Source organism: Amblyraja radiata, chromosome 10 (genome assembly GCF_010909765.2).
Source record: "Amblyraja radiata isolate CabotCenter1 chromosome 10, sAmbRad1.1.pri, whole genome shotgun sequence".
NCBI classification, from domain to species: domain Eukaryota; kingdom Metazoa; phylum Chordata; class Chondrichthyes; order Rajiformes; family Rajidae; genus Amblyraja; species Amblyraja radiata.
This window is the reverse complement of record NC_045965.1, coordinates 58,192,471-58,326,461: the sequence shown is the minus strand read 5'-3', so window position 1 is coordinate 58,326,461 and position 133,991 is coordinate 58,192,471. Positions and strand designations below refer to the sequence as shown.

General features: G+C 40.7%; 1 protein-coding gene across 1 annotated transcript; it reads left to right on the top strand.

Moving 5' to 3' along the window:
• Positions 1-22,534: 22,534 nt before the first annotated feature.
• hfm1 (helicase for meiosis 1) lies at positions 22,535-113,298 on the top strand. Its single transcript, XM_033027827.1, has 37 exons — positions 22,535-22,745; positions 26,116-26,265; positions 30,128-30,240; positions 41,497-41,827; positions 46,824-47,073; positions 55,690-55,822; positions 57,987-58,138; positions 60,040-60,117; positions 65,155-65,313; positions 65,428-65,628; positions 65,723-65,811; positions 66,524-66,567; positions 66,644-66,745; positions 69,947-70,092; positions 72,659-72,753; positions 73,191-73,324; positions 74,567-74,614; positions 75,533-75,613; positions 75,707-75,798; positions 80,648-80,754; positions 81,705-81,752; positions 83,810-83,907; positions 84,317-84,451; positions 87,644-87,729; positions 89,664-89,747; positions 92,276-92,433; positions 94,867-94,970; positions 96,086-96,247; positions 98,083-98,172; positions 98,636-98,763; positions 98,840-98,922; positions 99,021-99,124; positions 103,652-103,891; positions 105,803-105,914; positions 108,696-108,762; positions 112,040-112,194; positions 112,349-113,298. Exons 2-37 carry the CDS (start codon positions 26,192-26,194, stop codon positions 112,404-112,406), a joined length of 4,341 nt encoding a protein of 1,446 aa, XP_032883718.1. The 5' UTR covers positions 22,535-22,745; positions 26,116-26,191; the 3' UTR covers positions 112,407-113,298.
• Positions 113,299-133,991: the final 20,693 nt, after the last annotated feature.

The window sequence follows — 133,991 nt, the reverse complement described above, 5'->3', positions numbered from 1 at the left end:
ACTGAAAATGAAATCTGAAGTGATATACCTGGGTAATCATGTCCATGAGAAAAATAGCTGCTAGTGCTGGATAGCATGTTGAGAGGAATTATTGACAACTGTTCGTTTACAATGTAGACTTGATTACTTATCAAATTTTGCAACTTTTTCCTTTCACCATTCTCATGGAATTTCCAGTTCGAGCATATCACGAAAATCTATACTTTTATAGGCACCTGATCCTTTACCTTTCTGAAATAAACATTTATTTTCAGCCGTAGACAAAAATGCTGGAGAAATTCAGCAGGTGAGGCTGCATCTATGGAGCGAAGGAAATAGGCAACATTTCGGGTCGAACCCCTTTATTTTCAGCCCTTGTTTTTATATTTCATCATATAATACACAATACTCAGAAAAATATTGCTTTTATTTTTTGCCAAAACATGGATTTCATTATTACATAATAGAAACAATGTAACTCAACAAAAGACATTCACTAAGATCAATCAATAAAAAACATTTCAAATAGAAAATGATTAAAGTTAAACTAAACTAATGTTGATTCAAAGGTTAATAGCAAAGAGAATAATGGTAACCAATAGTACAAATAGGAAAAAAGTTTGGTATATGAAGAATCAGACGATTATGAAAGATTGTTTTGGACAAATGAAAAAACACAAGGACAAATAGAAGATATAACAGAGAGACTACATAGGCATTTTGCATTGGCTTTCACTCTTCATGGTGATCTTTGACCAGAAAAATGTTAATATTATTTAAAAGGGGGAGTTTTTGGTAGAACCTGAGATCTTAAAAAATACACAGGGCAGCCAGTCTGAACTATATTCCATCTGTGGTATCTCCAGGAAATGAAATGGATGCTGTACAAACACTATCCGCATAGCTTTAAAGAATCACCAGAAGAAGTAAGACAATGCATTTGTCTGGCAGATTACAACTTTTAAACGAGGAGGAAAGATGTGCGTGACTATAGGTCTCTCAGTATCATGTTCATAAATGGGATGATGTTCGAGACCACCGTTAGTGATGAACAGCATGACTAGCTAGTTAAAGATATTTCAGAACCACACAAGAAAGCTTCAGTGAAAAACTAAACAGTAAATAATTTGCAAATTTCAACAGCAAAGTGCACTTGTAAATAAAACATCTCTAAGTTTGCGGATGACACAAAGCTGGGTGACAGTGTGAGCTGCGATGAGGATGCTATTTGGGTGACTTGGATGGCAAGAACAGGAAGGCAGATTTGGTGGCAAGAACAGGAAGGCAGATTATTATCGGAATGGTGTCAGATTAGGAGAAGTGGAGGTGCAACAAGACCTGGGTGTGCTTGTACATCAGTCACTGAAAGTAAGCATGCAGATACAGCAGGCAGTGAAGAAAGCTAATGGCATGTTGGCCTTCATTGTGAGAGGATTTGAGTTTAAGAGCAAGGAGATCCTACAGCAGTAGCACAGAGCCCTGGTGAGACCGCATCTGGAGTATTGTGTGCAATTTTGGTCTCCTAATTTGAGGAAGGACATTATTGCTATACAGGTAGGTTCACCAGGTTAATTCCCAGGATGGCTGGACTGGCATATGATGAAAGGATGGGTCGACAGGGCTTGTATTTGCTGGAATTTAGAAGGATGAGAGGGCATCTTATGGAAACATATAAAATTCTTAGAAGATTGGACAGGGTAGAAGCAGGAAGAATGTTCCCGATGTTGGGGGTGTCCAGAACCAGTGGCCATAGCTTAAGAATAAGGTGTAGGCCATTTAGGACTGAGATGAGGGGAAACTTTTTCACCCAGAGAGTTGTGAATCTGTGGAATTGGCTGCCACAGAAGGCAGTGGAGGGTAATTCACCGTATGTCTTCAAGAGAGAGTTGGATATAGCTTTTCAGGCTAACGGAATCAAGGGATATGGGAAGAAAGCAGGGATGGGGTACTGATTTTTGGATGATCAGCCTTGATCATATTGAATGGCGGTGCTGGCTCGAAGGGCCGAATGGCACCTATCCTGCACCTATTTTCTGTTTCTATTAGATTGTTCAATTACACAGAAATTATAGATGATATCCGCATCAACAGATGTTTATAGGGACAGATGAAACATTAAGTCAGATATATATATAAATGAAACTAAACTAAGAGGGAGGCCTGGTCCCCCAACGCAACCCATTCCCCAATACAACATTCCACCACTCACCTGTTCCCCCAATGCAATGGCGGGAGTGTTCTGTAGCCGGGGGGCGGCTTCAGGCGGGAAGCGTCCTGCAGCCAGGGGAGGGGGACAGCTTCAGGCGGGGCCTGTCGGGGGCTGGTGGGTGGGTGTGTGGGGGAGGGAGGGTGTGTGGGGGAGGGAGGGCGTGTGGGGGAGGGAGGGTGTGTGGGGGAGGGAGAGCGTGTGGGGGAGGGAGAGCGTGTGGGGGAGGGAGAGCGTGTGGGGGAGGGAGAGCGTGTGGGGGAGGGAGAGCGTGTGGGGGAGGGAGAGCGTGTGGGGGAGGGAGAGCGTGTGGGGGAGGGAGAGCGTGTGGGGGAGAGGGGTGTGGGTGTGGGAGGGGTGTGGGAGGGGTGTGGGAGGGGTGTGGGAGAGGGGTGTGGAGAGGGGTGTGGAGAGGGGTGTGGGAGAGGGGGGTGTGGGGGAAGGGGTGTGTGGGGGTTGTAGGGGAGGGGGTGTGGGGGTTGTAGGGGAGGGGGTGTGTGGGGGTTGTAGGGGAGGGGGTGTGTGGGGGTTGTAGGGGAGGGGGTGTGTGGGGGCTGTAGGGGAGGGGGGTGTGGGTGGTGGTGGAGGGGGGGGTGGGAGAGAGGGGGTGGGGGAGGGGAGGTGTGGGGTGTGGGCTCACCAGTTCCCGGCCCCTGCTCCGACCGCACTCCTGGTTCCAGGACCCGGCTCCGGACTCACTCAGCTGCTCCCATCCCCAGCGCCTGTCGCACTCATAGCCCTACCCACAAACACAGCCTGCCCTCGCCCGCGGAACACAGCCCGCCCACGCCCGCGGAACAGCCCACACTCCACTGCTCCAGCTTTATTCTCGGCGACTTGTGGACGGGCGGCTTCTGGATGGGCAGCTTCTGGATATGCTCACGGCATCAGCCTCTCCTCCGGGATTTTATTCACCTGCGGGTGCTGGAAGGGGCGTTACCTTCATGGAGACTGACAGGCGAGAAGACCAATCTGCTGATCTCACGATTTTTTAAACCTTCATAACCTTTATAATCTTCCAGCAAACGGAACAAAACATGGTGCGCTTGGAGCAGAGGAGAACGCTGAGTAAGGTGGCGCGTAATCCTAGCGATATAGGGTACCGTTTTTGCACAAATTTAAAAACAACGCAGACCAGAAGTGGTCAGGATGAAAGTTTTAGTAATAGAATAGATGATGAATTGACTTCCTTATTGATAGTGAAACACCAATAATTTGCATAAATTAAAACATTTGGAAAATTGTCTTTAGAAAAGCAATTTTAGATCATTATTCCAGTATACCGAGGCCAATACCTGAAAGACAGTGTGCAAACAAATGAGACATTGGAGGCATGATTATACTGTAGTCAAACACTCATCTGAAGATATGTCAAGGAGGAAGAATGAATTTGCTAATAGTAAATGGGTACAAGATTTCAAATGGTAAAAAATCCACTGTCATGAGGAATGTACAATGGATGACCAATATTAAAAAACAATTTGTAGCCACTGGCCCTAGTGGGACTTTATGGCTGAAGGCACAACTGTCAAGAGAAGAACAACACAATGAATGGGTCAGAGTTGTTTCCATTTATTTATGGGATGTAATACTGAGGCAGGGACAAGAGCATATTGCATTCACTGCAAAATCATTGACCGTTAATCTCTTAAGGGTATGTCCCACTAAACGAGTTTACCCAAGAGCTCTCACGAGTTTAAAAAAAACAAACTCGTGGTAAGTACGTAGAATGTACGTAGCGGGTACGGTTGGAGCTTGGGGCGGCTCGTAACGCTAATGGCAGGTGCTCGGGAAACGCGGTAAGCTCGTGAAGTTTTTTCTACGTTGAAAAATGTCCACGAGAGCCCCGAGTACCTATGAGCGGATATTACCGTAATTCTCCGAGTTCGAATCAGGAGAAACTCGGGAGAATTCTTGAATTACCTCGTACAGTGGGACAGGCCCTTTAGCAGATTTTATATTGTGAATTTTTTTCATTAAGCTCAGAATCATGCAGCATAAAAACAGGCCCTTTATCCAACCACATCTGAACTGACCATTAAGCACCCATGTACAGAAACCCCTTTTTTCTCCTTGTGCATCCCACTAAATCCAACAATTTTCTTGTTTGCTACCTTCACTAGGAATAATTTACCATTGACAATTAATCTATCAACCAGCATGTCTTTGGTGTGTGGAAGAAAACTGAAGTCCCAAAAAAAATCTCTGCAAGCTCATGGGGAGAAAAACACAGACAGCATCCAAAGTCTTGATCAAATCGAAATCACGAACTGAGGTAGCAGTGTTCGTTCTTGCACCACTGCATTCTTGCACTAATTTCTAACAAATATATGCAGTCAGGGGAAGAAAGAGTTGGTGGATATGTTGAGGAGTGAGGCAGGCTACAGTGGTCAGAAATGTTCGGAGTGTGGCAGGTGTTTAATTACAAGGGTGAATATATTTGAGGCTTGACCTTTCCTCGTCATCCTAGCCTGCATTAAGGACCCGAGAATTAACGCAAGGACAACGCTGATGAACAAACAGGATAAGATAAAGCCATGGGTATTTGGTTGAGCTTTATGGAGAGTTGAAATGGGAAGATAATTAGAAAAAGATTAGAACCAATTAGGTATGAGGAAGGCATAAATTAGTGTTTGATAGTATGTGGGCTGTGGTAAGGCCTTACCACAGACATGTTTGGGGGTTTAGAAGCATACAAAATGGTAACTCTGGAAACACGCTAATCTTCTTCACTTCACAGGAATATACTGTTTCTTCTTCCCTTCATTTCTTTTCACAGTAAACAACGTAGATCATTGAAAAAAGAGTAAACTGGTGAGGGCATCCGGAGTGTGAAGTTCAAACCAATGATCTGGAACTGGATCTGCACCAAAATTGAAAATTAACCAATTAGATAATTCTAGTTATCTTCAGCTTCCTGATGGCCTCAGCTCCAGTTTCCTAATCCAGGCTAATCATTTTGCCTGCCTGACCTTTGACATTCATGGTTCAATTATAGCATTTAACTCTGAGCCCGAAAACTGTGGATTCACGGTGCAACATCAGAGACTCTCGGAGATATTAAGACTGCCATTTCAGTCCTTTCCTAAGTGAGTGCTGCACTATGGATGATGCTTGCTTTCAAATAATATATTAAGCCAAGATTCCATCTTGCCTCTAAAGCAGATACAAAAGATGCCATAGCATTATTTGAAAGAGAGTAGAAATTCTCTTGTGTTTTATTCAATATTTATTTCTCGATATAACCTGAAACAAAAGATCTAGTCATTTATTTCATTGCTGTTTTTTGCTTTAAACTGACATCAATATTACAATAAGACCACAGCAGAGGTTGTAAAGTAATTTAGGATGTTGTTGAGCTCAGAAGTCATGAAATATATATAAATTCATGGTGTCTTTGTTCCCCTTTCTATCACATTTTTGATGAAATTTCCTTGTTATGCCTCTGGAAAATCTGCTACAGATCTTTCCTTGATCGGGAGAGAATTGGTACACCTACAGTCTGCACAGTGACTGAACACCGCCATGTTCCTTGAATGCCTGGTGCTAATGTATAGCAAGACATTATTAGACCTCCATTATTTGGAACGCAGGTAACTGAGGCAGTGAGCAAGCCTTTGTCTCTCTGAAAAGCCTCATTATCAAAGAGTACTGCTTTGTGAATAAACATAGTTGAGTTTCCTTAAGGTCTAAAAACCTAGTTTAAAGGAGGGCTTTTTAAATGGAAAGGAAAATGGGTGGAGTTTAGTATGCCTGGGCAGTCCAGTACAACCAGTTTTCTGGCATTGCACCTTTGATCTCCACACAGCTCCTGTTACTCTCAACTACAGTGCCCTCCATGTGTCCTCTTACTCTTAGCTACAGTGTCCGAGTTGTGGCGCCATAGTGTGGCAGCCTCGCCTACAGCTGTTTGTTTTTCATCCCTTTTTTTATTTTTAGTTTGTTAAAAGTTTTGTTTTGGAGGCTTTTAGTCTTTTTTTATGTGGGGATGGGGGTGGGAAGGGGGAAACTGTTTTTTCCAGTCCCTACCTGTTCGAGGATGCGTCCTTCCTCCGAGCCGCAACTTCGCCCCCTCCTCGCGGCCTACCACCTGGATTGGCGCGGCCTTTCCTGCCGGAGACCGCCCAGAGCTTCAGGTTGCAGCTTCAGCGGCAGCGCAGCACTGAGGTACCATCGCGGAGCGGACAATGCCTTAGCCAGGTCGCCGTGTGGAGCTCCAGAGTGCTGTGACTGCCGACTTCAACATCGTGGAGCTGTGGGGTCTGCGGAGCGTCCAGCCGCAGCGGCGCTGAATTTAAATACCGCGGAGTCTGGGATCTTTCGCCGAGATCGCCATTATTGGAGCTCCGACCACCGCGGCTTGTGGACTTCGGAAGCCGCGGTCTCCGGTAGTAAGCGGCAGTTTCGGAACTCCAAGCCGCTGAGAGCGTTCTGAAACATCGGGCCACCGTAGCGGCGACTGCGGAGGCCTCAATAGGCCCCGACCACGGGTGAACATCGAGGAAGTGGACTGAACTTTGCTGCCTTCCCTCACAGTGGGAAACATTGTGGGGGGATGTTTTTATGTTTAATGTTCAATTCTTTAATGTGTTTATTTTATTGGTGTGCTGCAATGGCAACTCAAATTTCACAACAACAATTATTGTATGTGACAATAAATGTCCTTTGTCCTTTGTCCTTTGTCCATAATGTTTGGGACAAAGACCATCATTTATTTATTTGCCTCTGTACTCCACAATTTGAGATTTGTAATTTAAAAAATCACATGTGGTTAAAGTGCACATTGTCAGCTTTTATTGAAGGATATTTTTATATATTTGATTTCACCATGTAGAAATTACAGCTGTGTTTATACATAGTCCCCCCCATTTCAGGGCACCATAATGTTTGGGACACATGCTTCACAGGTGTTTGTAATTGCTCAGGTGTGTTTAATTGCTTCCTTAATGCAGGTATAAGAGAGTGCTCAGCAGGGCCGGATTTAGATGAAGAGAGGCCCTAGGCTATTTCACTTGTGAGGCCCTCCAAATCCCCCACCCCCAAGACTACAAGACCATGACATGTCCAGTGACAGTTTGACACTTTTAGATCCTACTGTATGTTGTCATTAAACAGTTGGTTTTAAAATACATATTGGATTCACTGCGGAGCGGGCGATGCCTTACCTGGATCGCCGTTTGAAGCTCCGGAGTGTTGGGCCTGCAGCTTCAACATCAGAGCTGTGGTTTGCGGAGCTCCCAGCCTCGGGCCACGCTGATTTCAACATCGCGGAGCCGTGGGATCCCTTTGCCGAGGGCAGCCAGCGTGAATCCCCGCCCAGCTCAGCCTGTGGACTTCGGTAGCTGCGGTGGCCGATTCGGAAGTCCAAGCCGCTGAGAGTATTCATCCCGTTCCGACGTCGGATGGTGACGCTAAATTTCACTGCACACCTCAAAGGCAACGAACATTGTCTCAATACCCCTTACTGGGATTAATCTGAGCTCCTCTCTCATCAATTGGTAGATGCATTTCAAAGTCTGTGGGGTCATGGTCCAAGGATAAGTAGGAGGAGGTGTCTGAGAGTTGGCCCGTGGCCTCAGCCTTGTAGATATCAGCACGCCAGACTACCACGACGCCTCCCTTGTCGGCGGGTTTGATAACTCAGTCTGGGTTGTTGCGGAGTGAGTGGATGGCTGTACGTTCAGAGGGGGAGATGTTAGAGTGAGACAGGGGAGTGGAGAAGTTGAGGCGGTTGATGTCCCGCCGGCAGTTTAAAATAAAAAGGTCTAAAGCCGGAAGATGACCATGAGGGGGTGTCCAAGAGGAGGGGGTCCGTTGGAGACGGGAAAACGGATCATCAATGGGGGGGCAAGGACTCCTTGCCATGGAAGAACGCTGTGAGGCGGAGGCGACGGAAGAGCTCCAAATCGCGGCGGGCGCGGAACTCATTGAGGCGGGGACGAGGGGGACAAAGGTGAGATCTCTGCTGAGGACAGACAGTTCGGTATCTGAGAGGGGGAGGTCAGGGGGGATGGTGACCACACGGCAAGGATGGGGATTGGGGCCGGAGGAAGGCAGGTGAGTGGACTGAGGCAGAGGCGATGTCTTGTGGGGGGGGTGGTGGGTGGTCAGGGGTAGGGGGTATGAGGACTGTAGTGTGGGTGGGGAAGAGCTGGGGTCACATGGTTTAAGGCGGATGGGAAAGACCCAGTGAAACAGCCACTGATGTTACCAGGGTTGGGGGGGACTGGCACTAGGACCCAGCGCAGTCAAACCCAGGGGAGTTGGAGACTGCAGCGTGGAAACATCAGGCCCGGTGCAGAGTCGTGCAGAAGGTAGCTGGTTCGAATCCCGCTTGGAGTGCATACTGTCGTTGTGTCCTTGGGCAAGACACTTCACCCACCTTTGCCTGTGTGTGTCCTTGGGCAAGACACTTCACCCACCTTTGCCTGTGTGTGTGGATGTAATTATGTGAAGCACTTTGGGGTCAATGCAAGTTGACTAAAAATGTGCTATATAAATAAAGAAATTTAATTTAATTTAAAAAGAGTCCAGGATTCAGGTAAGGTGACGGCTGCGGTGTGCTGGAGAGCGGTGCAGTGGCGAGGGTTGGTGAAGTCAATGGTGGAAGACTGCGGGGAGTGAAGTCCGGGTCAGCGGGCGAAGCGTGGGAGGTCCCAGTGGGCAGATGGTCGGTGGGGCGGCGAGGTTCATGGGCCTGGTGAGGCGGCAAGGTTCGGCGGCCCCGGTGTGGCGGCGAGGTTCGGTGGGCCCAGTGTGGCGGCGAGGTTCGGAGGGCCCGGTGCGACAGCGATGTTCGATGGGCCCGGTGCGGCAGCGATGTTCGATGGGCCCGGTGCGGCAGCGATGTTCGATGGGCCCGGTGAGGCGGCGATGTTTGACGGGCCCAGTGAGGCGGCGAGGTGAGTAGGCCCCGGTGCGGCGGCGAGATGGGTAGGCCTGAGTGAGGCGTCGAGGTGAGTAGGCCCCGGTGTGGCGGCGAGGTGGGTAGGCCCCAGTGGGGCGGTGAGGTTCGGCGGGCCGCTACGTGATGGTACCTCAGTGCTGAAGCTGCAGCTCGAAGCTCTGGCCGGTCCCGGCAGGAAAGGCTGCGCCAATCCGAATGGTAGGCCGCGAGGAGGGGGCGAAGATGCGGCACGGAGGAAGGGCGCATCCTCGCCCAGGTAGGGACTGGGAAATACAGTTAAATAAACGACACACCTTTTGCTTTGTCCTGCACTTGCGATCCATGATGGTGAAGGCGTTGAAGGCGTTTTTAGTCGTGTTGAACGGATTTTCAGCATCAGATCTTTGAGTAGCAGTCCGAGCAAATCAAAGATCTTTGGAGCAAATTCCTCTCCGACAACTAATATAAACCTCACCTGCATTTTAATCCCCCCCCCCCCCCCCACAAACCCCCAAAGCCTCCGGAATCGCAAGCACAGCGCCACTGGTGGTAGGTTTTGTAACAACGCCACTATCGCACAGCGCCACTGATGGCAGGTTTTGTAACAATGCCACTATGTCAAATGTTTTATACACCTTGGCGGAGCGAGGCCGAGGCCCCCCTAGATCTCGAGGCCCTAAGCTTAAGCTTATGAAGCTTATACGTAAATCCGGCCCTGGCGCTCAGCACCTAGTCTTTCCTCCAGTCTTTCCATCACCTTTGGAAACCTTTATTGCTGTTTATCAACATGAGGACCAAAGTTATGCCAATGAAAGTCAAAGAAACCATTATGAGACTGAGAAACAACAATAAAACTGTTATGGGCCTGTCCCACTTAGGCGACTGCAGTAGACTATGCAGTTGCCACACGATCCCGATGTCGGGGAGTTTCCTTCTTGGTCATGAGGAGTTCCCGCATTCTGGGAACTAGCCGCGGCCTCATTATAGGCGCCACTAATTTTTCACCAATTCTTGTGCCATAGGTGGGTCGCCAGGAGGTCCTAGTGGGTTGCCAGGAGGTCCTAGTGGGTTGCCAGGAGGTCGAAGGTTCTCGTAGGTTGTAGCCGGTGCTGACCTGTGAATTTCATTGGCTCATTGGGAGAAAAACCCATAAGCAGCAGTTTTCAGATCCAAGGATAACCGACCAGTAATGTTAAATGTCTGCCAATCTTCACAGCCGTGTATCTCTGGCTTCTTAAAAGCTGTCTCCACTCCTTCTCCCCCCACCCTCTCCCCCCCTTTTAAAGGACTTACCGTACAATGTGCTTTAGCCTTTTAATTACAGCGCAAACCTTCCTGTTCATCGTGGCGTGTGTCTGTATCACCTTGACTTTGCACTGTATGAATTTCACTCAGACAGTACTCACCCCGCTTGCCCTGTCCCCAGCCTACATAACAGGCTGTTGAAGGAAGCGGTATGTATGTGTGTGTGTGTGTGTGTGTGTGTGTGTGTGTGTTCCACTCTGACAGTTGCCGGTTTTTCAGGCGACTGCCGGCAACTTGACAGTCGCCGTCAGTCGCCTGAAAAATCACCTAAGTGAGACAGGCCCATTAGAGACATCAGCCAAACCTTATGCTTACCAAAATCAACTGTTTGGAACATCATTAAGAAGAAAGAGAGCACTGGTGCACTTACTAATCGCAAAGGGACTGGCAGGCCAAGGAAGACCTCCACAGCTGATGACAGAAGAATTATCTCTATAATAAAGAAAAATCCCCAATCACCTGTCTGACAAATCAGAAACACTTTTCAGGAGTCAGATGTGGATTTGTCAATGACCACTGTCCGCAGAAGACTTCGTGAAGAGAAATACAGAGGCTACACTGCAAGATGCAAACCAGTGGTTAGCCGCAAAAATAGGATGGCCAGGTTACAGTTTGCCAAGAAGTACTTAAAAGAGCAACCACAGTTCTGGAAAAAGGACTTGTGGACAGATGAGACGAAGATTAACTTACATCAGAGTGATGGCAAGTGCAAAGTATGGAGGAGAGAAGGAACTGCCCAAGATTGAAAGCATTCCACTTCATCTGTGAAACACGGTGGCGGGGGTGTTATGGGCCGCCTGGGCATGTATGGCTGTTGAAGGTACTGGCTCATTTATCTTCATTGATGATACAACTGCTGATGGTAGTAGCATAATTAATTCTGAAATGTATAGACACATCCTATCTGCTCAAGTTCAAACAAATGCCTCAAAACTCATTGGCTAGCGGTTCATTCTACAGCAAGACAATCATCCCAAACATACTGCTAAAGCAACAAAGGGGTTTTCAACGCTAAAAAATGGTCACTTCTTGAGTGGCCAAGTCAATCACCCGATCTGACCCCAATTGAGCATGCCTTTTATATGCTGAAGAGAAAACTGAAGGGGACAAGCTCCAAAACAAGCATAAGCTAAAGATGGCTGTAATACAGGTCTGGTAGAGCATCACCAGAGAAGACACCCAGCAACTGGTGATGTTCATGAATCGCAGACTTCAAGCAGTCATTGCATGCAAAGGATATGCAACAAAATACTAAACATGACTACTTTCATTTACATTACATTGCTGTGTCCCAAACATTATGGTGCCCTGAAATGGGTGGACTATGTATAAACATTTTTATACATTTTGGTTTCACCATGTAGAAATTACAGCAAGTGGTGTAATTTCTACATGGTGAAACCAAAATGTATAAAAATGGCTTTTATTAAAATCTGACAATGTGCACTTTAACCACATGTGATTTTTTTTATTACATGTCTCAAATTGTGGAGTACAGAGGCAAATAAATAAATGATGGGTCTTTGTCCCAAACATTATGGAGGGCACTGTAAGTGATTTATAGGATGCATATATGGCTTAATGCTTTTATGGTGTTGAGTTTGCGATACCATTAAGCAACAGTTTCCTGCTCTTCTGAAGACAGCTCAGCACAGAATCTTGGGCTATAAGGAGAAACAAATGAGCACATTACAAGTGGTACAAACGTTATTGCATAAATGAAAAAAATGACCTCTAGTGAAAATTAAAGGTGAAATGCCTAGAGATTAGAAATCTAAACAAATCACAGCTGCTGGAAACCTGAAATAAAAGCAGAATATACTGGAAACACTCAGCAGATATCTGTGGAAAGTGTGTTTAATGAGATCGATTCATGAGTCTGATAGCTGTGGAGAAGAAGTTGTTCTTAGGTCTGGATATCCGTGCTTTCAAGCTCCTGTATCTTCTCCCAGAAGGTAGAAGGGAGAACAGGAAAGGACAGAGGGAAATGGGAAGAACAGAGCCATTGCCATACCAGGTTGAGATACATCCCATTAAAATATTTTTATATTATATAATCAAATCTCCTCAGATGCGTAAGAAAGTAAATATATTAATGAGCTTTCTTGATCACTGTCTCAGCGTGAAGGGACCAAGTTAAATTGCCGGGGATAGGGATGCCAAGAAACCTGAAGCTATCAACAAAGATATTCTTATTGTCAAGGTGATCCGGAGATGAATGTAGTGCAAGGTAGATGGTGTCCTCCTTAGGCCTATTTTTCCTGTACACAAATTTTAAATGGTCTGGATTGCCTGGTTCAACATATGCAATGTGCAAGACTTCAATGTCACTATGTAGACCTATCAACTGGCGTTTCATTGCCATTTGCACCACCGTGTGCTGCAATTTTTATGTGTGCTAGGAATGGAAGTTATATATTTTGAATAAAATATTTAATATAATGACAAATAGAAGAAATTGCATTATATTATCTTTAGGTGTGCAGCTGGCACCAGAAGGTTGTTAGCCATGCAGATTCGCTCAGGCTAAATTCCTGATGTACATGATTTTACCCGAAATGATCACTGCCACAATCTGCCCCAGGTAAAACTGCTTTGCATATTTGTGCATGAGAATATTAAACAAATTGATCTAATTTGTATACTATCGTTTTTCAAGTTATTTTATAATAACTTTGCATGCATAGGACATTGTGTGATGGTATAATGAATGGCCAATTCCAACCAACTGAGGTCTTCCATTTGCAGCTGGAGGCCCCAAGACTAAGGTCAGTAGTTTACATAAACTTATTTGGTATTATGGCGTTGAAGGCCGAGCTTACTCAATTAATAGAATCCTGACAGAGGCATTCTTATTGTCAAGAAAAACATTTTTCACACAGAGAGTGGTGAATCTCTGGAATTCTCTGCCGCAGAAGGTAGTTGAGGCCAGTTCATTGGCTATATTTAAGAGGGAGTTAGATGTGGCCCTTGTGGCTTTAGGGATCAGGGGGTATGGAGAGAAGGCAGGTACAGGATACTGAGTTGGATGATCAGCCATGATCATATTGAATGGCGGTGCAGGCTCGAAGGGCCGAATGGCCTACTCCTGCACCTATTTTCTATGTTTCTAAGATGATCCAGAGCTAAATGTAGTGTAGGAGAGATTGTGTCCATAGACCTATATAGTGTCACAGACGAGGCCTCCAAATTCTATTTCACCAACCCTTCAATTAACCCAGTGCCAAAGATGTTAACATTCCTTTCCACATAAGGAATAAGCAGTGTCAACATACGCCACACATCATCACTGAAGGTTAATTTATCAAAGAAATAGTGTTGTAAGCTTTAAGATTTTAAGTGAGGTGTAAGCAAACAACATATTTTAATTATTATATTTGTAAAATGTAGAAGCAATGCTTCAACTAAAGTGGAGAAAATGGCATGTTGCGATTTTCACAGTCTCTACACATTCCAAGCTCTTTCAACGGTGTGAATAGTGATTATTCCAATTTTAGGTAGCTAAACCTTCCCCCACCCCTTTCTTCAAACCTCACCTCGCATCCCCCGTGCCCCACCTGCTTCTCCCCTCCCACTACATTCTTTCCTCTAGCCTCATAATTTGCAACTCTTCAGCCCTTTTGTCTCACACCTTTTGTCTTTTCATCTCTGGCCATTATCCAACCATCTGCCTATCAAAACCCCTCCTCACTTGCATTCACCTATTAATTGTCAGGCTTTGTCCTGTCACTTCTCTCTTCCAACTTTCTTACCCCCATCCCGCCACACATTCAACCTGAGAAGGTTCCCAGACCAAAACATCATCTATGTTCTCCAGAGATGCTGACTGACCTGCCGAATTACTCCAGCATTTTGTGTTTCCTTTTGTAAACCAGCAACTAGAGTTACTTGTTTCTATCATTCCGATGTTAAACTGCTGACATGACCTTTCATTTCATGTCATCTGATCAGTCAAGTTGTCTACCAGTGCCCCCATAAACATAGAACTATTGCTTCAGTGAGAGGCAAAAAAATTTGAATTGCTGGAAGTATATTTAAACTGGTGGCTGTTTAGGTTATTCTTGGGAAGAGGCCGGGTAATCTGAAAGGCAAAATCCTATCAAAAAATGGCTTTCTTTCTTTCTGTTCTATCTAGTTATTAAAAAAAATGTTTGGTGATATTTATTAACATTTTATATGAAGTGTGAGATCTGGTAATGATTCATTTCATACCTGTATGTCTGTCAATATAAATATCTATTTCTGATTTAGTTTTACGTTATTAGGCAAAATATGCAAGTAGAAGTTACCTGCAGTGAGGCACCCTCACATTAAACTTTCACCGAACATATATCATGGTAGCACAACCATATTTGGCAGATAAAACTACCTTTCATCATGATTTCTGGATTTCCTTCGTCTAGAAATTCAAATGAAGCTAAATGGGAGATACCCGTAGGTGTTGCATCTGCATGCTCATAACAGTTTCAGTTGTGATCTTATTAATGTAACTTTAAATAGCCGTAGCCTCATTTACTGCTAAAAGCATATTGCACTTCTCCATAGCAGAAATTATGGCAACCAAACCCCATTATGGCATCCGGGATTGAGAGCGAGAGAGAGAGAAGGGCCAACAGTTTCTTCCAGAGCAATTTGTTCTGATTTCCTTTACAATTATTCAATGATAAATCGCATTGAGGTTACTCTCATTCAATAGGCAACTGACACAAAAACTGTCAGACTTGTAAGGGCAAATTATGTTGGAAGATGCCTGGAAAAACTTGCAATGCGATGGAAAACATTACTGAAATGGTCGCTGAAATAGTTGCATTTCGCAGTGAAAAATATTTTTCATTATTATTGCAATGCTAAATAAAAATGATATGTCTTTCGAGACCACATTGACTTCCTAGGTCACCATCTCAAATACTTCTCCTTTGAATTTCTATTTCCACATATAAAAGGCTTCATTAACCCATTTATTTGAGTATTTATCTGTAAGAAAGAACTGCAGATGTTTCCTGTCCCGCTGAGTTACTCCAGCTTTTTGTGTCTATCTTCGGTTTAAACCAGCATTTGCAGTTCCTTCTTGCACGTGTTATCACATGCTCTGTATGTATACAGCCTATCATACCTGATGCTTAAAGAACTGTCAGGGGCAATCATTATCATGCCACAATATAACATAATCTGCTGATGGAAAGATGGAATTTTGGAAGCACTGTTTATGTTCGGTGTCTTTCATCTATCATTGAACATGCTGCTTGCTGCATTTTAAATCCTGGAAATGTGAGGCTGCCATTATGAACTCAGACTGAAAATGACAAGATTCCCAACATTCAATTGATTCAGTGTTCATGTTACTTTCATTTTTGACTCCAGATCTCCTTACTTTCCTGTAAATCACAAGAATTTCCGCAAAGATGGAAGTAATGTAATATCAGTTTGATTGCACAGAATATTTTCAAAAGCACGACATCTGCAGAAGAATGGTGGAAAGATCAAACATTGTCCTGACAGGAACAGTTTTAAGAGATGTATAAATAAAAGAAGAAAAAAAGTAACCATGCTTCTATGAAGCTTTTCATACCCATAGGACACATTGAAGCGCAACACACCCTTTCAAAATGTAATCAGTATAAGAATGTGGGAAATATGGCTAAATCTAAATCTTTATTGTGTGTTCCTTTTTTTAAAATCATGCATTTTTTGATGTAAAGGCATTAAAAGCAACTACAGGCACTGTGACATGATATCATAAACACGATTGAAATAGCCAGTTGTGTCAGTTGCTCAGAATCAAGGAGAATCTTCAGCACAGGTAATTCTAAGATAACACCCACACATTTGCAACCGATCCATGCAAATGTTGAGTGGGCAAACATCTGTAAATGTTGTCGCCTTCCCCATATCCCCCTTCAGCCCCCCCACCCACTGTATTCCCTATATTCATTCCTTACCTATATTTATTCCATTCACCTACCCACACATTTCACCTATCAGAATCCTATCCCCATCCGGTTCCATCAGTCTTCCATTTCTACCTTAATGGTTACCCTTAGAACCTTCCTTACCAGACTACAACAGTGGTAGCCGTTGAGTCCCTGTTCTCTCACCCACCAACAGCTATTTCCATCTCTTTCACCCTCCTCCCTCCATCCGATTGCATCTTCCTTTATTTTTCCTTGACTGCTTCTACCTTGCCTCTTCATCCCAATTCCACCCCTCCCCATCCAGCTCCATCTATCCCTTTATCCTTCACAACTCCTCAGTCCACCTTTCACCTACTGGTCCCTATCACCCCGCCCCTCTTTATATTAGCCCTGTAGTATCTAAGTCCTGATGGAGAGTCTCAACCCAAAACGTCAATAATTCCTTGACCTCCAGCAGTTTGGTTTTTGTCCAGATTCAGCATCTGCTGTCTCTTGTGCTTCCACGTGTAATAAGTGCATGGAGAAAGGGTTCAACAGCAGGTGATTAAGGGAATTTCGAAGATGGAAATAGTCTTCGTAATGGAGTGGAAAATTGGACTAAATCTCAGCTCCATGTCTGGAAGTTGTCTGATTCAGGTCGATTAGAAGTTACTGGGAGCTGATTTTAGGCAACTACCAATGATAATATAAAAGCAAAAAATGCTGATGCTAGAAATTTGAAATGGGAGTGGAAAATGTAGGAAATATTCAGATGGTCAAGCAGCATCTGTGGACAGGGAAAATAAATTAATGTTCTAAGTTGAAGATTCTTCACCAAAACTGAGAAAATGCTCTCCTACTTTGATCTCTCGGTCTTGAGCTACTGGACTATTCCAATGAAGCCAAAAGACTCAGGGAACAGTACCTCCGTCCGGTGGTGCAGCCCTCAGAATTCAACCAATTTTAGATAACAATCCTTTTCTGGTTTTATTACAAAACATAATAAATTCACTCCCCTTCATTTGAATTGTAAAATGTTTCCTCTCATTCAATATTGGATGCAAGGTAATCAATGTTAGAAATCTAGAGTGATGTTCGGAAGAAAGGGTGAAGTGACATCTATATAAATACTAGACTAAGTGGGACCCGTTGGGTCCCAGCGTCACAGGAGGGCTGGTCATCCAACGCAATATTCCACCTCTCCACCAATTCTAATATTGGTGGCCATTTGGGGGGGGGGGGGGGGGCTTTCTGGAGCACTAGTATGGGTGTTGTGGGCTGAAGGGACTGGTTTCCAGAGGGCTAGTATGCAAATTGTGCGCCAAATGGATTCTTGGGCTGGCGTCTCAGTCAATCAAGCCTGTTGTGCTGGCAACTCACTCACGACTGGTGGGCTGGTAGTTGACTCACGGCTAATCCTTGAAATTCTATTTCAAGCAGGGTATAAGGCCACCAAATTCAAGTGCAGTTTCATACCATTTGAAGTAGGGTGTAAAGCCACTAAAGACAGCGAGTCATGACCTCTCCCTACTCCATCTTGCAGAGACTGAGCCACACCCACATTTCCGGGTTTTATAACCCCTCCCCCCCCCCACCGGAAAAGGTGTGGCTTTCATGGAGTGATTGACAGGAGAGAGAGTCTCAACATTTTAAACTAATAACACTTTTATTTTTCATTGATGGGAAGAATTCTCTGCACCTGCTCAGCGGAGGGGGGACTGAGTAAGATGGCCAAAAATCACAGCCGTAAGTGGTAGCGTTTTATCTAAAATCAATATACAGTGCAAACAGGAAGTGCATTTGCAGTAGTGCCTTTTAACTTCAAGCCAAAGCTCCCAAGCCTCCATTTGCAGTAAGTAGTGCCTTTCAACTTCTAGTCAAAGCTCCCAAGCCACCATTTGCAGTAAGTAGTGCCTTTCAATGGATTAAAGGCCGATAAATCCCCAGGGCCAGATAGGCTGCATCCCAGAGTACTTAAGGAAGTAGCTCCAGAAATAGTGGATGCATTAGTAATAATCTTTCAAAACTCTTTAGATTCTGGAGTAGTTCCTGAGGATTGGCGGGTAGCAAACGTAACCCCACTTTTTAAGAAGGGAGGGAGAGAGAAAACGGGGAATTACAGACCAGTTAGTCTAACATTGGTAGTGGGGAAACTGCTAGAGTCAGTTATTAAAGATGGGATAGCAGCACATTTGGAAAGTAGTGAAATCATTGGACAAAGTCAGCATGGATTTACAAAAGGTAAATCATGTCTGACGAATCTTATAGAATTTTTCGAGGATGTAACTAGTAGAGTGGATAGGGGAGAACCAGTGGATGTGGTGTATCTGGACTTCCAGAAGGCTTTTGACCAGGTCCCACATAAGAGATTAGTATACAAACTTAAAGCACACGGCATTGGGGGTTCAGTATTGATGTGGATAGAGAACTGGCTGGCAAACAGGAAGCAAAGTGTAGGAGTAAACGGGTCCTTTTCACAATGGCAGGCAGTGACTAGTGGGGTACCGCAAGGCTCAGTGCTGGGACCCCAGCTATTTACAATATATATTAATGATCTGGATGAGGGAATTGAAGGCAATATCTCCAAGTTTGCGGATGACACTAAGCTGGGGGGCAGTGTTAGCTGTGAGGAGGATGCTAGGAGACTGCAACGTGACTTGGATAGGCTGGGTGAGTGGGCAAATGTTTGGCAGATGCAGTATAATGTGGATAAATGTGAGGTTATCCATTTTGGCGGCAAAAACAGGAAAGCAGACTATTATCTAAATGGTGGCCGACTAGGAAAAGGGGAGATGCAGCGAGATCTGGGTGTCATGGTACACCAGTCATTGAAAGTAGGCATGCAGGTGCAGCAGGCAGTGAAGAAAGCGAATGGTATGTTAGCTTTCATAGCAAAAGGATTTGAGTATAGGAGCAGGGAGGTTCTACTGCAGTTGTAGAGGGTCTTGGTGAGACCACGTCTGGAGTATTGCGTACAGTTTTGGTCTCCAAATCTGAGGAAGGACAATATTGCCATAGAGGGAGTGCAGAGAATGTTCACCAGACTGATTCCTGGGATGTCAGGACTGTCTTATGAAGAAAGACTGGATAGACTTGGTTTATACTCTCTAGAATTTAGGAGATTGAGAGGGGATCTTATAGAAACGTATAAAATTATTAAGGGGTTGGACAGGCTAGATGCAGGAAGATTGCTCCCGATGTTGGGGAAGTCCAGGACAAGGGGTCACAGCTTAAGGATAAGAGGGAAATCCTTTAAAACTGAGATGAGAAGAACATTTTTCACACAGAGAGTGGTGAATCTCTGCAACTCTCTACCACAGAGGGTAGTAGAGGCCAGTTCATTGGCTATATTTAAGAGGGAGTTAGATGTGGCCCTTGTGGCTAAGGGGATCAGAGGGTATGGAGAGAAGGCAGGTACGGGATACTGAGTTGGATGATCAGCCATGATCATATTGAATGGCGGTGCAGGCTCGAAGGGCCGAATGGCCTACTCCTGCACCTAATTTCTATGTTTCTATGTTTCAACTTCATGCCACCATTTGCAGTAAGTGGTCTTTCAACTTCAATATTATGATGATTTGCAGTAAGTGGTGTCTTTCAACTTCAAGCCACACCCAAGCCATCATTTGCAGTAAGTGGTGTCTTTCAACTTCAAGCCACACCCAAGCCACCATTTGCAGTAATAGTGCCTTTCAACTTCAAGCCAAAGCAACCAAGCCAGCATTTGCAGGAAGTAGTGCCTTTCAACTTCAAGCCAAAGCAACCAAGCCACCATTTGCTGTAATAGTGCCTTTCAACTTCAAGCCAAAGCAACCAAACCACCATTTGCAGTAATAGTGCCTTTCAACTTCAAGCCAATGCACCCACGCCCCCCATTTGCAGTAAGTAGTGCCTTTCAACTTCAAAGCTCCCAAGCCACCATTTGCAGTAAGTGGTGTCTTTCAACTTCAAGCCACACCCAAGCCATCATTTGCAGTAAGTGGTGTCTTTCAACTTCAAGCCACACCCAAGCCACCATTTGCAGTAATAGTGCCTTTCAACTTCAAGCCAAAGCAACCAAGCCACCATTTGCAGTAATAGTGCCTTTCAACTTCAAGCCAAAGCTTCTAAGCCACCATTTGCAGTAAGTAGTGCCTTTCAACTTCATGCCACCATTTGCAGTAAGTAGTGCCTTTCAATTTTAAGACACACCCAAGCCAAGCCAACCAGGGGGAGGGAGGGGGGGGCGCTTTTTTTTTGCAAGCTTTAGAACCAATAGACACTTTTTGCAAGCTTTAGAACCAATAGACATTTTTTGCAAGCTTTAGAACCAATAGACATTTTTTTTGCAAGCTTTAGAACCAATAGACATATTTTTGCCAGCTTTAGAACCAATAGACATTTTTTTGCTAGCTTTAGAACCAATAGACTTTTTCTGCAAGCTTTAGAACGAAGAGACATTTTTGTGCAAGCTTTAGAACCAAGAGACAGTTTATTGCAAGCTTTAGAACCAATAGACATTTTATTGCAAGCTTTAGAACCAATAGACATTTTTGCAAGCTTTAGAACCAATAGAGACACTTTTTGCAAGCTTTAGAACTAATAGACACACTTTTTGCAAGCTTTAGAACCAATAGACATTTTTTGCAAGCTTTAGAACCAATAGACATTTTTTTGCAAGCTTTAGAACCAATAGACATTTTTTTGCAAGTTTTAGAACCAATAGACACATTCTGCAAGCATTTTAGAACCACTAAGGGCACTTACATTTGAGTAGACATGTGTTCTGTGTTATTCACAGCTCAGAGAAACGTGACCCTCTGCCTTCCTCCAGCTTGCAGACACTGATTGAGACACACCACTTCCTGGTTTTATAGTCCCTCCCCCCTGCCGCCAGCAGGGGCAGCAGAGAGAATGGGGAATTTTGTAAAAACAGTAATATCTCTGTCATTTTTAATCGCCGGGAAAAATCCTCGGCACACATGCGGCGGAGGGGGGCTCTGAGCAAGGTGGCCAAAAATGACGGCCATAGGTGGCGGCGTTCTCTCGGAAATCGCAGCACAGATGGCCAAAACCGGTCAAGAACAGACTTTTAGTAATATAATAATAATATAAGAAGATGTATTATGATGGCTTCAAATAACTTAGGAAAAAGGAGGAGGAGGAGCCCGAGGGCTGAGGCTCCTCCTCCTCCATTTTCCTTCCTTCTCCCCGCCACCCCCAATCGGTCTGAAGAAGGGTTTCGGCCCGAAACGTTGCCTATTTCCTTCGCTCCATAGATGCTGCTGCACCCGCTGAGTTTCTCCAGCTTTTTTGTGTACCTTCAATTTTCCAGCATCTGCAGTTCCTTCTTGAACACAAAAGTAATTTGCCAACAGCTATTCGATAAAAAAGACTGAAACAAAGTAACAGCCTGGCAATGGAGAAAGATAATAGATGTTAAAAATTAAACTGAAGTAAAATACAAATGAATAATTTAATCCAGCCATGAGGTTAAAATAGGTTTCAGGTTAACACTGATTAGTAAATGGTATAAAATACAGTCGTGTGGTTTGCAAATAATGTTAACTCCTTAAAATATTACTTTTGTACTAGCACAATTAATGATTTTCAAATGACCTTTGGGAAAGAAGATGCTTAAGTGACACAAATCCTAAAAAACAATTAAAAGCAAATAAAAAAATCATATGATACCCAACTTCATCCACAATTTCGTCTGTGGAGAACTGCAGAGATTCAAACACACTGCCACCTGATCTACATACGATTCCATACAGCAATAGAAACAATTGTCTAGATATCAGCACAAATACCAGTGCAGGCATCTTAGCTTGGAAGCATACAATCTCAGATGTTAAAAAGCCTTTACGAAAACAATAGTGTCTTTGGTATAAGCCAACATATACAGTTCTTTGTCTCCTATCCATGTTTTCCAGAAATGCTGGCTGAACAGCTGAGTTCATCAGTTTTATGTTTGTTTTTCATGGTTGATTAGGAGATGGGGTATAAAAGGTAATGCATATTCATTTTCTAGATAGACACAATATGCTGGAGTAACTCAACGGGATAGGTAGCATCTCTGGATGGAAGGATCCCTTCTATCCAGAGATGTTGTCTGTCCCGCTGAGTTCCTCCTCCAGCACGTTATGTTTTGATGAGTATTGATAATAACTTTCCATGACCGTGCCTCTTGTACTGACCCAGTCTGCTGGGGGGGGAGAAGAAGTCCAGCGCTTCGGTCTTGTGATGTCCAGCGGGCGGGGCTCGAGCGCCGACCGCGCGGGGCGGGGCGCAGGAGAAGAGCCCGCCACCTCGGTAGTGAGGAGTCGAGCTAGGCCGGGCCAGTGCAGTCCAGTCCACAGGCAACCGGGCCAAACTTGCAAGAAGCACCGCTCCTCAGAGCCAGGAACACCGCGTGGCGTCACCCTTTCTGCATTCCGAACAGCGAATAGGGCGGGAAGCCGAGGAGCCGACGGACAACCTGTGATTGAATCTCCATGTGAGTGAGGGCTGGTCGCCGGGCCCAGTTTCTGCTGCTCTTGGCGGCCTCGGGCACGGGAGGGGGAGAGCCATGGCTCCCCAATGATTAACCTTTCATCAAATTGTTAATCCACGAGAAAAGCTTTTGAACATTACAACAAACCATGAGGCAAAACATTACTTCGCACTCAGATAGTGGTGGGTTTGTAGTGTGAGCTGCCGGATGAGGTAGTAGAGGCAGGTCAGGTGCTATAACAGCATTTAAAAGGTACTTAAACAATTATGATGTGAACGATTTAAGGGGATATGGGCCAAAGGTGTGCAAATGAGACTAGCGTTGTTGGGGTATCTTGGTCGACAAGGACAAGTTGAGCTGAAAGGCCTGTTTCTGAGCTGTGTGTCTAGAACACTTTCTAGCTTTGGCCATTTTCATTTATTAGTTGCAATAATATAGGTAACCAGGATAAATTAACCTCTAAAGCAAACGTAGCTCAATTAATCTTGAATCTCGCTATTTTGATGTTAAAGAGTGTTGTCATCATTTATGCACATGGCTCTTATATCACAATAATACCTTATCAGCCAAGTATGTTTCGCAGCATATGAGGAATTTCATTTGTCAAGTCAGTCATACAAATAAAAAACAACGGAACACACAAAACACATTTTAACATAAACATCCATCACAGTGACTCCTCCACATTCCTCACTGTGATGGAAGGCGAAAAAAAAGGTCAATCCCTTCCCTTTGCTCTCCCGAGGTCGGAGGCCTCGAGCCCTCTGTTGACGGAATGATCTTGACTCCCGTAGCCAGCGGCAGGCCCTCCGCGTTGAGCATCGTCAGCTCCCCCGTGCCGGATGATCGAACCCCGTGTCGGGGCTGGTTGAACCTTCCGCGGATGGAGCTCCCGACATCCACAGCCTCTCCTGAGACTGAGCTCCCGATGTAAAGTCCGCAGGCCGCGGTTGGAGCAATCCCAGGTAAGGGATCGACTACGATGTCAGTCCACGCCCCACGGTGGGGCCCAAGGTCAGTCCAAGGAGGCCCCCAGCTCCATCGATGGTAGGCTGCGGAGCGACTGGAGAATGCGATCCAAAAATTAATCGCATCTCCGGCAAGGTAAGAAATTGAAAAAAAAGTTTCCCCCGCCCCCGCCCCCAACATAAAACAAACCGGAGGACATTTACACAGACTTTTAACACGCTGCCAATCGTGCGGCGCCCCTATTTGCTAACAGTTCAGCTCTGGTTGGAATATAGAAAACAGTACACCACACAAACAGACCACATGATGCCAGTTTAAACTAATCTTTACCTGTATGTGATCCATATCCCTCCATTACGTGCATATCCATGTGCCTATTAAAAAGTCTCTTAAATGTCACGTATTTGCCTCCACCACTAACCCTGGCAGCTCATTTGCAATTCACCCCACACTTGGTAAAAAAAAATTGCCCTACACATCTCCCTTAAATGTTATACCTCTAACCTTAAAGCATTGCCCACTAGTCTTTGGCATTTGCACCTGGGGGGAAGGTTCCCAATCTCGGTCTCATGATGTACAGCAGTGGGGCTCGAGCGCCAGCCATGTGTGGTGCCATCGGCGACTGGACCGTCCGCCACCTCGGAGTGAGGAGCAGGCCCAGGCCAGGCTAGTCCAGAAGCAACCGGGCCAAACTTGCATGAGGCTTGCAAGGACCCTGCTTCTGAAATTTGGTTGTTTGACTGATACAACAACATTTTAGAAACAGAGTAGCACAAGCACCCAGAACTACATCTGGGTTTTTTTAGTTTTTGAGATACAGCGCGGAAACAGACACTTCGTTCCACCGAGTCCGCACCAACCAGCGATCCCCGCACATTAACACTATCCTACATACAAACACGCTAGGGACAATTTAGACATATACCAAGTGAATTAATCTGCAAATCTGTACGTCTTTGAAATGTGGGAGGAAACGGAAGATCTCGGAGAAAACCCACGAGGTCACGGAGAGAATGTACAATTTCCGTACAGATAGCACCCATAGCCAGGATCGAACCCGGGGCTCTGGCACTGTATGGCAGCAACTCTACCACTGCGTCACCATACCACCCACTACACCACCATGCCGCCCACAGTGTTTAGTCATTCTGACTGGAAGATAAATTTTAAGGCATTACTCTTGCTCTGCTTAACTGCTGCGTACCTTGGCTCATATAAAGCCTGGCAACTAAAGGGACACAAGGCTTTTTGGAAAAGAAAAGTGCTTTTCACCCTGTGCCAGCAGAATAGAATCATAAAACACAAGAAGGCCATTTGGCCTCTGCTGCTTGAAAAGAGCCACCAGCCCACTTCCCAGCTCTTAGTCAAAAGCCCTGTGGGCAATGCCATGCCAAGTACTTTTTAAGCATGCCAAGGATTTCTATTTCCATCATTTTTCAAGCAGTAGGCCCTACTCTGAATGAATTTATTTATTAGCCTCTAATCCTTTAGCCAATTACCATTAGTGCTAAAAAAAGGTCCTTCCCATTCACCCTTTTGATGGCTTCTAAATTTGTATGCCTAACTTCATAGAGTCATACAGCATGGAATAGACTCTTCGGTCCATCTTTTCTATGCCAACCAAGATGCTCCATCTAAGCTAGTTCCATTTGCCTGTGTTTTTTCCTCATAACCCTCTAAATCTTTCCAATCGTATCTCAATTAAATCTCTCCTTAGCCTTCGCTTTTTCAACGGAACAAATCCCAGGAACACCAAATTTCTTTTAATGCTAAATTCTCCAATTGTGGTAAAATCCTTGTCAATCCTCCCCATATACTTTCTCATACTATCATATTCTTCCTGTAATGTGACGAGGACCTGCATGCAGTAGTCATTCTAGCCTGATTATTTTATTTTATTTTATGCTTTAGTAAATAAAGGAAAGTTATCCACATCCCTTTATAACCACATTGTCTACCTATCCAGACCGTAAAGGAATAGAGGTATCCTTTCCAGCAGTTTTATTAACACTCCCTTCCCATATTAACTTACAGAATTCTGTTCCACAGTTTAATGGGACTTGAATTCATGGCCTCCGATTGAGTGTCATATCAAAATCATGCCATTCAGTAATGTGTTATAAATGTCTTCAAAAAGAATGAATGTATGAGTTGGCTATCACTATTCCTGCCTTATGTTCTTAACAATAAATGTAATGCTATTCATTTGCGAGGAAGATGACACACTCCCAGTTTTAAATGGTTCAGATGAAACAAATGTTGGAAGTGTGAAACGAAAATAAAGCAATAAACACAGTCCCAATAAAGTGCATGTGAACATTCAGGTACAGACTTCTGACCTAAAAGAATAACCTCTCCTTTCAAGTTGTCTGTAATGTTTTTTTGTTTTGTTTTTCTTTTACAGGTTTGCTTTCGGCTTGAATAATGAAGAATTTTGATTCTATTTGAATTAGTTTAGAGAAAGTGATTTTGCATGCAAGATGCTTGAATTTGAAGAGGATTGTTTGCTCCCCTTGGATTCTTTGTTTTTTGAAAAACCTTCACCAAGAAACAAGTGCGTACCCTGTGTTTTACCTCATAAAAATTCTTTATGTTGGCATATGCTGTCTAGAGATCAAACATGCCAAAGACCCAAATTACTTTGAACTTGGCCTGCTTCAGCTGTTATGACATATTCAGTTAAGTTCCTGCTGAAACATAGAATATACCATAGCTGAGACATGGTAAATACTCCCAAAAGTGACATTGACCTGACAACACACCAAAGCAAGTCAAGTTAGAAGATCACAATTGATCCTATTCCTCTCTTGCCTGCAGCATGTTCTACCAGTGTTTTCAACTGACATACATCAGTTTAATTACTATTTTTTATAACTTAGCTTATTTAAGCTGGTTTACAATGGAACTGAAAAATAATTAGCCCGAGTAGATTCTGTAATTTAAAAGATTGCTGCATATTTGTACAGTTTTCTGCATACTTTCATTGGGATATATACCAATTTCTTTAACACTTCTGCATCTTCATTGCTCCAATCTTGTTGACAACCATGTACATTTTTTTCCATATTTTTCTACATTAGTAAATTAACAACACATAAATAATTATGTTGCATGAAGCTCTGGGATATTTTTATAAAATTAAACTATATTTAAATACCAGTCATTGAACAACTTGTGAGCCCATTTTTTTCAGATCATCCTTCTCTACACACATGAATTGATTTGCAGTATCAAAATTGATAGAAAGAGGAACATAAGTTATTTTTCATGAATTCTAAGCCAAATTATGTGATGCTAAGGACAACAAATTATTTTGGATGGTGCAAGATGCAAACCACTGGTTAGCCGCAAAAATAGGATGGCCAGGTTACAGTTTGCCAAGAAGTACTTAAAAGAGCAACCACAGTTCTGGATAAAGGTCTTGTGGACAGATGAGACGAAGATTAACATATCAGAGTGATGGCAAGGGCAAAGTATGGAGGAGAGAAGGAACTGCCCAAGATCCAAAGCAAACCACCTTACCTGTGAAACCCGGTGGTGGGGGTGTTATGGCCTGGGCATGTATGGCTGCTGAAGGAACTGGCTCACTTATCGTCATTGATGATACAACTGTTGATGGTAGTAGCATAATGAATTCTGAAGTGTAGACATCCTATCTGCTCAAGTTCAAGCAAATGCCTCAAAACTCATTGGCCGGCAGTTCATTCTACAGCAAGACAATAATCCCAAACATACTGCTAAAGCAACAAAGGAGTTTTTCAAAGCCAAAAAATGGTCGATTCTTGAGGGTCCAAGTCAATCAGCCGATCTGAACCCAATTGAGCATGCCTTTTATATGCTGAAGAGAAAACTGAAGAGGACTAGCCCCCAAAACAAGCATAAGCTAAAGATGGGCTGCAATACATGCCTGGCAGAGCATCACCAGAGACAACACCCAGCAACTGGTGATGTCCATGAATCGCAGACTTCACGCAGTTATTGTATGTAACGGATATGCAACAAAATACTAAACATGATTACTTTCATTTACATGACATTATTGTGTCCCAAACATTATGGTGCCCTGAAATAGGGGGGTACTATGTATAAACACTGCTGTAATTTCTACATGGTGAAACCAAAATGTATACAAATAGCCTTTATTAAAATCTGACAATGTGCACTTTAACCACATGTGATTTTTTCTATTACAAATCTCAAATTATGGAGTACAGAGGCAAATAAATAAGTGATCGGTCTTTGTCCCAAACATTACGGAGGGCACTGTATCGTAAAAAACAGAGTAGGAGAAATTTGAGGAAATGGAAATCTATAGGTGAGACCATGCTTAAGTCGATTACAGAATTTTATGAGTTGAGAATGATAACTGTCAGATTTGCAGTGTTCTGGACTTGAGTTGGTAGTCATAACGATGTTGGCATTATTCAAAGAAGACATAGTAAGATCAATCTGATGAGGTTTGTTAAATTAAAACATTTCCAAGATTATTTAGTTTCAATCACTGTAATATGTAATATGGCCCCACACTGCCTCCATTTTATCTTACCTGATGTCGAAACCTGCATAGGTGCGTTTTCACCCATAAGCATTCCCTGCGGTTGCAAGGGAAAGTACCCGGGGAGGGGGTGGTTTGGGTGGGAAGGGACGAATTGACCAGGGCGTTACGGACAGAACAGTCTCTGCGTAAAGCAGTAAGGGGTGGAGATATGGCCCGTTGGAGGTGGCGAAAATGTCGGAGGATTATATGTTGCCTCCGTAACTCCCTGGTCAATTCGTCCCTTCCAACCGCAGGAAATGCTACACTTGTCGCTTTACCTCCCCCCTCGACTCCATCCAAGGACCCAAGCAGTCTTTCCAGGTGAGGCAGAGGTTCACCTGCACCTCCTCCAACCTCATCTACTGCATTCGCTGTTCCAGGTGTCAACTTCTCTACATCGGTGAGACCAAGCGCAGGCTTGGCGATCGCTTCGCGCAACACCGCTAAGTTCGCAATAACCAACCTGATCTCCCGGTGGCTCAGCACTTCAACTCCACCTCCCATTCCGAATCCGACCTTTCTCTCCTGGGCCTCCTCCATTGCCAGAGTGAGGCCCAGCGCAAATTGGAGGAACACCACCTCATATTTCGCTTGGGCAGTTTACACCCCAGCGGTATGAATATTGACTTTTCCAATTTCAGATAGTCCTTGCTTTCTCCCTCCTTCTCCCCCCTTTCCCCTCCCACAAGCTTACTGTCTCCGCCTCTACCTTTCTTTTTTCCGCCGCCCCCCGACATCAGTCTGAAGAAGGGTCTCTACCCGAAACGTCGCCTATTCCTTCTCTCCATAGATGCTGCCTCACCCGCTGAGTTTCTCCAGCATTTTTGTCTACCTTCGATTTTTCCAGCATCTGCAGTTCTTTCTTAAACAAATATTGGTAAACCTTCATACCGTGGCCTTCACTAGTTCTGCACTAGCTCAAACCTATACCATTCATCATTATTTTCATATTCCTCATGATCTCATGCCAATCTATATTACTAATCTCCCAAACTCTGTAACCCTTGAAATAATTGTGTTTTCTAATTCTGGTCATTTGTACAAATGAAAAAAGAGGCAGAATGATTTATGTATAGAATTTCAAAGCTTAGGCCTTGTTGGAGCTTGCCAAGATCACTGGCGATAAACTGAGGAGCACAGAGATATCTCCAAGCGATATAGAGCTGCCAAAAGTAGCCTTTTGCTTCCTCATTTTGGTTCACATGTCTGTATGCTGTATAGTTTAGAGATAGAGCGCGGAAACAGGCCCTTCGGCCCACTGGGTCCGCACCGACCAGTGATTCCCGCATATTAACACTATTTGACACACACTAGGGACAATTTTTACATTTACCAAGCCAATTAACCGACAAGCCTGTATCTCTTTGGAGTGTGGAAGGAAACCGAAGATCTCGGAAAAAACCCACCCAGGTCACGGGGAGAACGTACAAACTCCATACAGACAGCACCTGTAGTCGGGTTCGAACCCGGGTCTCTGGCGCTGCAAGCACTGTAAGGCAGCTATTCTACCGCTGCGCCACCGTGCTGCCCACCTGTTATTTGACATGGTGTCAATTTTTGTTTGCTAAAGCTCCCCAAACTACTTTGCGATATTTTGTGAAAAGGAACATCTGAGTTTTCGGAACGTAAAATCCTCATTGTAAAAACTTCTCTGTAGTTCTACAATTAGCATAACTTTGTAAAGTTTTGAATACAGTGGGTGGTAAAAATATCAGTTTTTTGATTAAACGGAACAAGTACTATTTAAGTGGAGATGACGTTCCAATTAAATTCTTCATCTAATTCCTTTTTCAATAATACTGAGGTGAAGTCATGTAATATTTTAGAAAAGCATTTATTTGACAAACCAAAGTAAGTTGTATTCTTAATATTTTGTTAGGAAACTTGTCTATAAGGAAACATCAAGTTGGCAGATAGCCCCACCACCACCAATTTCCGAATTACCAGCTGCTCAGGAATTGCAGGAAGAGCTAGAAAGACTAAGATCATCAGGTATAATGTAGAGATTTAACATTTCAAAATCCCTTTTTGTATTTTTTTTAATGTATTGCTATAGCTGTAATTTTTGAATGAATTTTAAAAATCATTGTTCAGCTATTTCCATTGTTTACCAGTCACTTCACCCTATTGTTGACCTTGCTTTCTTTGGAGTAGAAAGTAGAGTCAGGCAATTATATTGTAGTGGCTAATCAAAATTATGTGCACTGAAGAACAAGTATTTGTAATGGATATTATTTATAAAAATTGTATTAATCTATTTTTATTACTTTTAATCTATTTTTATTACATTGATAGTTAATTTATTACAATGTTCAATTTTTTAGTTGTTCTTACTGTTGAGAGCTATCAAACAGAGTATCATGGTGACACAACAGTTGGAACTGCCTCCTTCCAGCTCCAGAAATGTGTGTTCGATCCTATCCATAGGCATTATCTGTGTGTGGAGTTTGCACTTTTGCCTGTGATCACATGGGTTTCCACTGGGGGTCCTGTTTCCTCCACATGCCAAAAACTCACTGGTAGGTAAATTGACCACTGTAGATTATCCTCTGCAGTAAGAGTCAAGAGTGTTTTATTGTCATATGTCCCGGATGGGACAATGAAATTCTTACTTGCTGCAGCACAACAGAATATGTGAATATAGAAACATAGTACATAATGGGGGTAAGAGAAAAAAAAACAAATGTTCAATAAATAACAAATATAGTGCAATAATAATAGTATTTTGCAGTTCAGAGCTCAGCTTATTCGTTGTTGTGTTTAATAGCCTGATGGCTGTAGGGAAGAAGCTGTTCCTGAACCTGGACGTTATAGTTTTCAGGCTCCTGTACCTTCTTCCTGATGGCAATGGTGAAATTAGTGTGTGGCCAGGATGGTGCGGGTCTTTGATGCCTTTTGGCTGCCTTTTTGAGGCAGCGACTACGATAAATCCCTTCGATGGTGGGGAGGTCAAAGCCGGTGATGGACTGGGCAGTGGTCACAACTTTTTGTAGTCTTTTTCGCTCCTGGACGTTCAAGTTGCCGAATCAGGCCACGATGCAACCAGTCAGAATGCTCTCTACTGTGCACCTGTAGAAGTTTAGGAGTATCCTCTTTGACATGCTAAATCTCCGTAATCTTCTCAGGAAGTAGGATCGCTGATGTGCCTTCTTTATAATTGCATCAATGTGCTGGGTCCAGGAAAGATCTTTGGAGATATGCACGCCCAGGAATTTGAAGTTATTGACCCTCTCCACCATCGTCCCATTGATGTGAACAGGATTGTGGGTCCCCATCCTTCCCCTACCAAAGTCCACAATCAGTTCCTTGGTCTTACTGATGTTGAGAGCCAGGTTGTTGTGCTGGCACCATTTGGTCAGTCGGTCGATCACACCTCTATACTGTGACTCATCCCCATCTGTGATTCATCCGACAACAGTGGTGTCATCGGCGAACTTGATGATGGAGTTCGCACCATGTCCAGCTACACCGTCGTGAGTATAGAGTGAGTTGAGCAGAGGGCTGAGCACGCAGCCTTGAGGTACTCCTGTAATGATTATCACTGAGGATGAAGTGTTTCTTCCAATTCGAACAGACTGTGGTCTGTGGGTGAGGAAGTCGAGGATCCAATTGCAGAGGGATGCACAGAGACACAGTTTCGTGAGTTTCGTAACCAGCTTGGAAGGGATGATGGTATTAAATGCCGAGCTGTAATCGATAAACAACATCCTGACGCAAGTGTTTTTATTGTCCAAGTGATCCAATGCAGAGTGAAGAGCCAGGGAAATTGCATCCTCCATTGACCTGTTGTGGCGTAAGCGAACTGTAGTGGGTTTAGATTCTTGTCGAGGTAGGAGTTGATGTGCACCATAACCAACCTCTCAAAGCACTTCATCACCGCAGACGTTAGTGCCACTGGTCGATAGTCATTGAGGTACGTCACACTCTTCTTGGGCACCGGTATTATTGATGCCGTCTTAACGCCTCCTGATTCATAATAAGTAAGTCAGTCAATACAAACTAAAAATTTGGATGCACCAATATAGGAAACATCAGTTTTTAAAATGCCCATTTTAACCTCAACAATCTAATTTTTTTAATTCAATAGATTGTCCAAATTGAATTTTGGAAATGTTACAAATATACATTAGGTTTGCACGGACACTTAAAAAAATCTGGTATTTTGTTTTGAGACTTTTTGATATAACGTTTTGAACTTCAGACAAATAGATTATATGTTTTTCCTAATTTCTCAATCTATATACTGTTGTTCCCCGACTTACGTTATCGGTGTTTTACGTAAACTCGCACTTATGTAAGCAATTCTTTAAGCCCATTCCTTTGTTTCAGAGTTGTGTGTCTCTGTAGCAATGCACTACTGCGCACGCGGCCATTTCCGCAAGTCAGTCAGCGGTTTTCGCGGATGCTCCCACGTGTTCTCCAGGTTGGAGTTCCCATGTGGTCTCCCACTGGTACTACACAGTATGAATAGTAAATTCCATTTCCAACTCGCATAACATCTGACTGCCCGCAAGGGTCTGCGGGGTCATAATCCTTACATGAGTTGAGGAGCATCTGTGCTGTGCGTTTATACAGAATACAGATTTTTTTTTTCAGATTTATGATATTTGCAATATTTTCATTACGTTGATCTTTAATACATTTATAATATTTTATTTCCGAATTTTAACAGCTGTAATTTTCACTCTCATTATATAGATTGTTTTACCAATATGATCTCAATATTTTCTGAATTTTAAGTTTTCTTCAGGAACCAGCACAGTTTCATATAACTAAAGTCTGCCCTCAGAGAACTATTTAATGTTCTTGCAGTGGCCCCCAGTGGTTGGAAAATGGGTGAAGTGGGTTGAAAATTAACTGTGATGACAAAATTCAGATTCTCTCCATGCAATAGTAAATATAATGAAGTGTTCTGGAATTTGAGACAAAGCCAAATATATATTTTTCACCCATTCTGACAATATCAACCTCTTAATTTATTATATTTAGGGTCAATGTAGACTGCATGTCTGCCCCCTTCAGATAATGCTTGTCCTTACTTCCAATCAATTCTTAAAAGACTGCTCATATTTGTACATTCTGGAAGAAACGCAGCACTTTTTCTGGTTCAATGTTCGAACATTTTATAATAGTCTGCAGTGACAGACTGTCACTTGATAGCCAAAGCATGCCCCTTATATTGTCAATCAGAGAAGGGCTTTTCAAACAGCATGCTAAATTCATAGTACTGGCTTAATTATCATATGATCAGTGGATTTTATGATCTCAAGATTCAATGACGAACATAACAGTTTCATTATATTTCTGAGATGAAGGAAAATCAAAGAAAGACTGGATCGATGGAAGTAAATTTGATCACGGCTATCTTAGTTTTATTAGGAACACACTTAACAAAATCCCCTGTTCAATAAGTAAAATAAATAGAAACTATCAGGCAGGGTTTGGTAGTTAAAGCACACACTACGATTGTAATCTGTATCCTTTGACTGCAGTGATATAGCTCATTGATACCACTTTGCAATTTTTATTTGAATAGACAATTACATATACAGTAATGTAAAAGCTACTGCCTCCTCCAAGGCTTTTGTATGATGATTATTATTCTGTACTTATTGCAGGATCAAATGTAATTTATGTCCTATACGTAAATCTTTCCAGGCTGTTTCATTTTTACAGTGTTCTAATTCATGGGTGACAATATGTGCACGTCTACATTTTACAATTGCAACGATCGGAGCTCAAAGGGCAGATCGTTTTTTCAGTCTATCTTGCACCATATTGAAATGGCTGCCTAATTTTTGGTGGATTATGCCCTTTGAAAAATTGACATAACTTTGCAGCAAAGTTAGTCTTTAGTCTTTAAGCTGGTTGCTTGCTGTGACCCCTCATAAAATGTAATTATCTGAAAGACTACATGCCTTAATAAGGGAAAAATATTGTTTTAGGATTCATCAGGTTTAAAACAATCTGTTTAATTTAATTGAAAAGACAGAAAATCCATTCAAGATGCACAAAATGAAACATATGATTAAATAATGCTCTGTTTGACTGAAGTCCCATGGTATTCGTGCTTTTCCATAAGATTGCCCTAGCAGACAGCAGGATACTTTGATTTTGAATGGACAGTGGCCAAGTTCACTTATCCATGCAATGCATTTTTTTAAATGTATTCGTAAGAAGTGCATTTGATAGCCCAGTCAGCATCTAATGACATCGTTGATGCCTTTGAGAAGCTCATGAGTTATAGAATCATACAATACTAAAACAGACCCTTCAGCCCAACTCATAAATGGTGACCAGGTTTTATAACTGGGCTAGTCCCACTGCTTCAGTTTGGGCCATATCCCTCTAAACCTTCGCGATCCATTCACCTGTCTAAATGTTTTTTAAATGTCACCATTGTTCCCATCTCTGCAGCTTCTTCTGGCAACTTGTTCCATTAATGCACAACCCTTTATGTGAAGAAATTGACCCTCAAGTCTCTTTTAAATCTTTCCCCTCTCACCTTAAACCTTTTGCCCTCTAGTGCTAGACTCTCTACCCTAGGTAAAATAGTGTGACCATTCACTTTGTCAGTGCCCTTCATGATTTTGTATACCTTTATAAGGTCACCCATCAGCCTCCTACACTCCAAGAAAAAATTACTAGCCTACCCTGATCTGCTTTTAACTCAAGACTGAGTCTTGTTAATATCCTGGTGAATCGCTTTTTCACCTTTTCTAGTTTTATGACATTCTTCTCAGAGCACGACAACCAGATCTGCAAACAATTTTCCAAATGAGATCTCACCAACATTTAGTGCAACTGTAGCATGATATCCCAAATCTGTACTCAATATCCTTACAGATAAATACATGCATATCAAACATCTTCTTCACCACGTTCAAGAAGGAACTGCAGATGCTGGAGAATCGAAGGTAGACAGGATTGCCGGAGAAACTCTGCAGGTGCGGCAGCATCTATGGAGTGAAGGAAATAGGCAACGTTTCAGGCCGAAACTCTCCAGCAATCTTGTCTACCTTATTTCCTTCGCTCCATAGATGCTGCAGCACCCGCTGAGTTTCTCCAGCAATCTTGTCTACCTTCGATCAGTCTGAAGAAGGGTTTCGGCCCGAAACGTTGCCTATTTCCTTCGCTCCATAGATGCTGTCGCACCCGCTGAGTTTCTCCAGCAATCTTGTCTATCTTCTTCACCACTCTGTCTACATGTGCAACCACCTTCAGTGAAAGTGAAAATGAGTTGTCACCTTGAATCACTGCAGTTTTCAGGTTAAAGTATTTCTGCAGTTTTGTTGGTTAGATAATTACAGGATTTAGAACCACCAATTATGGAAAACTGGCAACATAGTACCTAGTCAGTGTTGTGTGTGATTTGGAGGGGAACTTGCAGGTTGTCTTATTCCCTGACCTTTTTAATGGTAATAGGCCACCAAAAAGGACAGGAGGTCGTAGGCTTGGGAAGTGCATTGAAGTAGCCAACTTGGATCACGCAATCATTTTGTTGGTGGAGCACAGTATGCTTTTGAGCAGAAAATTTATATTTAAGATGGCATGCATGATATTTTGCCCCAGGTGGCATTGAGCTTCTTGAATGTTGTTGGGTTCTTCTCAATTCTCAGCCAAATATTCCATCTCATGCTTCACTTATGCCTTCCAAATGGAGCAAAGTTTGTAGGGAGCCAGTTGTCACAAGATGCTAATTTCTGACTTGTTCTTGCATCATCAACTGCATGTATTTGGTTGATGTGTTTTTTCTGGTTGTTCGTGAATAACCTCAGGATAGTAGGAGACTCTTCAATGCTAATGTCAGTGGTCAAGTTTAGATGTTACACTCTATTTGGTGGAAGATAGTGTGGCATGAATGTTACTTATCAATGTTGCTTTGGTTTAACTACAGAGGTATGGAATGTTTCATTGCCTGAGGAATGTTGAAAGAACACAAGAACATGAAATAGGAGCATGAATAGGCAATATGGTTGCTGAAGCCTGCTCCATTACAAAGTAAGAACAAGGCTGATCTGATCTTGGACTTGGCTTCACTTTTTAATTATTCCTCATAACCCCTGACGGGTCTAAAAATTATCGCATCCTATGCAGTGATTCAATCTCCACATATCTTGAAGGTGGAGAATTCCAGAGTCATGGCCATCTGAGAGAAAATAAACCTGCTCTTCACCATCTTAAATGTACAACCCTTTATTCTGAAACTATGATCCCTAGTTTGAGATTCCACCAGAACGGACCTCTTAGCATCTACTTTGTAAATCCTTCTCAGAATCTCAAATGGTGCCACAAAAACAACCTCTCGCTCAACATCGACGAGACGAGACGAGAAAGACGAATACGTGACTTTAGAAAGGGGAAGTCAGGAGACCACATGGCAATTTTTATTGGTGGGTCAGTGATTGTGAGCGTTAGCAGCTTCAAATTCCAAGGTGTTCACATCTTGGATGGCCTGCACAGGGCACCGCACAGAGATGTGATTATGAAGAAGGCATGCCGGTACCTCTACTTTCTAAGAAGTTTAAAGATACTTGGTTTGTCTCTGAATACTTCTCAAGATATACTGCAGAGAGTATCCTGACTGGTTTCATCATGGCCCTGTTTGACAATTCCAGCACAGGGAAACCAATAGCCTGCATAGAGTGGTGGGCTCAGCCGGACACAGTCCTCTCCTCTATTGAAAGCATCTGCAGGTGGTGCTGCATCAAGAGGGACGCATCTATCATCAACGATACTCGCCATCCGGGTCATGCCCTCTTCTTACTGCTTCCATCATGTGGAGGCACAGTAGCCGAAATCCCACACCAGCAGGTTCAGGAACAGCTACATTCCTACAATTAACAGATTCTTGAACCAATCTGCACAACCCTTATCCTACCTTGGTAACAGAAACTATGGTCAATTCTTACTTTTTTTTTACTAATTATGTTTTTGCACTCATCATTATTTTTTGCACAGTGTTCATTGTACCTGTACCTTACCATACTCGTGCATATGACAATAAACTCAATTTGCCTTGAGAATGTGAAGGGCTGTCAAGGGTTGAAGAGTTTTACCATTGCAGTCATAGAATCATACAGCATGGAAACAAGCCCTTTGGTCCAATTTGCCCATGCTGACCAAGATGCCTCAACTACACGAGTCCCACCTGCCTATGTTTGGCCCATGTCCCTCTAAATCTCTCTTATCCATGCACCTGTCCAAATGTGTTTCAAATGATGTCATAGTACCTGCCTCAGCTACCTCCTCTGGCAGCACGGTACAATGGGTTCAATAGCTTTCTAAGTCAAAATGATTTAGTCCATGCCCCCCAAATCAAACGGAATTATCATTTATCATTTTTATTTTTTTCTCTTTTTTGTATGGCTTTGTAAATATTTGATTAGTGTATAAATGTAAATAATTTGGTGTACATATAGCTGCTGGTGTATATATAGTGTACATATAGCTGCTAAATTTGTATAAGATAATTATAAGCAGTTGAATAAAGGGTGGGAATTAATAAGCTTTGGCTTCTTCCTGCTTTTCGGACACATACGATTTCATTTATTTATAAATATTGTTTATGACACTTTATAAATATTCTTGTTTTGGTTTTTGTATGCTGTTTCACACTTGCTTTTTATTCTTTTATTCTGTTTGAAATAAAGAATTAAATAAAAATAAAAATAAATTGACTAAGTTATTGGTGAGTAAGTCCCACTTCAAGGCAATGTCAACAACTTCTGTTACGATAAAATATAAACCGTTCGGCCCATTGATTAAAAGTGGGTTGAGAGGGCCATAGTTAACTCAGTTGGAGATGTCTTGCTTTTTGTAGACAGGTCATGCCTTGTCAATTCTCCATATTGTAGAGGTTGACCTTTGTCTATGGAACTGATGTACTACAATGCTGAAAACTATATTCTGCACTCTGTATCTTCCCCTTAGCTTTATCTATGGTATTGAGTTTGACTTGATTATATTTATGTATGGTAGATTCATTCTGTTTGGATAGCATGCAAAACAAAGCTTTCCACCATACCTCAGTACACATGACAAAAATAAACCTAAACATAAACCTAAACCCTAGATGTCAGTGTTCTAACTCTACTGAAACAGCTTGGCCAAAGGTGATGCTGTTGCTATAACAGAAGCCTTCAGTAACATGACAGAGATGTTGTCAGGCCCCATAACCAGTACTTTCTGTCATTTCCTGAAATCAAACTTGCTTTCAGATTGTGAAAGAATGCACTTCAGGAAGGTGTCAAGATGAATAATTCACTCAACACTTCTGGGTAACTGCAAATGCTTCACTTCAATTTTGAGCATTCACATGCTGGGCTCTGCCATCTTTGAGGATTGGTCAATTTTAGGATCCTAATCTCCCATAAACTGATCCGTTGTCTGTCAGTGTATGTTGTCAACTACGGAGGTTTGTTCTGATTTATTTGTTTTGGGATTGCTTTGCCCTGTCTATTGCATACCGCTATTGCTAGTTAAGCTCCATTTTAATTGTCTATTACAGGTTCAACGGTTGGGACAACATTTTTAAGTACAGGTAGTTCTGCTATAACCTGATAGTTGTGTTCCTAAGAAACCTCGTGCTATAGAAAATCACATGATACAACTGTCAATGAGGAAAACATGGTTAGGGGCTGGAGAGTATCAGATTCATAACAATAACGTTATTTTTCTCTGCAGAATTTTCAGTGAAGGTATTTTTACCAATAATAAGTTTGTTTATGTTACTGCAAGCTAAAAATACTAAAGACTGCATGTTACATTGTTTAATGGAATGATACTGCAGAAGAGTCAATAGAATTGATCACCTATTTGTTTAAGCATAATGCAGATGATTTTATTAATTTAATATAAATCTCACAGTTGGTTTGGTAGAATTTTTAATTTATATATATGGAATTTTAGTCCAGACCTCTAATTACAGCTCAGTAATTTAAGCACTATGACATAGTCCACATCGCTTGTGCTATCCAGGAGTTTGGGATTTGGGAAATGTTAAGTGGCTTTTTGAATTGTTGTCTATTTTCCACAGCAAAAATAATAAATACGTTGTTTATTCCGAAAGAAAGTCCTTGTCATCTATTTGAGGCTTCTGGGGGTAGTTGACTGACTGATTTGACATGCAGTGCCACATCTTGATTGTGTGCTGGTTGAAAATGAATGGGCATCCAAAATAATAGACAAGTGGGTTCATGATTGTGCATCTTCAATCCTTGCTCTTCTTCCAAATTTAGTGGTTCCCTTTGAACTCACAAAGGAGCTTCCATTTTGTTTGTGTTTTTTATTTTAGTTTAAAAATATAGCATCAAGAAGCAAACAGAAATATTATATATAATGGAAATGATAGTGACAGTCATCTTTTAGGAGCTTTTTTCCGTGGGTCAAGCTGTAGACATGTGGCAGCATTAATTAACAAGCGTAATTATTGCTTTCAGTGAGAAAACAATAAAGAAACCACAATATCAATAAAGGATCTATTTGAATAATTGTATGAGACTTGAGAGGTTTATGCTGGGCACCACTGCAGACGGAAAAATATTGGAGTTTCTCCTGGCCAGGAAATCCAGCCCACTGAATCGGGCATGCTAGTCTAAATGGTCAGATTTGTATCCTGCCCTCATACCAGCAGGACCTTGTATTGTATTATCCATGTGATGATGATGTTGAGGAAATACAGCAGTGCAAACTGATTATAGTTTAACTTTTTTGCCCAAATTCTTCTTTTATTAAAATGCCACTATGCTTTGGGACTATGCCACGCTACAATTCAATTTTGGGTGTTTTACTGTATGTTAACTGGATTCAAGGGTATGATGTCTAAATATGAAATACATCTACTGATAGTAAAGAAGAACTTGCCAAATGCTTGATGATAAGTAGATAGAAGGGAAACTAGAATAAATCCAGTGTGAAGTAACTTGAAGTACAAAGAATCAAATAATCAGAATAAGTGCAGATTTTAAATGAATCCAGTGTATTAGAATTCCTTTTGGAATTATTGCATTTAGTTGCATAAAACAAATTGCATAGTTCACAAGAAAAAACACAACATTTATTATTAGGCCCACGTGTCCAGCACCATCTTCCTGAAAACGTAAGTCACATTATCTTGTTCTATCTTTTCCCATAACTTTTAACTTCAGATATTTAAAAAATTTAATGAGTTGTGCTTTCCTCTAAAACCCAGATTTCAGCCAACCTTGAAACTTGATCTGAAATCTAATAATATGGAGAAAATGTGTCATTAGCTAATGTCGGTTATTGCTTAGTCTTTACTTACTGATGACAAGCAAACTTGCTGCATTCGTGCCAACACTATATGTTTTTATAAAATCGTTTATTCTAGTCTCTACCTGTTATTACCGACCTCTTTATAACGGATTTTGGTCATAGCGGTCTCCATGGTAATCACACACCACTGTCTCTATAAGAACGCAGGCTACCAGTTACACTGTCGGAGACCATTCAAATTGACAAGCAATTGTTTTCATCAACGCTTGAGCAATGACACTATTAAACAGTGTAACAAACAGTCTTTAGTATTTTTAGCTTGCAAAAACAAAAATTATTTTTTAGTTGTTAAAAAGAACTTTATACTCAGCGTAGGTACACAAAATTGCTGGGGAAATTCAGCGGGTGCAGCAGCATCTATGGAGCGAAGGAAATAGGCGACGTTTCGGGCCGAAACGTTTATACTCAGCGTCTTTGGAGGGAGAAACAGAGTTAATGTTTAAGGTTGATGTCTTTGATGTCTTTCACCCTGACCTCTGGTGGGCTGTTGGTTGAGGGAGTCTCATTTACAGTGGGACGGGGTTTTTCCACCCCGCCACGCCGCCTACCCCTGACCTTCCATTTTGCTCTCAATCTCTGTGGGAATTAGCAGCTGGGGCAGTGGTTATTGCCATTCCCCAGCTGCGCTGGACAAAATGGTGCTGGCTGGTCTTCTTGGGCCTCTGCGCTCCATGTGATGAAGGAGGTCCCACTGGGCTCTCAGTGACGGGGCTCCAGGATTCTGACCCGGCACAGTGATGTCAATGTGGGAAAAACTCTTACTCGGTTATTGCGGACAATCGGCAATAACGGACACGATTCCTCCCCCCCCCCACCTTGATCTGTAATAACAAGCGTTATCTATAATTTGACTGAGAAAATTGTCTAATATTTAATCAATTAAATCTTGTTGATCATGATTTAATGCTTGCTCTTTCAGATTATATCTTACATTTTGCTTTATCTTTCCAGGCATAAAGCATTCAAAGAAATTTGTACCACCTATAAAGAAGAAGACTGAAAATGATTCCCAGTCACAGCCGGTTTTTGATTCCCAATATATGCATACCCCAATCAAACGTAAAACATTTGAAATAGGGTTAAATAACTCCCTTAAAGATCAATCTCAGTTTAGATTCAGAAGTGACAATTCTATTCCTTCAACAGTCCTGTTAAATGACAACAGTAAAGGTCACAGCAGACATCAGAATGAAGAGACATTTGATCATTTGAATTGTCTTAGTACTTCATATCATAACCCTGAGAAGAAAGATGAAAGTGATAACTCTTTGTTCAGAAAAAGGTAATTACTTCATTTTATATTATGCAGGACATCCAGTGTTTTTTTTAAAAACAAGACTTGACAATAACTGTTCCCCTCTGGAATTACATTTCCAAAGAAAAGAGATTTTGCTTTAGGAAGTATGTGTCAATATGCAGTATCAAGGAAGCTTATTTCGAGGGAATTTCCAAATAAGTATTTCAGTCAGTCATCTGGAGAATATGCTAAAGGAAATAGATGCCTCATTCTAACTTTTTCTTAAATTGATAGGTTTGGAGCATCTGCCTATTTTACAGACTACCTGTTTTCACGTTCCATTGATTTCAATGAAAATAACAAAGGGGTAGGGATAAGGATAGAATAGTGGTAAAATGAGTTATGTCCAATACTATTAGTTTCCAGCAAGTGGATTATTACACTTTGAGCAACATACAGTGAAACCAGATGGATATTTGTGATTAATTTTCTCGTGAAGTGTCAAGTGTTTAATTGTCATATGAAAAGGGATCAGAACAATTTGTTTCTTATTTGCCGCAGCTTTGCGAGCATATTAATCACGACAGTGCAACAAGTAAATATTCAATTAATCTTGGCGTTCCACACCATGGGAGTGCAAGCCAAAGTACATAGTGTAACCTTAGTAGCACAAAGTCTATAGTAGTTTGGTGTTGATGTAGGGTGATACAAGAGCTTGATATTTGATGGGAAGAAGCTTATCTTGAATCTGAAGGTAACAGTTCTCAGGCTCCAGTAGCTTCTTTCCAATGGTAGCAGCAAGATGAGATGCTGAATCTCCTCAACCTCTGAGTAAGTAGTGAGTTGGTGAGTTTTGTAATTGCATCAATTTCCTAGGACAGAACATCAGAGATTGTTTAGTTTAGAGATACAGTGTAGAAACAGGCCCTCTGGCCCACCGAGTCTGCACTGACCAACGATCACTGGTACACTGGTTCTATCCTACACACTAGGGACAATTTACAGAAACCAATTAACGTGCACATCTTTGGAATGTGGGAGGAAACCAGAGCTCATAGAAAAAATCTACACAGTCACGCGGAGAATGTACAAAATCCATCCAGACAGCACCAGTAGTCAGGATTGAATCTGGGTTTCTGACCATGTAAGCCAGCTACTCTACTCTGCACCACCGTATCCACCCAGGAACATAAAGCTGTGGACTCTTTCCATTGCTGTCCCACTGACGAAGATAGGGGGTTTATCGTCCCTTGACATTCATTTCCTGAAGTCAACAATCAGCTCAAATTAGGTAAATTTAAGAGTAAGAATATGTGTGGCAGAAAGGGAGTGTGAAAGAGGTGATCAATATAGGAGTCTGATAGCCATGAGGAAAAACCTGTTCTTAAGTCTAGCTGTCTGGGTTTTCAAGGTCATGTATCTTCTCCCAAAACATAGAAGGGAGGAAAGGGATGACCAGGGTGGCAAACATCAGAAAAACCGGACTCAGATTTTTCAAAGCTCCATGCCTTCATGATAATAAGGTAATCGGTTCCAAAGCAATAATTTATCTTTCTTTGCATGGAAAACTCTATTGGAATCAGAGTGATGGTATTTTTTTCTTCAGGCTAACGGCACCTCAGAACCACAGATTTGCAGCTGCCTTGAGGGTGGAGGTGTCATAATACTGCTAGTGGCAGAAGGGTATAATTATAGATTGATAAGTTTACATTGCTGGTTTTAATGTTAAATATTGATCAAATAAGATAAAATTGAGACAAAAGTGGATGAATGTATGATTTTATAATGGGAACCAAATTACATATTTATGACCTGTTCCAGTTATCATCAGAAATGGTAAGCTGCTCTATCACAAATGGTAGGCTGCTCTCTCATAAATGGAAGGCTGCTCTGGAAAGTTTGATCACATGGTATTCAGGGATAGCTAGCAAACTGGATACAGAAATGGCTTCATAGAAGGAAGCAGAGGGTAGTGGTAGAAGGATGTTTTTCTGGCTGGAGGCCTGTGAAGAATGCTGTGCCTCAGGGATCGGTACTGGGCCCATTGTTATCTGTGGTTTATATCACCAATTTGGATGAGAATTTACAAAGCATGATTAATAAGTTTACAGTTAATACTAAAGCTGGTGATATAGTAGATAGTGAGGATGGATATTAAAAAAAAAGGCTTTTGATCAGCTGGGGAAGTGGGCTGAAGAATGGCTGATGGAGTTTAATGCAGATAAGTGACATTCACAGTGAATGCTAGGGCCCTGGGGAATGTTGTAGAGCAGAGGGATCGAGGAGTGCAGGTACATTGTTCCCTGAAAGTAGTGTCACAGGTAGATAGGGTGGGAAAGAAGGCTTTTGGTACATTGGCCTTCATTAGTCAGGGTATTGAGAATAAATGGAGAGATGTTATGTTGCGTTGTACAAGATGTTGATGAGACCACACTTGGAGTACTATGTTCAGTTTTGGTCACCCTGCTATAGGAGGGTTGTTATTAAGCTGAAAAGAGTGCAGAGAAGATTTATGAGGATGTTACCAGGACTTGAGGCGCTGAGCTATAGGGAGTGGTTGGGCAGGCTGGGACATTATTTCTTGGAGCACATGGGGCTGAGAAGTGATCTTATAGAGGTCTATAAAATCATGAGGGGAATAGACAGTGTGATGGAACGGTGTATTTTACCTAGTGTAGAGGGATCAAAAACAAGAGGACATGTGCTTAACATGAGAGGGACAAGATTTAATAGGCCCAGAGGGTCAATTTTTTTCACTCAGAATGTGGTGGGTATATGGAACGAGCTGCCAGAGGAGATAGTTGAGGCAAATGCTACAACATAATTTAAAAGACACTTGGACAGGTCCGTGGAAAAGAAATGTTTAGAGGAATATGGGCCAAATGCAGGCAGGAGGAACTAATATAGATTGGGCATCTTGGTCGACATGGACGAGTTGTGCCACAGGGTCTGTGGTATGGTTCTATGACATACTTAATGTTTATTGGACTGCTTACTGATTGAATCAAGCAGAAATATTTCCTAAAGGACCCAGTGGATTGTCTCTTGCATTAGGTGACATATGAGTATCCTACGATGTCCCATCCTTCTTGCAATTAACCAAATTATCCTCAACTTTCCTTACTGAGAGCACCACAATGCCCATTCATTTGGCATGTGAAATATTTTAAAATATCTATATTACTAAAAGTCTCATCTTGACCACTTCCTGTTGTTCTGTATATTGATTTTAGAAAAAGCGCTGCCACTTACGGCTGTGATGTTTGGCCATCTTACTCAGAGCCCCCCCCCTCCGCTGCGCAGGACAAGAGGATGTTTCCCATTGATGAAAAATAAAAGAGTTATTAGTGTTTAAAAAATGTTGAGATTCTCTCTCCTGAAGGTCACGCCCCTTGCAGAGGGACTATAAAACCCGGAAGTGTGGAGGTGCCTCGGTTCTCTGCAAGATGGGGGAGCGAGAGGTCGCTATTCTCAGTCTGAGCTGTGAATAACACTGAACACATGTCCACTAAACTGTGTTAAAGCTGTGTTTCCTTCGGTTTGAAAGTGCTAAAACTGTGTTGCCTTTGGTTTGAAAGTGCTAAAGCTGCATTCCCTTGGATTGAAAGTGCTAAAGTTGCGTTGCCTTCGGTTTGAAAGTGCTAAAGCTGGATTGCCTTTGGTTTGAAAGTGCTAAAGCTGTGTTGCCTTCGGTTTGAAAGTGCTAAAGCTTTGTTGCCTTTGGTTTGAAAGTGCTAAAGGTGCCTTGCCTAATTAAAGCTGCCTTGCCTAATTAAAGCTGCCTTTCCTAATTAAAGCTGCCTTGCCTTCTATATATAATTAAAAGTTTAATCTTGACCACTTCCTGTTTGCGCTTTATATTGATTTTAGAAAATACGCTACCAGGTACGGCTGTGTTTGGCCATCTTACTCAGAGTCCCTCTCTGCTCATCAGCTGCCGAGGATTTTTCTCATCGATGAAAGATAATAGTTATTAGTGTTTAAAAAATGTTGAGATTCTCTCTCCTGTCAGTCACGCCATGAAGGCCATGCCCCTTCTACTGGGAGGGGGGAGGGACTATAAAACCCAGAAGTGGGCGTGGCTCAGTCTCTGCAAGATGGGGGAGGGCGAGGTCACGACTCGCTGTCTTTAGTGGCCTTGCACCCTGCTTGAAATGGTATGAAACTGCACTTGAATTTGGTGGCCTTGCACCCTGCATGAAGTGGTATGACACTGCACTTGAATTTGGTGGCCTTGCACCTGCTTGAAATGAAACTGCGAGCCCACCAGGCTTGAGTGACAGCTGCCAGCCCAAGAATCCATTCGGCTCACAATGTCCATACTAGCCCTCTGGAAACCAGTCCCTTCAGCGCACAACACCCATACTAGTGCTCCAGAAAGCCCCCCCCCCCCCCACTGGCCACCAATATTGGAATTGGTGGAGAGGTGGAATATTGCGTTGAGGGATCAGCCCTCCCATTTGATGCTGGGACCCAACGTGTGCCACTTAGTCTAGTTTTATTATATATTTATAATAACATATATTAATATTATTTATATATATATTACCTATCCACTCAGGATTGCTTCTCAATTCCCAATATCCCACAATGTCAGACTCACCTGGTGTTCATTCTGTGCAGCATTCCCATTCATTGCTGGACAGCACATTAATCTGCCTGACTGGTCAGAAACATTTTTTTCAATGGTTCTCAGGTTTCTGCAGGATATGCTGGAAATCCTCACTTCCAGATTTTCAGTCCATAAATCACATACACTTTTCCAAACCCAACACAAGCCCCCAACGCACGGATGCCCTCCCAAATCAAGCTATTCCTACCGCTGAGAAAATATCAAGGTTGTAGATTCTTATATGATTAATACTGAGGTTTCACAATTTTCCTTCTTAATTACAAATCTAAAGTCAAAAATATTTTGGAAAATATTTTGTATTTTAAAAAGCTTGAAAAATGATTTCATTACTTGGTAGCTAAATCAAAATAATATTACATAAAGTCTTGAATATGAAACATTTCTCAATATATGCTATTCTTCCTGCAGATTATTTAAAATGCCATCGCCAAACAACGCAGCAAATAATCCAACAATTGGAAACTGTCCAGCATTTCTTGAAAAGTCCCTTTTACGTGATGAAAGACATGAACTTAGAACTTTTACAGAAAATCACAATGAGTTTGATATAACAGACTACATCAGACCAATACAGCAGAATGCTACTCAGTATGTGTTAAAAGCACATGTACCCCCAATGATGCCACTGTCACTTAATGTAAAAGGTAAAATATATAAAGTGAACAAAAATGCAAATACATGTTTCAAAAATAAATGATGACTGGAATACTATCCCATTTTCATTGATTCTTCAAATATTTTAAAATTTCTCCTTGCAGATGCACATGGCAGGAGTTCGGGAACTTTGAGGGCAGTTACTGAAATTCGTATCTTTTCAATGTTATTAGAGTCGTAGGATCACACAGTGTGGGAACAGGCCCCTCAGCCATGCCCACAAAGTTACCCCATCTAAGCTAATCCCCTTTGCCTGTGTTTGGCCAATATCCCTCTAAATCTTTCCTATCCGTGTACCTGTCCAGGTGTCTTTTAAATGTGTTATTGTATCTACCTCAAATACCTCCTCTAGCAGCTCACCCAGTGAAAAAGTTGCCTCTCAGGTTCTTATTAAATCTTGCCTCTCTCACTTTAAGCCTATGTCCTTCGGGTTCTTGATTTCTCTACCTTGGTAAAAGACTCTGTACATTCACCATATTTCCCTCATGCAACATCCTTGTAAATCTTCTTTGCACTCTTTCAAGTTTAATGACATTTAATGAAATGCTTAATAGCTTAATGACATGGCTTTCTATTGTTAATGATCAAATACAGGGGATTAATTGTTAAAAGATTAATTTGGTTCTGAATAGATATAACACTATGCTTATACTTTTTTCTTTGGATTTAACATATATTTTGCTGTAATGCAGGCATAATTTCCATGTGAAGCTGTATATTGTATTAAGGTGAAACGAATCATTTGAGAAATTATTTTAAAATATTTCACAATGATGTAGAAAAGTCTTGAAAATCGGCAACAGGACCCACAACAGTAATAGGCTATGTGTGCTATCATGTTTCTTGATGGAAATATTGCCACTAGATGGCAAGAGCTGCACATCTTATAATATTATTTTTTAAATGTCTGCTTATTGTTGAAAACAAGGTTTGTTGAAAAAAGAACAGACTGTACATTATTAACTTTTCTATTTAATTACTATACATGTAACAATGTATTAATTAATAACTATTGTAATTGAAATGGCATGAACTTAATCCTTAACAAGATTGTACAAAGCGGTACAATTCAGAAGCATTTTCAAGGAATTTCCTTATTTCAACTACATACAATCCAAAGTATTAGATGATGTATGTTCATGATTAATAGCTTTATAATGTTATTTATAAAACTAAGGCTGCTTAGAAAATTTAGGTGTATATTTGGAAGAAATGCAAAGGAAATGTTAGCACTATTAGTTGAGTAGGGCTTCACATAATGATTATTTTCAAAATATATCTTGCCAGTATTTTTGCAAAACACATACAGTGCCCTCCATAATATTTTGGACAGACCCATCATTTATTGATTTGCCTCTGTACTCCACAATTTGAGATTTATACTAGAACAAATCACATGTAGTTAAAGTGCACATTGTCACCATTTTATTAAAAGCGTTTTTTATACATTGTGGTTTCACCATATAGAAATTACAGCTGTGTTTATACATAGTCACCCCCATTTCAGGCACCATAATGTTTGGGACACATGGCTTCACAGGTGTTTGTAATTGCCGGGTATGTTTAAATGCCCCCCTTAATGCGGGTATAAGAGAGCTCTCTAGTCTTTCCTCCAGCCTTTCCGTCACCTTTGGAAACTTTTATTGCTGTTTAGCAACATGAGGACCAAAGTTGTGACAATGAAAGTCAAAGAAGCCGTTATGAGACTGAGAAACAAGACACACACACACATATATATATATATATATATATATATATATGTGTGTGTGTGTGTGTATATATATATATATATATATATATATATATATATATATATATATATATATGTGTGTGTGTGTATGTGTATATATATATATATGCTGGAGGGGGACATTAGGCCTCATATATTCCACATTTAGTAAGGTAATGCTTGATCATTTCCCTCAGTGTCATTTTCCTACATTAATTTAGCCTCTTTTCTTTCAATCCTCGCCAGAGGGTAATGGTGGATGGCTGTTTGTCGGGTTGGAGGCAGGTGACTAGTGGGGTGCCTCAGGGATCTGTGTTGGGTCCTTTGTTGTTTGTCATGTACATCAATGATCTGGATGAAGGTGTGGTAAATTGGATTAGTAAGTATGCAGATGATACCAAGATAGGGGGTGTTGTGGATAATGAAGAGGATTTCCAAAGTCTACAGAGTGATTTAGGCCATTTGGAAGAATGGGCTGAAAGATGGCAGATGGAGTTTAATGCTGATAAATGTGAGGTGCTACACCTTGGCAGGACAAATCAAAATAGGACGTACATGGTAAATGGTAGGGAATTGAAGAATACAGTTGAACAGAGGGATCTGGGAATAACCGTGCATAGTTCCTTGAAGGTGGAATCTCATATAGATAGGGTGGTAAAGAAAGCTTTTGGTATGCTAGCCTTCATAAATCAGAGCATTGAGTATAGAAGCTGGGATGTAATGTTAAAATTGTACAAGGCATTGGTGAGACCAAATCTGGAGTATGGTGTACAATTTTGGTCGCCCAATTATAGGAAGGATGTCAACAAAATAGAGAGAGTACAGAGGAGATTTACTAGAATGTTGCCTGGGTTTCAACAACTAAGTTACAGAGAAAGGTTGAATAAGTTACAAAGTAACGTACAAAATTCTTATGGGGTTGGACAGGCTAGATGCAGGAAGATTGTTCCCGATGTTGGGGAAGTCCAGGACAAGGGGTCACAGCTTAAGGATAAGGGGGAAATCCTTTAGGACCGAGATGAGAAGAAACTTTTTCACACAGAGAGTGGTGAATCTCTGGAACTCTCTGCCACAGAGGGTAGTTGAGGCCAGTTCATTGGCTATATTTAAGAGGGAGTTAGATGTGGCCCTTGTGGCTAAAGGGATCAGGGGGTATGGAGAGAAGGCAGGTACGGGATACTGAGTTGGATGATCAGCCATGATCATATTGAATGGCGGTGCAGGCTCGAAGGGCCGAATGGCCTACTCCTGCACCTATTTTCTATGTATCTATGTAAGTTAGGTCTTTATTCTCTGGAGCGCAGAAGGTTAAGGGGGGACTTGATAGAGGTCTTTAAAATGATGAGAGGGATAGACAAAGTTGATGTGGACAAGCTTTTCCCTTTGAGAATAGGGAAGATTCAAACAAGAGGACATGACTTCAGAATTAAGGGACAGAAGTTTAGGAGTAACATGAGGGGGAACTTCTTTACTCAGATAGTGGTAGCGGTGTGGAATGAGCTTCCAGTGGAAGTGGTGGAGGCAGGTTCGATGGTATCATTTAAAAATAAATTGGATAGGCATATGGATGAGAAGGGCATGGAGGGTTATGGTATGAGTGCAGGAAGGTGGGATTAAGGGAAAATAATTGTTCGGCACGGACTTGTAGGGCCGAGATGGCCTGTTTCCGTGCTGTAATTGTTATATGGTTATATGTAAAAGTCTGTTGATTTCTGCCTTCAATATTCACAGTGCCTGAGCCTCCAAAGCCGTCCTAGATTGGGAAATACAAAGATCCATTACCCTTTGCTTGAAGAATGTTCTTTTCATCTCTTTCCCTCAATGGTTGACATCTTATTTTGAGACTGTGGTTCTAGACACCACAGCCAGTGGAAACATCAAGCCCACAATACCCATGTTCAGTAAATTAAGATATTTCTGTGTTTCAATGACATCAACCCTCATCCTTTGGAACTTGCATATAGGCCCATTCTGTTTAATTTCTCCTGCCCTCTCAGGAATCTATGAGCCTTGTTGTACTCCCTATATTGTTGGTATATTTTTACATAGATGGGAAGATCAGAGCAGTACACAATATTCCAGACACAGTCTCTCCAGGATTCTATGTGAGTGGAGCAAGACATCTCCTGCAATTAAGGTCAATATACTGCTTGCCTTCCTAATTGCTTGCACTATCAGCAGATTAATGTTCAGTGATTTGTGTTCAAAACATAAAGGTCCATCTGAGCACAGTTCAACCTCTCATCAATTAAAAATGACTCTTCCTTTCTATTTATTTGACTGAAGTGGTTAATTTTACATTTTGGTTTGGGTGGCAAGGGACGAGTTGACCAGGGAGTTGCGGCGGGAATGGTCTCTGCGGAAAGCAGAAAAGGGTGGAGATGGGAAGATGCGGCCAGTAGTGCGATCCCGTTGGAGGTGGTGAAAATGTTGGAGGATTATATGCTGTATATAATCCTGCAACACATATCCTCCAACAGCATACAATCCTCCAACAGTTTTGCCACTTCCAATGGGATCCCACTCCCACTCAGTCCACCTTAATCTACCTGATCTCCCGGTTGCTCAGCACTTTAACTCCCCCTCACAATCTGACCTTTCTGTCTGGGGCCTCCTCCATTGTCAGAGTGAGGCCCAGCACAAATTGGAGGAACAGCACCTCATATTTCGCTTGGATGGCTTACACCCCAGTGGTATGAACATTGAGTTTTCTAGCTTCAAATAGCCCTAGCCTTCCCTCTCTCTCCACCCCCTCCCGCTTCCCAGTTCTCCCACCAGTCTCACTGTCTCTGACTACATTCTATCTCTGACATCAGTCTGAAGAAGGGTCTCAACCCAAAACACCACCCTTTCCTTCTCTCCAGAGATGCTGCCTAAGTTACTCTAGCATTTTGTGTCTACCTCCCATTTATTTAGTAATGGGTTCCAGCATTTTCTTGACAACCAACATTAGACTAACTGGGCAAATGGTTCACTTTCTCTCTAACTCCTTCCTTAAATAGTGTAGTGACATCCACTACTTTCCAATCAATAGGACTATTCTGGAATTTATGAAATTTTGGAGTGCACCAATTATCTTCATAGCCATCTCTGGAAGTCAAGAATGCAGTTCACCCGGTCCTAGAGATTTATTGCCTTCCAGCTCATTCATTTATCCAATATTAGTATCATGGAACCTCTCAACATTTATGCCCACACACAGTTCAAATAGGTTTTCTCAAACTCCACCTAATCTCCATTGCTACAATTTGTGCAACAGATTCCAGCACAGGATGTCCAATCCTTATCTAGAATCGATTGTTCGCTCTTCAGTACTACAGCTGTCAGAGGGATTTCATGAAGATCCATTGCATTCAGCTTGGAAAATTAATGTCTCCTTGTGACCTCTTGGAATAAAAACCCATTATCTTGAGGACCTTGATAATGCATACAGTTTCACTATATAGTATTAATAATAATTTCCTTAGGCTCCCCATTCTCTCTATACTTGTCTTTGTTCACTATTTTCCACACTTTTCTGTGCTTTCTATGAAGACAAGCAAAAAAAAATGTTCATTTCTCTACCATTTCCTTATTCCCAATATAATTTCTCCTCCCTTAGACTGTAAGGGACCCACATTAAATTTTCCTAATCTTTTACTTTTTCACAGTAAAAAACGTTTTACTTGGTTTTCCATTAAATTCTGAAATATTCTTAATCTCCAGGTTTAGCACTTTTTTGGTGCCGCTGGATTTTGAAATGTTCAAAATCTTTTGGCGACACTGATGTGACGCCGGCAGTCGCCGAAAAAAAATCACCAAGTTGGACAGGCCCTTTAAGGTGCCACCATTCTAATCCAACAACTTCTCAGCTCCTAGTGGAGGAGTCCAGAAGTTTTTGAGATGATGTGGATGCATTGGTGAGTTGCAGCAATGCAATTCTGTGAATGTGGTACATTGCAGCCACAGTGCACTAGTGGTGGAAAGAGGACTAATTAAATTGGTAGATGAAATAAATGGAAATTGACATGTTCTTTAAATGATGGTTGGTACTGTAGTGTCAGGAAGTGACCCAATGACCTGTCATGGCCCAATCACTTTGCTGCAACAGCCAAGAAGACATGTCAATGCCTCTATTTATTGAGGGGACTGAGGACATTTGGCATGTCTCCAATGGCGCTTACAAACTTCTTCTGATGCATCGTAGAATGCATACGGTTGAGTTGCATCACAGCTCGGCTTTGGAACAGCCCTGCCCAAGACCGCAAGAAATTGCAGAGTGTTTTAGACGTAGTCCAGTCCATCAAGACTCCCTATTATTGACTCCATCTACATTTCACGCTGCCTTGGAAAAAAAGTCAACGTAATCAAAAACTTGTCCCACCCCGGTCATTTGTTCTTGCTCCTGTTAGGGTAAAAGACACAGAAGCTTCAAAGCGCACAGCACCAGATTCAGGAACACCTGTTATCAGGCTTCTGAATGGTCCTTCAACAAACCAGGATACTGTCCAATTCCGCTCTACCCCATTGGGTATATTGGACTTCGTCAATGGAACTGACATGCTATAATGCTCAGAATTATATTCTGCACTCTATCTCCCCCTTTGTTCTACCTATTATACTTGAGTTTAACTTGATTGTGTTTAATATAAACTACCTGATCTGATGGGATAATATGCTAAACAAAGCTTTTCACTGTTCCTTGGAACATGTGACTAATAAATCTAAACCTAAATCTAAGATATGATTCACAAAAAAACATAGACTTTTTCTTTGTGTTGTTGCTGTAGTATTTATGTAGCTGGTTCAGTTGAGTTTCTAGTCAATTACAACACTCCAACATGCTGGAGGGTGTTTTTGAGATTATAATGTGATTGAATGTCAAGTTAAAATAGTTAGATTCTACCTTGCTCAGTAGTTGATGGGATAAACATTACTTGACACTTATTAGCTGAAGGTAAGATATTGTTCAGATTTTGATACATGCAGACATAATTGTTTTATTATATATAAGGAGCTTTGTTTAGAGCTAACAAAGGTTGAGGACAGACGCTTCCCTTCAGCCATATCCAAGAGCTGAGACAATTGACAAACACCAGCATCTCCCTTGTGCTGTGCATTACACGAGTTGTATAACAGTTTCCGACAAACCCATTGCGTTCACTTTTATCAGATCATCTTGTTGCCATACACAGTCAAATGCTGCCATAACATTAAGGCAATCAGCTTGACTTTACCACTGGAATTTTGTTCCTTTTCTCTGGAAAAGATCACTGCAGTGAGATATGAAGCTGACTAATCAAGACAGGCTTTTAGTATGCAGGTTATAGGAATAAATATTGTTAAATACACAATTAATGATTGTTTCCAGCGTTTTGCTGATGATTGAGAGTTGGATAACAGAATGATAAATGGCCATGAGTTAAAAACAATCTGCTGGAGGAACTCAGCTGATGAAGCAGCAATTGTGGAGGGAAACGGGCAGACGATTTTTTGAGCCGAGACCTTTCTTTAGACTGATAATTGGCTATTTGTATTTATTTTGGATTTTGTGGTAATCTTATGTACAATGATTATCTGCAAGTGTTGTGATTTTGGTTGGCTAGAGCCATAGCATCAGGATCATCCAGAAGGTGATCGTGAACTTCATGTTATGTAACAGAGCGCCTGTATTTAAAGTTTACAAAAGAATGAGCAGATGCTATTGGGTTAATTATCGCAGCTGGAGACTTCTAGCTTGAGCAGGGAAAACAAAACAGGCATTGTAAATGAATAATCCATTGTTTGAATTGCATGGGGAATTGGAGAGGAATAATATTATAAACCAGCCAAAATCTCCAAAGTCATCATGGTCTGCTTTTTTTTGCTTTTTTGCCATCTCACAATAAATTACTCTGTTGAGAAATGAAGAAGGAAAGGAAAGAAAAAGGAAAAAAAATACTTGAGGGCAAATTTTCAGGGCAGAAGAACAGATTTAATAATATACTTTCAAACAGCACAAGATAATTGCCTTAATCTGTGCTGCATGGTGACATAATAAGGTGACCTGACATGCAGAGCCACCTCAAGCAGAGTTAACATGAACCACTGTGATTGAGAACTTTGAATGGGATAACCTGTGATTTTGTTATGAAAATTTACTAGCTCTTTAATTTTATTTTTTTAATCATCCTGTTTATATGCTATATTTTTTCTTTCCCCTCCTCCTTGCAATATTTATAGTGTTTTTCTTTATTTCATAATTTGTTAAACTGTTCAACAAACATAGCGTTGATCAGAAACGTCAACAATTCCTTTTTCCTCATAGATGGTGCTCGACACGTTGAATTTTTCTCGTAGTTTGATTTTTGCTCCAGTTTCCAGCATTTGCAGTGTCTTGTTTTTTCTTAAGATATTCTTATTAGATTGATGTTTCTAATCACTAATATGTATTTATGCTATGTTCTTATCATTATTCCCTTGCGTTTCCTCAGAAATAATACATGTTCTTTTTTTGTTGATTTCTACACGCATACTATTTGGAAAATAGAATAGGTAAAAACGTGTGATCCAACTGTGGCGTGATACTTTAGAAGATAGTATTTGTGCATCATGATTAGTGGGAGCGAATTTTACTAATGTCATGGACAGACATGCAGTTGTTACCTATTCCCAATTATCGAAACTCATGCCTTGTAAATTATTTGTCTAGACCTCTGATAATATGAATAAACTGCTCAATTCTGGACATGCAAAAATAAGTTACAGGTCAGACCCAAAACGTCACCTACCCATGTACCGTTGATTGACCCGTTGAGTTACTCCAGCATTTTGTGTCCTTTTATGTATTAACCAGCATCTGCAGTTCAAGTTATAGATTCTTGGCTTCAGACGTTTAATTAACTAGGTCTAAAATTTTTTGATTCGCTTCAGCTTCTTTACAGTGAAAAGAATTTTGTGATATGCTCCCCAACTGGTTCTGGAAAAACTGTGATATTTGAACTAGCCATCGTCAGAATATTGATGGAAGTTACAAAACCGTGGTCCAATATAAAAATTGTATACAGTAAGTTTAATACAAAAGTGTAATTTGATTCATTTCATACTGATACAAAACACTTAATAATAATAATAATAATAATAATAATAATATATATTTTATTGTCATTGCACGTCAGTGCAACGAGATTTAGTGTGCAGCTCCACTGATGTACAAGAAAGGTAAATAAATACAATACATAAATAAGCAAGCTGAATTGATTGACGTGACCATCTGAGGGAAACTGTCCAAAGGGAGTGGGTGGGGGGGCACTCATTAGGGCCGGTTCAGAGCCGCTATAGCTCTTGGGATAAAACTGTTCCTGAGTCTAGAGGTTCGGGCGTAGAAGGCCTTGTAACGTCTGCCGGAGGGAAGTAGTTGAAACAGACCGTGGCAGGGGTGTGATGAGTCCTTATGAATGCTGAGGGCCTTCCTGAGGCACCGCGTGTGGTAGATGCCCTCCAAGGCTGGTAGCTCTGTCCCGATGATCCGCTGCGCTCTGTTGACGACGCGCTGAAGAGCTCTCCTCTCCGCCTCCGTGCAACTGAGATACCACACAGAGATGCCATACGTTAGTATGCTCTCTGTGGTGCAGCGGTAGAACGTTGTCAGCAGCTGTTGGGGCAGACCAGTCTTTTTTAATGTCCTCAGGAAGAACAGTCGTTGCTGTGCCTTCTTGACCAGCGCGGCGGTGTTTGTGGACCATGTGAGGCCTTCTGAAATGTGAGTACCCAGAAACTTAAAGCTGGACACTCTCTCCACACTTTCCCCGTAAATGGAGATTGGGGCGTATTCTCCAGAATGGGACCTCCTGAAGTCAATAATCAGCTCCTTGGTCTTGAAGGTGTTTAGTGCCAAGTTGTTATTGGCGCACCAGTCCGCCAGGTTCTGCACCTCCGCTCTGTAGTTTGTTTCATCACCGTTGGTGATCAGCCCAATCACTGTTGTGTCGTCTGCAAACTTCACGATGGTGTTGGTGTCGAATGCAGGGACACAGTCGTGAGTGAAGAGGGAGTAGAGCATGGGGCTTAGTACACAACCCTGTGGTGTGCCGGTGCCCAGGGTGATGGTGGAGGACAGGTGCGGGCCTAGTCTCACTGCCTGCGGTCGCTCCGTGAGAAAGTTCAGGATCCAAGCGCATATCGGTGAGCTGAGGCCTAGCTGGTGGAGTTTGGTGGTGAGCTTGGTGGGGATGACCGTATTGAATGCAGAGCTATAGTCAATGAAGAGCATCCTCACATACGTGCCCTGTCTGTCCAGGTGAGTCAGGACAGTGTGAAGGGCCAGAGAGATGGCATCCTCTGTCGATCTATTTGCCCTGTATGCAAATTGATGGGAGTCCAGTGAGGCAGGGATGCTGGATTTAATATGGGAGAGGACCAGCCTTTCGAAGCACTTCATAGGGATTGGAGTCAGGGCAACCGGCCGGTAGTCGTTGAGGTTGGTGATTTTGGACTTTTTCGGCACCGGCACTATGGTGGCTGTTTTCAGGCACTTGCGGACCGTTGCCAGAGATAGAGATAGATTGAAGATTCTCGTGAATACCTCAGCCAGCTGTCCAGCACAGTCCTTTAATACTCTTCCCTGTACTCCATCCGGGCCTGCAGCCTTGCGTGGATTGATCCTACGCAGAGCGCACTGTACCTCCTGAGTGCTCAGTGTTAAGGCCTGTCCCTCCACTATGGCCGGGGTTATTCCACACCTGGTGGTGTTGCCAGTATCGAACCGGGCAAAGAAGGTGTTTAGTTCGTTGGCCAGTGTGATATCACCGTGGGGGCAGGCGGGGCTGCTCTTGTAGTCAGTGATGTCCCTGACACCCTGCCACATGCTTCTTTATTTCTATTGTAACTTTTGGAAATAAATACAAAAAGCAATGCTGTTTTTCCGTCTATTGAAGTTTCATTTAGTACGTTCAGCTGGCATATTTTGACCAAAATGATTTATTCACAATGGAATTTGTACATAGAAGGGATTGTAAGACACACAATTGCAGAAATACAGCCAAACCATTTTAACATTCCCAATAAGGAATGATTTGCATTTTTAGAGAATAATTCTGATCTCTATTACAAAGTGAATACTGTCATATACAATGTATCATTGTGCTTTATCCATTAATTTTGAAAGAAACATATCCAATTTGTTCCATTACTTTTCTTCAAGATATGTGATGAATCTTTCATTTTCCTAGTGGCTCCCATCAAAGCTTTGTGTAACCAGCGATATGAAGATTGGAAAGAAAAATTTGGACCGATTGGACTGATGTGCAAAGAGCTCACTGGAGATACAGAAATGGACGATTATTTTGAGATCCAAGATGCACATATAATCATAACTACTCCTGTAGGTTTCTGCAATGAGGAAACAATACTAATATTAAAAGTATAAATTTAATGATAATTCAGGTGAAGCGGCATTTATAAGAATTATTTTCAGAATTGATGTTTTTGGCATTCCTTATTATATTATTTATTTATCTCCTTCCACAACACTGTGGGGTGGCACAGTGGTAGAGTTGCCTTACAGCGCCAGAAACCAGGGTTCGATCCTGACTACTGGTGCTTGTCTGTACGGAGTTTGTATGTTCTCCCTGTGACTGCGTGGGTTTACTCCAGTTGCTCTGATTTCCTCCCACAATCCAAAGGCGTACAGGTTTGCAGTTGATTAGTTCCTATAAACTGTTCCTGCTGTGTAGAAAAGTGCTAGTGTACAGGTGATCGCTGGTCGGTGTGAACTCGGTGGGTGAAGGTCCTGTTTCCACGCTGTATCTCTAAAATCTAAAATAAAGTTTAATGACAAGATATCCCAATGGACTTCATCGACATTTAAGTACTCTTGATGTATTAACTAAATGGGATAAATAGAATCTCTGGTAATATTAACATTCTGGCAAAAACATTCAGGCACTGAGCCTTGTTCATAGCATAGTTTAAGGCAGCTCTAGATTACAGAATATAATCATTCCGAGCAAATAACACCAAGAAGAGTCTTTGAAAATAGAAGACTGACATCATTGAATAACATAAACTTATAGCATGGAAGGAAGCCATTCAATTCTGAAGCAAAAGAATTGCTTCAGAATTCAGTTGATTCTCTTTTAGAAATTGTCCATTCAATTGCACTATTTATTTATTTTTCTATCCCCGTTCCTTTTATTTTAACAGGGAAAATTTTAACATTGTTCCTGATTGTTCCATATCATAACAATTTGAATTAAGAATACTCCTAACCACACTCTTTGTTCTTAGTAATTTAAAATGTATGTCCTCCTGTTGACTCACAGATTAGTGGGAAATAATTATTTTCAGTTTACTTATTATAACCTTAAATACATTTTTATTGGAATGACAATTGTTCAAGTTGCTCAAACCTCTCAATGTCATTCTTATGTAAAAAAAAACCAGCGATAGTATTCGAGCCAAAGACCATTCACTGATTTGAATAAATTTAATACTACCCCGTTTGTAATCTTTACTTCTGTTTATAAATGATAGTATTTCATATGCTTTATTTATTGCATTTGATCCTCATTTGTATCTGAATAACTAAGTTCAAATTATAAATTAAACAAAGTGATCACGCCAAAACTTGGTCGTGATAAATGGCAGTGCTTTCAACCCTCCACTGTTTACTTGATCATAAACTGTAACCTATTCTCTTTAATGCAGTATGCCTTCATTTTATCAACATTCAATGGACGGCATCGTCAAATGCCTTTGAAAATTCAAATGTAAAGCTTTTTTTAATCAATTTGCTCAACTTTGTATACATTCAAATTGAGTATCCTTTATTATCTGCTGTCAATTTAGGTGTGTATCCATTTTATATTACTCCATGCCCTCTGGAAGGTTATCCACTAATAAAAAAACAACCAAATAATCCTAGTTATCGTCTTCATACCTATAATGCATATTGGATAAAATACATTTTAGTGATCATGGCCAAAACCTCTTATATTTCCTTGTTGCAAAAGATATTTTGAAAATGTAGAATCCTGATGTTCATATGTAAAGTAATATAAGTTTAATGAATGTTTTTGTGCATAAGTATCATTTCATTGTCAATAAGTATGATTCAGAATTCCAATTATAGAATGACAATAATTATGGAGTGTAGCACACTGTGCACACTCAAAAACTGATTTGACAAAACTAAGTATATTTCAGGAGGTTATAATGTTCCCACTAATTGTTGTAACTCTGTGGTGTATCTGAACAAATATCTGACACATTTTGCCCTATTAGGAAAAATGGGACACTATGACGAGAAAGTGGAGAGATAATTCATTAGTACAGCTGGTGCGGCTTTTCCTAATCGATGAGGTAATGGTCTGTACTTTACACAATGAATTTTATAGTTTTTAGGTCATTAAACGCAGATTTTGTGCACCTATTTAAATCATGTCAAAGTATTGCTCTGTTTGAGAGCCCTGGCATCAAAGTTAAAAAGGCAAATGAAGCTCAAGTTGTCATTGGAGAAAGACCAAAATATATTTATTGAGCTGTGGATTACGGGGGTGGAGATGTGACATAATTGAGAGGATTGGAAGAATGTAGTGGTCAATCCTCTGCTGCTAGTATGCTTTGGAAATTCAGGCTAAGATTGCTTAAATTGATAATGAAATAGTAGAAAGAGCAGAGAGTTGCTCAGCGTGGGCTAAGATGGTGAACACCACATTTGCTTAGTTGAGAATAGTGGGGTTAGATGGGCAGATAATCAGTGATTGATACTGAAGAAGGGTTGGCTGGATGGATAGATGATTGATTAATAACTGGACGGAATGGTGAGATAAAGTGGGTGGGCATTCAGATCCTGACGACTTTGACAGAAGGGATGGGGAAGGCTGCGAGGATTGTAGTCTTTGCAAGAAAGGAAGAATATATAGTGCTGGATTGTACATTGGTAGGTAGTTCAATGAAGAACTTCTAGCTAGGGACTCCTCAAGGGTCAACTTGCCTCTCTCTACACTCGAACATTGGAAAATGAAACAGGAACCAGCTGAAATAAGATGTGATACTGGAGCATCTTACCTTGTGTTATATGTCTCAGCTTATCAGTCATATGAAAATAATTTTGCTTTTTCACAGTGACAAGCTATGAAAATGTCATCAGAATATTCTTGGGGCAATATCTTAACAATATCCCGGAATGTACACAACAAAACTTAATAATCGGTGGAGACTTAAATTGTACATTGGATGCTTATTTGGATAGATCATCAACTCAAAGAAAACTAAAATCTCAATCAAGTGAATTTCTAAACTCATATATTAATACTACCAACATTAAGGATGTTTGGAGAATTGAAAACCCATCGTGTCGAGAATATTCATTTTACTCACCAGTACATAAAACTTATTCAAGGATAGATTATTTTTTAGTAGACTCAAAACTTATTCCATTTACCTATAACTCGCAATATCATAATATCATAATCTCAGACCATGCTCCACTAATATTTATGATTAAACTAAATGGAATGGTAGAGACACAGTCACAATGGAGACTTAATCCCCAAATCTTAAAAGAAAAGTTATGTAATGAATACCTCGTAAAACAGATTAATATGTTTTTTGAGGCTAATGATAGCCCTGAAATCTCTGCCTCCCTTCTTTGGGAAACATTTAAAGCATTTGTGCGAGGAGCATTAATCTCTTCTCAATCATTTCTTAACAAAGAGAATAGGGCCAAACAACAGAAATTGGAAATGGAAATAAGGCAATTAGACATAGAAAATGCAGCAGCACCATCCATGATAAAACACAATAAAATTGCAGTACTGAAATATAAATTGAACAAGATATACTCAGACCAAGTTATAAAACCTTATCAACATACAAAACAATTAAATTTTGAATTTGGTGATAAACCACAAAAACTATTAGCGCGATAACTTCGTAAACTGGACGGGGAAAAAACAATTTACAAAATTAGAACAGACAAGGGAGAAACACTAACACTGCCTAAAGATATTAATGATAGATTTTTACAATACTATCAAAAATTGTATTCATCTAAAATGACAGAACAATCAGCAGGAATGGAAACATTTCTACAGAAATGTAAGCTTGTGGGTTTAGATCAGAAAGAGAGAGAATCTCTAGGTGCTGAAATTACAATAAAAGACATCGAAGAGTCAATTAAATCTTTAAAAAACGGAAAGGCTGCAGGTCCTGATGGTCTAAGTTCTGAATTTTATAAAAAAAATTATGATCTGGTTTCTCCACGTCTACAGACACTGTACAAATATGCTTACACTCAACAGAAACTCCCAGAAACTCTAAATGAATCTACAATCATACTCATACCAAAAACGGATAAGGATCTTGAAGACCCAGGTTCATATAGAGCAATAGTCCTTTTAAATACTGATCAGAAAATACTAACTAAAATTCTATCTCATAGATTGAGCTTAGTGATTAATAAATTAATACACCCCGACCAAACAGGTTTTATTCCAAATCGTTATTCATTTTATAATCTGAGAAGACTATTCAATATTATATACTCCAATAGAATTCCTAATGCAGATCTAGCAATTATTTCGTTAGATGCTGAAAAAGCATTTGACCAGGTAGAATGGCCATATTTATTTACAGTGATGGAAAATTTTCAATTGGGAGAGAAGTACTGTACATGGGTTAAATTGTTATACTCTAATCCAACAGCTAGAATATTAGCAAACCAAATGTTATCAACTAAATTTAATCTCTCTGTAGACAAGGATGTTCACTATCCCCACTATTATTTGCTCTTGCAATCGAACCCTTAGCAGAAAGCGTTAGAACCTATACAGGAATATACGGATATAACACTAGAGACACAAGGAATAAAATTTCTTTATATGCAGATGATGTACTAATATATATTACAAAGTTAGAAACTAGTATTCCAAATCTATTAAATTTAATAACTCAATTTGGTCAGTTTTCAGGATATAGAATTAATTGGAATAAAAGTGAAATCATGCCAATAACAAAACTCAATCTACATACATTACAACAATCCCCTTTTAAAATAGTTAAAGATAAATTTAAATACTTAGGAATCTATGTAACTGAGACATATACCTCTTTATTTAAACTAAATTTTCTACCCTTACTGAATAAACTACACAAGAATATTCAATACTGGAAAACACTTCCCATTTCAATGCTTGGTAGAATTAATGCTATAAAAATGATCTTCTTACCGCAACTACTGTACCTATTTCAATTAATCCCGATATATATCCCAAAAACCTTTTTCAAAAAAAGTCGACTCCATTGTTACAAGTTTTATCTGGGATTATAAGAACAATAGAATAAGTAAAAAACATTTATGTAAGTCAAAGATAAATGGAGGTTTGGCTTTGCCAAATTTCTTGTTTTATTTCTGGGCAGTCCATATTAAAAACATGAATTTCTGGCTGGAAGAAATGGATCAACAACCAGATTGGTTAAGGATGGAAAAGGAAGACTGTTTACCTTTTGAAATTGGTCCGATCATATTTGCCACCACAAAACTGCACAAAAAAAACTATAAGGAAAACCTCATAATACATAGTGGAATACGAATTTGGAAACAATTTAAAAAAGTTTTAAAATCGAATAATATACCACTATGCCATCCCATTGTAAATAATCCTTTATTCAAGCCATCCTTTTTGGATAAGGGTTTCACACAATGGAAAAATTATGGAATTAAAAAGATTGGACATCTTTATGGGAAAGGCACTTTTCTTTCATTTCAGGAGTTACAACAGAATCATGGACTGCACTCAAATAATTTCTTCAGATATCTACAAATTAGAGATTATGTTAAATGTAACACACAAGTCTACAGGACTAGGGAACCAGAAATCCTTGATGAATGTTTGAACAAGCATCCTAACACTGAAAAATTAATAGCTTATATTTATAACACCCTCCTAAACAATGAGGTACCACCGACAGAACCATATAGACACACATGGGGAAATGAATTAGGTCATCCTATAACGAAAGATTTGTGGGACGAAAGTTTACAACATATACATCAATGTTCGTTAAATGTCTGACATGCTTTAATACAATTTAAAATCTTACATAGATTACACTACTCTAAAATAAAACTAAATAGAATCTTCCCACAAATCTCTCCTATTTGTGATAAATATCTACATCTAGATGCTAATTTAACACATACGTTTGCAAATTGTATAAAAATTAAACATTTCTGGATTGATATTTTTGAAATAATTTCAGAAGTTATTAATACAAAACTGGATCCAAACTCAAAATTAATAATACTTGTAATATCAGAGCAAAGTTTAACACTCACAACAAGCCAAAGAAATTTCCTCGACTACAGTATAAACCAGGAAAAAATTAATATTAAAATTTTGGAAAGTCCCTACAACCCCCACAATTAAAATGTGGATTGTGGAAATGTCTGAGACCCTATATCTAGAAAGAATTAGACTTGTCTTAATGGACAAACAAGAACTTTTTGATAAAATATGTGCTCCATTCATTAATTATCTGACGGGATAGATTGGCCCGGCACGAAAACCCAACTGAAACTTGAACTCAGGATTAGATGAAAAGTCATACTTTATAATCTACGAACCTATCTCCAATGACGTATTATAAGTAATCCATTCCACCTTTTTTGTTTTTTTGATATTTGTAACTCTTTATTCTCTCTTTCTCTCTTTTTCTATATAAAAAAAACACTAGAAGTAGAAGTAATCGACAATTGAAAATTTTAATAATGTATGACTGATGTATATGAAAAGTTTTTTTACTATAATATGAACTATACTTTATAATATGTCTACTTCTAATAAAAATATTATTTAAAAAAAAAAAATAATATTCTTGGGGCAAATCTCATGGATTTGCATGATTCTGATTATTCAGCCCATTAAGCAAGCCATTGAAGCCGTACCTACCAGGAAATTAATTAATCTTAAAATTTATTGGCTGTAATCCAGGAAAGGTCAATCTACTTTAACTAACTCAACAGCAGGGCTCTTTTATTCAGGGTTGCTTTAGTATGATGGCCAAGACTTTTCTTGAGCCTCATCAATGCAGAAGAATTTTGTGCAAGTGATATCAAAGAATACATTGCATGCTGCTTGTCATCCTTCTGAATGGTCGATAATGTCCAATCTATTATGTGCTTTATTTTGTTTAGCAATCTGGTTTTGTGGTGCACAAAGACAATGCTATAAACAGTTGAATTTCCAAATATTGCTCATTATAATTTCCTGCTCTTTTCATTGATTAACTATTTATTCTTAAGTTCTGAGAAACTTCAATGCACTTCTAGGCATTTTATATGCATAGATGTTTTTATTTCATTTCTTTTGAAGTGGCAAATTTCTTTTATTGTAGGCTCATGTTGTGAAAGATGAAAGTCGTGGTGCAACCCTTGAAGTAGTTGTCAGCAGAATGAAAACAGTTCAGTTAGCTGTCCTGCGTTCATCTAATCAGCCTGCAGATAAAGCACTGAGATTTGTTGCAGTTTCTGCAACGATTCCAAATGTTGAAGATGTAAGTCTATTCACATCTTAGTGGATAAAATATGATGTCAAAAAGAAAGCAGGATCATTTATTATGATGCGTACATTTAATTTTATTTGTACTACTTTTGTTTTATTTTCTAAGATTGCAGAATGGTTATCAGATGGAAAGGGACCAGGAATTTCCATGAAGATAGATGAAAGTCATCGACCTGTAAAGCTTCGCAAAGTTGTACTTGGATTTCCTTGCTCGAATACTCAATCTGAATTCAAATTTGACCTATGCCTTAATTACAGAACAGCTAGTGTCATCCAGACATACTCTGAACAGAAACCTACTCTTGTGGTAATTTGCTCTTTTAATTCTGATTCAAATTATTTTAAAGTTATCTTATCAATAGTTCAATAACATTTTATTAAAAGTAATTTTTAACTTTTAGTTCTGTGCTACAAGGAAAGGTGTACAGCAGTCTGCATCCATACTTGCAAAAGATGCCAAATTCATTATGACCATGGAACATAAGCAAAGGTAATTCTGAAATCATGTTGAAATGTATATTTTTTGAAGTTTGGAAGTGAATATGTAACTATTTGGAACAGGAAGAAATGTTAAATATTATCCAATATTACGTGACTTTTGATATAATGAGACAATAAATAACTAGTGAATATAAATTAAATAAAGCTTGCATGAAGTCATTTGTTTTTGGTTAGAGATGTTACGTGTGACTATATTAGGTACTAAAACAAAATTGACACATAGCTTTAGGCAAAATACTTGTCTTGTCACATCTATTTATATAATTTGTATGTGACATATATGGAGAGAATGTTGTGATTTGGTTTATGCATTGGGTTAGTAATGACTGTTTTCTTTTCAATGTTTTTTTAATTTGTGAGGAATAATATATGCATAGAATGAAAACGGTAAAAAAAGAATTAGATAAAGTCTCAAAGATAAATCTACCCTAAGTTTGGTGTTTTTTTCCACTTTAATGTGTAAGAGCAATGCGACCCTAGACCTATTTTGAGTGCTATAACAGTGTATGTTTTTTGCTTCATGGTTTACAATATTACGTAATATTAAATTTACAGGGAACATACATAAAGTATGACACTTACATATCTTCATAAGTATTAAAATAAGATCATCCTGAATTTGTTAAGGAAAATCACATTTGATTGTTTCAAAATGTAATTTCTGAATTTATTCTTTTATCCAATTATTCTGAACACAATAGACTGCAAAAATACACAAACTCAATTAAGGATGCAAAGCTCAGAGGTATGTTTTTTTTATATTTTGAATTATTTTATTAAAAAAGCTGCATTCTCTAAAACCTGGACATAAATCTTAATAGATCTATTAACATATGGAGTTGGTTATCATCATGCTGGCATGGATTTATCTGATCGGAAAGCTACTGAAGCTGCCTTTACAGCAGGAGATTTACCAGTACTTTGTAAGTTATATTTTTGTTCCGTCTTTGGGTTCAGAAAGCATTTTTTCTTGTTTTTCTTTTTCTCTTATTTTATTTTCGTTTTTTGTTTACCTTTTTAGGGCAGAATTGCCCAAAGTTAAAGGAGGCAATTTTATCAATCATAATCTAGAGTGCATTATTACTTTCAGATGTCGTAGAAAACAACAGCAATCCTTGGGGATTGCAACGGAGATCCCTTCATTAAGCACCAGCAACCACAAAGTAACGTGCTGCCACATGACTATGCAATCTCATAATTGAACCTAATAAAAAACAACAAACTCTGAAGCAATAAAATAGTTTCTGTAAATTAAACAGATAATACAATACAACAATACAATACAATACAATTCAATTTATTCAATGAGCACTTTACAAAAACAGCATGTTTTTTGAACTCATTAAAAGTCTGATTGTACATTAAGTTGAGTAGTTGCACAAAACAGGGATCAGACGGCCTGCATAGCCCATTGTGGAGATCAGTGCTTGCTTTGTGACTTTATGGAAAGTAAGATTCCCATCAGTAGAAGTGACCTGATCTGCTAGGAGCTGCACATTGCAAATGCATCTGCAGTTCCTTCCTACACAAGAGCAAGAATATTTCTGGATTTACCACATCTCCTCTTAGTCCACTTTTCCCTCGTCCTTTAGACTGCCCTGTCTTTCTGTGTTCAGAACTTACAGAGCTTATATCCTGACAATACTGAAATAAAGTTATTCAGCCAAAAGGATTGCCTCTGAAGGCATGGTACAGTGCCCTCCATAATGTTTGGGACAAAGACCCATCAATTATATATTTGCCTCTGTACTCCACAATTTGAGATTTGCAATGGAAAAAAATTACATGTAGTTAAAGCGCACATTGTCATATTTTATTAAAGGATATTTTTATACATTTTGGTTTCACCGTGTAGAAATTACAGCTGTGAAATTACATTGTCCCCCCATTTCAGGGCACCATAATGTTTGGGACACATGGCTTCACAGGTGTTTGTAATTGCTCAGGTGTGTTTAATTGCCTCCATAATGCGGGTATAAGAGAGCTCTCAGCACCTCGTCTTTCCACCAGTCTTACCATCACCTTTGGAAACTTTTATTGCTGTTTATCAACATGAGGACCAAAGTTGTGCCAATTAAAGTCATAGAAGCCATTATGAGACTGAGAAACAAGAATAAAACTGCCAGAGACATCAGCCAAACCTTAGGCTTACCAAAATCAACTGTTTGCAACATCATTAAGAAGAAAGAGAGCACTGGTGAGCTTACTAATCGCAAAGGGACTGGTAGGCCAAGGAAGACCTCCACAGCTGATGACAGAAAAATTCTCTCTATAATAAAGAAAAATCCCCAAACACCTGTCCGACAGATCAGAAACACTCTCAGGAGTCTGGTGTGGATTTGTCAATGACCACTGTCTGCAAAAGACTTAATGAACAGAAATATAGAGGCTACACTGCAAGATGCAAACCACTGGTTAGCCGCAAAAATACGATGGCCAGTTACAGTTTGCCAAGAAGTACTTAAAAGAGCAACCATACTTCTGGAAAAAGGTCTTGCGGACAGATGAGACGAAGATTAACTTATATCAGAGTCTTGGCAAGAGCAAAGTATGGAGGAGAGAAGGAACTGCCCAAGTTCCAAAGCATACCACCTCATCTGTGAAACACGGTGGTGGGGGTGTTATGGCCTGGGCATGTATGGCTGCTGAAGGTACTGGCTCACTTATCTTCATTGATGATACAATTGCTGATGGTAGTAGCATAATGAATTCTGAAGTGTATAGACACATCCTATCTGCTCAAGTTCAAACAAATGTCTCAAAACTCATTGGCCGGCGGTTCATTCTACAGCAAGACAATTATCCCAAACAATGATCTGAAGAAGGGTTTCGGACCGAAACGTTGCCTATTTCCTTCGCTCCATAGATGCTGCTGCACCCGCTGATGTACCAATGATCCCAAACATACTGCTAAAGCAACAAAGCAGTTTTTCAAAGCTACAAAAATGGTCAATTCTTGAGTGGCCAAGTCAATCACCTGTTCTGAACTCAATTGAGCATGCCTTTTAAATGCTGAAGAGAAAACTGAAGGTGACAAGCCCCCAAAACAAGCATAATCTAAAGATGGCTTCAATACAGGCCTGGCAGAGCATCACCAGAGAAGACACTGAGCAACTGGTGATGTCCATGAATCGCAGACTTCAAGCAGTCATTGGATGCAAAGGATATGCAACAAAATACTAAACATGACTATTTTCATTTACATGACATTGCTGTGTCCCAATCAGGGGGAGTATGTATAAATACTGCTGTAATGTCTACATGGTGAAACCAACATGTATAAAAATGGCCTTTATTGTTCTCAAATTGTGGAGTACAAATAAATGATGGGCCTTTGTCCCAAACTTTAAGGAGGGCACTGCATATTGATTGACATGATTGGTTAAGTGAGGCTTTGGCATTGTCTTCTTAGATTCACAGGTTGCCTTCTTCAGCCTTCTTCCATAGTCGTTATTTGCAATGGAACAGGAAATTTGTGATCATTTAATTCAATTTAAGGGTGGCACGGTGGTGCAGCGGTAGAGTTGCTACCTTACAGCGCTTGCAGCGCCAGAGACTCAGGATCGTTCCCGACTATGGATGCTGTCTGTAAGGAGTTTGTACGTTCTCCCCGTGACCGCGTGGATTTTCTCCGAGATTTTCGGTTTCCTCCCGCACTCCAAAGTAAGATACCCTTGTCAGAATGTGATGATATGTCAAGATCGTCTCTGGCCAGTAGGATACCAATTTTGGCTGCACTTGCACCTGTACAACCCACGGGGAGGGAGGGGTGAGGTGGGGTGTGAGTTGGGGATGCAGTTGTGTGCCACACTGTGTTGCCAGGTCTGTGCGACAGACCTTGATCTCCAGTCATCATAGACCTCCTTACATAGCCTCATTTTACTAAAACACTGGTAGTCAGTGTATGGCAACAAGGACACCATAAACGAATACATGCTCAAACATTCCCACCCCTATGAAATGGAGTGGAAACAAGTCACTCTCCACCATGAGAGACTGTTCCAAAAGACGGTTCCTCAATAATCTGTACACACTAAGGACAACTTAACTTTTAAGAGGCATTGGTTTGTGTTTGAACTTTTCCAAAATGATGATTGACAGTTTTCTTCTGTAATTAATTTCAGTTACTACCAGCACTTTAGCCATGGGAGTTAACTTGCCAGCCCACTTAGTGGTCATTAAATCAACAATGCATTACGCAGGAGGAATGTTTCAAGAATACTGTGAAACTGATATACTTCAAATGATGGGCCGAGCTGGCCGACCTCAGGTGGGCAACACAAAATGCTGGAAGTGATGTAACAAATAATGGATCTTCAGGAATCTGTACTAGGGCCTAACTTTTGCATCATGTATATCAATGACCTGAATGGAAGATTATAAGGCTCGATGTCTAACTTTTCAATTGCATTATTAGAGGATGACAGAGATCCTGATAATATTGGGGGTCTATATGCATATTAAGGGCTTTGCCCTGGAACCCGATCATTACTGTTGGGAAGTTATTTGTCTTGAACTTTAATGCTTGTTCTTTAATCATCCAGGGTGACCAAGTAACATTAAATGTACTAAGGTAGACAAAAGTGCTGGAGAAACTCAGAGGGTGCGGCAGCATCTATGGAACAAAATAAATATTTCCTTCGCTCCATTGATGCTGCCGCACCCGCTGAGTTTCTCCAGCACTTTTGTCTACCTTCGATTTTCCAGCATCTGCAGTTCCTTCTTAAACATTAAATGTATGGTACAGTTTGCACCATAATATTCACCTCTATGTGTGTGTGTGTGTGTGTGTCTGTGTGACTGTCACTTGCATTCTAGGAAGCAATATGTGTGAAACGGCAACTGAAAAATGTGAGGAAGAGCAGAAACTCAGGGAAGGGAAGACCTGCTTGGCCAGCTCTCCACTCCCTCCGATGGTTCCATTGCCTCCACTGCACCCTCTTTTCTTTCCCTTGCTGGCCCTTCTTGAGGCCACATATAAATTATCAGGAAACTAGGTACTGGCAAATCCCCCAAAAAAAATTTGTTGCTGCAGTCTCCCAGACAAGTGGAGAATACTCCACTGTTCTCCTGTTTTGTGTATTGTATTTGGCTGAAGGGCCTGGGTTGTAGGAGTGAGTTATTATTTGCTGGATACCCAATTCTAACCTATTTTTGGACTATTTATGTTTATGTGGCTGATTGAGTTGAGTATCTAGTGCAGTCTGAAGAAGGGTTTCGACCCGAAACGTCACCCATTCCTTCTCTCCAGGTATACTGCCTGTCCTGATGAGTTACTCCAGCATTTTGTGTCTATATACAGAATGTTGATCATGGGAAACAAGTGGTAATGTCATTGAATGGTAAGGGTAGGTGGTTAGACTTTCTTTTGTTGGAGATTGTCATCGTCTTTTGTTATGCAAATATTACTTGCCATTTATCACAGCTAATCCATGCCTTCCTGTGAGGGAATTAGAAACCTTTTCTGGACTGTCTCCAATTGCCTTAAATTCGGGGGTAAAAACCGATCCTGTGACTCAAGGTAGTTTAACCATGCCTTGTTCAGTAAAGGGCCTTTCCCACTTGGGCGTCAATTGCGCATCACGCAGGTGGCGCGCGAGGATTTTGAGAATCCCAAAATCCTGGGGCGCCGCGGCTACTGCTCGTCACTGCCTACGCCACCACGTCTCACCACGCGCCATACGAGCGTAAATGCACTCGTCGTGACGCGTGAATGATGTCGTGTAAATGACGCGCAAATTACGCCCAAGTGGGACAGCCCATTAAGACTTCCCTACTTTTATTCTCCACTCCCCTTGAAATAAATATCACCACAAGCCTTTCCAATTACCTATTTCACCTCGTTGCTGGTCTTCTGTGTTGTCTGAGCAGACCCTCAACTGCTTTTCTTCATTTATATCTACTTTTATTGTACTTTCTCTAAATTAAACAATTTAATATTTTCCCAGTCCGACCCAAAGCTTCACCTATCTATGCTCTCTAGAGATATTTTAGTGTGATGCAAAACGGACACGACATAATGAAACTTTGGTAATGTGTACCAATCATGTACCTCGGTACACGTGACAATAAACTAAACTGAAACTTAAGGTGTTTAGATAAAAAGGTGGTCATTTGATGTGATCACATGATCAAAAGTCATGGTCAGATTTCGTTATCGAGGTGATGAAACTTTTAGAAATATATCCAAAATACTTGGCTACCCTCGACCTCGCAGAATATTAAGGGAGATTTGATTCCTGATTCAAGAAAAGTGGTCCAGGTATTGCAGGATCAAAAGTATGGGAAGAAGCTTTACGGGCCTGTCCCACTTAGGCTATTTTTAGGCATCTGCCGGCGACTGTCAGAGTTATAGCAGGTCGCCGCAAAAACGGCGACTGGACCCCCCTACGATATAAAATTTGAAATTGTTTATAATAAATCTATAAAGAATCATCACTTTAACAACAACAAAAAACCCGAAGTCAGCACCGGCGACAACCAACTGGTGACAACCTACGTTAACCTGTCGACAGCACCTACGTCATTAGAAGTCAAGCTACGCTCATTGGCGTCAAACCCACTGTCAGCGAAAAATTTTCAACATGTTGAAAATCCAGCGGCGACCAGAAAAACGCTACGACTTTTTGGGCGACTGAGGAGACTACTCGCGACCATACAGGCGACATCCCGGCGACCATGTGGCGACAGCCTAGTCGCCTGTAGTCGCCTAAAAAATTGACTAAGTGGGACAGGCCCATAAGTCTGTAAAGGTGACTTCCAGACTCCTTGATGTACACATATAAAGCTATGAAGATTGTTCCCAGTTCTTGAATATTGTCTGCAATTTCTTTCAGTTTGATACCACAGCCACGGTAGTCATAATGACAAGGAATCAAACAAAGGATAAGTACACACAGATGTTAAATGGAGCATATACCATTGAAAGCAGGTAAATCATTCTATATGATAGACAACATATGACAGAAAAGTAGTGTAATTGTTCAATATCATGTTCTGGGACGATATTCAAGGTCATCAACCCGAGATCATCTTGTGTTTCCTTCTGTACAGATGGAGTCTGACCAACTGATCCTCAGAATGTAAAAAAATTATTAATAGTTATATTCAAGAAATCTAAATCATCTAAATATTCTGAAGTTTGGAGGGTGTCCCATTTAATGTAACACCTGAAATTTAATTTCTTTATTGTAAATACATGAAATTTCAGCTGCTACATGCAGCTGATCAAATATTGAAAGATACTTACAAATTCTGCAGATTAATTTCTGGTCTCAATTATTTCCAAAATTGTTTTTACTGGAAGTTCTGGGTGATAAGTATTAAAGTAGATGGATTTTGAAATCTCACATTTCTTTCTATTGGTAGTTTACACAAGCACCTTGTTGAACATTTGAATGCAGAGATAATACTAAATACCATCACTGATGTCAATGTTGCTTTGGAGTGGATACGATCAACATTTCTTTACATTAGAGCTCTTAAAAATCCAAATCATTACGGTAAGATTTAATATTCTTAATAGACGATGTGCCACAGAATTTTGTCTTTCCTTGAACTGGATTTCCCTTCAATGTCTGAGATTATGGTTGTATACCTGCAAATTATGACTGACTAATGTGCAAATTTTAGCAAACATGATTATTAATGGATACAAGCAAACTTCATGCAATTCAACATTTTAGGATGGCAATAAAACGCTGGTCATAATTCCTTTAATTCTGAGGCTATGAACCTCTAGTCCTAAACTCTCCCACTAATGGAAACATCCTCTCCACATCCACTCTATCCAAACCTTTCACTATTCTGTACGTTTCAATGAGTTCCCCCCTCATCAGTACAGGCCTAGTGCCGTCAAACACTCATCATATGTTAACCCACTAATTCCTGGGAACATTCTTGTAAACCTCCTCTGGACCCTCTCCAGAGCCAGCACATCCTTCCTCAAATATGGTGCCCAAAATTGCTCACAAGACTCCAAATGCAGTCTCACTGGTGCCTTATAGAGCCTCAGCATTACATCCCTGTTTTTGTATTCTAGCCCTCTTGAAATAACTGCTGGCATTGCGTTTGCTTTCTTTACTGATTTGGCTTGCAGATTAACTTTTCGGGAATCCTGCACCAGCACTCCCAAGTCCCTTTGCACCGTCGATTTCTGGATTCTCTCCCCATTTAGAAAATGATCTGTGCCTTTATTCCCACTACTAAAATGCATGACTCCACACTTTGCTACACTATATTCCATCTGCCACTTCTCTGCCCACTCTCCCAACCCATCCAAGTTCTTCTGCAGAGTCCCTGTTTTCTCTACACTGTTTTCCCTCCACCTATTTTCGTATCATCTGCAAACTTGCCCACAAAGCCTTCAATTCCTTCATCTAAATCATTAATATACAACGCCGGCTTTAACGCAATGAAGATCTCTCTGATGGAGATATTATTCTGAAGATCAGTGGCGCAGTATTTAGATCGTTTAAAGGAATGCCCACAATGTATTGGATCAGTATCAAAATACAGTATTTTAAAAAAAATTATTAAGTTATCTCTGTTAATATAACAGTAAAGGAATTTCAATGTTGTTATATTAAACTAATAACCAACCAGTTGCTACTTAGTAATAGCCATCCAGCACAATGGGTTTTATTATGATCTAATCATTAAATGTAATATGTTTATGGAAAAATGAAAATAGAAAATTAAAAACTCACCAAAATGTACAATAATCTCAAACATTTTTTCCTGAGGTTTTGCTGCTGGTCTTGACAAAAGTGGAATTGAAGCAAAGTTGCAAGGTACTATATTTAATCTTTGCCATTGAAACAGATTGTGAGTATCTATTTACCAGGAAACACTAAAGAAATCAGTAAATTATTAAATGAGATGAAAGGTGTCTGGAGTGCAATGACTGTAATATAATCGACATTATAATTTACATTGAATAATACCAGTAATGCAAATAAGTATGATGCAAAAGGTTTTACTTTGGTTTGTCAATACAGCTGAGGTCAACCTGACCTTTAATCTTTAATATTTTAGTCAGTTAGAATTAATCAGTTTATTAGTGTGTACTTTGTACTTACAACAACTTGCCTACTAACATTGAGTGTAAGGAAAATCAAAAATCTGCAACCGTTTTAACACCTTTGAATTAAGAAATGGCGAATCTTTGGTTCGGGGAGAGAGATGGGAGTGGGTTTCAGTGTTTGCAGTTAGAATTATAATCCTTGTCATCATATTGATCCATAATCTACCCCTCCTTGTATTTGGAATCTACTCCTGAAATGAAGCCTTTGAGATATTTGTGTTCAGAAATGTTGGTTTGTTTCATATTTTTGAATTTATTTGTTCCATACTTTCATAATTTAGAAACCTCTTAATCATCCATACTTGCGTGACTCAATGTTAATTTGTATTTGAAATCAAGAATATAAAACACCTTGGAGCACTTTGCCATGTCCGAAATGCTACATAAATGAAGATTCTGTCATTGTTGATGCAGGGATGTGCGTAATTTCTAATATCCATTCCAAAAGGGTGGAGCTTTATTTGGATACTCTGGTACAGTCCATTTCAAAGCTGCTATCTCAAATATAGCCTTATTTGCAGTGCTAATGTGAAAAACTGTACATGACTAAAAATCATTTATTCATAAGATTTGACAAACAGGTTATTAAATGAGTAATTAAATGTCTTTCTTATTATTGAAACAGAACTGTGCCTGAAGAATTTGCAGGCATTGGCTTCCATTGGTTTGTTAAGAATGGATGAAGAAATCAATTTCAAACCTACAGGTGAAAGTTTATTTATATCCTTTCTCATAAATTTAACAAAGCATCTCTTGAGGATCAATGCAAAATGGTAACTTTTTCTTTTACCTTTAATAGAAACGGGGAAATTAATGGCCCGCTATTCCATTGCATTTGAAACAATGAAACTCTTCTTCTTGGTCAATGGAAATGAAAATCTTACTGAACTGGTAATTAATTAAAAAAATACCAGAATCATCTAATAGATTTTTTAAATGAAGAAGCTTTTATTTTGTGTTGCAATTTGTGAAAAGAGTGCGTGTAGTGGTATAGTGGTTAAGTTGCTGAGTTAATTGCCAAAGTTTAGGGATGCATATTCTAAAATGGTAGCTGGGAGATTCAAATTCAAATGTTGAGAGATATTGCACAGTGGAGTAGAGGTAGTATGGCTCCAGTGACTCAGCATTCGATCTTGGTCTGGTGCTGCTTTTGATGAATTTGCATGTGCTCCCTGTGATTATGTGTGTTTTCCCCCAGTGGCTACAGTTAATTGATTTTTACATTGATTGGTTAGAGTAAATTACATGGAAATATGTGGGTGAATGGGATTCTGTGCTATTTATCTGGCATTGATTTTACAGGCCAAATGGCTCCTATGTAAAAATGGAATCTTCCATATGTGTGTGTGTGTTATATATTTATATATAATCAATTTCCAACCTCATATTTGTTATGTACAAATAAGAGAAATTTGAGCATATCAGTATCAATAAAATAGGCAAAAACCCCTAAAGACTTGGGTGGAAAGATTAACTACTAGATGAGGTGGGATTAGTGTAAAAGTACCTTAAATAAGGGCCCGATGATCAGCACAAACTAAGTGGGCCTATGTCTTAGGTTTAGCAAAGGGATAACAAATAATGAAGAAATAGAGATTACAATCCAATACATTAGCCCAGAATTTCCATGAGAAAGCTGACAGTTGTGTGCAAAATTCCCTCTAACACATACAGATATTGGGGACTCTCACAAGGTTATCAGTTCCCGAGTACTTGCATCAACTGACACATGATAAATGACCCCATTAAATGATCAGCAGAAGGGAATGGTTGGGAAGGTTAGAAGCAAGTTATTTTATATTTGATTAAATATATCTAAGGATGGAAATTTTGTGGGTCATATATATTCACAAACATTCAAGCTCTTTGAAATGCTTCAGCTTAGGCTTCATTTAATGTCTCTCAAAGTATTTCTAGTTGTGCAGGGGCATTCAGGGTTAGAACCCTGCTGATCAGCCCAAAGAAAGCTTCCTTGCAGACGTATATGTGTCTTTTTACAATACTGCACACAAAAATGTGACAAAAGGGGTCAAATTTCAAATTCCTTCAAAAAAGTTGACAAGCACTTTATTGGGTTCATGACTAACATCAACAAAAAACTAGTATTAACAAAAAATATAAGAAAATATAGCACATTGATTGCAAGTTTCCGAAAATGGCATCAGAATACACAAATACATTTAGTGTAACGGTTGTCGCGTGGTGTCCACCAGTGACCTGGTTGGCACAGTATGTGCACGTATTTCTTATTCCTTTCTATGTTTATGAATACCACATGGAACAATAAAATTGCAAACACCGTTTCCACTTCATTCACCTGATCATGTAGTAGAATACTGCAACCATCTGAGTGGACACCACAACGCGCGTTACACATCATACACACAAACGTACATTGTGGTGGACACAAAAAGGTTTGCAGTCCCAGAAAATGCACGTTACATTATTAGCGAAAATCAAACATTTTCACCAATGTGATCTAAACGGTACATTACCTTATGGATTTGAGGTATATCGATGGCCGATGATTCCTCAGAACATTTGATTTGGGCTGATTTTTTGGTAAATAAAATGTCTCCGTAACGGTCGTTGCGGAGCTTCGCGAAGTTGACACGAAGGAATGAAGTTAGCGACTCGGTCCGTACGAAAGGTAAACAAGGGACAGTGTGTTGCCAAATTGAAGATTGGCTCAGTTTCTTAGTTTTGATGACCAATTTATGTCCAAAAATTATTTTTAAATTTATTTTAAAAAGTCGGAAAATATATCATAAATGGTCGTTGCGTTTTTGACACCACATTATTTTTGATATATTAAATTGGAAAATAAGAAAAAATAATGAACTCACCTAAAAATCGCTACTACCATAGGATACCTCGTTGCGTTTTTGAAAAGCATTGGAGGTTTAACTTACGGAGGTACCGACCCCGATAATGGTCGTTGTGACAATGGACACCAAGCACAACGACTGTTACGGGATCTTTACTGCACTGTATTATGTTTATGTTACTGTATTTTTCTCCTGGTATTGACGAAGATATTTCCCTAGATCATTATCAAAACATATATGTATGAGGGGCCATATGAAGTTTATTTATGAATTAAATATTCATGACTAAATGTGGCAGCGTTTTTAATGTCACATTTTTGGTGTCCAAATTGGTGGTAAAACAATGAAGATTTGACTGTCATGAAAAAAGTTTTTGACTTTCGGTCTTGAAGATCTAATTTATATCTTATTTATAAGGTTTCACATGATGGGTAGATTTTTGTTAAGAACAGTGTATTGGTGTAAAAAACTGAATAATATTCTTGTTCGTCAAAATCTCTCCAGTATTGTAAAAAGATACATATGGAAGGGGCCTATTCCAGGTATGAGAGTTGCAACAGATAGACATCCTGCACTCATAAGTGACAGACAGCTCTATAGAAATACTGAGCCATTGCTTGAATGGATGACTAATGTATTCATATGGTTTGTCACTGATTTACGCAGTTCAAGATTGAAATGTGCACAAAACTGCAATATTTTGGGGACTTTGTCGTACCAGGTCCACCACTGATTTTCCGGTGTCCTTGGTTCCAGAGCGTTGCTGATTTATCCATTTTGCTGGGACAATAGAATAGAATAGAATAGAATAGAATAGAATAGAATAGAATAGAATAGAATTACCTTTATTGTCATTCAGACCTTACGGTCTGAACGAAATTTCGTGCCTGCAGTCATACATACAATAGTACAATAATAAACAACAATAAACACAAATTAACATCCACCGCAGTGAGTCCTCCAAGCACCTCCTCACTGTGGTGGAGGCAAAAATCTTAGGGCTGCAGTCTCTTCCCTCCTCTTCTCCCTCTGCGCTGAGGCGATTCCCCACCGGGCGATGGTATAAACAAGTCCCGCGGCTCACCGAACCCCACAAACGGGCCGGCTCAAACACCGCGGCCCGGGGTGGTCGAAGCTGCCGCCCTCCAGTCCAGCGGACGCAGCCGCTGGCCCGCGGCTGAACCCCGGACTCAGGTCACAGCCGCCAGAATGCTGTTCCAGCCACCGGAGCATCGTTCCAGCCCCGAGCCGGATCGCCCTCACGTGAGTGCCGTTCCTCCCTTGAGCTGGGCCGCTCCAACGGGAGTGCCATTCCACCCCCGAGCTGGGCCGCTCCGACGGGAGCGCCATTCCACCCTCGAGCTGGGCCGCTCCGACGGGAGCGCCGTACCTCCCTCAAGCTGGGCCGCTCCGACGGGAGCGCCATTCCACCCTCGAGCTGGGCCGCCCCGACGGGAGCGCCACAGCCCCTCACGGGAGAGTCTCAGTCCCGCGCCAGGCCGCCCTCACGGGAGCGTCACAGCCCCTCACGGGAGCGCCGTTCCAGCCCCGAGCCGGACCGCCCTCACGGGAGCGAGCCCAGGGCAAGTCCTGACTGGGTCTGCCTCCGGAGTCTCGAGGTCGCCAGCTCCGCCATTAGGCCTCAGCGCAGACGGAGGCAGAGAAGGGGGATACGACAAAAAAAGTCGCATTCCCCCGAAGGGAGAGACAGCAAGCCCCGTTTCAACCCCCCACCCCACCCCCCCCCCACATAAACACAACCTAAAAACCAAAAACTTAACTGGACAAAACGAAAAAAAACAACACAAAAAGTAAAAACAAACGGACTCCAGGGCAGCACCGCCACTTCCGGATAGACGTCATGGCATCTGAGAGGAGCCAAATGTTACCTGAACAGTTCACCTCGGCCATCGGGGGACCAAGATACCGGTCCGCAAAGTTGGCCTCTGAAGTCGGCTATGGGAAAGGATCTGCCGGCTTCGGCCAGGGTGGAGTTCCAGAGCCTCGGCCGCAAGGGGCAAATTCGATCCACCAATCGTAAATCTGGCCGCGGAAGTCCCAATGAGGTTACGATTGGCCGTTTCACCCGGCCAAGGCACCAAATATTTGGGGGGACCTCTGGGGGGGATTTCAAGTGCACTCTCGTAATTTTGTCCGGGTTAACGGAGGTGTCGGACATCAGTTGCCAGAAAATCGGTGGTGGACCCGTATTTATTTATTGATCATTTTTTCTAAAGTGGAAATAAATTGCAGATTTTTTTCTGTTTTCTTGCAAGAAAATAATATGTGCTGTCGATAGGGTTATTAGCATACGAACGGTGTAATATTTAAAAAATGCACAGGTACTTTAAGAGAGATAGCAATAGGCTATTATTTCTCTCACACTTATTCTGCCATTTAATTTCAAAGCGCAGGAGGATGAGGGGAGATCTTATAGAGGTGTACAAAATCATGAAAGGAATAGATCGGGTAGATGCACAGAGTATTTTGCCCTGTGTATGGGAATCGAGGACCAGAGGACATAGGTTCAAGTAGAAGGGGAAAAGATTTAATAGGAATCCGAGGGGTAACTTTTTCACACAAAGGGTGGTGGGTGTATAGAACAATCTGCCACAGGAGGTAGTTGAGGCGGGGATTATCCCATCATTTAAGAAACAGTTCGACAGGTACATGGATAGGACAGGTTTATAGGGATATGGACCAAGCGCAGGCAAGTGGGACTGGGGTAGCTGGGACATTGTTGGCCAGTGTGGGTGAATTGGGCTGAAGGACCTGGTCCCACACTGTATCACTCTATGACTCCACCTGAAAAAAAAGAAACTTTTCAGCTGTAATTGACAATTTGGTATGTAGTTGTAGTCAAAGTATATCTCTTGAGATATTTTAAATCATGCAATATATTTATATAATAGGTCACAATAATCTCCAGATGCAAGGAATTTGCAGATATTCAACTAAGGGTCAATGAGAAGAAAGTTCTTAATACTCTGAACAAAGACAAAAACAGAGTCACCATCAGGTAATGCCAATCATGTTCTTTACAACTCCTGGATATTTACAGATGCTCTGACAATATGTGAGATAAACATACACTTAAGAAAGATGGGAATTATTGTAAGATGATTTGACAAGGGTACGTGTGAGGTGCTTTGGATTATGAATTGCATTTGCATTAGCAATTAATCTAAAACTTTAAGAAACTCTTTTAAAAGTGACTGATTTAGATACCTTCTATGGGGAATTTAATTTTACCAGTGTTGAAATGTATAAATAAGGTTTGCCACCTTTAATTTTGAAATTTGCAAAGGACACAAAACATGGAAGTATGACCATCCATAAGGAGCATGTTAGTGAGCAATTATAAAGATGATTGGTGAGATAACACCTGGTGTATTGTGTACAGTTTCGGTCTTCCTTACCTAAAGAAAGATAGAATTCCATATAAGGATGCAACAAATATTCACTGAATTGATTCCAGAGATGTGAGCCACATGAAGAGAGATTGGGTGGACTGGGTATCTCTTTATTCTCTGAAATTTGGGTAAATGAGTGGCAATCCCATTGAAACCTCTAAACTTCCTACAGACTTGACAGATAGGAATAAGGGAGGATAGAACCAGGAGTCACAATCTCAGAATAGCGAGTAGGCCATTTAGGACTGAGATGAGGAGAAATGAATTTACACAGAGTATTGTGAATCTTTTTAATTCTGTACCCCAAAGAGTTCGTAATTCATTCATTGAGTTCATTCAAAACTGATCAATCAATTTCTAAGTATGGAAGGATATGAGGATTTTGCATAAAACTGGAGCAGAGAGAAATTAGCCTTTACAAGTTTTCCCGCAGTTAGTAATATAATAGTTATTTTCAAAATAATATATCATCACAATTTTCCCCTGTGATAGAGTTACTTATTTTATACATGGTTAAACATTAACTGTCTTAATGTTCCACCAATCTTTAATGTAGGTTTCCTATAGAAGGAAAGATTAAAACAAATGAAATGAAAGTTTACTGGTAAGACATTTTGCAAACATGTTGTTTATTTAACACATTGTTTATATATCTGAATGATAAGAGAACTAGCTTCACCATCTAGACATTATTGGATAAGCTGTTTAGTATAAAGTTAGCAAATGCAAAGGAACAGATTTGCCCTACTCCAGGTCATATACCTAGATGGATTTTTAAGTTCAAGGCTAGTTTGGGAATTGAATTAAACAGATGAATTTATAGTTCTTCAGCCCGAGCAAGATACAGTCTTCAGTGGAAGTTATCCAATCGCACCAGGGTGAACAATTTCAAGACAGCTTATTAGGCTACAGCCTTCCCATCACAACGGCAGGTTCTTTATTACTGCATCTGCTGACCCTTTCAGAATGCCGTTGCACCCCCTCCCAAATATTGGACTTTATATCTTTATGAAGATGAATTGAAATAAATTCAAAAAAAATTCGAGGTCTTTATGGAACAAGATTAAAAAACAAAAGAGGATACTTTCTGCTGAATGGCAACCATGTAACATCCTTTCCAAATTATTAGCCTTTTGGTTGTGTGTTTGGAGTCAAATTAACATTTATTCACAAACATATCCTTGCACCTCCCTACTCACTGGCCACCCTAAACTATCATGAATCACTGGCACAACAGGCAGCATGTGCAGAGCAAAAAATTGTAGATGCTAAAAATCTGAAACAGAAAATGATGGAAGATTTCAGGTCAGGCATCATCACAGGAAAGACAAACAGAATCAATGTTGTAGGTCAAGGGCCCTGCATCATAACTGGAAGAGTGAGAAATCAAGCATATTTTAAAGTACATAGAGGCAGGAACGGAGATAATATATCTCAAATCTATTTTTAAAGTCAGATGCAAATAATGTAGGAAAAGAAAAGAAGCACAATTGAAATAGAAAGGTAGCGCCACATCTGCGGGGGAGAAAGATGAGATGCTGTTATGAGCCTGTGCTGGATATCATTAGGGCAATATAAGAGGCTGAAGTCAGAAGGATCAGAGAGGGAGGAGAACACTATACTTGTTCTGGTGAGAGGGGCTGAGAGCAGAAGTGGGGAGACAGGATTGAGGAGCCAATTAATTATGGTCGAGTCAAATGTATAATTAAGGAGAAGGGAAGACATTTTAAAGACACTGATGAAGAAAGGCTCATTTCGGAGTGATTATATAGATACACTAGAATAGAATGGGATCCTTACAGGAGGGAGGATGGGAGGAGTTTTAGCCAATCTGACAGCCAGTGCTGATGGTCCTATAATGGATATTGGTAGCTGAGATGGAAATGTTAAGAAGTGAAAGGGAAGAGAGAGCACAATGAAAATTGTTGGCAAAAGTAATGAAAAGTTTTAGTTCTGTACAAGTATAGGTGGCAGTACCAGTCTTCATTGTAATGGAAAAAAAGTTGAGGAAGGGGCCCTTAACAGGACTGAAACTATGACTGTATAGATGTCCAACTACGCGACAAAGTTGCACTGAATTTTCTCATAAGGGCCTTCAAGATTAACTGGTCTGGAGCAATTTTGCCTTGGACAATGCTTTAATTCAGCAGATTGTTGAAACTGAGTGCTGAGCCATTTAAGTTTGGAGTTCATGAATGGAATAAATCAAGTAGGTACACAAAAATGCAGGAGAAACTCAGTGGGTGTAGCAGCATCTATGGAGCGAAGGAGATATGCAACGTTTCGGGCCGAAACCCTCCTTCAGAACAAATCAAGTAATTTTGTGCCAAATCTGTCACAAAGAGTGGCAGATTTCCTTCCCTGGATGACATTAGTGAATCTTTTTTTATAACAATTCAATAATTTTGGGATCATTGTTGTTCAGACCTTCTTTGAAATTCCAGATTATTAATTGAACTTCAATTCCATAGCTACCGTGCTGTGATTTGAACATATTTCTGGATCTTTAGTTCGTATATCTGGATTCTTGGTCTGCTAACTTAACACCCCATTGTACCTTTCTCGTGATCATTCGAGTGCTACTACAGTATTTTTATTCCTTTGTTTTTTTAAAATAATTATTTTGCTTTGTTAACTGCAAATATATTTCATGTTTTACAGTCTAATACAAGCCCAGTTAGGTTGTATTCCCATTCAAGAATTTGCATTAACTCAAGACACGGCCAAGATATTTAAATGTGGCGTAAGAGTCACCAAATGTAAGCAGAAACAAAATGTTGCCCTTTGCACTGTATATTGTTTGCAGTTCTTTCCTAATTGCTAGAAAAGTATTAAAATTATATGTTCACCAAGTATAAATGTTGAACATTAATCATGAGTACTGGCAATCTAACTTTAATTATGAATACAAATAGATTAGTAGTGCTTTCACAAAATCACCCATCCACCACAATCTTGCTAAATTTGTTTATTTTTACCCCAGTTTACATACTGCCTATAAACAATTAAAAAGTAAGAATGGAAATTAGATATTGAATCTGGAACTGGATTCATGTTTGTTTTGTTGCATTCTTAATACTTACAAACTAATGTGTGAAGGTACATTAAAGAATGAAACATTTACTGTGCCTTCTAATTAACTATGTTGTGTAAATGCTTAACCAACAGGCCTTTCAGAATTACTTATGCAACAAGACAAGAAGAACTTTTCAACATTGTTGAATTCACTGATCTTAGCCAAATGTTTTAGGGCTAAACTTTGGGAGAACTCCTCGTATATATCAAGACAACTTGAAAAAATCGGTATGTTTATATCAAAATAATGTTGTTAGAAAGCTTATTCTTTTACTTTCATAGCATTTACATTTCATAAATTAATTAAAGTTACTGGTAGTGAACTTTACATTGTATTATCTGTATGACAAGTCGTTGCCTGTAAATTTATCCCAAGTCAGTGAAATAAATATGGTGCTTAGTATTGACTGGATACTCTGCAATTTTGTTGAAACTCTTCCAGAATTAAATCGAATTTTGGAAACCAGATATCAGGCATTTCACCCATGCAATTTTTTTCTGTTCCTCATTAACCAACTGCAACCCATTTAGTATGGTATTTAATATTCATAGCTTCCCCTTAAAAACTACATTTTGATTATTCCTTGTGGTAGTGAATTTTACCTTTGAACCATTCTCTGGGTTGGGAAATTCATCCTTTATCCTCCACAAGATTTAGTAGTGACTATCTTATGTATAATGGCATCTGGTTTTAGTCACCCAGAAATGGAAATAGTTTCTTTATCCAGTTTATTAAACAAATATGTTTTGTGAAGATCATTATGTAACCCTTCTACCTGGCGAAGAGAAACTTAATTTGTTCAATCCCTCCTGATATTTACAATTTCTAAGTTTTCTTCTATTGCCCATGATCTGCTTTGTAACTTATTGTGCCTCTAAATCCTTTGCACAGTATATGTAAACAATAACTATGTACTTTCAGCCAACTGTTGCCAAGCCATTGTTAAAATTACCCTCATTGAAATAACTTCTTTCTTCATCACCAAGTGTTGTCATGTAGTTAAAAGCGGCAGCTGCTTTAATACATCAAAAGCTCAAGGTCCCACATAGCATCATGGAATTATTTAGTATTTTGATGGTGTTGTTTGAGATGGGATGTTTTTTCCAGACATGAGTGGAGTCCTTCTCTCATGGATAGGTATGTGATGTAAGGGAGTGAAAGGAGCATGTGAAGTGTCAACTTACCATCCCAGCTTAAAGGTGTTATGAAAACACAAGATTGAATTAGTACTGCAATGAAAAATGAATTCATATTATATGATCAAGTCTCAACATTAGGCCCTTAGCCCACCATGTCTGGGTCTGAGGCAAGACTAGTACTACTGAACAATGCTGACACATGGAGCATTTTATTTTTGTTTGAGAGAAAAACAGTTTGTTGTTTAGGCATTCCCAGTGCTGGGTCCAGTCAATAGCAAACAGCTAGCTGAATGCTGGAAAAGAGGCAGAGAGAGAGAGAGAGAGAGTGCAAAATAAATGTCATTTGTACCCTTTTCTAGAGAATGCAATACCTTGGGGGAAATAATCAGTTCCGTGTGGGGAAAATTACATGAGATCCAAGGCCTTTTAAACAATAAATGCCAGAATTCCCAGAGTAGCCCAAGAACTGCTCCAAATGCTTATCCCTGAGGCAAAAATCAATAACTCGTGGAGTACATGTGTTTTAGGGCCTAGTCTATGAGTGATGACATTTGCAAATATATTTCTCAAGGAGAAATTTATGATGATAAAGTATCTTAAACTATTTAGTTTGCCCTGCAGTCAGACAGACACAAAATATTGCATCCAAAGTTCATTAATTTCACATGTTGGTTTGGTCATTTCTCATAAGAATCTAATATAAGAAATAGCCTCCTGAGCCTATTTTGCTGTTAAATATGATCATGGTTGCTCTAATCTTGGCCTCAGTTCCACTTTGCTGCCTGTTCTCCACAACTCCTGATGTTCCTATAGACCTAGAAGCACTTTGTTTTGTCCTATATATAGTAGAAAAATAACCTATAGTGTCATTGAACAAGCCTAATAACTAATATTATAGTTTGGTGTCGTTTAAAAAAAGTCATACTCTGCCTGTGAGGATTCTAGACATGTATTTTGTATTCTAAAGCCACTACCAAATTAGAAGATCTTGTTGGCAAATACAATCCAAAAAACACATATTTGTAAAAATATCCTAATAGGTTCTAAGTACAAGGTGTTTATGAAATCATAATTGCAGCACTGCATGGAGTTTTGGTTTCCCTATGTACCAACCTTTTGAATTGAAGTACGCAATGGTGGTGTAGCAACAAAACTATCTTGTATACATAAGCCCATTCACCTTCACCACCATAGTATTCCATTGCACACAAAGCCCAAGAACCATTGGGATTTCCACGTGGTCACATAGAAACATCAAGGTGTAGACCATTCGGCCCTTCGAGCCAGCACCTCCATTCAATATGATCATGCCTGATCATCCAAAATCAGTATCCCGTTCCTGCTTTCTCCCCATATCCTGTGATTCCATTAGCCCTAAGAGCTGGATCTAACAGTCTCTTGAAAACATCCAATGAATTGGCCTCCACTGCCTTCTGTGGCAGAGAATTCCACAGATTCACAACTCTCTGTGTGAAAATGTTTTTCCTCATCTCAGTCCTAAATGGCCTACCCCTTATTCTTAAACTGTGACCCCTGGTTCTGGACTCCCCCAACATAGGGAACAGTTTTCCTGCATCTAGCCTGTCCAATCCCTTAAGAATTTTATGTTTCTTCTCATCTCATTCTCATCCTTCTAACTATAAGTCCAGTCGACCCATTCTTTCAATCACATATGGGCTTCGAGACTTGATCGGCTGAGGATGAGCATTGGAGGTTCCGATCACCTCAGAATCATATGCGATGGACATCTCTGCCAAGGGATGAATACAAATTGTAAAGGGAATCTGACTGTAGGAGAATCCATTTGTTGCATTCCACTGTCACAAACCAGATCAGATAGATGTCTAACTTGGATGTAACTCCCCCAGTTTCCCTCTAACTTCGATCCTCTTTAATCACTTATTGGAATTTTGAATCAATGGCTTTGTATGGTGCAAAATAAAAATCCTGAACCATAGGTTTTAAGAAACCAAGGAAGAGAATTACATGGTGCAGAGTCTTACCTACTGAAGTCTCAATCACCAATATTGATGCAGTTAAAATCAAGGCCAGAATAGGAGACCACAGAGGACTTGAAAACAAGGATAGGAATTTTAAGATGAAGGGATTATTTAGGTGGAATTCAATAACACTCAGGAAACATAGAGGTAATAATAGCACGCTACTGTCAAACTCTCATTATGTGCAGGATGATTGTCAGCTTTCATATAGACATAAATATTTCTGAAGCATTTGATAACTAAGTGTACAACACAAATACTATTGTTGATATATTTACAGGTCCTACTTTGTCCTGTGCCATGGTAAATGCAGGCCTCTCTACATTTCAGAAGATAGAAGATACAAATTCAAGAGAGTTAGAATTGGTATCCGTTTTTCCTTCAAATATTTGTACATCTCATAAGATCTTCTCAGATGTTTCCCACTGTGTTGAGTTTAGCTTAGAGATCCAGCATGGAAAGGAGCCTTTTGGCTCACCGAGTCATCACCGACCAACGATCCCTGCACATTAACACTACCCTACACACACTAGGGACAATAATACATTTATACCAAGCCAAACCTGTACCTCTTTGGAGTGTGGAAGGAAACCGAAGTTCTCGGAGAAAACCCACTCAGGTCACGGGGAGAACGTAAAACTCTGTACAAACAAGCACCATAGTCAGGATCAAACCCGGGCCTCTCGCACTCTAAAGCAGTAGCTACGCCACTATGCCACCCATAATGCCCATTAGATAATGTATGTATTATCTCACCTTCTCCTTGTTTCTCTGACTATTCTGTTTCTCTGGTGTTGCTTGGGTAGTTATGTGTCATTCTGGTACTTGGTACTTCTGACATAGTCATATTTATACCCTAAAACTAGCTTTCCCAAGACAACTTATAGTCACCTAGTTAATGTGGATAGATGTTAGAATTTAAATGCATTATATCCGGCCAGACAAGGTTGGAGTGAGAAACTTATTTCCCTGAAAGATATGAGTGAGGTTCTGATGAGAGACCAACAGTTTCCACTATTAATGTCTCTCAGCATCTGACATTCATTAAATTATTCTTTGAATTTATTTAGAAATGAATGTATGGCCTTTAAATTGGTAGGACAGCAAGATTATCATTACAGTAACTTTCTTATTGTTCTGACTGTAATGAATTGTGCATTTTTTTAAACAAAATGTTATAAATGTAAATTTAGTATTTGTATTATAACGGAGCTTGGACCAGTGAATTAAATATCAAACAACAAAATCAAGTTTACTCAAAAGACAATAGACAATAGGTGCAGGAGTAGGCCATTTGGCCCTTTGAGCCAGCACCACCATTCAATGTGATCATGGCTGATCATCCACAATCAGTACCCCGTTCCTGCCTTCTCCCCATATCCCCTGACTCCGCCATCTTTAAGAGCTCTATCTAACTCTCTCTTGAAAGCATCCAGCGAACCAGCCTCCACCACCTTCTCAGGCAGAGAATTCCACAGACTCACAACTCTCTGTGTGAAAAAGTTTTTCCTCATCTCCGTTCTAAATGGCTTACCCCTTATTCTTAAACTGTGGCCCCTGGTTCTGGACTCCCCCAACATCGGGAACATGTTTCCTGCCTCAAGCGTGTCTAAACCCTTATTAATCTTATATGTTTCAATAAGATGCCCTCTCATCCTTCTAAATTCCAGAGTATACAAGCCCAGCCGCTCCATTCTATCAACATATGACAGTCCCGCCATCCTGGGAATTAACCTGGTGAACTTCAATACTCCCTCAATAGCAAGAATGTCCTTGCTCAAATTTGGAGACCAAAACTGAACACAATACTCCAGGTGTGGTCTCACTAGGGCCCTGTACAACTGCAGAAGGATTGAAGTTTGCTGTAACAGAATAAAATTTGATGAGGGTTAAATTTAAGAACTTTTTTCTGTTACTTATTTTGTTCAGATATTTTTCAGCTTAATTGTTTAACTGTTATTTTCTAAAGTGAATATTGTGGGGTTAATTTGCAAACTTCTGATATTATAACTTTCACCTGATATAAACATTCCCATCAGACTGCAGAATTTTCTAAGCAGCACATCTAATGCTAAATACAACTATTCCTATTTTCTCACATTGCCAATAAACACAAAGAAATATGTATTTCAAATATGATGGATGTTGAAATTTAAATGCATTTTATTATGCAGTAAACATGATGGAAATTTGGACATTTTTAAACACTTATTATGCTTAACTTGGCATATCCTGATTAAAATACAATAAAATGTATGGAGGATATTAAAGCAAGAATTATGATCATTATTATTTTGTAGATTGTGAACAGACACCCTCCATTTGGAAATCAGATAAAAGAATCTATTACTCACCTCCCAAAGTACGAACTCAGTGTTGAACAGGTGATTTTCTTTTAGTGGAGTTGAATTTCATTTTCACTCGTGGATGACGAATGATATTTGTAAAAAGGGAATGATTGCTTAATATTTTGCATTTTAAAGAACCACTTCCTGTTCAATGTTATTACAATTATTTATATTTAAGAAAGAACTGCAGATGCTGGGAAAATCGAAGGTAGACAAAAATGCTGGAGAAACTCAGCGGGTGAGGCAGCATCTATGGAGCGAAGGAATAGGTGACGTTTTGGGTCGAGACCCTTCTTCAGACTTAATTATTTATGTTATCAGTTCCCTCCATTATAATTTTTAAGTAATCACTACATACAGTGAAAGTTTTCTTTTGAGACAATGGTCTCATTGTCTGCAACTCGTTTTCACTCACAGCTAACAATGGCCTGTTTCCTTTATCATCGTTACTTTTTTGCATATCTTTAATTCATATCTCTCTATATCACCGTCTATATCTCTCATTTCCTTTTGCCCTGACTCTCAGACTGAAGAAGGGTCTTGACCCGAAGCGTCACCTATTCCTTTTCTCCAGAGATGCCGTCTGACCCGCTGAGTTACTCCAGCTTTTTGTGTCTATTTTCGGTGTTCTTTTAATGTTTGTAGAGGCACCAAACGTTCTGAATAAATGGTTTCTTTATTCAGGCATTAAAGGTAGATGTACATGCACGTTGGTCCTCTAACACAAAGTTGTTGTTGCTGCTGCGAGGCTGTTGCCTCGTGGGCTCGAGTTGAGCTCTTGCTGAGATGGAAGGACACTCACCCAAAGAGAGAAGAGAGCTGGTCAGCTCGAAGTCAGAGAAAGAGAGAGAAAGAGAGAGAGAGAGAGAGGGTTGTCCCGGGGTTCATTATATATATACAAGGACACACCCCTATACCCTGTGACAGCCTGCTATTGCCCAGTCACGTGACCCTAACCCAGACTGCTGTGGGTTCGTGTAGCTAGTGGCCCAACCACTGGGTGCCAACACAGGACCCCCCCCCCCCACAGAACCAGAGGCAAGAAAACGAGCAGGCTGACAAAACGTGGCAGCCTGACTCGTAAACTTACAGGCAGACCGTGAGGGTAGACGTCGAAAAGGGATGGAGCGCCCTCACCTTCTATCGGAAGGTGCGCAAGCATGGTCGAGGGCGGCTCTTGCTGTGGGTCGGGGGCACACTGGCTGTGGGTCGGGACAGTGGGGCCAGCAGGCGCAGTCGACGTTCCCACTGTGAGCCATCACGGCCGTATGCCGAGGGGTGCAAGGAGACCAATGCAAAAGCCGCAGGACGGACGAGATATAGACTAGTCACGTCGACCAACGGGGGATCGTGTCCTGAGAAAGACGTCGGCAACAAAGCAAATACAACAACAAAGAAATAACAAGAAACTAATAGCAATATTAAGCTAGGTGATTACAGTGGACAGTGGAAAAAAAACTACAGTGCGCAACAAAGATACAGCAAAGTCCAAAGTGGTCAGATCCGGGCGGGTCATGAGGGAGAGAAAGCAAGGACCGAGGCTGCTGCGCTGCTGTCTGCTGCGGTGGGCCCGGAATGCGGGCGGGCGACCCAGGCGGCCTGCGATCGGCTAGACCAGGCATAGGCGGGAGTCGAGCGGCCCAACCGCGGCGGCGGGGCACAAGGTGGCGTCCGGGTGCAGCGTAGAGTTGACGGCTGCATCCATAGCGGTCATTACCGTAGAGCTGGGCTGCCGGCTGCAGACACCAGGTCACCACCTGCGTGCGTCGGGAAATCCAAAATCTCCGTTTTGGAACGCCGGGGTCACCAATGTAGAGGCACCAAACGTTGTGAATAAACGGTTTCTTTATTCAGGCCTCAAAGGTAGATATACATGCACGTTGGTCCTCTAACACAAAGTTGTTGTTGCTGCTGCGAGGCTGTTGCCTCGTGGGCTCGAGTTGAGCTCTTGCTGAGGTGGAAGGCCACTCACCCAAAACATAGAAACATAGAAATTAGGTGCAGGAGTAGGCCATTCGGCCCTTCGAGCCGGCACCCCCACTCAATATGATCATGGCTGACCATCCAACTCAGTATCCTGTACCTGCCTTCTCTCCATACCCCCTGATCCCTTTAGCCACAAGGGCCACATCTAACTCCCTTTTAAATATAGCCAATGAACTGGCCTCAACTACCTTCTGTGGCAGAGAATTCCAGAGATTCACCACAAAGAGAGATGAGAGCTGGTCAGCTCAAAGTCAGAGAGAGAGAGAGAGAGAGAGAGAGAGAGAGAGAGGGTTGTCCCGGGGTTCGTTATATCTACCAGGACGCACCCCTATACCCTGTGACAGCTTCTCCCTGCTATTGCCCAGTCATGTGACCCTACCCCCGACTGCTGAGGGTTCGTGTAGCTGGTGTCCCAACCACCGGGTGCTGCCACATGTTTATATTTTTGCAATAAATAGCAAACAGCATAACATTTCCCCCTATAAATTTAATTCTGTTGCATTTGTGTTTTTGATTGTAATAAAGTTTTAAAATTATTTTTAATTCATTCATTCAGCTGGAGTATTTTTGTCTTAAAGCTTGCAAAATACCACGCTGGAGTGGCAGAAATCATTGTGACAATTACCTTAACAAATTATGAGCAACTGCTGAAAAAGAGAACAGCATCTGACAATCACCATACATCTCTGATCATAGGAGATGCAGACAACCAAGTTATTTACAAACAAAAAATCACGTAAGTATCTAAATTTATTAAAATACCTAATACATCTGGGTGATGAAAATAGTGATTTTTTGATATTTAAAATCTCTCAATATTGTGTCTGTGTTCAATCAACATTAGGAATGTAAAACATCTTAAATTTGCCAAAATCTCTCTGAAACTTCCTAATGCATATCTGAGCAACCTCCATTGATTCCACATTGTATCCAATTTTTTGCCTGTTATGGTATTAACATGAACAAGGAGTCAAAATTATTAATCTAATACAGAATCAACTCAATATTCAGTCGAGCCTGAGGTTCAGACACAGACACAGAGAAAATCTGTAATGCCAAAAGTTGATAACCTTTGTTGAAATTGTGGGAAAAAGCCACAAGAAAATGTGCTCTAAAACAGCATGCTGTTCCTGAAGTAATACCTCAGATGAAATATTTTAATGATTACTTATTTGTATGTTCACACTGTGCTTCTCTATGGAAGAATGATAATGAACTGGATTACAGACAAAAATGCTGGAAGAACTCAGCGGGTGAGGCAGCATCTATGGAGAGAAGGAATAGGCGACGTTTCAGGTCGAGACCCTTCTTCAGGCTGATGTTGGGGGGGGGCGGGGGAAAAGAAAGGAAGAGGCGGAGACAGTAGGCTTGTGGGAGAGCTGAGAAGGGTGAGGGGAAGGAGGGAGAAAGCAAGGACTATCCGAAATTAGAGAAGTCAATGTTCATACCGCTGGGATGTAAACTACCTAAGCGAAATATGAGGTGCAATTTAGGAGCCCAGACAGAAAGGTCATTCGGAATGGGAGGGGGAGTTGAAGTGCTGAGCCACCGGAAGATCAGGTTTGATTAGTGCAAACTGAACGGAGGTGTTGGGCGAAGCGATCGCCGAGCCTGCACTTGGTCTCTCCGATGTAGAGAAGTAGAGAATTGGATTACATAATTTTGATCTGAACACAGTTCTCATATTTATCTTTGTTTGTTTAGATACTGAACACAGAGTCATTAAAATTTAAAAGGAGGAAAAGGATAAAATGTTTAATCGGTTTTAAACATGAAATAAAATGTAATTTGTTTCCATGGAAGTCTGAAGCCAAACTTAAAATAATCCTGCTCCACCAGCTAATATTAATTGAATTGGCATTGCACTGATGTGAATGCATTAGAATCCCCTTGTGCTCAGAACCATGTGAATCCAATGTAGTTCTCTGGGTTGCAGACCAACTGTTTTGCCGAATGGACTGCTCTTGGGAACTTCACCATTAAGAGATAAACTATTCTGTAGGAAGGAAAAACAATCTATCACCACAACATATCATCCATGAAAACTAAATTAATAAACAATAGATAAGCAATGACAAGCATGAAAAAGCTTGGGTCCTTTTCCAATAAATACTAGGGTTGTAATAGAGTGAAAGTTATCCCTGAAAGCCATTTTCTTTTTTGGTTAGTACTGTTTTATGTTGTGATTCTGTGGCATCCAGTGGTGACCTTCAGAAGTAGCACAAACTAGATTTCATGCTCCTCCTGCACGATGTTCAGCTGCAAGTGAGGAAAGAATCACTCTTAGCAGCTTTGGCAGGGGAACGAGATGAGCTCTCAGGTGCAGTAGGCCTTGCCATCCGAGTACCATTCAAACACCTAATATCAAGATAGAGTATGAAGGAAAGTTCAAGTACAGATATTAAGATATTAAGGCCCATGTAGCTTATCCAAAGTTAAATGTTTAAATATGCTCAGAAATATTATGAAAATGTTTTTTGTTAAACTACACATTATATGGATCACAAGTAATTGATTTCCCTTCAATTTTCTCCATCAGTTTGATGGAACAAAACATAGAGGCACCCAGCCATGGACAGTAGCATTGCCAAGTGTGTAATTCATACCTGGTGGCAGGTTTTGTGACATGGTTGGCAGGTGGCAGGGTTTCACACCATATGTGTAGCATGATTATTGTTATTGAAGGAAACTAGCCAGAATAAGTCCTAAACTATGGGTTCTGATGCTAGGAATCCATTTTAGATACGTCCACCACGTTAAAAAGTTTCTCTTGCCATCTTTCACTTCAGCCACTCACAATCCAATCACAACCCGGTAGCAATCCAAATACAGACTGCCAGATATCTTATAGTGACCCAACTCTGCCTTCCCCAATGAACCTCTGGTCATGATTTCACCCTCCCAGTCCACATCTCATCTGTTTTACCCCATATATTTCACCATGGCAGTCCCCATGGACTTTTTAATGTACCAGACCTATCTACAACATTTGAAGTAATAGATGTAGTGCCAACACCTTGAATGAAACATTTTTTCCCACCACGCGTTCTCGATTTAGTGACATTTCTAGGCACTGATGAATACTATGACATGCAATTTCTGTTCCATTTAACTGAATACTGATTCCACTAATCCCAAAAGATGCTAACATTGTTTTCCTTTAACATAGGGATTCAGCTCTACTTAAAACTGGAAGTTGGTCAAAGAAAATTGAAGTTAAACGACCTCTCAAAAGTGAAGAACTGAGTGTCAATCTTATCAGTTCAGACTACGGTAAGTTAAGTTATATATTTAATACACGTTTTCAAGAAACGTGTGTGTATATATAAACAATGGGTCTTTGTCCCAAACATTATGGAGGGCACTGTATACTGTGCATACATGTTGTGTCTATGCAGAGGTTTATTTTTAAGGCGTTTCACTTAAGATTCACATATTGGGTCTCAAAGTTGTTGGTTCAGACCTAGTATTCCATGCCATTTGTAAAAATGATACATTATTACCGTTCATACTCAGAATATACATATAGATTCCTAGACAGTAGCATGTAGCTTATTACAGTTCTGAAAGATTATTAAATATGTTAATAGTTTAACACCAGGGATACACTATTCTTGTTCTGGGTTTGGAGGAGTGTCAGACCAGACATGCAGAAAATAAATCATGAAAGAATTGGGACAAAAATCTAATCCTTATATCACTGAAGGAAGGTGAATTTTCAGTCTGAAACGGCAACCACCAGTTTGCCTTCATAGATGCTGAGTTTTTCCAGCAGTTTATTTTTGGTCCAGATTCCAGCGTGTTCAGTCTCTGGTGCCGGGGTAGTAGGAAAAAGATAAGTTAAACAAACAAACTTTATTTTTATTAAATATTAAATAAATATAATTTATAATATCTCATTGAAACTGATTTTCTTTAGCTCTTTTGGGTGGTTTCACAGGCCTTTCAAAAGTTGATTGGGTGAGGCTGTTTGCAGTAAAGGGATGACTAGTAAGTGGGAGGATTTTAAGCATGAGATAACAAGTGTTCATGGTTCAACGAGTGTTATATGGTTCAGAGCGGACATGTAGGCTGGTCTGGAAGATTAGATCACATAGGATTCAGTGTGAGCTAGCCATTTGTATAGAGGTCAGTGGTGGTGGTAGAGGGTTGTTTGTTCAATCGGGAGGCCTGTAATGGGTGGTGTATCCACTAGCATCTGTGCTGGATAAGCTGTTGTTTTTTTATATTAATGATTTGGATGTCAGTGTAGGTTAGTAAGTTTGTTGATGATACTGAAATTGGTGTATAGTGGACAGTGAAGAAAATTATAGCTATACTCTGTGTTTACATAAAAATACTTTAGTGGAAAGTTCTTACAATCTTTTAATTTTACTTTTTCCATCTAGTTGGATTGGATATTCAGCAAAAGTATACCGTCTTTTACTCAGGACCAAAGAGGTTTGGAACACATATTATTAATGGAAAATCTGATGTACAAAACACACCATTAACAAAACGGAATAGCACAGATAATTCATTAACAAGTTCCTCTCTTGGCACAATTAAAGGTATATTTTAAAATTATTTCTTGAAGTCAGTGTGGAAAATGATTTGAATCACAGAAGTTGTTTTACAGGATAGCTATTTGTATTGTAGTTGTTTGTGTTGAAAAAAGCAAGGATACCTAGAGCAGGATGTTTTGTTATAAGACCTTACAGGAAGCATTTCCTCTGATGTGAACTAAAGTTTAAGTCTTGTGAAAAATTAAGATTGCCAAATTAATAATTCCTTTTATTTCTTTTTTTCAAGATGCTGATTTTCTTTTATGTCAATCATGGATATTTCTCTGTATGTATTTAGTGAGACTATATTTCCCTTCTCGTAATATATTTGTAAAACCTTTGCTGTTTGCTTGTTAGCTAGGAGTTAATGTTTGAAATTCAGAACAGATGGCATCAGGACCTGGAAACCAAAGAGGCATGCAAAAAGTTGGCACATAAACCGTTTCATAATCCAAATAGACAAATTTAATATGTGGTTTAGTTTAGAGATAAAGAATGAAAACAGCCCTTTGGCCCATCAAGTCCACACCAACCATCGATCACCTGTTCATACTTGTTCTATGTCATCCCACCATCTCGTTCGCTCCCTACAAATTTGGGGGAATTTTAAAGAGGCCAATTAAACCTACAAACGTACACATCTTTGGGATGTGGGGAGAAACCCACACATGCAGCATCCGTGGTCAGGATCAAATCCAGATCTCTGGCACTGCAAGGCAACAGTTCTATCAGCTGTACCGCCCTAACTAGTTAAGGAAAATAGTATTTAGATATTTTATTGCAAGGGTAGTGAAATACTAGAAGAAGGAAATCTTGCTACATCTATTCATGGTTTTGCGGAGTCCACAGTGGAATATTGTGTTGATCTTAGTCTCCTTTATTAAGTAAGGATATTCTTCACTTTAAAGTAATTGCAGCAATTCTCAGAACAAGAGAATTGTTTTATGGGGAAAGATTAAACAGAAGTTTAAAATGAAAAAATGTTGTTGTTCTTGGTGTTTCAGACTTTAATGGGACATGACAAGGCAGGAGATGGGATGATAATGTATATCTTCTGGTCGGGAAATCTAGAATTCAAGACAGAATAAGGACTGGTCACTTATGACTGAAATAAGTTCTACTCCTAGGGTTATAGAGTCATAGAGTGATACAGTGTGGAAACAGATCCTTCGGCCCAACTTGCCCACACCATCCAACATGTCCCAGCTACACTGGTCCCACCTGCCTGCGCTTGCTCCATATCACTCCAAACCTGTCCTATCCATGTGCCTGTCTAACTGTTTCTTAAACGTTGGAATAGTCCCAGACTCAACTACCTACTCTGGCAGCTTGTTCCATACACCCACCACCCTTTGTGTGAAAAAGAAAAACGAAGGGTTGTGATTCTTTGGAATTTTCTACCCCTAAAAGTTGCAAATACGCAGTCACCAAGTACACTTAGAGGCTGAGATAGATTTCTGGACGATAGTGAAATTGTTGATAATGGGGTTTGGGCAGAAAATAGAGTTGAGCCATCGATCAGTTAGGCTAGGGCTTGGGGGCTATTTGTCAGTCGGGCTTCTGAAAAGGAAGCAATATTGTGGACATTTTGTATTTTTGTTGTGTTGCTATTAACTGAACATTGATTAGATCAGACTTGGTGGGTGCAAAGCAATCACTAAGCAATCGTTCATACAGAAAAATATATTAAGATAATTAAATACACAGTCTTTAAATCAATAATGGTATAAAAGTCATCAATATCTCTAGGTGGCATTTAAAAAACACTGAGATGTAGACATTTGAAGATAAATTTCACATTGAGGTTCCTAATCATCATTGCATCTTAATTATAAATACAGGATGCACCAAAGAAAGCAACAACACTGGACCTCCAAGAAGACTCTGTAATCATTACTGCAAGAATAAAGACAAATGTGGTCATGAATGTTGTAAGTGCTGAAATATCGACAATAGCAGTGTTTTATTGTACATATATACTTTGCAAATTATTTTGGTTCAGTTTTACCTGAAATATAGGCCTGAAATGCAAAGGGTTATTTCATCTCTGTTCTCATTTTGTGGGTGGGTGTTGAAATATGCTTGCCATGGCCCTGATGTCTTCCCACTGTGTTCACTTTTAAGTTTCTTTCTTGTGGGTACTTTTGGGGCCCTTTAAGTATGTAACAAGTGTCATGTGATATCTTGGGGACAGGAATCTTGCTCGGGAATGGGTTGTGCCTTTCTTATTAGACCAATCTGTTTCAAGAAAGAAACCCCAAAAGATGAGCCTTTTTTTTACCAAATCACTCTTGTAAATACCTGCCTGTATTTGACCCATATCCCTCGAAACCTGTCCTAATTGTTTCTTAAACATTGCGATAGTAGTTCCTATGGTTTTTGCTTTGGTTGCAGGTAAATTTGGTGTACCGGTTGTACAGAGTGGTATTACACCACAAACAACAACAAAACTTTCTTCCTATCTCAGTGACCTTAAAAATAGAAGTGATACTTCCTCAGCCCCATCAGTCAAACGACTAAAGGTAACTTTATACACAGTGAAATTTCAACAAACTACAATGATTCAAATAATTTAAAAATTGCATTGTCTTATATCAGGTCGAGATGCGAAATGACTTGGGGTCAGTAAATCTTCAACAGTTTGCTTACTTGCCCAAACCTCCACTGACAACATTACCAAGGTAATAAGATCCATAAAGTAAATAAAAATAAGTTTTTTACATTTGACATTTAGGTTAAAGTGTATCACGTTATATTTACACGTGCCATTATTTTCAAGGTACTATGAAACAAAACCTGCTCCGACCGCTCAAGAACACAACTGGGATCAATTAGACATCTGTATAAGTAATTGTCAACAACAGCATACAGATGATGATGAAGGTATATTGGTGATGAGGAAGAATTTTCTTTAACATGCTAATTGTAATACCATGTATGCCATTTTGTATTCTAAAGAGAGAGAGAGAGAGTTACGTTCTCGTTTCTCAACTTTACATTGAAGCATAGAAAAGTACAGCACAGTATCAGGCCCTTCTGCCCATCATGTTTGCACTGCCAACAATTCAAAATCACTCCCGTCTGCACATGTCTAATCCCTGCCTATTCATGTTTTTGTCCAAATGCCACTTAAACATTGCTATCATGTTTGCTTCTACCACCTCCCCAGCATCATATCCCAGGTGCTTACCACTCTCTATATTAAAAATCTTGCCTTGCAAGTATTTTTTTCATTTAAACTTTTCCCCTCTTATCCTAAACCCTCTAGTATTTGACACCTACTCCAGCAAAAAGACTATTTATAGACAATAGGTGCAGGAGTAAGCCATGGCCCTTCGAGCCAGCACCACCATTCAATGTGATCATGACTGATCATCCCCAATCAGTACCCCGTTCTTGCCTTCTCCCCATATCCCCATAACTCCGCTTTCTTTAAGAGCCCTATCTAGCTCTATCTTGAAAGTATCCAGAGAACCTGCCTCCACTGCCCTCTGAGACAACTGTCTGTGAGAGAGTTTACCCACTCTGTTTCACATAATTTTATATAGTTCAATCAAGTCGTCCCTCAATCTCTGATGCTCCAGAGGAAAAATTGCAAGTTTATTCAACCTCTCCTTATCTATATTACTAAAAGTCTGATCTTGACCACTTCCTGTTGTTCCGTATATTGATTTTAGAAAAAACACTGCCACTTACGGCTGTGATTTTTGGCCATCTTACTCAGAGTCTCCCTCCGCTGCGCAGGCCAAGAGGATTTTTCCCATTGATGAAAAATAAAAGTTATTAGTGTTTAAAAAATGTTGAGATTCCCTCTCCTGAAGGCCACGCCCCTTCCGGAGGGACTATAAAACACGAAAGTGTTGAGAGCCTCAGTCAGTCTCTGCAAGATGGGGGAGCGAGAGGGTCACGTCTCTCAGTCTGTGCTGTGAATAACACTGAACACATGCCTACTAAACTGTCAGTGGTTTTACTGACCTGTCAGTGCCCTTAATGTGGTTTGAAAATATAGTTTGGAAATGCTAAAGCTGTGTTGCCTTTGGTTTGGAAATGGTAAAGCTGTGTTGCCTTTGGTTTGGAAATGCTAAAGCTGTGTTGCCTTTGGGTTGGAAATGCTAAAGCTGTGTTGCCTTTGGTTTGGAAATGCTAAAGCTGTGTTGCCTAATTAAAGTTGCCTTGCCTAATTAAAGTTGCCTTGCCTAATTAAAGTTGCCTTGCCTAATTAAAATTGCCTTGCCTAATTAAAATTGCCTTGCCTAATTAAAGTTGCCTTGCCTAATTAAAGTTGCCTTGCCTTCTATATTATTAAAAGTCTAATCTTGACCACTTCCTGTTTGCGCTTTATATTGATTTTAGAAAAAACGCTACCATGTACAGCTGTAATTTTACTCAGAGTCCCCCTCCGCTCATCAGGTGCCGAGGATTTTTCTCATCGATTAAAAATAAAAGAGTTATTAGTGTTTAAAAAATGTTGAGATTCTCTCTCCTGTCAATCACGCCATGAAGCCCATTCTGGTGGGAGGGGGGGAGAGCCTATAAAACCCAGAAGTGTGGGCATGGCTCAGTCTCTGCAAGATTGAGAAGGGAGAGGTCACGACTCGCTGTCTTTAGTGGCCTTGCACCCTGCTTGAAATGGTATGAAACTGCACTTGAATTATGTGGCCTTGCACCCTGTTTGAAGTGGTAAGAAACTGCACTTGAATTTTGTGGCCTTGCACTCTGCTTGAAATGGGATTTCAAGGAATAGCCGTGAGTCAACTGCCAGCCCACCAGCCGTGAGTGAGTGAGCTGCCAGCACAACGGGATTGAGTGTCTGAGCCGCCAGCCCAAGAATCTATTCGGCCCACAATGTCCATACTAGCCCTCTGGAAACCAGCCCCTTCAGCCCACAACACTCATACCAGGACTCCAGAAAGCCCCCCCTCCCACTGGCCACCAATATTGTAATTGGCGGAGAGGTGGAATATTGCGTTGGGGGACCAGCCCTCCCGTGTGATGCTGGGACCCAACGGGTCCCACTTAGTCTAGTAACTAATATGCCTCAATCAGATGGCACCCTGATGAACCAACTCCAAAGCCTCCACATCCTTCCTATGGTGTAGCAACCAGAACTGCAGACAATACTCTTGAAAATTGATTGCCCAAACTGATGAAGGCAAGCATGTTGTATGCCTTCTCTGCCACTCTGTCCACTTATGTTGCCACTTACAGGGACTGGCACTGCAAGATCCCTCTGTACATAAATGTCGCTTAGGATCCTGCCATTTCCTGTATCTTCCTAATATATATCATGTTTTAACTTTAATTATCTTCCTTACAATGAACAGAATTATGTTATTGACAATAAACTGCATAACTTTGTATGTCAGGCTCATCCTTGTTTTAAAATGGCAGAGAGCAATTACCCAGGCCTGGAATATTATGCACATGCATTTTTAAGCTTTTGCTTAGAATTAATAATATTGTATTAAGATTCCTTTTCCATTATTTTAACAAAAGCATTGGTTTGTTTGTTATAAATTGATTAGAATCATGTTAATTTAAAGCAGAATAGGAGTACGTTAACCTACAAGAAACTTTAATTCTGCCCTTGGGGCCTCCTTAGCGTGACTTTAGATCTCCAATGCTTACAACATAATTTTGATGTTGGCGTCAATGAATCAAGATGTCTCATAAATTTGCTCCCAGTGAATCAAGATGTCTCATACATTTGCTCTCTCATACATTCGCTCTGATAATAATTCCCTCTAGTCCACCCAAGCTGCCTTCTTACTTCCAATAATATTGGACTATGTTATCTCCTCCCTTTTTAAATAACGCAAACAAAATATTAGTCAGCAGTTGTTAATTTTAATAGCAGTTCAGGATTTCTGAAATTACTCACGCCTAGCAGACATTAATGGCACCTCCAAAGCACAGAGTGCTAACCAAAAGATGTGTGCATTAAAAAAATCACATATTCTTGCCACCTATATACACTGGCTAGAATCCCATATGCAGCATAACTTTACCTCTCATTTTTAAAACTATAAATTTCTAGCCCATGTTTGCATTTCCTTAAAAGGAAATCTTTCATATTACTTAGACAGTTATTCAGACATTCAGTCAATATGGTGCGGAAAGAGGCCACTTTAATCTTGCCAGGTTCATATTGAATTTACATTAAGAAATTAATTGTGGGCAATAGACGACAATAAAGAGATATATAGCCAACTATGGGTTACAGAAATTCTCCCTTACAGAATTCACAAATCGCTACCTAAAATTTTGAGATATGAAATAAAATTCATTCCCACAGGATATATTTGAAAAAGAATTATCACAAAATATATTTTTTTAACCCGCATTTCTTGATGCATGTTTAGATGATGCATCTTTGCGTCATGGAAAATTATACTAAGGTTTGTTTTCAAGGAATGTGACCCCCCTCCCCCTTGTAATGTGAAAGTCATCTGTAGTCTCTTATGAAGACCCTATCTGTATAATGGAAATTGCAGATTTCCCAATTTCTGGCTTCCACCACAATGGGCTGGATTGTCTCGCTCAGTTCTACTTCCAGGTTGTCTGACCTTCACGGTCACTTTCCGGGTTTCTGACCTCCCTTATGCCCTCTCGTGGGGCTTGCTGCTGTCCAGTCATTCACAGACCCCAGGCTCATGTTCCTGCAGCAGATGAATCAAACCAAACAAATCTCTGCAGTGAAGCAATCAAAGAATATGTTTAGTTTAGCGATACAGCGGGAAACAGATCCTTCGGCCCACCGAGTTTGAGGCGACCAGCGATCGCCATATACTGGCACTATCCTATACACGAGGGACAATTTACCAGTTTATCGAAGCCAATGAATCTACAAACCTGTACGTCTTTGGAATGTGGGAGGAAACTGGAGCACTAGGGGAAAACCCATGCAGTCACAGGGAGAACGTGCAAACTCCATACAGACAGCACCCATAGTCAGGATCGAACCCAGGTCTCTGGCGCTGTAAGGCAGCTGTGCCTGTGCCACCCCAAACGTATTGTGGAAAAAAAAACTTACTGAGGTTAAACTCTCCATGGAAATAATTTAATGGTATGATTTAAATGTATTAAAAATGTATAAAAGGTTTAATGTATTAAAGCTATTTAACCTCCAGAAAGCCAATTAACATTTGAAAAATTCTGTAATTAATAAATTTTACTTTTCCACAATTCTGCTACATAGCAGCAGATGTTTGAAGCTCATCTTGCCGTTTAGGTAGAACATTAGATTTCATGCAGATTCTTTCTTGCTAAGTGGGCCTTTGGGAACAAGTATGCAGATCAGGTTCTAAAAGAGGTCCAAAATAAATTTCTATTTGTCATTGTTGCTAATTGACATTTGGTGTGAATATACTATTGTCAAAATAATTATTTAATTTAGCTTTTTTTTGTTAGGCAAATATTCTTTGACATCATCAAAACCCAGTTCAGCTGCGATTCTGCCACAGCAAAATATGTTGAGGGCTTTTAATTGTGACTCCACTGATGCAAACGAAAGTGGTTACTGGTCAGCAGAAGGCATAAATGTGACTTTTGACCTCGGAGATGATTTATGGGGTGACTTTGATGATGAGAAACTGGTGCAAGCAAGCAATGTAGTCATTTCAGAGAAAACCAGCATTAATTATCAAAAAGGTAATAGGATGAGAATAATATGGCAATACCCAGAGAGATACGATGTTGATCTTGAAATAGTACTATTTTTGAATGAAGCAATATTGCACACTCTTCTGAGTATCTTGATACCAATCAATACCATTGTATTTTAATTTTTTTGTGAGATTCCCTATTCACTAGCATGATTTTAATGCCATCAAACTTACCCAAATAACATGACCAGCAGTATGATGTCCAAAATTCACAAAACAGTAAGATTTTCAACCACTTTGTTATGAAGTTTGACAATCACTGTTTACTCACAAAATAACCTTTTCCTATTATTGAAGGGAGAAAGCTGATTTAATGGCCATATCACACCAACCTTCATTGGGAAGGGTATTGAATACAAAAGCTGATACAACACGATGCAGCTTTACAAGTCATTGACCGCACTTCTGGTGGCCCAGCTATAGGAAGGATGTCATTAATTTGGAAAGAGTGCAGAAGAGGTTCACCAGAATGTGGCCACGACTTGAGTTATTCGGAGAGTTTGGATAGGTCGGAACTTTCTCTTTGGAGCGTAGGAGGCTGTGGTGACGTTATTGAGGTGTACAAGATCACAAGAGGCATGGATAAAGTGAATACTCAGTCTTTTTCCCAGGGTGGAAGATTCCAAAATTATAGAGCATAGATTTAAAGTGAGATGGCAGAGATTTAAGAGGCAACGTTTTCATCCATATCTGGTTTGTGCTGCCAGAGGAAGTGGGTACAATTATGACTTTCAAAGGCCTTTAAACAGATTTATGAACAGAAAGGGTCGAGAGGGATATGGGCCAAAAACAGACAATTGATTCTAGCTCACAATGCCAACTTGGTCAGTATGGACAAGGTGAGCCAAGAGGCCTGTTTCCATGCTGTATAGCTCTTTGACTCACTTTCTTTAGGAATTGAGAGGTTAAGTTACTGAGCCTAAATGAGATAATTGAAAGCAAGTCTAAAATGTTAGATTTCCCAAAATTTCTTGGCGATAAGAGGACCTGAGTCTTCAAGCCTACCCGACTGGATTCAGACCACCCTCAGCAGGATCACCATGCTAAATTTGCCGTGCCCACAAAGAGTGAGCAGCATTTCAGCATTCATATTTGCACCTCAATAGTTCTAAGCAGCTTGAAACTGTTATCCTACACTGCCATACTAAAATGTATATTTATCTACTTTTGCTTATTTGGTAAAATGTAATGCACATAATGTATTTAAAACAATCTCAATTTCAATCCATGGTGTTATTATTTTACTATCAAAAAATGGAATGACTTTTATCTTTATCCTTGATTTATAATAGGATATCATTGTAAAATAGACACAAAAAGCTGGAGTAACTCAGTGACATAGGCAGCAGTCGAGACCTCGACCCGAAACCTCACCCATTCCTTCTCTCCAAAGATGCTGCCCGTCCCGCTGAGTTACCCCAGCTTTTTGTGTCTATCTTTGGTTTAAACCAGCATCTGCAGTTCCTTCTTACATATATTCGTAATACACTGTTTAAATGTAATTTCATAAATTAAAAAGGCTGGATGAAAGGTATTTAAGGCACAGTACAGTCATATGGGCAGAAAATGGTTCACAACACATGACAGTGAAAAATAAATTTGTAAATTAAAGAAATGTACCATAAAGAGTCAATCGTGTTACAACAAAGAATAATAAACTAACTGTTTGTAAATCAAGGATTACTAGAAGTGGATATGCAGTGAGCTTTAACATTTTTGGTTTCATCTTGAGTCCTAATTGAATGTTTTTACATGCTGACTCTACCTTACCAAGTACACATTGTTTAAATGTTGAAGACAAAAAAGATCAATATTTCATCAATTTTCTATTAGTAAAGCCTTTTACCATGTGTTCAGTGAATGTATAAGTGTTCTGACCTTTGTATTATTGACACAGATTCGCCTTTTAGTATGTACCAAAAAATTTCAGAATACAATCAACAGAGTACAATGCCTGAACGTCCATTCAAAAAGTTCCAGTACCAAACTATAAGCAGTAAAGGCAATTGGTAAGATTTACAAAATAGTAACTTTTTCATTAGTTGTCTAATTTTCTGTAGTCTGTAAATAACATGATGTTTAAATTAGATTCATTCAAATCAAAGGGCATCAATAATACCACTGCCCAAGAAGAGTAAGGTGACATGCCTCAATGTAATCGGACCAGTGGCACTAATGTACGTGGTGATCAAGTGCCTAGACTGGTTGGTTAAGGCACATATCAACACCTACAGCAAGAACCTGTACCCACTACAATTTGCTTACTGCCACAATAGATCAACGGGGGATGCAATCTCGCTAGCTCTCCACTTTGCACTGGACCATTTGGACAATAAAACACAAATGTCACTCTGTTGCTCATAGACTGCACCTCGGCTTTCAACGCCATCATCCCCAGCACATTTGTTACCAAGCTCAGGGAACTGGATCTCTACACAACTGGAATCTTGACTTCCTCATTAATAGAACACAATTGGTACGATTTGGCAACAACATTTCCTCAATAACCATCAGCTCAGGGGCACCTCAAGGCCCTTTGAGGGGCATCAAAAACAGGATTAAATTGTAGATGACCTAAAAGAGGTTTTATTGTGATTGTAACGATCTGCAAAGGAAGTTTGCAGAGAATCCAATCAGCAGGGGCTGCCTGTTAATCTTGGTTCATGAAAGAAAAAATTAATAGTGTGAACCTTTTTCTGAGCACTGAACCAGTTTTGAGTGTGGTTCCCGTCAGTGTTAAACTAGGATATCAACCTATAACTCACCAGAGTGGCCCAGCATAGTCCTCATAATGATTTTGACTGCGAGTGAGGCCCTACCCACCTCCCAGGATTCACGGCTGATGCTTTAATTGAATACACACGAATGACTGACATCTACAAACAACCAGAAATACCCAGGCAATATGGTAAAATAATATTAAATATATTACATTTGCTAATTTTTGAAAAACTGAAATGCAATTAAAGGCAATTATATATCTTTACTTCAAGTGAAGCATATTGACATTTTACTTCACATTCTCTCCAGTTATTTTTCCCATTGATTTTACTGGACTCACTAGAGCTGGCATAGGCTCAGCAGATAGATATCCCAGCCTAAGTACTTGAAAATCTAAAGAAGTCTACTGGCAGCTAACCAGAGTTGAAGTCTGGATTTCAGTCCCTGCTCAGTTCATACTGAACTGCCACGCCATTAAATGAGTAAAGCTCAGCTTATTCAAACACAACTCCCAGTTTACAGCCAGAAAATCAAGGTCACTCACTCTTGGGATGTGGTTCTCACTGTCAATGTATTGCCTGTCCCTATTTGCCCAGAAACAAGCATAGATACAATCTGCAAATCAGTTTCATATCAAAACTGAGATTTAACACTTAAGTTGGATTGAAATAATAAATAGCTTGACAGGCAAAGGACTACAGATTTCTATCCTCCAATTATTATATCAGTCTGATAGTTTTGTGCTCATGTTTGCTCTCAGTGTGTATTACTTGTTCTATAACTAGGTTCGGGTTTGCATACTCGATTTAGGAACTGCATTCATTTGGCAGAAGGTTTAAATTCTAATCTACTTAAATTAATATAATGTTACACCTTTAGTCCATGAATTCGTAGCAATGAGTCTGATGATCAATACAAATTTCAGAACATCTCAATGTAAATATAATGTAGAAGAGTCCCAACACGAAACATCACATATCTATGTTCTCCAAAGATGCTGCCTGACCCACTGAGTTACTCCAGCACTTTGGGTCTCTCATTGTAAGTACATTTTGTATAAAGAAAAGAAAATGAACAGCAGCTCACAAGAATTACGTGATCATTTGGGAAGGCAATGTGCAATATAATTTAAGAAATAATCTTATATTGCTGTCTTACTACATTCACAAACAAGCACCAGAAACACTGAGTATTTCAGGCAATGGAGAAAGAAACCAGAGTAAATATTTCAGTTCAAGGATCTTCCACCAATTCTAGAAAAATGAGAAAACAAGCATATGTTAAGATGCAGCAAAGGGGAGTGGAATAGAACACAAAGGATGGATGCCTCTGAACTTCTGAACTTCCACATTGATGCCTGAGGTGTGGTCAAACAGACTATGAGGTAATGTTGCTCAAGCTTACATGAGGTGTTGTTGCAACCTTAACAGAGGGACAAAACACAGACCTCAGAGTGGGATGGAGAGTTAATCTGAGACCATAATTTCAGGGTCACCATTGTAGATTGTTCTGCAAAACGGTCATCCAATCTGCATTTGGATTTTCCACCCCAGAGAAAAACAGTTTCTTGCAGGGATGGCTGAGATGGCTGGCTCTGATGTGATGCCATGCATCTGCAACATTATATTTAATCTAAGTCGTCTGAAGAAGGGTCTCGACCTGAAACATCGCCCATTCCTTCTCTGCAGAAATGCTGCCTCACCCGCTGAGTTACTCCAGCATTTTGTGTCTACATTACATTTCATCTGACAGTCCCAACATGTTCTTTTGTATCATTTTACACTTTAACTACTGGCATCAAAAATATAGGGCAGCATCATAGACTCTTCAACTTACAACACACTTGTTTAGTCACTTTTCAATTTCTGATGGAGGATCAGTGATCTGAAATGTGAATGGATTTTTTCCCACAGGTGCTGCTTAACGTGCTAAATATTTCAGCATTTTATGTTTTTGTTTCAGGTTTCTTACATGTGCAGATTTGTTTCAAATGCATTCTAAAAATTTAATACTTCTAATGTATATAAGGATTATGTTTTTCAAAACATATTTGTCATTGACGCTTTTAGGCATGGGAACCTGCCAACAATGGAACAGACCTATTCTTTACCAGTTAACTCAACAGTTCACGGAACAGTAAGTTATAATATCAAAGAAATTAAACACATTTAACAATCCCGTTGTATAACAAACAATTAATTTCCTCAGAGCCCAGGTTGTAGTTTGAATCCTAAAATTGCTATTCTTATTTGCCAGTACCAATGACAGTCTCTGTTTTAATTCTTGATGTACTGATTTGCCACAGTGTGGCACCTAACCATTTTAGGAATGAAAATAAAAGTCTGCTGCTAATGTTTTGTTGAATTTGTACCAGTGCTTGCGCAAGTTTATCATTGAATTGATGTTTTTATTTTAAATATGTGGATTAAAAATATTTATACATCATCAAAGTGATAAACTAGCACATAAATAGTGTCTGGTTTGTGATCATGTTTTCAGTAGATCATCCAGTATTTCTGATTCTGATCAAAATCCGATGATATTTGCTACCTCAGCTCTCCTCCCCGAACCCCACCTCCCCTCCTACTCACTCTTTTTCATAGAGATAGTCTGTATTGTAATTTCTCCCAGGGAATTAGTGAATTGATTAGCCTGCTTTCCTGTAGCTTACTAACTTACTAACAGTATGATCACTCTAAAAAGCACAATACTTACCAGTGCATTCATGTTATATTGTAAAAATGTTTAATTCGTACCCTTGCTATTTTAATATTTTGAGCGGCACGGTGGCGCAGCGGTAGAGTCGCTGCCTTACAGCGCTTGTGGCGCCAGAGACTCGGGTTCGATCCGATTACGGGTGCCGTCTGTACAAAGTTTGTACGTTCTCCCTGTGACTGCATGGGTTTTCTCCGAGATCTTCGGTTTCCTCCCACACTCCAAAGACGTACATGTTTGTAGGTTAATTGGCTTGGTATAAGTGTAAATTGTCCCTTGTGTGTGTAGGATAGTGTTAATACATAGACACATAGACAATAGGTGAAGGAGTTGGCCATTCGGCTCTTGGAGCCAGCACCGCCGTTCAATGTGATCATGGCTGATCATCCACAATCTGTACCCCGTTCCTGCCTTCTCCCCGTATCCCTTGATTCTGCAAGCCCTAAGAGCTATATCTTAACTCCCTTGTGAATGCATTCAGTGAATTGGCCTCCACTGCCTTCTGAGGCAGAGAATTCCACAAATTCACAACTCTCTGGGTGAAAAAGTTTTTCCTCATCTCAGTTCTAAATGGCCTACCCCTTATTCTTAAACTGTGGCCCCTGGTTCTGGACTCCCCCAACATTGGGAACATGTTTCCTGCGTCTAGCATGTCCAATCCCTTAATAATTTTATATGTTTCTATAAGATCTCCACTCATCCTTCTAAATGCCAGTGAATGCAAGCCCATTCGCTCCATTCTTTCTTCATATGAAAGTCCTGCCATCCCGGGAATTAACCTCGCGAACCTATGCTGCACTCTCTCAATAGCAAGAATGTCCTTCCTCAAACTAAGAGACCAAAACTGCACACAATACTCCAGGTGTGGTCTCACCAGGGCCCTGTACGACTGCAGAAGGTCCTCTTTGCTCCTATACTCAACTCCTCTTGTTATGAAGGCCAACATTAGGCATTAGGTTTCATCACTGCCTGATGTACCTGCATGCTTACTTTCAGTGACTGATGTACAAGGACACCCAGGTCTCATGGCACTTCTTCCCCTTTTCATAACCTGACACCATTTAAATAATAATCTACCTTCCTGGTCTTGTTACCAAAGTGGATAACCTCACGTTAATGTGCTGGGATGGCTGATCGGTGTGGACTCGGTGGGCTGAAGGGCCTTTTTCTGCGCTGTAAACTAAGTGTGAGCCAGTTCAGTTTTTTTTAATGTTCACTATAATAGCATGTAAATAATCATCATATGGATGCATTCTTTATATATTAGACTCAACTGTACAATATCAGTGGTAAAGAATGTTTTTGAAATACTTTTAAAAAAAATTAACAAGATGTCTACGACATGTCAACTTCTCATTACTGAACTTACAATAAGTTAACAATATAACAATCACGAGATTGATCCCTGGGATGGTGGGACAGTCATATGAGGAAAGATTGAAAAGACTAGGCTTGTATTCACTGGAGTTTAGAAGAATGAGGGGATATCTTATAGAAACATATAAAATTATAAAAGGACTCGACAAGCTAGATGCAGGAAAAACGTTCCCAATGTTGGGCGAGTCCAGAACCAGGGACCACAGTCGTAGAATAAAGGGGAGGCCATTTAAGACTGAGGTGAGAAAAAAACTTTTTCTCCCAGAGAGTTGTGAATTTGTGAAATTCCCTGCCACAGAGGGCAGTGGAGGCCAAATAACTGGATGGATTTAAGCGAGAGTTAGATAGAGCTCTAGGGGCTAGTGGAGTCAAAGGATATGGGGAGAAGGCAGGCATGGGTTATTGATTGGGGACGATCAGCCATGATCACAATGAATGGCGGTGTTGGCTCGAAGGGCTGAATGGCCTCCTCCTGCACCTATTTTCTATGTTTCTATGTAACAATATAACAATAACATAGAGTTGTAGTGCACAGAAACAGGCCCTTTGGCCTAATCTGTCCATGCCAACCAAGATGTCTGTCTGTGTTAAACCCATTTACCTGCATATGGTCCTTAATCCGCTAAACCTTTCCTATCCATGTACCTGCCCATATGCCTTCTAAACATTGTGATTGTACCTTCCTCATTCCTTTGGCAGCTCCGTAGACACGTGGCCATCTGCCTGCTGAACTTGTCCCTTGGATCTGCTTTAAATCTTTCGTCTCTTGCCTTAAACATATGTCCTCCAGTTTAGACTCCCTTACCCTGGGAAAAAGACTGTCATTACCCTACCTATGATGTTCATAATTTTATCATCTCTATGACGCCACTTCTCAATGCATTTGCTCCAGATAAAACCAACCCAGCCTATCCAATGTCTTCTTATAACTCAAGCCTTCCCGTCAAGGCAACATTCCTGTGAATCAAGTTTAAATGCATCCTTGGGCGTGATCAGAACTACACACAGTATTCAAAGTGTGGCCTAACCAAGGATTTCTATAACTAACATATCTTACCTGCTCCTAAACCCAATGACCCGACCAATGAAGGCAAGCATACCATACACATTCTTTACTAGTCTATCCACTTGGGTCACCACTTTCTGGGAACTATGTATTTGTAGCCCATTGCTATCTTACTATTAGCAGAATTATGCTAAATAATTGAAATATGCAAAGGTTTAAAAAATATATGGTTAATGTTTGGGGATACAAAGATAACTAGAATAAAATGTCATTTTAATGATTTTATTTCAATAAAGATGTTATTGTTCTATTTAGTCCAAAATTCTTGGAACTATTCATCACACAACTCAAGGTGCAAAGGAAGAATTGAGTTCTGCACCTTTCGATGTAGATGCACTGAAGTATCCTAAAAGTCGAAGCCCTTCGGGCTGCTACCAACAATTGGCTACACCTACTGCAAGAGATCCCAGGTAGCAGTTATTCCATTGTGTGTGCTCAATACACCAGAAATCAGTTAGCGAACCAAATTTGTGAGAATCTAGGATATTTCATAATAAACACTTTCAGATTTATTTTGTGTGTTTTAGATTATTTTGCATTTCATTGTGAACTTATGTATTTCAGATATTCTTCTGAAGAAGAGTACGATACTCTGGTCAGCATTTTTGATGGAATATTTTAGGACAGCACCTATAACTCCTGGTATTCTAAATATGTTTTCATTATACCAATGATATCATTATACCATTATACCAAAGCTTACAATTTGCTAATTGCTTAACTAGAACACAATTTCAAATTGGTAAATTAAAAAATATATATATTCCTTGTTTTTGTTGTCAGTTTTTATATCGAATTTGATATTTTATTCAGTCTAGAGATCAAATCATTTTAAGTATTATATTTATGAGCTGAAAAGACAGATAATGTAAGGTACGAGTTAACACATTTAAATTGTGCACCTGAACACATTCTTTATTATTGTAGCAGAGGTGTCAATCTATTTAGTTTTGATGGATTGGTATTTCTAGTTAAAAACAGGGATTTTCGGATGAAAATCTTTTTTGTTCCTAAGTTTCTTAAAGTTTGTTGTCAAACCATGGGAATACACTCCTTTATTATTAAATAATTACTGTTATTTTTGTGAAGGATATTTGACACATGCGATTTCTCAACACTCTTAATTGAATGTAAAGTATAAAATATTTCCTTTAATTTTCAAAACTTAGTGACAGTTAATTTATGCCAGCTGTGGAAGTATTCCAACTGCTGTTGGGAACCGATGGACCCGGCTACTTTTATGCAACACTTAGACTGACTGGTTGAAAAGTAACCTGCAGGTACCTGGGAGCACAAGAACTGCATCTACCCTACTGGAAAAAATGTGCTTAAAAATGAATGCACATTTTGTGTGTTTAAACATCAAAATTATTACATAAATGCTGACTCATGTAAACTAATTTAATGATTTAATGATTATAGTTTCTTGTTCATGTCACCTTATTGTATTGATATTTGTTCAAATTGAATGTTTAACTACAGATAAGATTATTGGATAAATAAAGTTCCTTCAAATGTCAGCCCAGTTTACTGAAGTTCTATGTTCAATCTATTATATAGCAAGATACATTATTTTCTATGGGTGGGAATATTGGCCATCTCATTTTTCTGGTTACTTATTGGCAACGGGATTCTTTCTTAAAAATTCTGCTTTTTTTTTCTTTTCTATTTCCCCCCTTTCTAGTTCCAGTCCTATCCCATACGTATTGATTGCACAAGGACTGGAGTTTTCTCAAGTTGGCTTTTTTCATAGATGAAACTAGAGATACTAAAGATAAAATTAGGTTTTTACTTTAGAAACAAATCTTGTTTTTCTTTTGAAGCCAAAAAAAGACTTGTTGCTGCAACGTTTATGTCTGTGTTGGACTATGGTGATGTTTTATATATGAATGCATCTTCAAAATGCCTACAGTCTTTGGACACGGTCTACCATGGAGCACTGAGATTTGTTACTAATTTTAAAACCCTCACGCACCACTGCACTTTGTATGCTCAAGTTGGATGGTTTGCCCTGTCCACCCGCAGACTCCATCATTGGCATATCCTTATTTATAAGACTATCCTCGGTGTTCTTCCTTCATACCTGCAGAAGTATGTAATTCGAAAAAGCACAGGAACTTATCAGCTCCGCTCTGAGGACTTGTTCTTACTAACTGTACCTAAAGTCCGTACTGAACTGGGGAAAAGGGCATTTAGTTATGCTGCTCCCTTCGCATGGAACCAGCTGCAGAATAATCTGAAACTTAAGGAGCTGGTTTCTATAAACAGATTTAAATCCCTTCTTAATGATGTTGAAGCGGGCTCTTCTGTCTGTACATGCTTTGTTTGATGATGTTCTGACTGTGACTCTATTTATATGTTCTCTGTTGTTTTTTTTTTAAAATTATTGTCTGTAACTGTGGAACTGCGCTGCTGCCTGTCTTGGCCAGGACTCTCTTGTAAAAGAGATTTTTAATCTCAATGAGACTTATCCTGGTTAAATAAAGGTTAAATAAAAAATAAAAATAAATAAAAGAGAGTGCCACAAATTCGATTCACTAACTAATTTCTGCTGTATTGAGCACACACAATGGAATAAATGCTTCCACTGGGAGCAACACAGTTGAGCTAAATGCTATTTTCATCCAACTTTCTGGAGGGCTGATATGAAGGTTGGAGAAGTGAGGTTGGCAAGAGTGGGGTTGCCACAGTTGCCGAACATCCGCCCCATCCTCCAGCTTTGAGTGGAAGTCCCCTTTGGCCTTTGTCAAGGTCGTATTTGGAGTTCTTATAAACCTCTGCGTCACCAGACCTGAATGCCCGGGATCTGGTCCTCAGAAAAATGCAAATCTCCTGGTTCATCCAAGGCTTCTGATTAGGAAACACTCGGAAGGTTTTTGTAGGAACACAGTCCTCCGCACATTTCCTTATGAAGCCTGTAACGACTGTGGCGTATTCATTCAGGCCCGTTGACGAGCCCTTGAACATTACCCAGTCTACTGACTCCAAGCAGTCCTGTAGTTGTTCCTCTGCCTCCCCCAGACCAGCTCTGTGCAGTCCTCATCTCTGGGGGTGCGCTCTTCAGTTGCTGCCTGTATGCAGGAAGAAGCAGCACCGCTGAATGGTCAGATTTCCCGAAGTGAGGGCGAGGGATAGAGCGATAGGCATCATTGATGGTCGTGTAGCAGTGGTCAAGGGTGTTTAATCCTCTGCTGCTGCAGGCGATATGTTGGTGGTAGTTTGGGAGTGATTTTTTCAGGTTGGCTTTGTTGAAGTCCTCGGCTATGGTGGTAAAGGCTTCGGGGTACGCTGTCTGGTGCTTGTTGACCACAGCGTGCAGCTCCTCCAATGCTAGACAGACGTCTGCCTGGGGTTTGGATGTAGACCGCGATGGAGGTGAATTCCCTCGGGAGGTAGAAGGGGCGGCACTTCACCGCCTGATGTTCCAGGTGCGGATAGCAGGAGTTACACAGAACTGCCATGTCTGAGCACCACGAAGAGTTGACCATGAGGCAGAAGCCCCCACCTCTCCCTTTCCCAGATCCCTGCGTACAGTCCATATGATGGATGGAGCAACCTTCAGGCTGGACGGCTGAGTCTGGGGAGCTGGGGTGAGCCCAGTATAAACTAAACTAACTAATTTCTCCCAGTACCCAGAGCCCATGATTGCCTTGCTCCCACTGGGAGTGGCGGCGCCTAACGGCAGCGGCTCCTAACGGCAGCGGCTCGACTACAGTCGTCTGTCTTTTGTTATTTTTGTCTTGTTAAATGTATGTCTTGAGTTAGTTTTTATTATTTTTTTATAGTTGTGTATATGTGGGGGGTGGTGGGGGGGCTGTGGGGGAAACCGTTTTAAATCTCTTCCCTGTGCGGGGACCCGACTATTCCCTGTCGGGTCTCGGATGTCGTTGGGCCTAACATCGTGGAGCCGGCGGCGACCTCCGGCCGGGACTAACCTGGGGGCTCCAGTTGCAGAGCCTGCGGAACTGAGATCGCGGAGCTGGCCAACTTCGGAGCGGGAAGAGCTGTGGTGGCGTGCGGCTGCGACCCGACTTTGGAGTTCGGAGGCACTGGCCACAGACCCGGTGGACGGGAACATAGAAACATAGAAATTAGGTGCAGGAGTAGGCCATTCGGCCCTTCGAGCCTGCACCGCCATTCAATATGATCATGGCTGATCATCCAACTCAGTATCCCGTACCTGCCTTCTCTCCATACCCTCTGATCCCCTTAGCCACAAGGGCCACATCTAACTCCCTCTTAAATATAGCCAATGAACTGGCCTCGACTACCCTCTGTGGCAGAGAGTTCCGGAGATTCACCACTCTCTGTGTGAAAAAAGTTCTTCTCATCTCGGTTTTAAAGGATTTCCCCCTTATCCTTAAGCTGTGACCCCTTGTCCTGGACTTCCTCAACATCGGGAGCAATCTTCCTGTATCTAGCCTGTCCAACCCCTTAAGAATTTTATAAGTTTCTATAAGATCCCCTCTCAATCTCCTAAATTCTAGAGAGTATAAACCAAGTCTATCCAGTCTTTCTTCATAAGACAGTCCATCGGGAGCTCGCAGGTCCCTGGTGGGAGACCGCTTTTCCGAGCTCCGCAACGGCGACTTCTCCCGCTGGAACCGCGGGTTTAAAGGACATGGAGCCGGGGCCTAACATCGCCCGGCGTGGCTTAAACGGCCTCAGGACTTACCATCGCCCGCCGGGGGCTTTAACATCGGAGCCCCAGTTCGCCTCGACACTGCAGTTGGACTGCTGGACCACGGGAGAAGGAACAAAGGGAAGAGATAAAGACTTTGCCTTCCATCACAGCGAGGAGATGTTGGAGACTCACTGTGATGGATGTTTATGTAAACTGTGTTAAGTGTGGGTCTTGGATTGTTTTGTAATGTAAAAAACTGTAGAAATGATATTTCGTTCAAACCTAGGTTTGAATGACAATAAATGCATTCTATTTATTCTATTCTATTCTATTCTATTCTATAGATTTTCCCTGACATCATGGCAGTGGTTAAAAATATTGGACCAGCTGACAGCGATCTGGCACAAAAACATATTTAAAAAGTGGTCCAAATATGGATTAAAGGAAAATGAAAATCAAAAAACTGCAGATACTATCAGGCAACATCTATGGAAAAAGAGACAGAATTCAGCAGTTCTGAGTGATTCTCATTTTTTGAGATGTCAGAACTGTCCAGTTCTACTGAAGGTTAAATTTGTAACGTTAATTCTGCTGTTCTCTCACCTTCAACAATGCCAGATCTGCTTATTTTTCTGTAGTCATATGCTACCTCGCAGCTTTTACATGTTTCTTTGCTTGATTTCTTTCTAATTGTCTTAATTACCAGTTAACATTAACCATTAATTAACAAAGGTTGGATCAATAACTCATGCAACTCTGCCTAGTATTAACAAGAGATATTCCCTTTGTCGTTTTCATTCCTCCCCACACTTCCTGCAACTTAAAGCTAACTTGTTTTCTTTTTTCCTCGTTCTGACGAAGGATCTTTGACCTGAAATCATCTTCCCTCACCTCCTTACTCCTTCGACTCACTGATGGGACTATCCTCATGCTATTATTATGCAGCAAGTCAGAACAAAGAATGACAAGCAAATAAAAACACAAAATTATAGAAACTAATGAAGAGTCTGCCAGCTGAAACATGAATCTATTTTGTTTTCCGCAGATGCTACCTGACCTGTTGAGTGCTTCCAGCATTATTTGCTTTTATTTTGAATTTGAGGAAAATGTAAATATAGGATTCAATCTAAGAAAAAGGCCTAGAAAATTGTCAGTAAAAGTAATACACCCCAGGATCAGGAACATTTTATAATTCAACAAAAAATGGGCAATAAAGAATAGGAAAAAAAAGATGAGAGGAAGCCAAGAGCAAACAAACTGCAGGAGTTTATTTAATTATGTAATAAGGAAACAATTAGAAAGGGCAAATATGGGTCTTGTACAAATGAGCAGGAAAATTTAAAATGGGGAATATGAAATGATTCCTTCCAAATAACCTTCCAAAAAAAATTATGTCGTGGAAAGTTCAGTGCAATCAAGGAGGGAAAGTATTTGTAAAAAATATAGTGCTGGAGAAGTTACTGAACCCAAAAGCTGATAAATCTCAAAGTCCTAATGATGTGCATCCCAGAATCATAAAATAAGTGATGTCTGTGTAGATAATGGATGCTCTGGTTACCATCTCGTAAATTCTGGAAGGGTTTCTGTAGTTTGAAAGCAACCTCATTATTGACCACACTATTTAAGAGACTCGGGGAAAAGAAAATAGAGAAACACTGACCAGTTTGTCTGACATTGGTAGTTGGGAAAACATTAGAATTGTTAATAAAATATATAATATCAGGATACTTAAAAATAGTAAAAAGGAATGTGCAAAATATCAGTATGGATTTATGAAAGTGAAATTATGTTTACTTAATCAAATTGGAAGATTTTCAAATAGGTCCCAGATGAGAGGTTGCTGAACATATAAGCCTACAAAAGATAGGGAGTAATATATTAGCTTGGAGTGAGAGTTGATTAGCAGATGGAAAACAAATAAATATGTCATTCTCGATGTGGTGGGCTGTGATCAGAGGGGTACCACAGGGATCAGTGCTTTGGCTCCAACTTTTCACAATCTTAAATCAACAATTTGGCAGATAAGACCAAATGTAACATTTCCAAGTTTGTTCATGAACCAGAGCTGAGTGGGAACATGATTGAGTAGTGAATGAATTTCAATGGTTCTTTATTATCACATGTACAGAGAAATTATTTTTTTGCATACAGTTCAGTAAAGTATTGCCACACCCAAGCACAATCTCTGTTTAGTACAAAGTGCATAGAAATAGTCCATTGAGACCGAGTGCAAGGGTCGCCAGATCTTTGCACCATTTTCTAAGTCGATTCTGGTCCGTGCACTCAGTCGTCGGGACTAGCGCCCAATCCAGGCGAGCCTCAGGCTGCTGAAGGGCCTCCAGCCGTCACCTCCATCTAGATGGTCCAGCGAACCATCATCCCTCCCCTCATACCTGGCCATCTTCAGCCTTTGTGCCCGGGCACCTCCCGCAACCAGCTCCCTCCTTCCTCCTCTCCAGTTCTCCAGTCTTCGGAGGGACGAGCAGGAGCCGGCTCTGTGGCTACCCTCCACAGGCCTTTCCTTCTATGCACAGAACCCCAGGAGTCTTTAGCCCATTTATTTAACCAGCTTTCTTCTGTTTCAGAACATTATAATTTTAACTAATTTTTAAGTTTATTTAATTTTTCATTTAAATTTTAGGAATCAAATGAAAAGTTCTAGTCTCAGCGACCATCCTCAGTTCAGGAATAATAAATGCTGGTATTGACCGCAATATCCACATCCTGGGACTGAAGAAATGTATTTTAAAACAAGCTTCTTTCACTTCAATTGCATCTCCAAACTCTTCTGTCAATGTGTCTTAATGCCAAAGGATGCTTAAAAGAAAAACAAACTTACTTTCGCAAAGTACCCTTCATGTCGTTTCAGAACAGTGAAGTATAGTAATAAGGGAAACAGAGCAGCCAAGTCACATATACAAAGGTTACAACAAATACAAATGGTGCCAAAATAATCAGTTGTCAGTAAAGAACTGTGTGGAATAAAAACTGATTGCGAGCTTGGAAAAATTCCCCTCCCCTCCTTTGAAATAATTCACATCTTGAATGACATGGAAGAAAGCCATTTAGCTTAAGGAACTCTGTCTGTTCTTGTGCCTGCCCCTTTAATTGTATTCTCTCTCTATTTCCCTGCAACGTATTCTTTCTCACATGCTCATCACCTCCCCCACCCCTCACCACAACCCTCCAGTGCCTCACTTACACAAGGGCCATTTTAAAGCAGCCAACTTAATAGCTAGCCTCTGAGATGTGAGAGAAATCCAGAAAACCGAATGCAAACCAATGTGTTACACTGGGCTATTATATCCACTCGAGAAAGAAAATGGGGCCTCAGTTTAAAGTCTCATTAGGTTTTTGTTTACTTCCTCGTCTCACCCTCACCTCTGCTTGATGCAAATCTCAAGCCAATTTGAACGTACAGGAAAACATTTAATTGCTAAATTGATGGACAACCTTGTTCGCCTTCATTTAATCCTTCAAATTGTTGAATCGAGATGCTATTCACTTGCCAATCCGCGCATTTCTTCATTAATGTTTCAACTGGCTTGTCAAGTACTGTGCTCGTGAAGAATTTTAACAATAACTTTTAAAATAGAACAAGAACTTTCCGAACATAATCAGTCAGGATTTTTCTTTATACCAAAACACAATAAAGCATGAAATGATTCATTTCACAGTATTAGAGCCTGCGGAAAGAGAAACACTTAATGTTTGTAGTTCATCACCCTTTATCAGTTCTGGCAAACAATAACTGCTTCATCAGTTTAGTTTCTTCTTCTTTGACAGATGCTGCCTGACCCGCTGAATGTTTCACGCCTTTTCTACTTCTGTTTCAAATTGCAGAACCTATAGGGTTTTTTTAAATTTTCATTGGCAAGGTCTAAATCAGATGTTAGAAATCTTTCAATTACTAGTAAATAAAAGTAAATCCCGATAATGTATCTTTATTTATTTTATTATTTTATTATTTATTTCGAACAGAATAAAAAGCAAGTGTGAAACAGCATACAAAAAACAAAACAAAAATATTTATAAAGTGTCATAAACAATATCTATAAATAAATGAAATCGTATGTGTCCGAAAAGGAGCAGGAAGAAGCCAAAGCTTATTAATTCCCACCCCTTATTCAACTGCTTGTAATTATCTTATACAAATTTAGCAGCTATATGTACACCATATGTACACCAGCCACTATATGCACACCAAATTATTTACATTTAAACACCAATCAAATATTTACAAAGCCATACAAAAAAGAAAAGAAAAAACCCATGTTCAAGAAAGAAAATACTCTATTCTCCCGTGGTAAAAGGCAGAACGGATTCATCTTCTAATCAGGGGCTTACGTTTTTAGGTACAGTAACTGGTTCATTCCAATGTAAGAATCTTGTTTACATATTTTTAGAAAATAGCTGGTGAGAGCTAGCCATTCCTGAGGAGAGAAGAAAATGCAAGAACTGTATCCATACAAGGTCATCTGGCCATTCTGGCAAATGCCAGAGGCGCCGAAACAGCAGACATTATCAATGTTAAAACAACACATACTCTGCCCACTCTTTCTTTTTAATTACTTTTATATTTATCCATTACTTACAATGTTGTGGTGTTGTTAAAAATCATGTGAAGCCTCATCTGTGATTTTCATTAAATGATATAATTAATTCACTGGTGATGGGAAGAACTACATAAACCTAAAGTGGCTGTCACAAAAAGACAATAGACAATAGGTGCAGGAGTAGGCCATTCGGCCCTTTGAGCCAGCACCGCCATTCAATGTGATCATGGCTGATCATCCCCAAGCAGTACCCTGTTCCTGCCTTCTCTCCATATCCCCTGGCTCCGCTATTTAAAGAGCCCTATCTAGCTCTCTCTTGAAAGCATCCAGAGAACCTGTCTTCAACTGAGGCAGAGAATTCCACAGACTCACCACTCTCTGTGAGAAAAAATGGTTCCTCGTCTCCGTTCTAAATGGCAATAAGGTCATAAGATCAGAAGTGATAGGAATAGAATTACACCATTCGACCTATTGTCTACTCCGCCATTCAACCAAGGTTGATCTATCTTTCCCTCCTGTCCCCATTCTCCTGCCTTCTCCCAGTAACCTCTGACACCTGTACTAATCAAGAATCGTGCCATCTACCTCTGCCTTAAATATATCCACTGATTTTGCCTCCACAGCCTTCTGTGGCAAAGAATTCCACAGATTCATCACCTTCTGACAAAAGAAATCCCTTCTCATCTCCTTCCTAAAAGAACATCCTTTAATTCTGAGGCTATGACCTCTAGTCCTAGACTCTCCCACTAGTGGAAACATCCTCTCCACATCCACTCTATCAAAGCCTTTCATTATTCTGTCCTATTCTGTAAACCACCCATAATAGAAAAAGGTGAAACGACAAAAAAAACTTGAGAGAGAGCAATGACGTTAAACACATAAAAACAATTGTATTGTTGTTTCCTCATTCACCAAGTTAATGTAAGTGTGGAGAGAGCACATTCACTGAAGGTATTCATGGGCTTAGAAAAGTCCACTGTAGAAAAAGGCTCTGAAACAAAATGATCAGCAAGAGATAAATATTATTATTTGAAAAAAGCAAGCCAGAGAAGGACATAAAGAAATATCAGGAATAGAAGCAACCAGTAATGCAACACATCTATTCTATTATTAGTCTGAAGAAGGGTTTCGGCCCGAAACGTTGCCTATTTCCTTAGCTCCTTAGATGCTGCTGCACCCTCTGAGTTTCTCCAGCACTTTTGTCTACCTTCGATTTTCCAGCATCTGCAGTTCCTTCTTAAAAAATATTCTATTATTCTATTTGTTTTTATTTTGTTTGATAACATTTTAAAAATAAATGAAAATTTGCTATTAATGATAGGCAGACCTACAGGCTATAAAATAATTAACAGAGGTAAATAAAATTAAAGTATGTTTAACTATTTACAGGTTTTTATTATTATTATTAAACATATACTTGAACTCAACACACATATAAATTAACACAGAAAAATATTCTGGCATCGAGCCCAGAGCTTGAATTTGAACCGTGTCTTCTAAATTCTACGGCTGAGTTTTGATTCCAGTCATCAAAGGATAATTTCACTCCTCTGCAGGAAATAATTAAATACCACCAAGGAGCGTTTGACGACACTGGGTCTGTATTTCTGGAGTTTCGAAGAATGAGGAAATGATTCTAGGACTAGAGGTCAAAGGCTCAGAATTAAAGGTTGTTTTGGGAAGGAGATGAGGAGGAATTCATTTAGTCAGATGGTGGTGAATCTAGAATTCATTGCCACTGAAGGCTGTGGTGGCAGTCAGTGGATATATTTAAGACAGAGATAGATAGATTCTTGATTAGTACGGGTGTCAGAGGTTATGGGGAGAAGGCAGGAAAATGGGGTTAGGAGGGAGAGATAGATCAGCCATGATTGAATGGTGGTGTAGGCTTGATGGGACAAATGGCCTAATACTGCTCCTATCTCTTATGGTCTTATGAGAGCTTAAATGGAAGTTCACTATCAATAGTGAGGCATAAAGAAACGTTGCTTGTCTATTCCCTCTACAGATGCTGCCTTACCTGCTGAGTTCCTTCAGCACTTTGTGTTTTGCAATATAATTCTGCCTGCTGCCTGCACAGTTTGCACATTCTCCCTGTGACCGCAGGGGTATTCTCCCACATCCTAAAGTTGTGCGAGTTTGTAGATTAATTGGCCTCTGTAAATTGCCCATGTTGTGTAGGGAAATGATGAGAAAGTGAGATAACTTTGAACCAGTGTGAGCGGGAGATCAGTGGTCAGCATGGAGTCGGTGGGCCTAAGGGCCTGATTCCATGCTGTATCTCTAAACTCAACTAAACTCAATCTCTTTGGTCAAATAGATTTTGGAAAAATTGCTCTACAAGAAGAATATAATCTATAATATATCTTAACTGTTATCCTTCCAAAGCAATTTTCTTTTGAAGTTTAATTTACTTTAATTTAGAGATGCAGTGCGGAAACAGGCCTTTTGGCGAACCGAGTCCGCACCTACCAGCAATCCCCGTACACTAACATTATGCTACACTCTAGGGACATTTTTTTTTTACCAAAGCCAATTAACCTACGAACCTGTACATCTTTGGAGGGTGGGAGGAAACCAGAGCACCCTGAGAAAACCCACGAGGTCACGGGGAAAATATACAAATTCTGTACAGTAAACATCCGTAGTTTGGATCTAACCGGGGTCTCTGGCACTGTAATGCCCCTGTCCCACTTAGGAAACCTGAACGGAAACCTCTGGAGACTTTGCACCCCACCCAAGGTTTCCGCGTGGTTCCCGGAGGTTTTTGTCAGTCTCCCTACCTGCTTCCACTACTTGCAACCTCCGGCAACCACCTGCAACCTCCGGGAACCGCACGGAAACCTTGGGTGGGGCGCAAAGTCTCCAGAGGTTTCCGTTCAGGTTTCCTAAGTGGGACAGGGGCATAAGGCAGCAACTCTACCGCTGCGCCACCGTGCCGCCCTTGCATTGCAGTCCTTCAATAAATGTCCTATGCAGCTTCAAACTTCAGTCACCACTTAAAACATTATATAATATCAGAGAAAATAGTGATCCACAACAGCTGCAAATGTGAAACACCATGGCCTGGAGCATTTTAAACAATGGGATGAGTTAACTTTTTAACACTAAAGCCTGACTGAAGACTGCAATCAAAACATGAGTGTAGTTTTTTTCTCCCCCAATGTTGACGGGATTGCGATTCCAGATATTTCCATTTTTGTTGTTCCACAACCTTGTTTTTGCACCATTCTACATCATTTTGCCTGTTGAGGACTTGCAGAGAGTGGTGATGTTTTGATTGCCCATGAGGATAACAACCAGGAAGTTTATTTTATTTTTTTAGAAAATTATGTTTTAGTAGTGGAAACAGCTGGAGTTAGGTTTTCATTGAACCCTAACTCCTATTTTATGTTTGACGGACAAATTTGGAAGAAGGAAATTCCTTTGACATTTTTCACTCGGCCAGGACTGAGTTGTAACTTATTTTTAATTGGTAGTGTTGATAGTAGGCCTCTTGCTGTAATGGGAATTTAGATCCAGCAGAGATGGTAATTATTCTGTACCAGCAGTAAGCCAGCACAGCCACAAAAACAAAATTGTGGCTTAAAGGGCCTGTCCCACTTGGGCGTCATTTGCGCGTCATTTACGCGTCATGACGCACGACGCGTGCGTGGTGACGAGCATGGCATTACGTGCGCATGGTGCGTGGTGACGTAGGCAGTGACGCGCGCAGCGCCACAGGATTTTGGGATTCACAAAATCTTTGCGCGCCACCTGCGTGAAGCACAAATGACGCCCAAGTGGAACAGGCCCTTCAGTGAGTTATTACTTTTCAGGGCAGAAAGAGGTTATTCATCTCACAGGCACAACTATGCATCCAAATACCCCTCTATTAAATATACCTTCCATTTCCTACCCCCCCTCCCCCCTCCCCCCCTTAAATATTTGGCTAAATTATCAGTATAGTTAATAATAATAATAATACATTTTATTTATGGGCGCCTTTCAAGAGTCTCAAGGACACCTTACAAAAATTTAGCAAGTTGAGGAAAAACATGTAAGCGGAATGAAATAAATAGTAGAGACATGACTAGTACACAAATTAAAGACAGAATTCAATTCAAAACACAATATGAGGCAATTCAAGCACAGATGAAAAGGGAGGGGGACGTGGGGCTAAGGATAGGCAGAGGTGAAGAGATGGGTCTTGAGGCGGGACTGGAAGATGGTGAGGGACACGGAATTGCGGATCAGTTGGGGGAGGGAGTTCCAGAGCCTGGGAGCTGCCCTGGAGAAGGCTCTGCCCCCAAAACTGCGGAGGTTGGAATTGTGGATGGAGATGTGGATCTGAGGGACCGTGAGGGTTGGTAGGGGGAGAGGAGGTCAGTGAGATATGGGGGGGGGCCAGATGGTGGAGGGCTTTGTAGGTGAGGACTAGGATTTTGTAGGTGATCTGGTGGGAGATGGGAAGCCAGTGAAGTTGTTTGAGGACTGGAGTGATGTGATGCCAGGATTTGGTGTGGGTGCTGAGTCGGGCGGCCATGCTAATCTTATGCTGATATTAATTTGCCAATAATTTGCACACTCTCCGTGTAAATATTTAAATAATACACCTGGAGGAATTTAGGCAATTGAAGAGCATAGTTAAAAAGGGAATCAGGAGGACAAAAAAAGCAGGCATGAAATAGCTCTGGCAGTTAATATTAAGGCATAGCTGCAGAGAAAGACTTGAAGACACAAAATGCTGGAGTAACTCAGCGGGTCAGGCAGCATCTCTGGAGTAAAGGGATAAATTATGTTTCGGATCAGAACCCTTCTTCAAACCATCTACAGTTCGTTCCCACACAAGAAAGACTTGGAGATTAGGGCGGGACAAGGAACTGCAGATGCTGGATTTAACAAAAACGACACAAAGTGCTGGAATAACTCAATAGGGCAGGCAGCATGACAGGACATGGAAAGGCGACGCTTCAGGTCGGGACCCTTCTTCACACTGATTGCAGTGGGGGATAAAATATGAAAGAGAGGTGGGGGTGGGACAAAGTTTGGCAAGTGATGGGTGGATACAGGTGGGGGTGGATTTTGAATGGCAGATGTTAGGGTATTCTACGACATCCGAGATATCCTCTTTCTTTCGTCAACATCAAGAGTCAAGAGAGAGTCAAGAGTGTTTTATTGTCATATGTCCCGGACGGGACAATGATATTCTTACTTGCTGCAGCACATCAGAATATGTGAATATGTAAACATAGTGCATAAATTGGACTTCCAAAAGGCTTTTGACAAGGTGCCACATCAATAAATAACAAATATAGTGCAAATAACAAATAATAATATAGTCTTTTGCAGTTCAGAACTTATTCGTTGTGTTTAATAGCCTGATGACTGTGGGGAAGAAGCTGTTCCTCAACCTGAACATTACAGTTTTCAGGCTCCTGTACCTTCTTCCTAGTGGCAATGGTGAGATGAGTGTGTGCCCAGGATGGTGTGGGTCCTTGATGATTTTGGCTGCCTTTTTGAGGCAGTGACTACGATAGATCCTTTTGATGGTGGGGAGGTCAAAGCCGGTGATGGACTGGGCAGTGGTCACAATTTATTGTAGTCTTTTTTGCTCCTGGACGTTCAAGTTGCCGAACCAGGCCACTGAAGGAGGATAAATCCCCTGGGCCTGATGGATTACATCCAAGGGTCTTGAGGGAGATAGCGGTGGGGATTGTGGATGCATTGGTGATAATTTTCCAAAACTCCCTGGAGGCAGGAACGGTCCCAGTGGATTGGAAAATGGCCAATGTAACACCTATATTTAAAAAAGGAAGTAAACAGAAGGCGGGTAACTATAGACCGGTTAGTCTAACATCGGTGGTGGGTAAAATGTTAGAGACAATTATTAAAGAAACACTAACGGGGCACTTGGAAAAACATGACTTCATCGGACAGAACCAGCATGGTTTTGTGAAGGGGAAGTCCTGTTTAACGAATCTGCTCGAATTCTTTGAGGAAGTAACAACCCGGGTGGATAAAGGGGAACCGGTGGATGTGGTATACTTGGACTTCCAAAAGGCTTTTGACAAGGTGCCACATAAGAGACTATTGCTAAAAATAAAAAATTATGGGATTGGGGGTAATATATTAGCATGGGTAGAGGATTGGCTAACAAATAGGAAGCAGAGAGTGGGGATAAATGGTTCATACTCGGGATGGCAACCGGTAACTAGCGGGGTTCCGCAAGGGTCGGTGCTGGGACCCCAGTTGTTCACAATTTATATAAATGATTTGGAGGAGGGAACCAAGTGTAATATATCAAAATTTGCGGACAATACAAAAATGGGAGGAAAAGTAGGGGATGAGGAGGATAGGAAGAGTCTGCAAAAGGATATAGATAAGCTAGGTGAGTGGGCAACAACTTGGCAGATGAAATTTAATACTAATAAATGTGAAGTCATTCACTTTGGGAAAAAAAATGATAGGGCAAGTTATTTTCTAAATGAGGAGGAGCTGCGTTGTAATGCAACGCAAAGGGATCTAGGGGTATTAGTACATGAATCACTAAAAGTTAGTATGCAGGTGCAGCAAGCAATCAGGAAGGCCAATGGAGTTTTGGCCTTTATTGCTAGGGGGATTGAGTATAAAAACACGGAGGTCTTGCTGCAGCTGTACACAGTATTAGTGAGACCACATTTGGAATACTGTGTACAGTTCTGGGGTCCATACTTAAGAAAGGATGTACTAGCCCTGGAGGCAGTGCAGCGAAGGTTTACAAGATTAATTCCTGCAATGAGGGGATTGACATATGAGGAAAGGTTAAGTAGGCTGGAACTCTACTCTTTGGAGTTTAGAAGAATGAGAGGCGATCTCATTGAAACATATAAGATCGTGAGGGGCCTTGATCGGGTGGATGCACCGAGGATGTTCCCAATGATCGGGGAAACTAGAACTAGGGGACATAGTTGCAGAATAAGGGGGGGCTCTTTTAAAACTGAGATGAGGAAGAACTTCTTCACCCAGAGGGTGGTTAATTTATGGAATTCACTGCCCCAGGGAGCAGAGGAAGCAGAAACGTTAAATATATTTAAGTCTAAAATAGATGGTTTTTTAGCTGCCAAGGGGATAAGGGGCTACGGGGAGAGGGCAGGGATATGGACCTAGGTATGGTTAGTATAGTAAGACCTGAGTGATCTCCTGGACAAGTGTCGATCGCCTGGATTGGGGTCGGAGAGGAATTTCCCGGATTTTTTTTCCCGAATTGGACCTGGGTTTTTATCCGTTTTTTTGCCTCCCCCAGGAGATCACGCGGTTCTTGGGGTGGAGAGGGGTGATAGCGGTATAAAGGGGAGGGTAGTGTCTTGTGTTCTGTGTCTTGTGTCTACTGTTTGTGGGTAAGTGTGTCTGTTTAGTGTTCAGCCATGAGCGAATGGCGGTGCGGGCTCGACGGACCTGGTGGTCTACTCTCGCACCTACTTTCTATGTCTATGTTTCTATGATGCAACCAGTCAGAATGCTCTCTACTATGCAGCTGTAGAAGTTTAGGAGAATCCTCTTTGACTTGCCAAATCTCCGTAATCTTCTCAGGAAGTAGAGGCACAGATGTGCCTTCTTTACAATTGCATCAGTGTGCTGGGTCCAGGAAAGATCTTCGGAGATATGCACGCCCAGGAATTAGAAGTTACTGACCCTATCCACCATCGTCCCGTTGATATAAACAGGATTGTGGGTCCTCTTCCTTCCTCTACCAAAGTCCACAATCAGTTCCTTGGTCTTACTGATGTTGAGAGCCAGGTTGTGCTGGCACCATTTAGTCAGTCGGTCGATCTCACTTCTATACCCTGACTCGTCCCCATCTGTGATTCGTCCAACCACAGTGGTGTCGTCGGTGAACTTGATGATGGACTTCACACTATGACCGGCTACACAGTCTTGGGTATAGAGTGAGTAAAGCAGGGGGCTGAGCACGCAGCCTTGAGGTACTCCCGTACTAATTGTCACTGAGGATGAAGTGGTTCCTCCAATTGTGGTCCGTGGATGAAGAAGTCATCCCCCCTGCTGTCATAGATGGCCCCCTCACCCGCACCTCCTCTGAGTCCTGTAGTTCTAGTCTTGTTACCCCTCACCCCAGAAAGAACAAGGATAGAGTTACTCTCGTCCTTACCTTTCACCCCTCCAGCCTCTGCACATGACACATCATTCTCCGACATTTCTGACACCTTCAACGTGATCCCACCAAAAGTCTGATCATCCCATCCCCACTCCTTTCCGATCTAATACCTCCTCCCTCACTGATGCAGCTGGTCATGACACTCTCTATGATATTTATGTAGAACATAGAGATGATGGGCGGGGGAAGCCTCGCTCGTTTCAGCCTCCTGAGGAAGTACAGCCTGAGCTGAGCCCTCCCGGCCAGGTGTGTAGTGTTGAGAGACCAGGAGAGGTCATCAACGCGGGTGCACCCCTTGGAATTTGATGTTGCTCACCGTCTCCACGATGGAGCCATTGATGCACAGGGAGTAGTGGGCAGCCTGCGTTCTCCTGAAGTCTACCATCATCTCTTTGGTCTTGGTGGCGTTCAGAGACAGATTGTTGTCTACGCACCAGTTCACAAGCTATGCCACCTCCTCTCTGTAGGCAGTCTTATTGTTGTCTCTGGTGAAGCCGACCACTGTAGTTTCATCTGCGAATTTGATTATTTGTTTGGTGTTGTGTTTGGCGGCACAGTCGTGGGCAAGTAGTGTGAATAGTAATGGACTAAGCACACAGCCTTTGGGGGCTCTGGTGTTCAGGATGATGGTGTTTGATGTGGTCGATGTGTGAAGAAGTCACGGATCCAGTTGCAGAGGTGGGTATTGAGGCTGAGCAGTGAGAGCTTCCCCGTCATCTTCTGAGTGAGGGATGATCGTGTTGAATGCCGAGCTGAAGTCAATAAATAGCATTCGAGCATCAGTGTTTTTTTTGTTGCCTATATGGGAGAGGACTGCGTGGAGGGTGGAGGAGATGCCGTCATCTGTCGAGCGGTTAGTGCGGTATGCGAACTGGTGGGCATCTAGTGAGGTGGGGAGACTATTCTTGATGTGTCCCATGACGAACCGTTCGAAGCACGTCATCACGGTGAGGATCAGTGCCACGGGACTGAGCGCAGGTATATGGGACTAGGGGAGATTATGTGTTCGGCACGGACTAGAGGGGTCGAGATGGCCTGTTTCCGTGCTGTAATTGTTATATGGTTATATGGTTATATGGTTATATGGGACGGTGGCCATTGAGGCAGGAGACAGATGACTTTTTTGGCACCGGGACGATGGTGGCGGCTTTGAAGTAGGTGGGGACAGTAGCCTGGCTCAGGGAATAATCTGGAGATCACCACCCTAAACATTTGCCTAACTCCCCATGTTCAACCCGCATGATCTCATTCCTTTGCCTACCTGTACCATTTGCACCAACATGCACAATGATTTCAGACTGCTCAGCTTCCCCCTTGACAATGTTCTACCGCTGTTCCAAAACATCCTTGACGCTGGCACCAGGGACAAACACCCATCCCAGAGTCACATTTGTAGCCACAGATTCTCCTGTCTTTCCCACTTACTATTGAGTCTCCGATCATCATAGCCCTGCCATCCCTCCAGTGCATTGGAGCCAGGCCCAATGTCACAGACTGCTGACTGCTGTTGTTGCTCTCTCTGAACCGACATTGCCCCCAACAGAATACATATTTTTGTCTTCGAGGGGAATGGCCATAGGGTATTCCTGCACTCTACTCCCTTTCCTGGTGGTCATCTGTCTGGTTTCTGCCTGTGACCACCTCATTATACAGTTCAGATTTGTTTATTGCTGAGGTACAGTGAAAAGCTTTTGTTGCCTGCTAACGTTTAGTGCATGGTAAAGCCAGTAAAGTCCGATCAAAGATAGCCCATGTCACCAATGAGGTAGATAGTAGTTCAGGACTGCTTCCCAGTTGCGGTAGTTGCAGCGTAGGTTCACGAGATTGATCCCTGGGATGGCGGGACTGTCATATGAGGAAAGATTGAAAAGACTAGGCTTGTATTCGCTGGAGTTTAGAAGGATTACGGGGATTCTTATAGAAACATATAAAATTATAAAAGGACTGGACAAGCTAGATGCAGGAAAAATGTTCCCAATGTTGGGCGAGTCCAGAACCAGGGGCCACAGTCTTAGAATAAAGGGGAGGTCATTTAAGACTGAGGTGAGAAAAAACTTTTTCACCCAGAGAGTTGTGAATTTATGGAATTCCCTGCCACAGAGGGCAGTGGAGGCCAAATCACTGGATGGATTTAAGAGAGAGTTAGATAGAGCTCTAGGGGCTAGTGGAGTCAAGGGATATGGGGAGAAGGCAGGCACGGGTTATTGATAGGGGACGATCAGCCATGATCACAATGAATGGCGGTGCTGGCTTTGCGTGATGGTCTGTGTCCACAATTCGCTGCAATTTCCTGCGTTCTTGGATGGAGCTATAACTTTTACCTATGACACTGTAATTCTTCTGGACAGTCCAGCTGCTCTTCCAATAGACGAAAAAATATATATGAAGAATAAAAAGACAGGTTGTACTTTATCCTACCTTCACCCTCTACGCCGAAGTCTCTCGAGCCAAAGCCTCGCACTTACCCTCCACATTGCACTTCACTCCAACACAGCCACTACACTTGTGTCTACCTTTGTTTTATTGTAAATGCAAATTAAACATTTGTATACAATTTTTATGAAATTGTTATAACATTTGGAAATTCTGAGATTTAATATATCAAATAGGTTTTTTTACATATCTATTTTGAATTTGGTTTCAATAACCTTTACGGGTAAAGTTCATTTCAGTGTAAATGTCTTGTGAGAAATTTCACCTTTAGCTAACCACTTCCCTCAGGAAATGAATTTGACTATGGTAAGTTACAAAAACCGTTGGAAACAAAACCAGATGATATTCTTTCACTGCCTTCAAGGGGGCAAGAGGTTTCTTTTCCATGTTTTAATTCAATTTCTCAACTTAGGAGGCTGTGAGAAATCAAACTTTCAAAGGGACATAGTTTATATTGTTAAACTTACCGCGCCAGAGACCAGGGTTTGATCCTGACTACGATGCTTGTTTGTACGGAGTTTGTACGTTCTCCTCCTGATCTGCGTGGGTTTTATCTGAGATATTCGGTTTCCTCCCACACTCCAAAGACGTACAGGTTTGTAGGTTAAATGGCTTGGTATGAATGGAAAATTGTCCCCAGTATGTGTAGGGATGTGTTAATGTGTGGGAATGGATGGTCGGTGCGGACTTGGTGGGCCGCAGGACCTGTTTCCGCGCTGTATCTTTAAACTAAAATTAAAATAAACAAATATGGCGCGTAACTTTTAATTGTTAGTATTCGATACATTTAATTACCAAAGTGTTTAAAATTGTTGCTCCTCGGGTTCCTATTAAATCATACCCATCTCACTTACAACCAATGCCCTCCAGTTCTTGGTTTCCCAAACCTGGGAAAAAGACTGTGTGCATCCACCTCTTCTTTGCACCTTATGATTTTATACACAAGTCACACTTAAGGGACCTGAGCACAAACATCTACTGATTCTAGTGCAGTCCTGAGCAATCCAAAGCTTGAAACATTTAACTAAGATCTGAGGGGCAAGGTTTTCATAAAGAGGGTGGTGATCATCTTTAACGAGTCATCAGAGGCAGGTCCAATTACAACATTTAAAAGGTGTTTAGACAGTACATAGATATGAAAGGCATAGAGGGATATGGGCCTAATGAAGGTTAATGGATTTTAATGTCTATGCTCGTCATGGACAACCCGAAACGTCACCCATTCCTTCTCTCCAGAGATGCTGCCTGTTCCGCTGAGTTACTCCAGCATTTTGTATCTATCTTTGATTTAAACCAGCATCTGTAGTTCTTTCCTACACATTTTGTCTGCTCCACTACGAAATCTCCGCAAGGTATGTCTTCTTTGACGAAGTTCTCCTCCTCTCTCTGTCGAGAGTTCAGGCAGTCTGAAGAAGGGTTTTGACCCGAAACGTAACCCATTCCTTCTCTCCAGAGATGCTGCCTGTCCCGTTGAGTTACTCCAGCATTTTGTGTCTGCATGGACAAGGTGGACTGATTGTGTGCTGTTTGCTTCTATGAGTCTATGACTCTTCAGATGTTGACAATCTGGGCGGGTAGGGAATGTTTTCTCCGAGGAGTTTGGAACCAGGGTTTATAGTTTCATAATAATACTTAAGATGTTCAGGAATAAAGAAGAGAAGAGATATTTTTCCTCTCAGAAAGTGGTGAATCTTTGGAATACTCTATCCAGAAAACGCAGACATTATATGAGCCAACCCTCCAAGGAACTTACAAGAATGATCCCAGGAATGATTGGGTTAACATATGATGAGCGTTTGACAGCACTGCGCCTGAACTTGCTGGAGTTTAGAAGGATGAGGTGAGACCTCAGTGAAAGGCCTGGATAGGGTGAATGTGGAGAGGATGTTTCTACTAGTGGGAGAGGATGTTTCCACAAGTGGGAAATTCATAGAGAGATCATAGCCTCAGAATAAATCGACGTACATTTAGAAAGGAGATGAGGAAAACTTTCTTTAGAGGGCGGTGAATCTGGAATTAATTGCCACAGACAGATGTGGAGGCCAAGCCAATGGATATGTTTAAGGCAGAGATTGACAGATGCTTGATATATAAGGGTGTCGTGTTATTCAAGATACATTTAATTGTCACATGTGCCAGATGGCACAGTAAAATGAAATTCCCATATGGGGAATAGGCAGGAGAATGGGGTTGAGAGGGAAAGATAGATCAGCCATGATTGCATGGCATATATGTGTGTGTGTAAGAATGTGTTTATATATTTACACACACACTGATTGAACATCACCTCGAGTATGGGTGAGTGGTGAAATATAGCGTTGGGGAAGTGGGGGCCCAACCGGTCTGCGGGTCGTCTAGTATATATATATATACAATATATATAAAAGAAAGAATTCGACCATTCACACACACACACACACACACACACACACACACACACACACACACACACACACACAC

What these genes read in the sequence shown, in the direction of transcription:
- hfm1 (XM_033027827.1), top strand. Translation starts at nt 26,192, where the DNA reads ATGCTTGAATTTGAAGAGGATTGTTTGCTCCCCTTGGATTCTTTGTTT. An exon ending in ATATAATCATAACTACTCCT is followed by an intron (nt 58,139 to 60,039) that starts GTAGGTTTCTGC and finishes TTGCCCTATTAG; the next exon opens with GAAAAATGGGACACTATGAC. An exon ending in CAGCATTAATTATCAAAAAG is followed by an intron (nt 103,892 to 105,802) that starts GTAATAGGATGA and finishes TTATTGACACAG; the next exon opens with ATTCGCCTTTTAGTATGTAC.